We start from the raw sequence: 144,179 nt of genomic DNA, 5'->3' as shown, positions 1-144,179 counted from the left end.
GGTCCCAATGGCTGAGGAGAAAGTCAGGAGAAGAGGTGACTTTTGGTGCACACGCCGGGGTCTTCAGGCACGCCTCCGGACCCAAAGCGGGCCAGGCAAGGGAGCAAGTGTGGCAAGTGTAGTTACTGGGATGTATAGTTCACCTACAATCAAAGAGCGTTCTGAACCTCACCAATGATGGAATTGAACCAAATATGGCACACAGAACTCCCACGATGAACAGAAAATATATATCAATAATTGGTTGGGGGGGGGGGGTGCCAAAATACTGTTTGCTTACCATTGAAAATTACTTAGGGCCGCCTCTGAGAACAGCTCTTCCTGAAGGCCACACCCCCAGTGGCCTTCAAGAACAGCTGTACTTACCCACGTCTCACCTCGTCCCTATTTGCATCGCCAGCGAGGAAGCTTTTAAACAGGGGCTGGTTGGCCATCTGTCAGGGGTGATTTGACTACCTGGATTTCAGGAAGGCCTTCTTTGACAAGGTCCCCCATGACCTTCTGGCAAGGAAACTAGTCCAATGTGGGCGAGGCAAAACTACGGTGAGGTGGATCTGGAATTGGTTAAATGGACGAACCCAGACGGTGATTCTTCCAAGGCTTCCTCCTCTTCATCCTGGAAAGAAGTGACGAGTGGAGTGCCATCCACAGGTTTCCATCCTGGGCCCGCTCCTGTTCAACATCTTTATAAATGACTTAGATGAAGGGCTAGAAGGCAGGATCATCAAGATTGCAGACAGGACCAAATTGGGAGGGAGACCCAATACTCCAGAGGACAGGAGCAGAATTCAAAACGATCTTGACAGATTAGAGAGATAATGGGCCAAAACTAACAAAATGAAGTTCAACAGTGACAAATGCAATATACTCCACTTTGGCAGGAAAAACGAAATGCAAAGAGACAGAATGGGGGACGATGAGGCTTGGCTCGAGAGCAGGACGTGTGAAAAAGATCTTGGAGTCCTCGTGGACAACAAGTTAAACATGAGTCAGGAATGTGATGTGGCAGCAAAAAAAGCCAACGGGATTTTGGCCTGCATCAATAGGAGCATAGTGTCTAGGGAAGTCCTGCTCCCCATGCTCTATTCCGCCTTGGTTAGACCACTTTACCTGGAATATTGTGTCCAATTCTGGGCACCACAATTGAAGAGAGATATTGACAAGCTGGAATGTGTCCAGAGGAGAGTGACTCAAATGATCAAGGGTCTGGAGAACAAGCCCTATGAGGAGCGGCTTAAGGAGCTGGGCATGTTTAGCCTGAAGAAGAGAAGGCTGAGAGGAGATATGATAGCCATGTATAAATATGTGAGAGGAAGCCACAGGGAGGAGGAGGGAGCAAGCGTTTTTTCTGCTGCCCTGGAAACTAGGGCGTGGAGCAATGGCTTCAAACTACAAGAGAGGAGATTCCCACTGCACACTGCACTTACCCTATAATTATTCTGGCCCAGCCCAGTTTTATAGTGTTTTGTTGTATTGTTTATTGCTTGTTGTTTAATATTGCTTTAACTGTTTTTAATTTGCTTTAGGTTTGTATTGTTATGCTGTGTATTGAGGCCTTGGCCTTTGTAAGCCGCATCGAGTCCTTCGGGAGATGCTAGCGGGGTACAAATAAAGATAATAATAATAATAATAATAATAATAATAATAATAATAATAATTAGGTTCTTGTGGGTTTTTTTCGGGCTATAGGGCCATGTTCTAGAGGCATTTCTCCTGACGTTTCGCCTGCATCGAAACGTCAGGAGAAATGCCTCTAGAACATGGCCCTATAGCCCGAAAAAACTCACAAGAACCTAGTGATTCCAGCCATGAAAGCCTTTGAGAATACAATAATAATAATAATAATAATAATAATAATAATAATCTGAACATGAGGAAGAACTTCCTGACTGTGAGAGCCGTTCAGCAGTGGAACTCTCTGCCCCGGAGTGTGGTGGAGGCTCCTTCTTTGGAAGCTTTTAAACAGAGGCTAGATGGCCATCTGTCAGGGGTGATTTGAATGCAATATTCCTGCTTCTTGGCAGAATGGGGTTGGACTGGATGGCCCAGGAGGTCTCTTCCAACTCTTGGATTCTATGATTCTGTGATCCATTTAGCACTCTTGATACTACTCCTCTATTCCGCTTTGGTTAGACCACATATGGAATATTGTGTCCAATTCTGGGCACCACAATTCAAGAGAGATATTGACAGGCTGGAATGTGTCCAGAGGAGGCCGACTAAAATGATCAAGGGTCTGGAGAACAAGCCCCATGAGGAGCGGCTTAAGGAGCTGGGCATGTTTAGCCTGAAGAAGAGAAGGCTGAGAGGAGATATGATAGCCATGTATAAATATGTGAGGGGAAGCCACAGGGAGGAGGGAGCAAGCTTGTTTACTACTTCCATGGAGATTAGGATGCGAAACAATGGCTTCAAACTACAAGAGAGGAGATTCCATCTGAACACGAGGAAGAACTTCCTGACTGTGAGAGCCGTTCAGCAGTGGAACTCTCTGCCCCGGAGTGTGGTGGAGGCTCCTTCTTTGGAAGCTTTTAAGCAGAGGCTAGATGGCCATCTGTCAGGGGTGCTTTGAATGCAATATTCCTGCTTCTTGGCAGAATGGGGTTGGACTGGATGGCCCAGGAGGTCTCTTCCAACTCTTTGATTCTAGGATTCTATGATTCTATGGGGTGGATTCCTTGTGGATTTTTGGGAGTCCATAAAGCCTAGATGGAAGGGCTTCCGATTTTCATAGCTGTTGTCGTATGTCGAAGTTGATTGAGGAGTCCTTAATCAGAGTGTTGGTCTTCCTGGTTATTTTGGCAGTTGGGTCTTGTTTAAGTTTTTTGTATATAGTCGGATCCAGGAGTTTTCTGACCTTCTCCTTGTATTGCTCTGTATCCATGATTACTGTAACAAGAGTCCTTTGTCCCACCCTGGTCATTCCACAGATATATAAACCCTTTTTCCTAATTCCAACAGACCTCACTACCTCTGAGGATGCTTGCCACAGATGCAGGTGAAACGTCAGGAGAGAATGCCTCTAGAACATGGCCATACAGCCCGAAAAAACCTACAACAACCCAGTGATTCCAGCCATGAAAGCCTTCAACAACACATTCAGCACAGTCATTCTTTGTGTAAAAGTTCTGTAAAAAGTCCTGACATAGCCTCTCACACTGGAAATTGCAATAAAAAGTTATTGAAAAGTTATTCATGACATTTGCGCTAATAGAAGTAACTTCCGAATGCCACAAGTTTTGCACCACAATTCCCAAGCTCATAGTGTTGGAAGAGGTCCTATCTTTGTATGTTTCTGTGTATCAGAGCTTGGGAAAATGCTCTTTGGATATAAGATGTGGTGCACGATGTTCAGAAAAATAATAATTTCCAAGAATCCCAAATTTGGCAGGAGGTTCTGTAGGAAAAGCAAGGCGCAAAGCTCAGCAAGAGACTGCAACCGAGCTCATTTATCGACATGGCGAAATGACATTTGCTAAAACAAGCGAAATGAATTAGTCGCCTTGACGCTCCCAAAGGGTTTCTATGATTCTATGATTCTATGACTGCAATATTCCTGCTTCTTGGCAGAATGGGGTTGGACTGGATGGCCCAGGAGGTCTCTTCCAACTCTTGGATTCTATGATTCTGTGATCCATTTAGCACTCTTGATACTACTCCTCTATTCCGCTTTGGTTAGACCACTTTACCTGGAATATTGTGTCCAATTCTGGACACCACAATTCAAGAGAGATATTGACAAGCTGGAATGTGTCCAGAGGAGGGTGACTCAAATGATCAAGGGTCTGGAGAACAAGCCCTATGAGGAGCAGCTTAAGGAGCTGGGCATGTTTAGCCTGAAGAAGAGAAGGCTGAGAGGAGATATGATAGCCATGTATAAAAATGTGAGAGAAAGCCACAGGGAGGAGGGAGCAGATCAAGGGTCTGGAGAACAAGCCCTATGAGGAGCGGCTTAAGGAGCTGGGCATGTTTAGCCTGAAGAAGAGAAGGCTGAGAGGAGATATGATAGCCATGTATAAATATGTGAGAGGAAGCCACAGGGAGGAGGAGGGAGCAAGCTTCCTTTCTGCTGCCCTGGAAACTAGGGAGTGGAGCAATGGCTTCAAACAACAAGAGAGGAGATTCCCACTGCACACTGCACTTACCCTATAATTACTCCTGACGTTTCGCCTGCATCGAAACGTCAGGAGAAATGCCTCTAGAACATGGCCCTATAGACTGAAAAAACCCACAAGAACCTAGTGATTCCAGCCATGAAAGCCTTTGACAATACAATAATAATAATAATAATAATAATAATAATAATAATAATCTGAACATGAGGAAGAACTTCCTGACTGTGAGAGCCATTCAGCAGTGGAACTCTCTGCCCCGGAGTGTGGTGGAGGCTCCTTCTTTGGAAGCTTTGAAACAGAGGCTGGATGGCCATCTATCAAGGGTGATTTGAATGCAATATTCCTGCTTCTTGGCAGAATGGGGTTGGATTGGATGGCCCATGAGGTCTCTTCCAACTCTTTGATTCTATAATTCTATGATTCTATGATTCTATGACTGCAATATTCCTGCTTCTTGGCAGAATGGGGTTGGACTGGATGGCCCATGAGGTCTCTTCCAACTCTAGGATTCTAAATCAATATAAAACAAATTTTGCAATGCGTTTGACAACTGGCTAGCAGATGCTCCAAATGAACTTTGGAACAAAACTCTTCCGTTCCCTTCCCTTCGACAGAAATAATTCACAACATTCGCTTTCTGTGTATTAATTAACTTTATTCTCCATGCTTTTATAGAAAGCGGTGCGGAATTAATGGCTTGTGCGCTTGCATTCTGCCTAATTGCACAATCCCGCCACTGCCTCGAGCTACGCTTCCCCATCCTTTATGTTTGCCCTCAAGCTTTTTCCCAGCTAAAAATTGGTCGCCGAATGACTGCACTGCACATAACCCAGGTCATAAAGCACCGGCACACGTCACCCCGCTCATTAAGGTGGCCGGGTGCCTCATTTGTTTACTAGTGATAGATAGGACATTATTAGAAGCCATAACAGTCAATTGGGGTATTAATGGTGGTTTGGCCCACATCCATCCACTGCTTATAGCAATCGAATAGCATGTCGGAACAGCCATCGAAGACATCTCTGCAAAACTAAAGCACTTTTATGAAGGCAGAGAAGCCAATGAGATTCTGGAATGAGCTATTGCCAGAAAACCGCCTGCGTTGGAAATGTTTGCATATGCAACAGGAACCATTTAAAAATATTAATTCTCCCCCAAGGATGAAATGGATGTCGTCGGGTTCCCTGGTTCCTCGTTGATCCGTAAGCGGTGCTCTTTGGCTCTGCTTTTATTTATATTTTTCAAGCTCAACGAGGACGACAGAAGGACGGTTTTATAAAAATCCACACTGTCCTAGAAGTTGTGAAAGCGACGCGAATTAGCATCACTAAGTCACAATTATATCTCCATCATTTGCAGCATATCCCACAGGCTCGTGTATAAGTCTAGAAGTTTTGGTCAAAAATTAACTCTTTAATTTCCTCCTGAAGGAGAGGAGGGATGTTGATGACCTAATTTCCCCCGGGGAGTGAGTTCCACAGGTGAGGGGCCACCACTAAGAAGGCCCTGCTCCTCGTCCCCACCAACCTCACTTGTGATAGCGTTGGGGTTGAGAGCAGCCCCCCCCCCCCAGATCTCAAACTCCGGGGTGGGACGTAGAGGGAGATGCGTTCAGACAGATACGCTGGGCCGGAACCGTACAGGGCTTTGTAGTAGGCCTGGGTAACAACGGAAAAATTTGTTTCTAAAATCGATTCGTTTTTTGGGGGTTTTTGCGTTTCGATATTTAAAATAATTACAAAATTTTCCTTTTAAAAAGTTCGATATTTACGAAATTTCGTAAATGGTAAAAAAATAACGAATCGATTTCCGAAACAATAACGAATCGATTCGTTAATGGCGGACGCGACCGCGAAATACGCTAAAAAACCTCCAAAACCTTCTGAAGCTTCTCTCTCCCTCTGTTGTTGACTATTGGTGTGATATTACAATTTTTTTTTCACTAATTAAACCATAAAACTGGCCCAGACATGCGGAAATAATAACGAAACGACCTCAGAACAATAACGAAACGAATACAATAACGAAATACGAAGCATTTACAAAACGTCTTTAAAAATTCGTTTTTTAAAAAAATTGCTCCAGAATGGTTCGTTATCGCTTCGTAATCAACAAAATTAACGAATTATTAACGAATTATGAATTAACGAAATGAAACCGCCCAGCCCTATTTTGTAGGTCAAAACCAGCACCTTGAATTGTGCTTGGAACTGAACAGGCAGCCAGTGGAGCTGACACAACAGGGGGGTGAGGTGCTCCCTGTATGACGCTCCAGTGAGTAATCTGGCTGCCGCTCGCTGGACCAGTTGACGTTTCCGAACAGTCTTCAAGGGCAACCCCACGTAGAGTACATTGCAGTAATCTATTTGGGATGTAACAAGAGCGTGGACCGCTGTGGCCAGATCTGACTTCCCAAGGTACGGGCGCAACTGGTGCACAAGTTTTAATTGTGCAAAAGCTCTCCCGGCCACTGCCGAGACCTGGGTTTCCAGGCTCAGCGATGAGTCCAGGATGACTCCCAAGCTGCGAACCTGCGTCTTCAGGGGGAGTGGAACCCCGTCTAACACAGGCTGTAACCCTATTCCCTGTTCGGCCTTACGACTGACCAGTAGGACCTCTGTCTTGTCTGGATTCAACTTCAATTTGTTAGCTCTCATCCAGTCCGACACCGCAGCCAAGCACCGATTCAAAGTCTGGACAGCCTCCTTAGTGACAGGTGGGAAGGAGTGACAGATTTGGACATCATCTGCATAGAGATAACATCTCATTCCGAAACTCCGAATGATCTCCCCCAGCGGCTTCATGTAGATGTTGAATAACATCGGGGACAGAATTGAACCCTGTGGGACTTCACACAACAACGGTTGTGGGGCCGAACAGGTGTCACCCAACGACACCTTCTGAGACCGACCCTCAAGGAAGGATCGGAGCCACCGCAGAGCAGTGCCCCCGAGCCCCATATCCATGAGGCGTCCCAGAAGGATACCGACGGTATCGAAGGCCGCTGAGAGGTCCAGCAGAACTAACAGGGACACACTCCCCCTGTCCCCAACCCCTTATCCATGGGTTGGGTCTATAGTACGGTTGTGCTTTCAGGGTAAACCATTCTGAAACCCATGAGCGACAGATTTGGGGCAAACTTCCCACACAAGAACGCCCATGACCAACAGAAAATACTCAAGGCCATCCAGTCCAACTCCCTTCGCCAGGGCAAGAAAACATAATCAAAGCCCTCGTGACAAAGAGCCATCCAGCCATAGATATAGTTAGATAGAATCCTAGAATCAAAGAGTTGGAAGAGACCTCCTGGGTCATCCAGTCCAACCCCATTCTGCCAAGAAGCAGGAATATTGCATTCAAATCACCCCTGATGGATGGCCAAAGAAGGAGCCTCCACCCAGGGGCGGCTCGTCCATTACGCGAAGTAAGTGGTCGCAGACCACTTTTTTTTGCCAGGGGCACAGAGGCGCCTCTGTAAATGCCCCTCGACCGCCACTTGAGGAGCGCCCCCTCCACTCACAACAGCCCTAGCAGTCCGGGGGGAGCCTCGGCTCTCTTGCCTCGCTGCCGGGCGATCCTCTTCCCAAAGGGGCCGGGCCCTTGAGCCTCGCCTAGTCCCTCTCGTTCCTGCTCCACGAGCAGAGCCGGTGCTCAATCGTTCTCCGCGTTCGATCCCTTCCCCATGACCGGCTCCCTTTCCCGATCCCCCGGCGCTCCACCCGCCTCCTCTCCTCTCCCCAATCTGCGGGTGGGCCAAGGGGCGGAGCCACCACGCCTGGCCTGCTTCGGGTCCGGAGGCGTGTCTGAAGACCCCAGCGTGTGCACCAAAAGTTGCCTCTTCTCCTGACTTTCTCTTCAGCCATTGGGACCAAGAGAGAGAGAGAGAGAGAGCCCCTCCGTCCGGAGGTATCTCCCACCTCCGCTCCCTCCTTTGTTTTTGCGCCTTCCTTCAGGAAAGGTGGGCATCTCCACTTTTCTCTCTCTCTCTCTCTCTCTCTCTCTCTCTCTCTCTCTCTTGGTCGCAATGGCTGAGGAGAAAGTCAGGAGAAGAGGTGACTTTTGGTACACATGCCGGGGTCTTCAGGCACGCCTCCAGACCCAAAGTGGGCCAGGCAAAGGAGCAAGTGCGGCAAGTGTAGTTACTGGGATGTATAGTTCACCTACAATCAAAGAGCATTCTGAACTACACCAAGGATGGAACTGAACCAAATATGGCACACAGAACTCCCACGACAAACAGAAAATATATATCAATGATTGGCTGGGGGTGGGCGCCAAAATACTGTTTGCTTACCATTGAAAATTACCTAGGGCCGCCTCTGCCTCCACCACACTCCCTCCGGGGCAGAGAGTTCCACTGCTAAACGGCTCTCACAGTCAGGAAGTTCTTCCTCATGTTCAGATGGAATCTCCTCTGTTGTAGTTTGAAGCCATTGTTCCTCGTCCTAGTCTCCAAGGAAGCAGAAAGGAAGCTTGCTCCCTCCTTCCTGTGACGTCCTCTCACATATTTATATATGGCTATCATATCTCCTCTTATCCTTCTCTTCTTCAGCTAAACGTGCTCAGCTCCATAAGCCGCTCCTCATAGGGCTTGTTCTCCAGACCCTTGATCCTTTTAGTCGCCCTCCTCTGGACACATTCCAGCTTGTCAATATCTCTCTTGAATTGTGGTGCCCAGAATTGGACACAATATTCCAGGTGTGGTCTAACCAAAGCAGAATAGAGCATGGGGAGCATGACTTCCTTAGATCTAGACACTAGGCTCCTCTTGATGCAGGACAAAATCCCATTGGCTTTTTTTGCCGCCACATCTCATTCCTGGCTCATGTTTAACTTGTTGTCCACGAGGACTCCAAGATCTTTTCCACACGTCCTGCTCTCAAGCCAGGCATCATCGTCCCCCATTCTGTCTCTTTGCATTTCGTTTTTCCTGCCAAAGTGGAGTCTCTTGCATTTGTCACTGTTGAACTTCATTTTGTTAGTTTTGGCCATTCATCTCTCTAATCTGTCAAGATCATTTTGAATCCTGCTCCTGTCCTCTGGAGTATTGGCTCTCCCTCCCAATATAACAGTATGAACATTTCTTATACTCTAAGAAACCTCGCTTAGGAGTGTTCACATTAAAACATATTAATACCAGTCTATTACTGACAACATTAATTCCAGCATTAAGGTTTTAGTGGGTCTTTTTGATCTGTCGTATCCCGTTATTAGCATGTTACATTAAATTTTTAATTCAATTAAAATTTTTACAAAGGGCCAGATAGGGCAACCAAAATTACTCCCCAAAGAAGCATAATAATGTACAAGGGCCACCACTTAGTCCATTAATGTCAATATTAAAGCAATTGGAATAAAAAAAAATAAAATACTATTACAAATATGCATGTAGCAGGGCTCAGGTTGCATTGCAGCAGGTAGTCAGTTGTTTGCTCTTCTCCACACTCGCATATCGTGGATTCCACTTTGTGGCCCCATTTCTGAAGGTTGGCTCTGCATCTCGTGGTGCCAGAGCGCAGTCTGTTCAGCGCCTTCCAAGTCGCCCAGTCCTCTGTGTGCGCAGGGGGGAGTCTCTCATTGGGTATCAGCCATTGATTGAGATTTTGGGTTTGAGCCTGCCACTTTTGGACACTTGCTTGCTGAGGTGTTCCAGCGAGTGTCTCTGTAGATCTAAGGAAAATATGTCTTGATTTAAGTCGTTGACGTGCTGGCTGATAGCCAAACAGGGGATGAACTGGAGATGTCTCTGCCTTGGTCCTTTCACTATTGGCTGCTACTTCCCGGCGGATGTCAGGTGGTGCAATACCAGCTAAGCAGTGTAATTTCTCCAGTGGTGTAGGGCACAGACATCCCGTGATAATGCGGAATGTCTCATTGAGAGCCACATCCACTGTTTTAGTGTGGTGAGATGTGTTCCACACTGGGCATGCGTACTCAGCAGCAGAGTAGCACAGCGCAAGGACAGATGTCTTCACTGTGTCTGGTTGTGATCCCCAGGTTGTGCCAGTCACCTTTCGTATGATATTGTTTCTAGTGCCCATTTTTGCTTGATGTTCAGGCAGTGCTTCTTGTAGGTCAGAGCACAGTCCAGAGTGACTCCCAGGTATTTGGGTGCACTGCAATGCTCCAGTGGGATTCCTTCCCAGGTAATAATCCTCAGAGCTCGGGATGCTTGTCTGTTCTTACGGTGAAAGGCACATGTTTGTGTTTTAGATGGATTAGGGATCCGCTGGTTTTCCCTGTAATAGGCAGTAAGAGCACCTAGAGCTTTGGAGAGCTTCTGTTCGACCATCTCAAAGCTCCCTGCTTGAGCGATGATGGCACTATCATCAGCATAGATGAAGCTCTCTGTCCCTTCTGGCAGTGGCTGGTCATTTGTGTAGATGTTGAACATGGATGGAGCAAGCACGCTCCCCTGAGGCAGGCCGTTCTTTTGTTTCCGCCATCTACTTCGCTGGCCCTGGAACTCAACAAAAAAGCTCCTGTTTTGTAGCTGGTTTCCTATGAGGTGGCCATAGATATAGAAAGATAGATATGACTCACACAGAGAGAGATATATGAGGGTTATTTTTTAAGTAAGGTCCGTTTTGTTGTAGACACTAGTAGTTCACGCTCATACCGCAAGGAGCGCATGTGTCGTGTACCAGCATGCCTCGGGAACAACTGTGCTCAGTTTCCGCTCTGTAGCTCACCTGTACGGTTCTGTTCTGTGCTTTGAAAATGTTTAAGACTATCAACTCACCCTCCGCATGTGAGGTTCGCTCAGTGATACGGTTTTTGTCAGCAAGGAACCTGCCTGCTGCAGAAATCCATCGACAGATTTGTGAAGTGTGCGGTGATACTGTTATGAGCGAAAGCAAAGTGCGTAAGTGGGTATGACAATTCAAAGATGGCCGTGACAACGTCCATGATGAGGACCTCTCCGGTCGCCCTTCTTTGATTACAAACGATTTGGCGGCTTCAGTTGAAGCGAGGATTCATGAAGAGGGTATTTTAAAATTGGTTCAGAGGTATGGTGAGTGTTTGAACAAACTTGGCAACTATGTCGAAAAATAGAGTGAAGTATGTACTTTCTGAAAATAAATTTACTTTTTTGAAATAAACTTTCGTTGTGTACTTATGTTCCAACGGACCTTACTTAAAAAATACCCCTCGTAGTATCATAGATCTGAAAGGGACCCCTAAATAAGGACAATGATATGTCGCATGTTCCAAAATCAGACAATTTCCACATCAACACTGACAAAGAAACAGCAAGAAACACTATTTACCCAAAGACATTACATATATTCGAAACCGACACTTTCTCATGACTTTATTTTCCAGACTGGGCCACAGCAACGCCTGGCAGGGAATGGCTAGTATATCATATATTGCAAGCATATGACCCCATTATAAGCCGAGGGATGCTTTTTCAGCCCATATAAAGGTCTGAAAAACTCGGCTTATCTTCGGGTATATACGGTAAGTACAATCTAAGTACACATTGCATAGCATGCTCCTAGATATGTGCATAACTCCCAATTAGCGAGCTGGTGAAGCAGATAGGGATCCATCCCACGGTTTTGCATACAGGTACAGCCTGCCCAAAAAGCTACAGACCAATCTCCCTGTTGTGCCACCTCTACAAAGTTCTGGAGAGACTTATTTTGCATAGAATTATGGAAAAAATAGACCCATCTCTGATCTCACAGCAAGCTGGCTTCACTAAAGGCAAAAGCTGCACATCGCAAGAGCTGAACCTGACTCAGCACTTAGAAGATGGCTTTGAAAGGCAGCAGATCACAAGAGCTGCCTTTATAGACCTGTCAGCAGCCTATGATACTGTGAACCACCGTCTCCTCCTGAGAAAAATTTATAGTATCCCAAAGGACGACCACCTCACCCGCCTCATAGGAAACCTGCTACAAAACAGGAGCTTTTTTGTTGAGTTCCAGGGCCAGAGAAGCAGATGGCGGAAACAGAAGAACGGCCTGCCTCAGGGGAGCGTGCTTGCTCCATCCATGTTCAACATCTACACAAATGACCAGCCACGGCCAGAAGGGACAGAGAGCTTCATCTATGCTGATGATCGTGCCATTACCGCTCAAGCAGGGAGCTTTGAGATGGTTGAACAGAAGCTCTCCGAAGCTCTAGGTGCTCTTACTGCCTCTTACAGGGAAAACCAGCTGATCCCTAATCCATCTCAAACGCAGACATGTGCCTTTCATCTCAAGAACAGACAAGCATCCCGAGCTCTGAGGATTATTACCTGGGAAGGAAGGACTCCCACGGGAGCATTGCAGAGCACCCAAATACCTGGGAGTCACTCTGGACCGTGCTCTGACCTACAAGAAGCGCTGCCTGAACATGAAGCAAAAAGTGGGCGCTAGAAACAATATCATTTGAAAACCGACTGGCACAACCTGGGGATCACAACCAGACACAGTGAAGACATCTGCCCTTGCGCTGTGCTACTCTGCTGCTGAGTATGCATGCCCCGTGCGGAACACATCTCACCACGCTAAAACAGTAGCTGTGGCTCTGAATGAGAATGCTGCATTATCTGTGCCCTACACCACTGGAGAAATTACACTGCTTAGCCGGTATCGCACCACCTGACATCCGCCAGGAAGTAGCAGCCAATAGTGAAAGGACCAAGGCAGAGGCATCTCCAGTAGGGCTGGGCGGTTTCTTTAATTCGTAATTCGTTAATAATTCGTTAATTTTTTTAATTACAAAACGATAACGAACCATTCTGGAGCAATTTTTAAATAAAATGAATTTTTAAATACGTTTTGTAAATGCTTCGTATTTCAATATTGTATTCGTTTCGTTATTGTTTTGAGGTCGTTTCGTTATTATTTCCGCATGTCTGGGCCAGTTTTATGGTTGTTTTTTGTTTAATTAGTGAAAAAAAATTATAATATCACACCAACAGTCAACAACAGAGGGAGAGGGAAGCTTCAGAAGTTTTTGGAGGTTTTTTAGCGTACTTCGCGGTCGCGTCCGCCATTAACGAATCGATTCGTTATTGTTTCGGAAATCGATTCGTTAATGTTTTGTAATTTTTTTTTGACATTTACGAAATTTCGTAAATATCGAACTTTTTAAAAGGAAAATTTTGTAATTATTTTAAATAACGAAACGCAAAAAACCCCAAAAAACGAATCGATTTTAGAAACAAATTTTTGTGTTGTTACCCAGGCCTAATCTCCAGCTCATCCCCTGTTTGGGTATCAGCCAGCACGTCAACGACTTAAATCTAGACATGGTTTTCTAAGATCTACAGAGACACTCGCTGGAACACACCAGCAAGCGAGAGTCCAAAAGTGGCAGGCTGAAACCCAGATTCTCAATCAATGGTTGATACCAAATGAGAGACTCCGCCCTGGGCACACCGAAAACTGGGCAACTTGGAAGGCGCTGAACAGACTGCGCTCGGGTACCACGAGATGCAGAGCCAACCTCAAGAAATGGGGCCACAAAGTGGAATCCTCAACATGCGAGTGTGGAGTGTGGAGAAGAGCAAACCACAGACCACCTGCTGCAATGCACCCTGAGCCCTGCCACATGATGCACAAGGGAGGACCTTCTTGCGGCAACACCAGAGGCACTCCAAGGGGACAGATACTGGTCAAAGGACATTTAAACAACTACCAGACTCACAAATTTTGTATTTTGTCTCTTTGTTTGCTTTGTTCTGTTAGAAATGTAATATAATTGACTGATTGTTCAGACACGACAAATAAAGTCTTCTCTCCGCCCTGCCAATGAAACAAATGGGGACAGAAACAGGAGGAGTCCGTTCCAAACACGGTTGACATCTTTGTGGCATTCTGCTCATTACTAAATCCCCATCCCAAGCTGTTTGCTCTGCCCAGGGGCGATCGTCTTCATGAACCAATCAAGCACATATGATATATTATGTAAAGAAAGGACTTTTTGAAGCGCGCCTTTGGAAAATAAAGGGAATTATGGAAATCCTTTTAGACGAGATGCTGTGACCCCTTAGTACAGTTCTTCATGTTGTGGTGACCCCCAACCATAACATTATTTTCCTTACTACTTCATAACTGTCATTTTGCTCCCATCGTGAATCGTCATGTAAATATGTATTGTCGAAGGCTTTCATGTGGGTTTTTTTCGGGCTATATGGCCATGGTCTAGAGGCATTCTCTCCTGATGTTTCGCCTGCGTCTACGGCAAGCATCCTCAGAGGTAGTGAGGTCTGTTGGAAGTAGGAAAAATGGGTTTATATATCTGTGGAATGACCAGGGTGGGACAAAGGACTCTTGTCTGCTGAAGCTAGGTGTGAATGTTTCAACTGACCACCTTCATTAGCATTTGAAGGCCTGGCTGAGCCTGGGAAAATCTTCTGTTGAGAGGTGTTAAGATGTGCCTGGTTGTTTCCTCTCTGCTGTTTTGCTCTTTTGCTGTTACAACCCAATATGCCCAAATTTGAATACTGGTGGGATCAGGGAAGGGGGAGTCATTTTGTCATTTGGGAGTTGTAGTTCACCTACATCCAGAGAGCACTGTGGACTCTAACAATGATGGATCTGGACCAACTTGGCACGAATACTCAATATGCCCAAATGTGAATACTGCTTGGGGAAAAATAGACCTTGACATTTGGGAGTTGTAGTTGCTGGGATTTATAGTTCACCTACAATCAAAGAGCATTCTGAACCCCACCAACGATGAAATTGAACCAAACTTGGCACACAGTTCTCCCATGACCAACAGAAAAGACTGAAATGGTGTGGTGGGCATTGACCTTGAGTTTGGGAGTTGTAGTTTACATACCTCCAGAGAGCACTGTGGACTCAAACAATGATGGATCTGGACCAAACTTGACATGAGTACTCAATATGCCCAAATGTGAACAGTGGTGGAGTTTGGGGAAAATATACCTTGACATTTGAGAGTTGTAGTTGCTGGGATTTATAGTTCACCTACAATCAAAGAGCCTTCCGAACCCCACCAATGATAGAATTATGCCAAACTTCCCACACAGAACTCCCATAACCAATGGAAAATACTGGAGGGATTTGGGGTGAATTGACAGTGATTTAGGGATCCGGAGAGCACTGTGAACCCAAACAACTATGCCAAAGGGGTTCCGAAGACCATTAGAAATATGACCATCAGAAATAGGACCTTAAGATCGTCTGGAGAGGCCCTGCTCTTGTTACCGCCTTTGGCACAAGTACGTTTGGTGGGGATGAGAGACAGGACCTTCTCGGTGGTGGCCCCTTGGCTGTGGAACGCCCTCCCTATAGATATTAGATCGGCCTCCTCCCTTTTAACATTCCGGAAAAAAGTCAAGCCGTGGCTTTTTGAACAAGCGTTGGCAAATGCAGAGTAACTGACATGGGAAAATGGAACGACTACACAATGAGTCTGGACAACGTTTTTAACAAGGAGACACTACGAATTTATATATTTATTTGTTTGTTTAGTTTTTATTATATGTTATGTTTTTAATTGTATTAAGACATTGTAAGCGTTGAATGATCTGTAATTGGTTAAGTGGACGAACACAGAGAGTGCTCACTAATGCTTCCTCTTCATCTTGGAAAGAAGTGACAAGTGGAGTGCCATCAGCAGGGTTCCGTCCTGGGCCCGGTCCTGTTCAGGATCTTTATTAACGACTTAGATGAAGGGCTAGAAGGCATGATCATCACGTTTGCAGACGACACCAAATTGGGAGGGAGAGCCAATACTCCAGAGGACAGGAGCAGGATTCAAAGGGATCTTGACAGATTAGAGAGATGATGGGCCAAAACTAACAAAATGAAGTTCAACAGTGACAAATGCAAGAGACTCCACTTTGGCAGAAAAAATGAAATGCAAAGAGACAGAATGGGGGACAATGCCTGGCTCGAGAGCAGGACGTGTGAAAAAGATCTCGGAGTCCTCGTGGACAACAAGTTAAACATGAGCCAACAATGTGATGTGGCGGCAAAAAAAGCCAATGGGATTTTGGCCTGCATCAATAGGAGCATAGTGTCTAGATCTAGGGAAGTCATGCTCCCCATGCTCTATTCTGCTTTGGTTAGACCACTTTACCTGGAATATTGTGTCCAATTCTGGGCACCACCATTCAAGAGAGATATTGACAAGCTGGAATGTGTCCAGAGGAGGGCGACTAAAATGATCAAGGGTCTGGAGAACAAGCCCTATGAGGAGCGGCTTAGGGAACTGGGCATGTTTAGCCTGAAGAAGAGAAGGCTGAGAGGAGATATGATAGCCATGTATAAATATGTGAGAGGAAGCCACAGGGAGGAGGAGGGAGCAAGCTTGTTTTCTGCTTCCTTGGAGACTAGGACGCAATGGGACAATGGCTTCAAACTACAAGAGAGGAGATTCCATCTGAACATTAGGAAGAACTTCCTGGCTGTGAGAGCCGTTCAGCAGTGGAACTCTCTGCCCCGGAGTGTGGTGGAGGCTCCTTCTTTGGAAGCTTTTAAGCAGAGGCTGGATGGCCATCTGTCAGGGGTGATTTGAATGCAATATTCCTGCTTCTTGGCAGAATGGGGTTGGACTGGATGGCCCATGAGGTCTCTTCCAACTCTTTGATTCTATGATTCTATGATTCTATGAAGATCCAGAAAAAAGTCAAGACGTGGCTTTTTGAACAAGCGTTGGCAAATGCAGAGTAACTGACATGGGAACATGGAAGGACTACACAATGAGTCTGGACAACGTTTTTAACAAGGAGACACTACGAATTTATATATTTATTTATTTGTTTAGTTTTTATTATATGTTATGTTTTTAATTGTATTAAGACATTGTAAGCGTTGAATGTCGCCCTGTTGACTGCCTTGAGTTGATTTGGGTTTTTATTTCATCAATGCGATTGAAGCAATTTGCAAAGCTCAAAAGGCCAAAATACAAATAAATGGGCAAATTTCGGAGGAATTCATAATTGGTAAAGGCTCCCCTCTAATTTTTATCGTGTCTTTAGAAATTTTATTGAAGAATATAAAAGAAAATGAAACAATTAAAGGGGTAAAAATTGGCAAACAAGAATACAAGGCCAGAGCTTCTGCAGATGATATAATTGGAATAATAGAAAATCCACATGAAAATATTAAGAACTGGCTTAATAAAATCAAAGAATTTGGCAAGCTTGACGGTTTCAAGTTGAATAAACACAAAACTATTATGTTAACTAAGAATCATAGAATCCTAGAATCCAAGAGTTGGAAGAGACCTCCTGGGCCATCCAGTCCAACCCCATTCTGCTAAGAAGCAGGAATATTGCATTCAAATCACCCCTGACAGATGGCCATCCAGCCTCTGTTTAAAAGCTTCCAAAGAAGGAGCCTCCACCACACTCCGGGGCAGAGAGTTCCCTACAGGTGTTGGCTATTTGTTTGAATTCTTCTTTGGTGATTTCTCCCTTTTTCCACTTCTTGTGCATGTCTCTTTTGTGTTTTAGCACAGTTAGAAGTTAAGTTCTTGTGGGTTTTTTCGGGCTATATGGCCATGTTCTAGAGGCATTTCTCCTGACGTTTCGCCTGCATCTATGGCAAGCATCCTCAGAGGTGAGGTCTGTTGGTACTGGGGAAAAGGGTTATATATCTGTGGAATGACCAGGGTGAGACAAAGGACTTTTGTCAGTTGGGCTAGGTGTGAATCTTTCAACTGACCACCTTGATTAGCATACAATGGGCTGACTGTGCCTGGAGCAAACTCCACCACACTCCGGGGCAGAGAGTTCCACTGCTGAACGGCTCTCACAGTCAGGAAGTTCTTCCTCATGTTCAGATGGAATCTCCTCTCTTGTAGTTTGAAGCCATGGCTCCATTGCGTCCTAGTCTCCAAGGAAGCAGAAAACAAGCTTGCTCCCTCCTCCTCCCTGTGGCTTCCTCTCACATATTTATACATGGGAAAGGACAAACAAGAAGAATTAACAAAGATCACAGGCCTCCAAACGGCAAATAAAATTAAATATCTGGGAGTCTGGATCTCTGCAAAAAACAGGCAACTTCTAACAATTACGAAAAATTTGGAATGAAATACAAAAGGACTTGGAGAAATGGAAACGAAGGTGGAGGCATTACTTTTCATTCAACCCTGATAGAACTAAGGGAGAGTTTTTGCCCTTTGTTTCAAGTAGGACTTGGAGAAATGGAAACGAAGGTGGAGGCATTACTTTTCATTCAACCCTCATAGAACTAAGGGAGAGCGGGGCTTTTTTGCCCTTTGTTTCAAGTAGTCAATGTCTTTGGCAAGTCCTGGCTAAAGACCACATAATATGTATCATTACATTGACATTGCTGTTTTTGCCTTGGCGTTAGTAGATGTCTTTGCGTTAATGCCAATGCCAAGACATCTGTCAAGCCTTCTTCAGCTTGGGTTCCTGCCCTGTTAGGCAGCTGGGTGAGGTGACACTTTGGGGATCACTTTCAGCTCCAATGTTTTGATTCAATGTTAAATTAGTCTTTGCGCTGCGAGTTGGGTGGGATTGTGGCCAAATCCAAAACCAGCTTCAGAAGAGAGGTCTTCCTTGGGACAACATCAGGCGGAGTACGCATCCCATCACTTGGCATTGATTTCTATCTGTCTTAATTACATGCAAAGTTGTCATTTGTAATTTGACTTATTTTTAGGGTTTTTTTCCCCCATACACAAGGGAGTAAGAAGAGTTGTGCTGGACCAGACCATTGGCATATCTAATCCCTCATTCTGTCTGTACAGTGGCCAATGAGAAGTCAATGAGAAGTCCCCGAGCAGAGTATGAATCAAACAGAAATTGGTTGTGTTCTTCAATAATTGAGAGAGCTGTGTGATCAATGAAAAAACTACTTAATACCTTCTTTGCCTCGGTCTTCTCACAAAAAGAAAGTCACCCGTCAAGCACAGGCTGTAACCCTCTGCCCTGTTCGGCCTTTCGACTGACCAGGAGTACCTCTGTCTTGTCTGGATTTAGTTTCAATCTGTTGTCCCTCATCCAGTCCGTTACAGCGGCCAAGCATCAGTTCAGGACTTGGACAGCCTCCTTAGTAGCAGGTGGGAAGGAGTAACAGAGTTGGACATCATCTGCGTACAGATGATCACCCCTGACAGATGGCCATCCAGCCTCTGTTTAAAAGCTTCCAAAGAAGGAGCCTCCACCACACTCCGGGGCAGAGAGTTCCACTGCTGAACGGCTCTCACAGGAAGTTCTTCCTCATGTTCAGGTGGAATCTCCTCTCTTGTAGTTTGAAGCCATGGCTCCATTGCATCCTAGTCTCCAAGGAAGCAGAAAACAAGCTTGCTCCCTCCTCCTCCCTGTGGCTTCCTCTCACACAAACTCCGGATGATCTTTCCCAACGGCTTCATGTATATGTTAAACAACATAGGGAACAGTACTGAGCCCTGCGGGACCCCACAGTACAATGGCCGAGGAGTCGAGCAGGAGTCCCCTAGAAACACCTTCTGGGAACGACCCTCAAGGAAGGACTGGAGCCACTGCAAGGCAGTACCCCCCAGACCCATTCCCTGGAGGCATCCTAGGAGGATACCGTGCTCGATGGTATCAAAGTCCGAAGAGAGGTCCAGCAGAACCAACATGGACACACTCCCCGTGTCCAGTTGGGAAATCTAAGGGGCCCTTCAGCTGAGGCACCCCGGCGTCCCGTTGTTCATACAGAAGGCACGTCCTGTGAACAGACATTATTACAGGCCCAGTGTGCAACAGCACAGTCATTCTTTGTGTAAAAGTTCTGTAAAAAGTACTGGAAATTGCAATAAAAAGTTATTGAAAAGTTGTCGAAGGCTTTCATGGCTGGAATCACTAGGTTCTTGTGGGTTTTTTCGGGCTATAGAGCCATGTTCTAGAGGCATTCTCTCCTGACGTTTCGCCTGCATCTATGGCAAGCATCCTCAGAGGTTGTGAGGTCTGTTGGAATTAGGACAATGGGTTTATATATCTGTGGAATGGCTGGGGTGGGGCAAGGAGCTCTTCCCTGCTGGAGCTAGGTGTGAATGTTTCAACTGATCACCTTCATTAGCATTTGAAGGCCTGCCTGAGCCTGGGAAAATCTCTTGCTGGGAGGTGTCATCTTTACTCTCAAGACCAAGAACAAACCACGAGAGTAAAGGTGAAGATCCACCCCGAGGAAAAGTGTTCCTGCCATACATCAAGGGAACCACTGACCGCATAGGGAAGCTGATGAGGAAACACAACATACAAACAATCTACAAACTCACCAAGAAAATCCAACCAATGCTCCGTTCAGCAAAGGACAAGAGGGATCCTCTCACCTCTGCAGGAGTCTACCGTGTACCATGCAGCTGTGGACAAGTCTACAGAGGGACCACCAAACGCAGCAGCGTTGGCCAAACACGCATCAAGGAACAGGAAAGGCACTGCAGACTCCTTCAACCAGAGAAGTCAGCCATAGCAGAGCACCTGATGAACCAGCCTGGACACAGCATATTATTTGAGAACACAAAAATGCTGGACCACACCAACAACCACCATGTCAGACTACACAGAGAAGCCATTGAAATCCACAAGTATGTGGACAATTTCAACAGAAAGGAAGAGACCATGAAAATGAACAAAATCTGGCTACCAGTATTTAAAAAAAACCTCTAAAATTACAACAGCAAAACAACAGAGAGGAAACAACCAGGCACAGATTAACACCTCCCAGCAAGAGGTTTTCCCAGGCTCAGGCAGACCTTGAAATGTTAATGAAGGTGATCAGCTGAAACATTCACACCTAGCTGCAGCAGGGAAGAACTCCTTGCCCTACCCAGTCATTCCACAGATATATAAACCCATTGTCCTAATTCCAACAGACCTCACTACTTCTGAGGATGCTTGCCATAGATGCAGGCGAAACGTCAGGAGAGAATGCCTCTAGAACATGGCCCTATAGCCCAAAAAAACCCACAAGAACCTAGTACTGACATAGCCTCTCACATTGGAAATTGCAATAAAATGTTATTGAAAAGTTATTCATGACCTTTGCACTAATAGAAGTAACTTCCAGATGCCACAAGTTTCGCACCACAATTCCCAAGCTCATAGAGTTGGAAGAGGTCCTAGGAACCATCTTTGTATGTTTCTGTGTATCAGAGGTTGGGAAAATGCTCTTTGGATATAAGATGTGGTGCATGATGTTCAGAAAAATAAGAATTTCCAAGAATCCCAAATTTGGCAGGAGGTTCTGTAGGAAAAGCAAGCCGCAAAGCTCAGCAAGAGACTGCAACCGAGCTCATTTATCGACATGGCAAAATGACATTTGCTAAAACAAGCGAAATGAATTAGTCGCCTTGACGCTCCCAAAGGGAGGGGTGGAAAAGGGAGCTGACAGAAAATGACATATCGCAGCCTTCCCAGCATGCTACGAATGAGCGGCTCTGACAGAGATGCAGGATGGGGGCTTCCTAAATCCCTGCCATGTGATCAAGGCAAACGGCAAGTGAACAAATGGGCCCCATCCGGGATGAGGCTCTCATGGGGGGTGTCAAGGTGATCCAAAATCCCCCGGCATCCATTTCAGTTGAAGGATAGTGTTCTGTCACGCACTGGGCCTGTAATAATTGTCTTTTGAAATAGGACGTGCACCTTTATTTATTTATTTATTTATTTATTTATTTGACTTGTATACTGCCACTCCCAATTTGGCTTGGAGCGGTTTACAGCAGTAGATTAAAACAATACAACTGAAAAGAAGCAGGGAAGCCAATGGATGATTTATTGTTGCCACCAATTTGAAAGGAACCAGTATTCAGGAGATTTTACCCCAGTTCCCAATTTTAAAAAGAACTGGCCGATTTGCAATGGAGGTTGCCGATTAGGAACCAAATTTACCATGAAGTTAGAAGGGAGGCTGTTCAATTGCACCTCCTCCTTTATTAAGAAAGTAATAACTTAGTAGTAATTACACTGTATATACTGTAGCGTGACTGGATAGGAGAATGTAGATTTATTTGGTTACTTTTCCCTGCGTTTCTGCCACCACGTGAGGTAAGTTGTAATGTTGTGAGAAATGGCACTTTGGACACAGAATAGACGGAGCTGAGGCAATCTTCAAATAAAAGTTAACAATTTTATTAAGTACACAGCGTGTGGTTGCAAGACGTAACTTTTCCTTGTAGCACTTGGAATAATACTTGTAACTTTAACAGTTCATTCTTTCAAGTAACACAGTATCTTTCTGACGTAGAGCACTTGTTTCAGAAAAAGTTTCCATACAGGGATGTTTTCCTTAGTTGATCCTCCCTAGATCAAATACTAAGTAAACTATTATTTAGCCTCTCCTTAGACTAAAAGAATACTAGCTATGTTTCACCATTCGGCTGCACTAGCCTGAGAAACTTCCAATAGCCAAACCCAGCTTTTCAAAGCCTCAAAGCTTTGCTTCACAAGTCACTCCGCCACCTTTCCTTTCCTTCTCTCCCAACTCCCAACTCCTCACTCCTCTGAACCTAACTCCTGACTCCCCCTGAACCTAAACCCGGACTGCTCACACCTCTAAACCTAAACCCTAATTGATTTTTAACTGTCGCTTTTTCAAACTCTCCCCTCTAAGCTCCTCCCACTTCCCTCTCTCCTCTAGGCCGCTCCAGCATTACTGCAGCCAATCTAAACACAAATACAGTTAAAATCATACAATTTATAATCAACTCCTGTACAAAGTCGAACATGACCCCCCCCCCCCCCCATAAGAGATAGTAACATAGTTTTGCTAAGGGCAATGACGGCAGGCTCCTCACTCCTCTGAACCTAACTCCTGACTCCTCTAAACCTAAACCCTGACTGCTCACTCCTCTAAACCTAAACCCTAACCAATTTTAACTGTCGTTTTTTCAAACTCTCCCCTCTAAGCTCCTCCCACTTCCCTCTCTCCTGCAACGCACATGGAGGACTCCTCTGACTTAGGCCGCTCCAGCATTACTGCAGCCAATCTAAACACAAATATGGTTAAAATCATACAATTTATAATCAACTCCTGTACAACAACCAACTTTAAAATACAATAAAAATGAGAACAGACATCATCCCGAGTTATTCAGCCATTGAAAGCTTGTCGGAAAAGAAAGGTTTTACAGGCTTTCCGAAAAGGAAGTAGGTGTCGGATAGATAGGGTTTCAACCGGCAAGGCATTCCACAAACAAGGGGCCACGATCGAGAAGGCTCTCTGCCTAGTAGAGGACAGATGATAAGTCCGGATGTTGGGGACTTCAAGCAAATTTTGGTCCTCGGACCGAAGTAATCTCTGGGGTTGGTAGGGGGATAAGCGGGCGCTCAGGTACGCCGGCCCCAGACCATATAAGGCCTTAAAGGTTAGTACCAGCACCTTGAAAGTGATCCGGTACTCAATCGGAAGCCAGTGCAGCTGTTGGAGGATTGGGGTGATACGACACCTCGCCGGCACCCCGGAGAGAAGACGAGCCGCCGCATTTTGCACCAGCTTCAGTTTCCTGACACTGACAAAGGAAGGCCAATGTAGAGGGAGTTACAGTAGTCAAGCCTCGTGATGACCGTCGCCTGGATCACCGTAGCCAGGTCGTTCCTAGATAGGAAGGGAGCCAGTCGCCTAGCCTGACGCAGGTGGAAAAACAGTAGTGACCTGGGCCTCCATTGTGAGCAGCAGAGGGTCCAATAAGCAGGGGTGGCTCAACCATTACACATTCGCAGTATAGTTGAGTTTGCCCAGGGGCGCTCTTGAGGCACTCTTGGGGGAAAATAGACCTTGACATATGCGAGTTGTAGTTACTGGGATGTATACAATCAAAGAGCATTCTGAACTCCACCAATGATAGAATTGAACCAAATACGGCACACAGAACCCCCACGACGAACAGAAAATATATATATCAGTGATTGGTGGGGGGAGCGCCAAAATACGGTTTGCTTACCGTTGAAAATTACCTAGGGCCGCCTCTGCCACTAAGACACCAAGACTCTTGACAGAAGGTGACGGACGTAGTGTCTCGCCATCCAGGGTAGGCAGCTGGATCTCCCTCCCACCCGGGCGGCCCAGCCAAAGGATCTCCATCTTCGCTGGGTTCACCCTCAACCTGCTGGCACGCAACCATACAGTCACGGCCTCAAGGCACTGATGGAACTTTTCGGGTACGGAGTCCGGCCGGCCCTCCATCCTCAGAATGAGCGGAGTGTCGTCAGCATACAGAGGAGAGAGAATAGCTCCCTGCAGGATCCCACAAGTTAGCGGAGATCTCTCGGAAACCATCCCTCCCCTTGTGCCCAGCGGGAAGCCAGGGTGCCACGAAAGAGGCCCTCAAGGATTTTCCTGAAGAAATTGTCTTTAGATGGCTTGAAAGGTTAAACAAACTAAACAGATATTTCTCAAATCTTCAATGAGTCAAACCAATGCTTCAAGGCTTGAAATCAACTGGTGGCTTCCTTAATCTTGTTCACAAGGGACAGGCAACTGTCTTCATTAACTGTTCTTATACTTTGAGAGGAAAACCCTTTTTTAACCTCTCCCAGGCTGTCTATTATCTAAGCTTTACTGATGTGGGAACTACAACAGGATCCAAACTGCGTCTTGGGCAGTAAAGGCTTGCAGATTCACCAGCTGGAGTTCTTTGGGTCTGTAAAGCTGTTTTCCCTCTGGAATTTCTTAAGACTTTAGGGCTGTTTCCCTCAGATGTTGTAAGGCTGAGAGGCTGCAAGCTCCCAGCCAGAGCTTTGGGAATTTCCCCCCAGAAAGTCTTGAGAAATGAAGCTTTTCTGCAGATGAAGCTTGTCCACGTCCTCTAACTTAGCTTTCCTCACTAAGATTAGCTAAAAATGGCCCCCTCTTCCCTTCCCATCTCCCTGGGAGAAGGGGCGGATCCAAACTTAACAATGATGGACAGGTGGCTTGCCCTATGACTGCAAACCAGAGGAAGCCAGGAAGCCACCTTTTTGCAGAATCCCTAAAACTTTGGAGGGAGCCGATCTGATCTCCCTAGCCTCCCTATAGCCGAGGGGCCACCACTGAGAAGGCCCTGTCTCTCGTCCCCGCCAGACGTACTTGTGTCAAAGGCGAGACCAAGAGCAGGGCCTCCCCAGATGATCTCAGGGTCCTCAATGGTTTGTAAGGTTCGTAGCTCAGAATGGGGCCACCACTGAGAAGGCAGGACCGAGAGCAGGCCTCCCCAGATGATCTCAGGGTCCTCGATGGTTCATAAGGTTCATAGCACAACATGGGGCCACCACTGAGAAGGCCATGTCTCTCATCCTCACCAGATGTACTTGTGTCGAAGTCAGGACTGAGAGTAGGCCTCCCCAGATGATCTCAGGGTCCTCGATGGTTTGTAAGGTTTGTAGCGTAGCATGGGGCCACCACTGAGAAGGCCTGTCTCTCGTCCCTGCCAGACGTACTTGTGTCAAAGACGGGACTGAGAGCAGGGCCTCCCCAGATGATCTCAGGGTCCTCGATGGTTAGTAAGGTTCATAGAACAACATGGGGCCACCACTGAGAAGGCCCTGTCTCTTGTCCACACCAGACGTACTTGTGTCGAAGGCGGGACCAAGAACAGGCCTCCCCAGATGATCTCAGGGTCCTCAATGGTTCGTAAGGTTCGTAGCGCAGCATGGGATCACCACTGAGAAGGCCCTGTCTCCCGTCCCCGCCAGATATACTTGTGTTGAAGGCAGGTCCAAGAGCAGGCCTCCCCAGATGATCTCAGGGTCCTCGATGGTTCGTAAGGTTCGTAGCACAACATGGGGCCACCACTGAGAAGGCCCTGTCTCTCATCGCCAGACGTACTTGTGTCAAAGTCGGGACCGAGAGCAGGGCCTCCCCAGATGATCTCAGGGTCATTGATGGTTCTTAAGGTTCATAGCACAACATGGGGCCACCACTGAGAAGGCCCTGTCTCTGGTCCCCGCCAGACATACTCGTGTCAAAGTCGGGTCCGAGAGCAGGGCCTCCCCAGATGATCTCAGGGTCCTCGATGGTTCGTAAGGTTCGTAGCACAACAAAACATGCTGCCTTGGAGTCTCCTTCTCTGAAGGTTTTGAAACAGAGGTTAGACATCCCTCTGTTTGGTGTGCCTTCATTGTGTGTTGCTTCGTGGCAGAATAGGGTTGGGGTCTCTTCCAACTCTATGGCTCTATGATTTTAATGTTTGTCCAATCTTTGGGCCAAAGGTGATGTGGGCAGTTAGACCCCACCAGATGTTCATGGGTGCTAAAATACGTGTGTTTTGTCATCCACAGTACTTGCATTTTGAGCAGAAGTCCAATGTTTATTTACCGCAAACACAGCAGCTGCAAAAAGGACGGATCCATCTGGAACCACAGGTTTCTGTAATACAACATATGGGATATTACAAAGATTTGTTTTCAAAGGAAGGCTGATGATGCATGTATAAGCAGTTGTCGGCACGCTCCGTGTCCAGCAATCTTTCCTTGCCACTGGTCTTGCAAAAGCCAAGTGCAGCCTGTTGGAAAGGAGCAAAACGAAGGTGCAGCTGATGTCCCTGGAAGAGATGCTTCACTGCAGGAGCCACATCTTGGCCAAAACGTCCATCCAGTATTGCTCCGGGATAAGCCAAATCCAAAAGGGAATCGGTCTGATTGAACTCCAAAAATTGAGCAGGGGATTCTTTAGGATGCCTCTTCTCTAAATATATATAACTAGCCGTCCCCTGCCACACATTACTGTGGCCCAGTTTGTGTATATGTGTTTTGTGTGTATATATATTTGTGTATTTGCGTATATATACTTGGTTTTGCACATGTGTTGTAATGTATTTTTATTTATTTACTAGCTGTACCCGCCACCAGAGGCGGCCCTAGGTAATTTTCAACGGTAAGCAAACAGTATTTTGGCCCTCCCCCCCCCCCCAACCAATCATTGATATATATTTTCTGTTTGTCGTGGGAGTTCTGTGTGCCATATTTGGTTCAATTCCATCATTGGTGGAGTTCAGAATGCTCTTTGATTGTAGGTGAACTATACATCCCGGTAACTACACTTGCCGCACTTGCTCCCTTGCCTGGCCCGCTTTGGGTCCAGAGGCGTGCCTGAAGACCCCGGCGTGTGCACCAAAAGTCACCTCTTCTCCTGACTTTCTCCTCAGCCATTGGGACCGAGAGAGAGAGAGAGAGAGAGAGAGAGAGAGAGAGAGAGAGAGGTGGAGATGCCCACCTTTCCTGAAGGTAGGCGCAAAAACAAAGGAGGGAGCGGAGGTGGGAGATACCTCCAGCCGGAGAGGCTCTCTCTCTCTCTCTCTCTCTCTTGGTCCCAATGGCTGAAGAGAAAGTCAGGAGAAGAGGCGACTTTTGGTGCGCACGCTGGGGTCTTCAGGCACGCCTCCGAACCCAAAGCGGGCCAGGCGCAGCTGCTCCGCCCCTTGGCCCACCCGCGGATTGGGGAGAGGAGAGGAGGCGGGTGGAGTGCCGCGGGATCGGGAAAGGGAGCTGGTCATGGGGAAGGGATCGAACGCAGAGAACAATTGAGCGCTGGCTCTGCTCGCGCACCCAGTGGCCGGGTGGAACAGGAACGAGAGGGGCAAGGCGAGGCTCAAGGGCCCCGCCCCTTTGGGAAAAGATTCACCCAGCAGCGAGGCAAGAAAGCCGAGGCTCCCCCCGGACTGCTAGGGCTGTTGTGAGCTGAGGGGGGGGCTCCTCAAGTGGCGGTCGAGGGGCATTTACAGAGGCGCCTCTGCACCCCTGGCAAAAAAAGGGTTCTGCGACCGCTGACTTCGCGTAATGGACGAGCCGCCCCTGCCCTCCATGCATTGCTGTGGCCAACCTTCCCTCCCTCTTTCCTTTTTTTTCTTCCATTTTCTCCTTCCTTCTCTACCTCTTTCCTTACTCCCCCTTTTTCTTTTTCTTCCTTTTTTCTTTCTTTTCTGTCTTCTCTACCTCTTACCTTCCTTCGCTTTTTCCTTCTGTCCTTCCTTCCCTCTTTCCTTCCCTCGCTCTTTCTCTCCTTATTTACCTCCTTCCTTCCCTCCCTCCCTCTTTCCTTCCTTCCTTTTTTCTTTCATTTTCTCCTTCCTTCTCTACCTCTTTCCTTCCTTCACTCCTTTTTCTTTTCTTCACTCCTTTTACTTTTCCTTCCTTTTTTCTCTCTTTTCTGTCTTCTCTACCTCTTACCTTCCGTCGCTTTTTCCTTCTATCCTTCCCTCTTTCCTTCCCTCCCTCTTTCCTTATTTCCCTCCTTCCTTCCCTCCCTCCCTCCCTCTTTCCTTCCTTCCTTTTTCCTTTCATTTTCTCCTTCCTTCTCTACCTCTTTCCTTACTCCCCTTTTTCTTTTTCTTCCTTTTTTCTTTCTTTTCTGTCTTCTCTACCTCTTACCTTCCTTCGCTTTTTCCTTCTATCCTTCCCTCTTTCCTTCCCTCGCTCTTTCTCTCCTTATTTACCTCCTTCCTTCCCTCCCTCCCTCTTTCCTTCCTTCCTTTTTTCTTTCATTTTCTCCTTCCTTCTCTACCTCTTTCCTTCCTTCACTCCTTTTTCTTTTCTTCACTCCTTTTACTTTTCCTTCCTTTTTTCTCTCTTTTCTGTCTTCTCTACCTCTTACCTTCCGTCGCTTTTTCCTTCTATCCTTCCCTCTTTCCTTCCCTCCCTCTTTCCTTATTTCCCTCCTTCCTTCCCTCCCTCCCTCCCTCTTTCCTTCCTTCCTTTTTCCTTTCATTTTCTCCTTCCTTCTCTACCTCTTTCCTTACTCCCCCTTTTTCTTTTTCTTCCTTTTTTCTTCCTTTTCTGTCTTCTCTACCTCTTACCTTCCTTCGCTTTTTCCTTCTGTCCTTCCTTCCCTCTTTCCTTCCCTCGCTCTTTCTCTCCTTATTTACCTCCTTCCTTCCCTCCCTCCCTCTTTCCTTCCTTCCTTTTTTCTTTCATTTTCTCCTTCCTTCTCTATCTCTTTCCTTCCTTCCCTCCTTTTTCTTTTCCTTCCTTTTTTCTCGCCTTTCTGCCATCTCTACCTCTTTCCCTCCTTCGCTTTCTCCTTCTATCCTTCCTTCCCTCTTTCCTTCTCTCGCTCTTTCTCTCCTTATTTTCCTCCTTCCTTCCCTCCCTCCCTCTTTCCTTCCTTCCTTTTTTCTTTCATTTTCTCCTTCCTTCTATACCTCTTTCCTTCCTTCCCTCCTTTTTCTTTTCCTTCCTTTTTTCTCTCCTTTCTGCCATCTCTACCTCTTTCCCTCCTTCGCTTTTTCCTTCTATCCTTCCTTCCCTCTTTCCTTCTTTCCCTCATTCCCTCCCTCCCTCCCTCTTTCCTTCCTTCCTTATTTTCTTTCATTTTCTCCTTCCTTCTCTATCTCTTTCCTTCCCCCTTTTTTCTTTTCCTCCCTTTTTTCTCTCCTTTCTGCCTTCTCTACCTCCTTCCTTCGCTTTTTCCTTCTATCCTTCCTTCCCTCTTTCCTTCCCTCCCTCTTTCCTTCTATCCTTCCTTCCTTCCCTCCCTCTCTCCCTCTTTCCTTCCTTCCTTTTTTCTTTCATTTTCTCCTTCCTTCTCTACCTCTTTCCTTCCTTCCTTTCTTTTTCTTTTCCTTCTTTTTTCTCTCCTTTCTGCCATCTCTACCTCTTTCCCACCTTTGCTTTTTCCTTCTATCCTTCCTTCCCTCTTTCCTTCTTTCCTTCCCTCCCTCCCTCTTTCCTTCCTTTTTTTTCTTTCATAAATCCCAGCAACTACAACTCCCAAATTTCCAGAGCATATGAGGTTATGAGAGCCCTTTGGAATAGACTTCTCCCCTAAGAATGGAAATCCATCTCTTCAAGCTGGTTTTAGATCAGTGGACAAAATATTTGCTCCTACAAGGTTTTGGGGACAGAAGCATCTCTAAATATTAGTAAAACATGTTCAAACAACCACAGGACATAGGTGGAAAACGAGTGACATCTTGTGGCCAACCTTGGCAATTTTCTCGACTGTCACTGGCCTATTACACGGTTCTTTTCCGTTTAGAGCAGGGCTTCTCAAACTTTTTCAACTGCAAAAGTTTCTTGTGGCATCCCAAGAAATGTTTATATATTAGGACTTCAGTAAGGCCTTTGACAAGTCCTTGTGAACAACAAGTTAGACATGAGCCAGGAATGTGATGTGGTGGCAAAAAAAGCCAATGGGATTTTGGCCTGCATCAATAGGAGCCTAGTGTCTAGGTCCAGGGAAGTCCTGCTCCCCATGCTCTATTCCGCTTTGATTAGACCACTTTACCTGGAATATTGTGTCCAATTCTGGGCACCACAATTCAAGAGAGATATTGGCAAGCTGGAATGTGTCCAGAGGAGAGCGACTCAAATGATCAAGGGTCTGGAGAACAAGCCCTATGAGGAGCGGCTTAGGGAACTGGGCATGTTTAGCCTGAAGAAGAGAAGGCTGAGAGGAGATATGAGAGCCATGTATAAATATGTGAGAGGAAGCCACAGGGAGGAGGAGGGAGCAAGCTTGTTTTCTGCTTCCATGGAGATTAGGACAAGGAACAATGGCTTCAAACTACAAGAGAGGAGATTCCACCTGAACATGAGGAAGAACTTCCTGACTGTGAGAGCCGTTCAGCAGTGGAACTCTCTGCCCCAGAGTGTGGTGGAGGCTCCTTCTTTGGAAACTTTTAAACAGAGGCTGGATGGCCATCTGTCAGGGGTGATTTGAATCCAATATTCCTGCTTCTAGGCAGAATGGGGTTGGACTGGATGGCCCAGGAGGTCTCTTCCAACTCTTTGATTCTATGATTCTATGTTTCAAAACTCATTACAGAATGAGAGGGCACCTGCGTTTTGTTTCCAAAGTGCAGGCGAAACGTCAGGAGAAATGCCTCTAAAACATGGCCATATAGCCTGAAAAAACCCACAAGAACTTAACTCCTGTGCTAAAACACAAAAGAGACATGCACAAGAAGTGGAAAAAGGGAGAAATCACCAAAGAAGAATTCAAATAGCCAACACCTGTAGGGAACTCTGCCTCGGAGTGTGGTGGAGGCTCCTTCTTTGGAGGCTTTTAAACAGAGGCTGGATGGCCATCTGTCAGGGGTGATTTGAATGCAATATTCCTGCTTCTTGGCAGAAAGGGGTTGGACTGGATGGCCCAGGAGGTCTCTTCCAACTCTTGGATTCAAGGATTCTATGATGAATCTATATAAATAAAAATGTAATGTTCATTTCTGGGATTAACAGAACTCAAAAAGCACTGGGAGAAATAACAAATTTGGACACGATACACCTAACAACCCAATCTATGTCCTTCACTGAAAAAAACAACGAAAACAAAAAGCAGAAAGGACTTCTGAACTGCATGTCCACAAAGAAGAAACTGCATGCCCACAAAGAGACCCATGGCCACACCCCCTCCTCCTCGCGGGGAAACAGCCTGCCATTAAAGCATTAGGAGCCAGGCAAGCGTGCATAGCCACACACACAAGCGAGAGTGGGCACCATGGGGGTGGAGGCTTGCCGCATGGAGCCCCTTCGCTTTCCCTGCTATGTCAGGAGGGCGGTCTCCTCCTCCTCTTTTCTCTGTTGGAAGAGGAAGGGGCGGATGAGTGGCAGCAGCAGCAGTGGAGCCCCCAGGCAAGGAAGAAGAGGAGTAGGTGGAGGAGGTGAGTAAGGCCGGTGGGTGGGGGAGGGACTTTAGGAGCCCACCCACTATCCTCCTCTTCCTCTCCTTCCTCCTCATCTGAAACATAGAATCATAGAATCATAGAATCAAAGAGTTGGAAGAGACCTCATGGGCCATCTAGTCCAACCCCCTGCCAAGAAGCAGGAATATTGCATTCAAATCACCCCTGACAGATGGCCATCCAGCCTCTGTTTAAAAGCTTCCAAAGAAGGAGCTTCCACCACACTCCGGGGCAGAGAGTTCCACTGCTGAACGGCTCTCACAGTCAGGAAGTTCTTCCTCATGTTCAGATGGAATCTCCTCTCTTGTAGTTTGAAGCCATTGCTCTGCGTCCTAGTCTCCAGGGAAGCAGAAAACAAGCTTGCTCCCTCCTCCTCCCTGTGGCTTCCTCTCACATATTTATACATGGCTATCATATCCCCTCTCAGCCTTCTCTTCTTCAGGCTAAACATGCCCAGCTCCTTAAGCCGCTCCCCATAAGGCTTGTTCTCCAACAGTGGCAGTAGAGGCAATAACAACACAATGGACAGCCTGAAACCGCGCCACCACTGCTTTAGAAGTGAGGAAGAAGAGGAGGAGGAGGACGGCGGATGGGTTCCTCAAGTCCCTCCCTCGCCAGAAGCAGCAGCCTTCTTCCTCTCGGCTGCCCCCCCCCCCCTTTTGTCACCTCCTCTTCCTCCTCATCCTCCAAGATGCTCCCGAGGAAGCAGCAGGCAGGACAGAGGGAGGAGGGGAGAGAGACATTCCCTTCTTTGCAGAGGCGGCCCTAGGTAATTTTCAACGGTAAGCAAACAGTATTTTGGCGCCCCCCCCCCCCCCCCAACCATTCATTGATATATATTTTCTGTTTGTCGTGGGAGTTCTGTATGCCATGTTTGGTTGAATTCCATCATCGGTGGAGTTCAGAGTGCTCTTTGATTGTAGGTGAACTATAAATCCCAACAACTACAACTCCCAAATGTCAAGGTCTATTTCCCTTAAACTCCATCTGTGTTCATTTTTGGGCATATGGAATATTCGTGCCAAGTTTGGTCCAGATTCATCATTGTTTGAGTCCACAGTGCTCTCTGGATGTAGGTGAACTACAACTCACAAACTCAAGGTCAATGCCCACCAAACCCTTCCAGAGTGTTATGTTGGTAATGGAAGTCCTGTATGCCATGTTTGGTTGAATTCCATCATCGGTGGAGTTCAGAATCCTCTTTGATTGTAGGTGAACTATAAATCCCAGCAACTACAACTCCCAAATGTCAAGGTCTATTTCCCTTAAACTCCATCTGTGTTCATTTTTGGACATATGAAATATTCGTGCCAAGTTTGGTCCAGATCCATCATTGTTTGAGTCCACAGTGCTCTCTGGATGTAGGTGAACTACAACTCCCAAACTCAAGGTCAATGCCCACCAAATCCTTCCAGTATTATGGAAGTTCTGTGTGCCAAGTTTGGTTCAATTCCATCGTTGGTGGAGTTCAGAATGCTCTTTGATTGCAGATGAACTATAAATCCCAACAACTACAACTCCCAAATGTCAAGGTCTATTTCCCTTAAAGTCCATCTGTGTTCATTTTTGGGCATATGGAACATTCGTGCCAAGTTTGGTCCAGATCCATCATTGTTTGAGTCCACAGTGCTCTCTGGATGTAGGTGAACTACAACTCCCAAACTCAAGGTCAATGCCCACCAAATCCTTCCAGTATTATGGAAGTTCTGTGTGCCAAGTTTGGTTCAATTCCATCGTTGGTGGTGTTCAGAATGCTCTTTGATTGCAGATGAACTATAAATCCCAGAAACTACAACTCCCAAATGACAAAATCATTTTTTTTCAGTGAAGGACATACATTGGGTTGTTAGGTATATGCTGTCAAAATTTGATGTCAATTCGTCCAGTGGTTTTTGAGTTCTGTTAATCCCACAAACGAACATGACATTTTTATTTATATAGATTAGCACAACACAATCTCAGTATAGTTTTCAATGGCAATCTCCCGTCCAAGTTCCAACCAGAGCTATCGCTGCTTGACTTGTGGGTAGTTCTAAAATCTACCTGTCTCTTGCAAAGAGAGATTCAATAACTTCCTTCCAAAGAGAGGCTCTGGAAGGGATATTGTCAGACTGAATAAGCATATTCTTGATTAATCGGGTCATTTGCAGGGCTGGCAGAGAATCAGGAGTGTAATAAATCAAGGACAATGTTTTTTAACAGCGCTGTGCAATTTGAAGCCTTAATTGTATAACTCTCTTGTAGGAGCTAATCTGGGGACTATTTTTCTCCCCTTCGCCAATGTGACATTCTTAAAGAAACCTTGAGAAAGTGGGGTGGGCGGATGGGGTGAAATGGGTGGGGAGCGCAGGGAGGGACAACCCCGCTTGTTAGAATTGCGCATTGGGGCAAAGCGGAACCTCCCCAACTTTTAGTACTTTGCCTACAGCAGTGATTCCTAATGCCGTGACCCCTTAATACAGCTCCTCGTGTTGTGGTGACCCCCAGCCATAAAATAATTATTGTTGCTACTTCCTAACGGTAATTGTGTTAATGAAGTCGAGCATGCCCCCCCCCCTAACAAGGGATGGTAACTTATAGTTCTGCAAAGGACAAAGGTACTAGATTGCACAATAGGGGTTAAGTCTTCGTCAATTTGCCAAGACCCTAACAACAATGAGGACCCCATGAAACTTTGGGAATGGCTAGACCTTGGGTCTCTGCCGAGAGAGAGAGAGAGAGAGAGAGAGAGAGAGAGAGAGAGAGAGAGAGCTGTAGTTTTCCAAGGACCATGGGACCAGCTTCCATCCCAGCGCTGCAGGGCTTTGTGTTTTGGCCCAGTGGAACTCCATAGACTCCCTTTGGTGGCTTTCTGAATTCTGCTACATTCCTGGACTTCACTCTCTTCAAGGACTCGCTCTCTACCCGTGAACTTTCTTCAAGACAACTTATGAATTCATGCTGTCTCCTGATATCATCTGCTTTTTATAATTGGGATTGAAAGGGTCTTTGAGCAAAATTTGCAAATATTAAGCAAGGGGCTTTGAATGAAATTAACAGCAAAAGAGAGACGTACCCTTTCTCTGACTTAAAAAGAGCAATATGGAAGAAAATGTTTTTTAAGAAACAAGATGTGACATGTAGAAGGTACTTCTTACACAGGATGCTTGTGGTTAACTTCTAAGGTTGTGGTAAAGTGCAGAGTATGCATGTACAAGAAGGTACTTTCCATCAAAAGGTCAAGGGAGAGGGGCTGGGAAGAGAGTACTTTCCATAAAAATAAAATGTTCTCTTTTGTTAAAGGTTAAAAATTGTTGATGTCAGGCAGTGGTACTTTCCCCTTTTTGTTTACACTGGGCTATAAAGTTTGCAGATTTCAAGGGAAGAGCATGGCAGTCATTTGAAGGGTAGCATCTGCGCATGCTGCCCGGCTGTCTGTCTTCTTCATGAAGAAACTAAAATAAAACCTTGTTTTTTTATCTTTCATTGGGACTGTCTCCTTCCTTCCGTGCTCCCACGACGTGGACCTAAGAAGACCCAATTTAGGGTCTCTAACAGTATTATTTATTTCTCTCTGGGGCCCTGGATGGGAAGATACCCACATATGATTTCCCTGTGTATAATTTCTATATGTTTTTTATGTTTCCTTGTATTCCTGACCCTTTACCCCTTCTCCCTCCAAAGAAATATGTAAGGGAATCCCCTGGCCTTCAGAAACAAAAGCCATTAGTGATTACTGAAACCTCCCGCCAAAGACACACTGGCATGGATAAAAGAAGGAGATTCTTATCTCTAGCATCGGAAGATGGCCCACTAGAGTAAAGAATTGTTTGACAAATATTCTATTACTCTTCAAGTAAGATAAGGGGAAATCTTCCCCTCTGCTTTTGTTTACTTCCCATTGATAGCATTAACCTCAGGTTGCCATCATTGTTCTCCTGTCTCACAGCCAGGAAGGATCTGGATATCTTTACACATGTTGATTCACAACACTCATGAACACAATAGATAGGCCCTGTTTGAGCTTTTTGTCTCAGGCCACATGGCATTTCCTTTATTTAAAGACTTCTTCCCAGATTCCTTTGTGTGTCCTATCGTCCCGCCTCCCTCTCTCCTGATTTGCTGTCGCCGCCAGGTGGCAGAGGTCTCCCCATTGGATCCTATGGACTACTGGAGCTTCCTGATTGGTCCAGAGGCACCAGGGACAGGAGGGCCACCTCCCAGCTATTCGCCCATTGCCCAATCACGGCGGAGAACAGCAGGGAAGCCAGGGTGGGGAGTTTGAACTTTGCAACTTTGAATTTACTATAAATATGACTGTATTAGTGTACTCCCCTCAAGCTCTGCTGGTGAATGATTGCAGCTCGGCATCCTTTTCAGCTGAATCGCAAATAAAACCTTGATGGCTTTTCTTCAACTTGGTGAGACCTTTCATTGGGGAATCAGGGAAAAATATGGGATGCTTCTCTGTCTCACCAGGGAAAAAGAACTCTTTGATGAGTCTAATTGGTCTCTGCCTCCTGGCAAAGACCCCTAAATTTTAGCTCTACATCATTACTGTTATGAATCATAATGAAAATATCTGAAATGCAAGATGAATTTTCATTCACTAGACCAAATTTGGCACAAATACCCAATAGCGGAGCTCCATGCAGTCATGTTGACCTTGGAGGTGTCTATGGACAACACCAGCTCTTCGGTCTAGAAATTGAGCACCAACCCCCAGTCTTGGACATGACTGGACTTAATGTCAGGGGAAAACTTTTACCTTACCTTACCCAATATGCCAAATTTCAATACTGGTGGGGTTGGAGGGAGAATTGATTTTGTCATTTGGGAGTTGTAGTTACTGGGATTTATAGTTCACCTACAATCAAAGAGCATTCTGATCCCCACCAAAGATGGAATTGAACAAAACTTGGCACACAGAACTCCCATGACCAAGAGAAAATACTGGAAGTGTTTGGTAGGCACTGACCTTGAGTTTTGGAGTTGTAGTTCATCTGCATCCAGAGAGCACTGTGGACTCAAACAATGATCTGGATCAAACTTGGCACGGATACTCAATATGCGCAAATGTGGACCCTGGTGGAGTTTGGGGAAAATAGATCTTGACATTTGGGAGTTGTACTGGTTGCTGGGATTTATAGTCCACCTACAATCAAAGAGCGCTCTGAATCACACCACCGATACAAATGGGCCAAACGTCCCCATAACCAACAGAAAATACTGGAGGGATTTTGGATGAACTGACAGTGATTTAGGGGAGATGTAGTTCACCTACATCTAGAGAGCACTGTGAACCCAAACAACTATGCCAAAGGGATTCTTAAGACCATCCGAAATACGTGTTTTCTAATGGTCTTTGGCGACCCCTCTGAAACCCTCTCGTGACTTCTCCAGGGGTCCCGACCCCCAGGTTGAGAAACACTGACCTACAGTGTTGGAGGCAAAATACTTCTCCAATCAGCCCCCGTCCAAATCTATGAGGCTACAATCCTACCATCCCTAGCCATAGCCAGAGGGAATATATAGGGTAGCCAACAGGGGGGGTTGCAATTTGGTGAAACCCCGGGCTGTTTTCGGTGGCTCGATTTCTGGTTTTTGGGAGCCTACCAAATTAAAGAATACTGATAGCGTAATTATCTAACCTTTAAAGCAGTGTTTCTCAACCTTCCTAATGCCGTGACCCCTTAGGGTCCATGGTGTCCATGGACCTTGGGTTTTGGAGTTGTAGTTCACATTCATCCAGAGAGTCCTGTATATATATATATTAGGGCTGGGAGGTTTCGTTCATTAATTTCGTAATTCGTTATTAATTTGTATTTAAATTAGCTTACGATCCGATATTGAGCCATTCTGTGAGGAGTAATTAAGAATCGAAACAATTTTTCCAATTTTCGTAATTATTTTGTAATATAATATAATAATAATATATAATATATAATACAATATATTATAATAATATAATATACAATAATATAATATAATCATATTATAATAATATAATATAATATATAATAATATAATATAATATAATATATATAATATATTATAATAACATAATATACAATAATATAATATAATCATATTATAATAATATAATATTATATATAATAATATAATATAATATAATAATATATAATATAATATATATAATATAATATAATAATATATATAACATAATAATATTATAATAATATAATATAATATATTATATAATAATATAATATAATATAATAATATATAATATAATATATATAATATATTATAATAACATAATATACAATAATATAATATAATCATATTATAATAATATAATATTATATATAACAATATAATATAATATAATAATATATGATATAATAATATATAATATAATATATATAATATAATATAATAATATATATAACATAATAATATTATAATAATATAATATAATATATTATATAATAATATAATATAATATAGTTGTTGTTTGTTTTATCACACCAACAGTCAACAACAGAGGGAGAGGGAAGCTTCAGAAGTTCCCCCTGTCCCAATTGGAGGTTTTTTTAGCATATTGCGCAATCGCGTCCGCCATTAACGAATCAATTCGAAATTTACGAAATTTTGTAAATTTCGAACTTTTTTAAAGAAAAAATTCGGAATCCTTTAAAAAAAACGAAACGCAATGGCCCCCCGAAAAACGAAACGAGTTTAGAAACAATTTTTTCCGTGGTTACCCAGCCCTAATATATATATATATATATATATATATATATATATAGTGTCCCTACTTTCGGATTTTCACTTTTTGCTGGAACGCAACACCCGCGATAAGTGAGGGAGCACTGTATAGTTAATAAAGCGTTTGTTACTATAATTAGAGTAACAAAAGGTTGCTACATTTTCATTACAGTATAAAAATATACAGTATATATAGTATTAAATAGGCTTGGGTAACCACAGAAAAATTTGGTTCTAAACTCGTTTTGTTTTTAGGGGGCCCATGCGTTTCGGTTTTTTTTAAGAATTCCGAAATTTTCCTTTTAAAAATTTCGAAATATACGAAATTTCGTAAAATTATGAATCGATTCGTTAATGGCGGACGAGATTGCGCAATATGCTAAAAAATCCTCCAAATGGGACAGGAGGAACTTCTGAAGCTTCCCTCTCCCTCTGTTGTTGACTGTTGGTGTGATAAAACAAACAACAACTATATTATATTATATTGTATTATATTATATTATTATAATATTATTATAATATATTATATATATTATATATATTATTATATTATATTATATTATATAATATATTATATTATATTATATTATATTATATTATAATATACAATTATATTATAATAATATAATATACTATATATTATATTATATTATATAATAATAATATTATTATATTATATATTATATTATAATTGTATATATATTATATTATATTATATTATATTATATTATATTATATTATATACTAGCTGTACCTGGCAACTCATTCCTGTGGCATAGAGTGAGGGTATGAAAAATAAAGTAATGAGAAATTTTGGGCAAGAAGAATGCCAGAAGAAAGAGAAGGGAGGGGGGAATGTGGGATTTGCCAGCTGGAAGGAAGGAAGGAAGGAAGGAAGGAAGGAAGGAAAGAAGGAAGGAAGGAAGGAAAGAAGGAAGGAAGGAAAGAAGGAAGGAAAGAAGGAAGGAAGGAAAGAAGGAAGGAAGGAAGGAAAGAAGGAAGGAAGGAAGGAAGGAAGGAAGGAAAGAAGGAAGGAAGGAAGGAAAGAAGGAAGGAAGGAAAGAAGGAAGGAAAGAAGGAAGGAAAGAAGGAAGGAAGGAAGGAAGGAAAGAAGGAAGGAAGGAAAGAAGGAAGGAAAGAAGGAAGGAAAGAAGGAAAGAAGGAAGGAAAGAAGGAAGGAAAGAAGGAAGGAAAGAAGGAAGGAAAGAAAGAAAGAAAGAAAGAAGGAAAGAAGGAAGGAAGGAAAGAAGGAAGGAAGGAAGGAAAGAAGGAAGGAAGGAAGGAAGGAAGGAAGGAAGGAAGGAAAGAAAGAAGGAAAGAAGGAAGGAAAGAAGGAAGGAAAGAAGGAAGGAAGGAAGGAAGGAAGGAAGGAAAGAAGGAAGGAAGGAAAGAAGAAAGGAAAGAAGGAAGGAAGGAAGGAAGGAAGGAAGGAAGGAAAGAAGGAAGGAAGGAAAGAAGGAAGGAAGGAAAGAAGGAAGGAAAGAAGGAAGGAAAGAAGGAAGGAAAGAACGAAAGAAAGGAAGGAAGAAAGAAAGAAAGAAAGAAAGAAGGAAGGAAGGAAAGGAGGAAGGAAGGAAGGAAGGAAGGAAGGAAGGAAGGAAGGAAGGAAGGAAAGAAGGAAAGAAGGAAGGAAAGAAGGAAGGAAAGAAAGAAAGAAGGAAGGAAAGAAGGAAGGAAGGAAAGAAGGAAGGAAGGAAAGAAGGAAGGAAGGAAGGAAGGAAGGAAGGAAAGAAGGAAGGAAGGAAAGAAGGAAGGAAAGAAGGAAGGAAAGAAGGAAGGAAGGAAAGAAGGAAGGAAAGAAGGAAGGAAGGAAAGAAGGAAGGGAAGAAGGAAGGAAAGAAGGAAGGAAGGAAAGAAGGAAGGAAAGAAGGAAGGAAGGAAAGAAGGAAGGAAAGAAGGAAGGAAAGAAGGGAGGAAAGAAGGAAGGAAAGAAGGAAGGAAAGAAGGAAGGAAAGAAGGAAGGAAAGAAAGAAAGAAAGAAAGAAAGAAAGAAAGAAGGAAGGAAAGAAGGAAGGAAGGAAGGAAGGAAGGAAGGAAAGAAGGAAAGAAGGAAAGAAGGAAAGAAGGAAAGAAGGAAAGAAGGAAGGAAAGAAAGGAAGGAAAGAAGGAAGGAAAGAAGGAAGGAAGGAAAGAAGGAAGGAAAGAAGGAAGGAAAGAAGGAAGGAAAGAACGAAAGAAAGGAAGGAAGGAAGGAAGAAAGAAAGAAAGAAAGAAAGAAAGAAAGAAGGAAGGAAGGAAGGAAGGAAGGAAGGAAGGAAGGAAAGAAGGAAGGAAGGAAGGAAGGAAGGAAGGAAGGAAGGAAGGAAGGAAAGAAGGAAGGAAAGAAGGAAGGAAGGAAGGAAGGAAGGAAAGAAGGAAAGAAGGAAAGAAGGAAGGAAGGAAGGAAAGAAGGAAGGAAGGAAGCCCAGTTCAGCCCAGAGTGAGGCAAGAAGAAGCACGAGGAAAGAGGAGGGAAGCAGCAGAGCAACGGGACCGGAAGTGGGGTCAATGCGAGATTGTAAAACTTGCACCAGACATACGGAAATAATTACGAAATAATTACGAAATAATTACGAACATTGGAAAAATTGTTTCGATTCTTAATTACTCCTCAGACTATTCCTGCATGGCTCGATATTGGATCGTAAGCTAATTTAAATACGAATTAATAACGAATAACGAAATTAACGAACTGGATCGCCCAAGCCTAGTATTAAAATATTTAGAATTGTCTTCTAACCAACCTTTAAACAAGGAAGTGAACAATGGGTTCCCCACCTCCAGCCCCCACTTTGTTTGAAGCCTAATTGGCTTCATTGAAGATCAGTCGTCTTTCTGCTTGTTTCCATTCAAAGCAACATTGGTGCCACCATTACGGTTTGACAAATCGCTTGCTCTGCCCGGGAGGCAGTTGTGGTCAAGGCTTTACGCTGCCTACAATCCATAAAACGGCATTCGATTGCGCTTTTTCTTTCCTTTTCAGTGTTAATGCGCATATAAGTGGTCTCGGTCTCGTCTGAGATGACCTCTATTTCTTATACAAAACAGGCCAAGGAAGAAGATTCATATGGGAGCAGATCCATCCAATGAAGCTGCTGCTGCAGTGAAAGGTGCGATTCTACGCAGATGATGCCCAACTCTACTACTGTATTGTCGAAGGCTTTCATGGCCGGAATCGCTGGGTTGTTGTAGTAGTTTTCGGGCTATATGGCCATGGTCTAGAGGCATTCTCTCCTGACGTTTTGCCTGCATCTATGGCAAGCATCCTCAGAGGTAGTGAGGTCTATTGGAACTAGGAAAATGGGTTTATATATCTGTGGAATGACTCTACAACTCTACTACACTTTTCCACCTAAATCCAAGGAAGCCTGTCGGGTCCTGCACGAGTGCCTGACCGCTGTGTCTATCTGGACGAGGAGGAACAAGCTGAAGATCAATGCCAACAAGATGGAGGTCCTCCTGGTCGATCATAAACCGGATCAGGGTATAGGGTGGCAACCTGTGTTGGACGGGGTTACACTCCCCCTGAAGTCACAGGTCCGCAATTTGGGGGTCCTCCTGGATTCATCACTTATGCTTGAAGCTCAGGCGTCGGCGGTGACCAGGAGGGCCTTTGCTCAACTAAGACCGGACCTCGTGAAGGCGGATCTGGCCGGGGTGGTCCATGCCTTAGTCACCTCCAGACTGGACTACTATAATGCACTCTACGTGGGGCTGCCCTTGAAAACGGCCTGGAAATTTCAATTGGTCCAGTGGGCGGCGGCCAAGTTGTTAACTGGTGCTCCTTACCCTCCTGTTTCAGGAGCTCCACTGGCTGCCGTTCATTTTCCGGACCCAGTTCAAGGTGCAGATTCTCACCTACAAAGCCCTAAACGGTTTGGGACCCGCCTACCTGCGTGACCGCATCTCTGTATACAAACCCACACAATCTCTTGGATCATCTGGAGAGGCCCTGCTCGCGATCCCACCTGCATCGCAAGCGCGATTGGTGGGGATGAGAGACAGGGCATTCTCGGTGGTGGCCCCTAGACTCTGGAACTCATCCCCCAAGGACATCAGGCATGCCCCAACATTGGCAGTCTTTAAGACTTGAAGACGTGGTTGTTCCAGTGTGCCTTCCCAGAATAATGATCCCATCGCACTTTGTCCTCCAAAGCACTTGATATTGTTTTAAGTCTGCTTGTATGATTCCACAAACCGCCCCATCACTTTGTTCGCCCATGTCCAGCATTATTTTTTAATTTTAATTACATTTGGCCTACCCATAGATTTTAAAGCGTGTTGTCTTATTTGATAATGTTTACGTTATTGTTTTACTGTTTTGTTGTTTTATATTGCTTGTATATATAAACAGTCTTAAGAGCAAACCAGAGAGCACCAGGGAAGCCTCCCCAAAGCTTTGAGGACTTTCCGGGGGGAAACAGCCTTAAGAGTTTCCAAAGATTTCCAGGGAAACAGCCCTAAAGACCAAAGAACTCCAGCTGGAGAACATCTAAGCCTTTACTGGTAGGTCCACTCGGCGTTCGAGATGCAGTTCGACCCGGTAGCGGAGCCCACATCAGTAAGGGTTAGATTACAGTCAGACTGAGAGAAGTTAAAAAGGGGATTTTCCTTTAAAGTAAAGAAACAGTTATTGAAGACAGTTGCCTGTCCTTCGTGGACAAGATTAGGAATTCACCAGTTGTCTAAAAGCTTGAAATCATTTGCTTAACTTTACTGAAGACAAAAAAAGTTTCTGTTTGATTGTTCATTAATAAAAGACTTTGTTATACTTCTCAAGCCATCTAAAGACTGTTTGTGGTGAAAGCCTCTGAGAACTTCTCCTTGGGCCCCCTGGCTTCCCGCTGGGCAAAGGTTGCATGTCCTGTTCTAAAGGAAATTCTTTACAGGCCCAGTGCGTAACAGAAGTGTTGTTTTAAATTGCTTGTATTATTGTTGTTATTGCTTGTATTGTTGCATTTTGGGCTCGGCCTCATGTAAGCCGCACCAAGTCTCTTGGGGAGATAGTAGCGGGGTATAAATAAAGTATTATTATTATTATTATTATTATTATTATTATTATTACTATTAGTTATTTTATTGTCTGATTTTCTGTTGTGTTTTTGTGTTATATTGTGTTTTCTGTATTGGTGGATGTGGCCTCATGTAAGCCGCCCTGAGTCCCCTTTTGGGAGATGGTGACGGGGTATAAATAAGGTTACCCTGAGAGTTGTAGTTTTGCAAGAACTTTAGCCGTCTCTGCCAAGTCTTAGAACATGTCTTAACTTGGAAAGTATGCTAAGTCAGTCCTGGCTATTACTTGGAAGTAATATTTATTTATTTATTTATTTATTTATTATTCGAACATATATGCGGCCACTCCCCTGGGGCTCGGAGCGGCTTAGAAGAATGGCTAAAATCTAACACAATTTAAAAACAATTTAAAAACAGCAATATTAAAAATCAAAGGCCTGTCGAAACAGATATGTCTTACATGCCCTGCGGAAAGCTGATAAGTCCCACAAGGCACGGACTTCAGGTGGCAGAGTATTCCAGAGCGATGGTGCCACTGCTGTGAAGGCTCTGCGCCTGGTTGCTGTTAGACGCAAGGTCTTGACACTGGGAATTTCCAACAAATCTTGGTCCTCAAAGCGAAGGGATCTCGCCACGTGATTTGGCCACGGTAGTCCACGCTCTGGTTACATCCCGTTTAGACTACTGCAACGCTCTCTACGTGGGGTTGCCTTTGAAGACGGCCCGGAAGCTCCAATTACTCCAACGCTCGGCAGCCATGATACTAACTGGAGCGGAGCGCAGGGAGCATACAACTCCTCTGCTGCACCAGCTCCACTGGCTGCCGATCTGCTACCGGGCTCAAATCAAAGTGCTGGCGTTGGCCTTTAAAGCCCTAAACGGTTCTGGCCCAACTTACCTATCCGAACGTATCTCTGCCTATCAGCCCACCAGGACCCTCAGATCTTCTGGGGAGGCCTTGCTCTCTATCCCGCCTGCTTCACAGGTGCGGCTGGCGGGGACGAGAGACAGGGCCTTTTCTGTGGTGGCCCCGCGGCTATGGAACGCCTTCCCCATGGAGGTAAGATCAGCCCCCTCATTGATGATGTTCGAGCAGGCGTTCGGTTAACTCAGTGCAATAAGTGTAATGATTGAAGGACTGGCAATTCGGACGACGAAACTGGATCGCGATTTTAGTCAAGAGATGAATTGGATTGTTTATGGATATATGTATTGTGGATTGTATTTTTATGCTTTTAAACTGTATACTGTTGTTTGTTATAAGTTGTTGTAAACCGCGTTGAGTCGCCAGCTAGGCTGAGAAACGGCGGTATACAAGTATAGCAAATAAATAAATAAATAAATCTCTGGGGTTGGGAGGGGGTGAGGCGGTCCCTCAGGGACATCGGTCCCAGACCATGCAAGGCCTTCAAGGTGAGTCCCATCACTTTGAAAGTGATCCGGTGCTCAATGGGTAACCAATGCAGCTGCAATCAGATTGGGGTGATGTGGCATCTCATCGGAATTCCCACAAGAAGCCGAGCAGCTGCATTTTGTACCAACTTGAGCTTCCGGATCACCGACAGAGGAAGGCCAATGTAGAGGGCGTTACAGTAGTCCAGTCTTGAGATGACTGTGGCCTGGATCACCGTAGCCAGGTCGTCCCTGGACAGGGAGGGGGGCAGCCGTCTAGCCTGCCGCAGGTGAAAGAAGGTGGTTCTGCTAACGGAGGAGAGAGACCTGGGCCTCCATCCTCAGCAGAGGGTCCAAAAGGACTCCCAGACTCTTGACCAATGATAATGGGAGTAACGCCTCGCCATCCAGGGTGGGCAGATGGATGTCCCCACTGCACAGTTGACCCAGCCATAGGATCTCCGTCTCTGCTGGATTCACCCTCAACCTGCTGGCACGCAGCCATCCAGTCACGGCCTCGAGGCACTGATGGAAACAATCGGGGACAGAGTCCGGTCAGCCTTCCATCTTCAACAAAAGCTGAGTGTCATCGGCGTACTGGTCACACTCCAGCCCAAAACCTGGAACCAGCTGAGCAAGTGGTCGCATAGAGATGTGAAACAAGAGAGGGGGGAGAATGGCCCCCTGAGGAACCCCACAAGAGAGATAGAGGGGACCTCTCAGAGACCAGGCCTCCCCCCTCCACTGGCTGTCCATGGTTGTGAAGAAAGGAGGGGAGCCAATTCAAAGCTCTCCCCCTGACGACACAGTTCAACAGGGACAAATGCAAGATACTCCACTTTGGCAGAAAAAATGAAATGCAAAGATACAGAATGGGGGACAATGCCTGGCTCGAGAGCAGTACGTGTGAAAAAGATCTTGGAGTCCTCGTGGACAGGAAGGTAAACATGAGCCAGGAATGTGATGTGGCGGCAAAAAAAGCCAATAGGATTTTGGCCTGGATCAATAGGAGCATAGTGTCTAAATCTAAGGAAGTAATGCTACCCCTCTATTCTGCTTTGGTTAGACCACATCTGGAATACTGTGTCCAATTCTGGGCACCACAATTCAAGAGAGATATTGACAAGCTGGAATGTGTCCGGAGGAGGGCGACTAAAATGATCAAGGGTCTGGAGAACAAGCCCTATGAGGAGCGGCTTAGGGAACTGGGCATGTTTAGCCTGAAGAAGAGAGGGCTGAGAGGAGATATGATAGCCATGTATAAATATGTGAGAGGAAGCCACAGGGAGGAGGAGGGAGGAAGCTTGTTTTCTGCTTCCTTGGAGACTAGGACGCAATGGAACAATGGCTTCAAACTACAAGAGAGGAGATTCCATCTGAACATTAGGAAGAACTTCCTGACTGTGAGAGCCGTTCAGCAGTGGAACTCTCTGCCCCGGAGTGTGGTGGAGGCTCCTTCTTTGGAAGCTTTTAAGCAGAGGCTGGATGGCCATTTGTCAGGGGTGATTTGAATGCAATATTCCTGCTTCTTGGCAGAATGGGGTTGGACTGGATGGCCCATGAGGTCTCCTCCAACTCTTTGATTCTATGATTCTATGATTCTATGACTCCAACAGCAGCAAGGCGGTGGGTCAAAAGATGGTGGTTGACTGTGTCCAATGCTGCTGTGAGATCCAATAACACAAGCAGTGCTGACCCGCCCTGGTCAAGCTGGCATCGAAGGTGATCCGTGATGGAGACCAGCACAGTCTCTGTCCCATGCCCCGCACGGAAGCCAAACTGGAAGGGATCTAGTCCGGCTGTGTCATCTAGGAATTGCTGCAAGTGCTCCGCTGCTGCCCTTTCCATCCCCTTGCCCAGGAATGAGAGGTTCGAAACTGGGCAGTAACTGGAGGGAACCGAACAATCTAAGTCTGGTTTCTTCAGCAGGGGAGAGAGAGACCACCGCCTCTTTTAAACCCTCTGGAAAAACTCCTTGCTCAAGGGAACTGTTTATAATCTTCAACAGAGGGTCATATCAATGAATCCCATGTGTCGTAGGCTGTGAAAACTCTAGGAAATTCATGGAGTCGCCATACGTCGACAGGCAACTTGGAGGCGCACAAACATGGACACACAAGGCTAAGGATTATGCATTGTTTGGAGGGGAGATGGAACAATTCAGACAGTAAATCAAAGCCACTTAATGGCCTAACTTGACAGCTTATTATGGTTGGAGGCAGCAGAAACTGTAATGGATGCTAATAATCCCTTGGCACGAGGACATTTGACACATGGCGCTATCGAAAGCAGCTTGCATATCCAATGTGTTTCAAATGACCACTGACTCAATTGCTTCAGATCTTATTTAGCAGACCTATCAACCAGATGAAGTGACAAGCTCCCAAATCAGGCAATGGACTCGAGCAGAGAAGGAAGGCTGTTATTTAGGATGTTTACATGCAAATTCCATAAGAGTGTGAAGGAGGTTTTTCAGTGAAATCTGTGGCACTCACCTTTGGGAAGGTAGTTCCAAGGAATCAAGTACAGCAAGACCTCCACGTGCATTAAGGTTAGGGGCACCGGATCCCTGCAAAATTGGGGAAGCCACATGTTGGTCTTCCCCTTAGGACCCTCTAGGTCAGTGGTTCTCAACCTGGGGTCGCGACCACTGATGGCGGGGGGGGGGACCCGCCATTGACTGGTCTGCACTGCAGCGGAGAGTTCCGCAGTTCCTGATTGTCAAACCAGCCAGGCTTTCCGCTTCTTTTTTGGCAGCGCTCGCTCCGTTTGAATCCAGCAGCCAGGGACTTGCTGTGGCCACTCGCAGGAGTCCCGGAAAGGCGGCCAGGCATGGACCCTGGCCCCTGATCAGGGCCCAAAGGACATTGCCCCACCACTTGCAGTTTGGAAATTCTCTTCGGACTCTTTTGCCCTCACTTATTGACTTTCTGCCTTATTACCTTGGACTGTTTCCCTGCCACACTTTTGGACACGAACCTCAGACCGGGCTTGCCTGGAAGGACAAGCAGCCTCAGCCTACATGCACCTTCACCAAGAAGACTATGATTCCGACAGAATGAAATACATTTATTATTATTATTATTATTATTGTTTCCTTTTAATAAACTTTGCCGGGTTGGGAATGGGGATTCATTTATGAAATGTATGAAGAACATGAAGCTTGAAATATGTATATAATGGAAATCTATCATATGAAATGCACCCTGACCCTCTCCCCCACCTTTCTCCCTCTGAACTTTGCCCCCAAAAAAAGGAATGTGACCTGAGGTTACTGTTAAGAGGAAATCCTATTTCCTCGAAGGTAAATCCATCCATATTTGCATCTGCATGGGCCGTGGTTGATCCTGTCTCGAGGCTCGTTTTCAGAGCAGACAATGGGCTGAGAGATAGGTCAACAGAAACCCCGGTAAAAAGACTGATTAACTCAACTTATGGTGTTTGTGAAGCTCCTTTGTCTACAGGGCCCCCTTGTTTACAGAGTTTTGAGATCCAAATACCATCAACAGCCCCCTTTTCATACTTCCTCCAAATCTCATCAACAGACCAGGAAGTTCTTTGTTTCTCCTGTCTGCCAGCCCGTTGACAAACACAAAGGCTCGGCAATCAGCTGGCGAACGCCTCCTGGGCATCCCGCCTCCCCTAAGCTGTCAAGCTGAGTCCCGCCTCCTGGCTGCTGATTGGACCATCTTCGGAGGCGCTAGGAAGGCTCCGATTGGCCCCCTGGAAGCGGCAGCGCTCGCCGATTGGAGGGGAGGAGGGACGTGCGGCCAAGCCTCCTCCCAGCTGTTCCAGGGCCAGCCAATCAGGGCGAAGACAGCTGACGGAAGGCGGGCGGGAGTTTCAAACTGTTTTTCCTTTGTTCTGACAATATAAAAATGCCTGTAACTTCTGTGAATGTATGCTTGTATGTGAACTATCACTGCAATCGCATCCTTTTCAGCTGAATCGCAGAAATAAACGCCTCGGTCACTGGATACCTCTTCAGCCTCTGGTGAGATTAATTCTTAATATTCTTGCGCTTTGGATTGGCTCTCGTTGGCTGCTCACCAAGGTCAAAGGCCCCATTAGCGGTCTTCAGGGATCTCCCTCGCTGGGAGGGCCCCACAAAAGAGCTCGATAACACCACCAGAGGGGTTGCTCAGATGTTTGAGAAGGGTCGCACCACCACCTCCTTTGGCTTCGCTGCCTCCGCCTCTCCAGAATGGCAGCTGCCCCCCCCCCTATCAGCCAAACACCCAGCCAGCACCCACACCCATGTCTATCTTTCCCCCTTTAGGTTGGCTCCTCCTCTTCCCATGGAGTGGTGGGGAGTCAGGAGGAGGCACTTCGAGACAGGGGCATGCAGGGGAGAAGGCTCTCATCCAATTCTTGAAGACGTTCTCATTCTCCTGTAGGGTGAGTAGCATGGGGCCCACAGCTATGGCTGCTTCTTTCTCAGAGTGCCCTGCAGCCTTGGCCGCCCCCTTCCGTGGTGCCTCCAGCAGTGGTTTGGGGGAGGACGGACAATGGATTTATTTATTTATTTATTTACTGCATTTGTTGACCGCCGTTCTCAGCCCTAGGGCGACTCACGGCGGTGCACAACATATAAAAACAGTTTACAATAAGGCAATATCCCAACAGAATATCAACATAACTATCAATTATACAATAATACAATTACACTAAATCATCCGCGTCATCTCGTCGTTGAATCATAAACCAATCTCGTCATCCATATTCCGTTCCAGTCATCATTGCCAATTGTTGTAGCACTTAGTCAAACGCCTTCTCAAACAACCACGTCTTTAGTCTCTTGCGGAATGTCAATAGGGAGGGCGCCTGTCTGATGTCTACAGGGAGGGTGTTCCACAGCCGGGGGGCCACCACCGAGAAGGCCCTATCCCTCGTCCCTGCCAGACGTGCCTGTGAGGCAGGCGGGATCGAGAGAAGGGCCTCCCTAGACGATCTCAAGGTCCTTGTGGGCTCATAGGCCGAGATGCGGTCCGAAAGGTATTAGGGCTTTGTAGGCCAGCACCAGCACCTTGAATTGGGCCCGGTAGCAGATCGGTAGCCAGTGGAGCTGGAACAACAAGGGCGTTGTATGCTCCCTGCGTCCCGCTCCTGTTAGTAAAATGGCTGCCTCGCGCTGGACTAGCTGAAGCTTCCGGGCCGTCTTCAAGGGCAGCCCCACGTAGAGAGCGTTGCAGTAGTCAAGGCGGGATGTGACCAGAGCGTGTACCGTGGCCAAGTCAGACTTCCCGAGGTACGGGCGCAGCTGGCGCACGAGCCTGAGCTGTGCAAATGCTCCCCTGGTCACCGCTGAGACCTGGGGATCCAGGCTCAACGATGAATCCAGGATCACACCCAAGCTGCGAACCTGCGCCTTCAAGGGGAGTGCGACCCCATCCAGCACAGGCTGTAACCCTATACCCCGTTCGGCCTTGCGACTGACCAGGAGTACCTTTGTCTTGTCTGGATTTAATTTGATGATGGGATTTGTAGTATGTTCTGTCACACGCTGGGCCTGTAAAGAATTGTCTTTAAATAGGACCTGCAACTTGAGCCCAGCGGGAAGCCAGGGGCCCCGGAGAGAAGTTCTCAAGGATTTTCCACCACAGATGGCTTGTAAGTATAATAAAGTCCTTTATTAATGAACAATCAAACAGAAACTTCTCTTGTCTTCAATAAAGTTAAACAAATGCTTCCAGGCTTTTATGCAACTGGTGGCTTCCTAATCCTGTCCACAAGGGACAGGCAATTATCTTCAATAACTGTTTCTTTACTTTAAGGAAAATCCCCTTTTTAACTTCTCCCAGGCTGACTGTAATCTAATCCTTACTGATGTAGGCTCCGCTACCAGGTCGAACTGCGTCTCGAGCACCGGGTGGACCTACCAGTAAGGCCAGTAGATTCTCCAGCTGGAGTTCTTTGGTCTTCCAAACTGTTTACCCTCCGAAATTCTTCAAAGCTTTAGGGCTGCTTCCTTGGAAATCTTTGGAAATCTTTGGATGCTCTTAAGACTGTTCTCCCCGGAAAGTCTTAAGGGTTGAAGCTTTTGTACAGGAGAAGCTTGCACACGTCCTGTACATTCACTTTCCTTACTGAGACTAACTAAAAATGGCTCCCTTCCCTTTCCAATTGCCCTGAACAAGGGGCGGAACCAAAACTTAACGATGATGGACAGGTGACTTGCCCTACGACTGCAACCAAAGGAAGCCACCTTTCTGCAGAATCCCTGAAACCTTAGACTGCAAGCAAACATTTAATACAAAGCAAATAAAGTTGGATCTCCCGGTACAGCCGTACCAGCACATAGTACTTTCAAACTCTTCGGTTCACACAGACCACTGTAGCCCCCAACAAAGGTTCTCAACCTGGGGGTCGCGACACCCAGAGGGGTTGATCAGATGTTTGTGAAGGGTCGCTCCACCACCTTCTTTGGCCCCACTGCCTCTGATAGAATCATAGAATCAAAGAGTTGGAAGAGACCTCATGGGCCATCCAGTCCAACCCCATTCTGCCAAGAAGCAGGAATATTGCATTCAAATCACCCCTGACAAATGACCATCCAGCCTCTGCTTAAAAGCTTCCAAAGAAGGAGCCTCCACCACACTCCGGGGCAGAGAGTTCCACTGCTGAACGGCTCTCACAGTCAGGAAGTTCTTCCTAATGTTCAGATGGAATCTCCTCTCTTGTAGTTTGAAGCCATTGTTCCGCGTCCTAGTCTCCAAGGAAGCAGAAAACAAGCTTGCTCCCTCCTCCTCCCTGTGGCTTCCTCTCACATATTTATACATGGCTATCATATCTCCTCTCAGCCTTCTCTTCTTCAGGCTAAACATGCCCAGTTCCCTAAGCCGCTCCTCATAGGGCTTGTTCTCCAGACCCTTGATCATTTTAGTCGCCCTCCTCTGGACACATTCCAGCTTGTCAATATCTCTCTTGAATTGTGGTGCCCAGAATTGGACACAATATTCCAGATGTGGTCTAACCAAAGCAGAATGGAGGGATAGCATTACTTCCTTAGATCTAGACACTATGCTCCTCTTGATGCAGGCCAAAATCCCATTGGCTTTTTTTGCCGCCACATCACATTGTTGGCTCATGTTTAACTTCCTGTCCACGAGGACTCCAAGATCTTTTTCACACGTACTGCTCTCGAGCCAGGCGTCCCCCATTCTGTATCTTTGCATTTCATTTTTCCTGCCAAAGTGGAGTATCTTGCATTTGTCACTGTTGAACTTCATTTTGTTAGTTTTGGCCCATCTCTCTAATCTGTCAAGATCGTTTTGAATCCTGCTCCTGTCCTCTGGACTATTGGCTATCCCTCCCAATTTGGTGTCGTCTGCAAACTTGATGATCCTGCCTTCTAGCCCTTCATCTAAGTCGTTAATAAAGATGTTGAACAGGACCGGGCCCAGGACGGAACCCTGCTTGTGGCACTCCACTCGTCACTTCTTTCCAAGATGAAGAGGAAGCATTAGTGAGCACTCTCTGTGTTCGTCCACTTAACCAATTACAGATCCACCTCACCGTAGTTTTCCCTCGCCCACATTGGACTAGTTTCCTTGCCAGAAGGTCATGGGGGACCTTGTCAAAGAAGGCCTTCCTGAAATCCAGGTACGCTACATCCACGGCATTATTCCCCACATCTACCCAGCTTGTAGCTCTATCGAAGAAAGAGATCAGATGAGTCTGGCATGACTTGTTTTTGATAAATCCATGTTGACTATTAGCGATGACTGCAGAATGGCTCCCCAGAATGGCTGCTGACCCCCTCTGCCAGCCAAACAGGCATCCAATTTTATTTATTTACAATATTTATATTCCACTTCTCATCCCGCAGGGGATTCAGGGCAGATTACAATGAACATATAAGATGGCAAACATTCAATGCCATAGACACACGGCACATATAGACACAGTCAGAGGCTGTATTGTCGAAAGCTTTCATGGCCGGAATCACTGGGTTGTTGTAGGTTTTTTCGGGCTATATGGCCATGTTCTAGAGGCATTTTCTCCTGACATTTCACCTGCATCTATGGCAAGCATAATCAGAGGTAGTGAGGTCTGTTGGAAGTAGGAAAATGCCTAGCTCACTCCTAGCTCCAGCAGACAAAAGTCCTTTGTCCCACCTTGGTCACTCCACAGATATATAAACCCATTTTCCTACTTCCAACAGACCTTACTACCTCTGAGGATGCTTGCCATAGATGCAGGCGAAACGTCAGGAGAAAATGCCTCTAGAACATGGCCATATAGCTCGGAAAAACCTACAACAACCGAGTCAGAGGCTATTTAACATTCCAGCTTTTTCTGGCCACCAGGGGAGCTGTTGCTTCACCGTCCATCTGTGACACTGATTAAATACTCCTCATTCCCCAGATGCTTGTTGGAGAATTTTTTTATGGCCTCGTAAATTAGTTAAATTAGCCTCCCCACATAAGTGGTACTTAAATTTCCTATGTTACAGATGCAACAGTCTTTCGGGTTGCAAAGGTCGACAACAAGCTACACAGAATTGGTCGGAAGCTCACTCTGACCCGGGCTGGCTTCAAACTCATGACCTTTTGGCTCCCAGCCAGTTGTGCCACAGACCCGACACCCGTACCCATATCTATCTTTCTTCCTTTAGGCTGACACCTCCCAACAAAGGATTCCCCCAGGCAGGAAACAGCCAAGCCTTGAAGCTGCAAGGCTCCTCGATGCTATTCAATACTAAAGAACAATACTCAGAAAACATACGAATTCCAGACAGGAAACAATGGGGGCCAGCTAACACCTCCCAACAAAGGATTCTCCCAAGGAGGAAACAGCCAAGCCTTGAAGCTGCAAGGCTATTCACTCCTATTCAATAATAAAGAACAACACTCAGAAAACAGAGGAATTACAAACAGGAAACAATCGGGGCCAGCTAATCACCTCCCAACAAAGGATTCTCCCAAGGAAGAAACAGTCAAGGCTTGAAGCTGCAAGACTATTCGATGCTATTCAATACTAAAGAACAACACTCAGAAAACGGAGGAATTCCAGACAGGAAACAATCGGGGCCAGCTAACACCTCCCAACAAAGGATTCTCCCAAGGAAGAAACAGTCAAGCCTTGAAGCTGCAAGGCTATTTGATGCTATTCAATACCAAAGAACAACACTCAGAAAACAGAGGAATTCCATCAGGATACAATGAGGGCCAGTTAACACCTCCCAACAAAGGATTCCCCCAGGCAGGAAACAGTCAAGCCTTGAAGCTGCAAGGCTATTCGATTCTATTCAATACTAAAGAACAACACTCAGAAAACAGAGGAATTCCAGACAGGAAACAATCGGGGCCAGCTAACACCTCCCAACAAAGGATTCTCCCAAGGAAGAAACAGTCAAGCCTTGAAGCTGCAAGGCTATTTGATGCTATTCAATACCAAAGAACAACACTCAGAAAACAGAGGAATTCCATCAGGATACAATGAGGGCCAGTTAACACCTCCCAACAAAGGATTCCCCCAGGCAGGAAACAGTCAAGCCTTGAAGCTGCAAGGCTATTCGATTCTATTCAATACTAAAGAACAACACTCAGAAAACAGAGGAATTCCAGACAGGAAACAATCAGGGCCAGCTAACACCTCCCAACAAAGGATTCTCCCAAAGGAGGAAACAGTCAAGCCTTGAAGCTGCAAGGTTATTCAATGCTATTCAATACTAAAGAACAACACTCAGAAAACAGAGGAATTCCAGACAGGGCCAGCTAACACCTCCCAACAAAGGATTCCCCAAGGCAGGAAACAGTCAATCCTTGAAGCTGCAAGGCTATTCAATGCTATTCAATACTAAAGAACAACACTCAGGAAACAGAGGAATTCCAGATAGAGCCGGCTAACACCTCCCAACAAAGGATTCCCCCAAGCAGCAGGCAGCCAGACATTGAAACTACAAGGCTATTCAATGCTAATCAAGGAGATCAATTGCAGCATTCATACTTGTCTCAAGCAGACAAGAGTTCTTTCTCCCACCCTGGACATTATTCCACAGGTATATAAACCCCACTTGCCTGGTTTCCAAGAGACCTCACAACCTCTGAGGATGCCTGCCATAGATGTGGGTGAAACATCAGGAGAGGATGCTTCTGGAACATGGCCAGGCAGTCTGGAAAACTCTCAGCCTTCTGCAACACATTATATTATTACTAGCCGTGCCCTGCCACGCATTGCTGTGGCCCACATAAAGGTTCTGTGTGGGAGGTTTGGCCCGATTCAATCATCGGTGGGGTTCAGAATGCTCTGTGATTGTAGGTGAACTATAAATCCCAGCAACTAGAACTCCCAAATGTCAAGATTCTATTTTCCCCAAACTCTACCAGTGTTCATATTTGGGCATATTGAGTATTCTTGTAGAGTTTGGTTCAGATCCATCATTGTTTGAGTCCACAGTGATCTCTGGATGTAGGTGAACTACAACTCCAAAACTCAAGGTCAGAGCCCAGCAAACCCAGTATTTTCTGTTGGTCATGGGAGTTCTGTTTGCCAAGTTTGGTTCAATTCCATCGTTAGTGGAGTTCAGAATGCTCTATGATTGTAGGTGAACTATAAATCCCAGCACTTACAACTCCCAAGTGTCAAGATTCTATTTTCCCCAAACTCTACCAGTGTTCACATTTGGGCATATTGAGTATTCTTGTAGAGTTTGGTCCAGATCCATCATTGTTTGAGTCCCCAGTGCTCTCTGGATGTAGGTGAACTACAACTCCCAAACTCAAGGTCAATGCCCACCAAAACCCTTCCAGTATTTTCTGTTGGTCATGGGAGTTCTGTGTACCAATTCCATCATTGGTTCAATTCCATCATTGGTGGAGTTCAGAATGCTCTTTGATTGTAGGTGAACTATAAATCCCAGCAACTACAACTCCCAAATGAAAAAATCATAATTTTTTGAGTGATGGCGACTCCTTGTGTTGTGAGACGTTTTGTTGCCAAATTTGGTGTGATTTCATTCATTGGTTCTTTTGTTTTTAAGGTACTCATTATGCACAGAGCATTTATATATAGATATATAGATTTTAGAAGCCAAACCTATTATTCCCAATGCCAAGAGCCTGTGATTGCTGCCTTGTTCTAAGTAACTCTCAAGCACCTAGTCCTCATTGTTCCCAAGCAACGGCTATAGAGAACTCCAAACATGAAGGGAGTTTCTAGTCGAGAACTTCCTTTGTGTGCCCCACTTTGGCTCCGTTGTGAAGTCTGGCAGGGACCGAATGGCAGGCTCTTCTCCTGTGTTGTGACCTGGCAGCGGATCGTGGGAAAAGGGCAAAGGCACAACCTTATGCCAAAGGACCTGCGGCGGCATCCGGCTTCCTCTCCGCTCCTTTTTCCTGTTTGGCTCAAGCCTTTGGCTGCGGCTTGGTTTGGCCTGAAACACAGGGCAATGAAAGGGAAACGGGGGTTCCTTCCTTTTTGCAGTGAAGGGGGGGCCCAGTGGCATTTCCCAAATTGCCAAGATCCTTGACTGTTGTGACACCGAGTACATGTTCACGTGGAGTATATGGATCAAGTCCCTGAAAGATCCCCCCTCCTATGTGGGGTCCCCCAAGGTGCAATTCTCTCCCCTCTTCTCTTCAACATCTACGTTAGACCCCTTGCTAGTTTGGCTCTGAGTTTCGGCCTGGACTGCTTTCAATATGCGGATGACACCCAACGCCTTCTGCATTTGGAGCATGGAGCAGTGTCAATACCAGACAATTTCACCTTATGTCTGAAGGCTCTTGGTGGGATGGGCATCCCAAGCCCCCTTCCCTCTCTCCTGTGGAATCTGTCCAAGGACCAAGTAGCAACAGTCAGAACTGACCACGGAACAACAGACTGGTTCAAGATTGGGAAAGGCGTACGGCAAGGCTGCATCCTCTCACCCAACCTTTTTAACTTGTATGCAGAACACATCATGCAAGGATGTGCGGGGCTTGAGGAATGCAAAGCTGGGGTGAAAAAAAAGGTGAAAGAAGAAAGCGCAAAAGCCGGGTTGCAGCTAAATGTCAAAAAAACCAAGATTATGGCAACAAGAATGATTGACAACTGGAAAATAGAGGGAGAAAATGTGGAGGCCGTGACAGGGTTTGTATTTCTAGGGGCAAAGATGAGTGCAGATGCAGACTGTGGCCAGGAAATCAGAGGATGCTTCCTTCTTGGGAGGAGAGCCATGTCCAGTCTCGATAAAATAGTAAAGAGTAGAGACATCAGACTGGCCACCAAGATCCATTGCCTAGTCCAAGCCATGGTATTCCCTGTAGTCACCTACGGATGTGAGAGATGGACCTTAGGGAAGGCTGAGCGAAGGAAGATCGATGCTTTTGAGCTGTGGTGCTGGAGGAAAGTTCTGAGAGTGCCTTGGACTGCGAGAAGATCCAACCAGTCCATCCTCCAGGAAATAAAGCCCGGCTGCTCACTGGAGGGAAGGAGACTAGAGACAAAGTGGAAGTCCTTTGGCCACATCATGAGGAGACAGGAAAGCCTAGAGAAGGGAATGATGCTGGGGAAAGTGGAAGGCAAAAGGAAGAGGGGCCAACCAAGGGCAAGATGGATGGATGGCATCCTTGAAGTGACTGGACTGACCTTGAAGGAGCTGGGGGTGGTGACGGCCAACAGGGAGCTCTGGCGTGGGCTGGTCCATGAGGTCACGAAGAGTCGGAGATGACTGAACGAATGAACAACAACTGGAGGCTCTGTCGAACTGGCTACGTGCTAGCAGACTGAAGGTGAACCCGGCGAAGACTGAGATTCTCTGGCATGGCCGCCCGGCAGGTCTGACTCCTCCGTTGCCCACCTTCGATGGTGCCTCCCTATCTCCTTCACCTACCGTTAAGAGCTTGGGTGTCGTTTTGGATTCACAGCTGACAATGGAAGCTCAGGTCACTGTTGCCAGCAAACAGGCCTTTTCCCATCTACAACAAGTGAGGCAATCGGCACCTTACCTATGTGACGAGGCTCTGGCAACTGCCATCCATGCCACGGTCACGTCTAGGCTGGACTATTGCAACGCCCTGTATGTTGACCTTCCAATGTCTACGACCTGAAAGCTCCGTATTGTTCAGAATGCGGCAGCCAGGCTACTCACAAGAACGCCCATGAAATGCCATAGAACACCCGTGCTGCAACACTTACATTGGCTTCCAACCTCTTTATGGCCAGGGTCCATCGTACCTTAGGGACCGCCTCTCCTTCTCCCATCATCGGAGGTCGCAACGACCAGCCCAACGCGACTTACTCCATATACCGGGTCCTAGAGAAGTGCTCTTGGAAAGGACCAGGCGCAGGTGGGCTTTCTCTCTTTCTGCCCCTCCTGCCTTATTGTGGAATTCCTTGCCACCCTACATGAGAGCCATGCGTGACTTAGGACCTTTTACTCTCACACTTAAGAACTGGCTTTTCACTAGAGCTTTTGATCTTTGTTAATTTTATCAATATCTGTATGTATGTATTTTTAACCTTTACAATTCTCGCTTGTAAATCGCCTAGAGCATCGTGGATGGAGGGCGATTAATAACACTGTTCAACGGAGAAAAAGTTGCGGGCCTGAAAATAGTTGTTCTTTTATGATTTGGGGGTGCTGAAAACGAAAATGACATTTAAAAATATATATTGGCTCTAGTTTTTATGATATAAGCAATCACGTGATCACGTATGGTTGAAAAAATGCATGTTGCGACTTACACTATGGAAGATTCTAGAATATTCTAGAAAGTTTGATGATGCAGTATTAGTGCCGTATGCAAAAGCCAGAAAGCCCTATATAAGGCCAGACTTTTGAATGGTGAGGGTCAGTCAGTTGAAGACGGAGGCAGTCTCGTTAAACATCATTTGACATTGTTCTTTTGACTGTAGTTCTGCCTCCTCGCACGTGTGTCAATAAAGCACTCTGGAAAAAAGAGATCAAGGCCAATGGACTCCGTCAATGCTGTCAGACTGGAGCATTGCAAGAGGGAATCCTTGCCTTGAATACAAAAGCAAAGCAAAGCAAAGTTTATTGAATAGTCTATTGACCGCATCAACATTAAAAACAATAAACAGACACGTGCACAAACAGACAACAATCACCATGCCAAGACCCCCACAACAGCGAACCAACACACATTAGGTTAAAAGATGACTAAAAATATTATCATTAAAATGTCAAGATAAAATTTCATACCACAAAAAATTAAAAACGAAGGTTAAAATGAAGGTTAAAATAGCTATTACACAATCCCAAGCCACTTCAGATATCTGTGTCACCCCTACAGTTGACCCCAATCGCCTCCAGATACGCAGTTCTCAGCTGCGTTGCTTTAGGAAGGAAAAGGGCTGTTTGGTGTGTTATCTTCGCATTCTGGCCAGCCATTAAGAATGTAGTTTTGATATGGGGATCCCAGTGAGTCTTCTGTATGATGAATGGTCCGAGGTATTGATTTCTCTCTTTGTTGTACAAAACACAATTAAACTACATGTGTAATATCCTCTACCTCTGTTGCCCCACAGATACAGAAACGCTCATTATATGGAACTTGGTTAAACCTTCCATGTTTAACCATTGTATCTGTCTGTTCGAATCGGGTTCTAGTGAATACCCTCCTTAGATGTTTGGGCATTTCTGTCTTTAGGTATTCGGCTGTTTGAAAAGTATGTTTAAAGCGACTTAACCATTTCAGTGAACCAGCTTTACTAAGGGTGGCAATGTCTTTCTGAGCCTCTATATCCTGTATTCGTTGTGCCACCATTTTTGGATCTAATTCCTCTAGTAGATTTGGGTATAGAATTGGAAGTCCACAAGTCCTGATGTATTTTGTCAGTTGCACTAGCCAAGAGGACTGATGTTGGTTTTTGGTCTGCTCTAACAGGCACAATTTTGGTAGCCTATCATTTGCCACGGCATTTAGTTTTATCCAATATTTATATGCCCTAATTTTGGATAAACCATCGACCGTATATACTCCTGTTTCTGCTCTCACTACTGCAGCCGGAGTCCTTTTATCCACTCCTAGAAAGTTACGCAGGTGCTGTGCTTGAGATTGCTCTAATAATGATACCTGGTTTAGCCAGAAAGCCCTATCTAAGGCCAGACTTTTGAACGGTGAGGGTCAGTCAGTTGAAGACGGAGACAGTATCGTTAAACATAGTTTGATATTGTTCTTTTGACTGTCGTTCTGCCTCCTCGCACGTGTGTCAATAAAGCACGATGGAAAAAAAAGATCAAGGCCAATGGATTCCGTCAATGCTGTCAGACTCCTGCTGGAGCATTGCAAGAGGGAATCCTTTCCTTGAATACAAAAGAAAAGTCAAGAGACGCAAACAGGATAGAAACTAAAGTCACAATTAAAGCGACATTGAAACTTTCAGACTTTTCAACTGCGTTAAGCCTACTCATATAGTTTCTTGCTGCACAAACATAAACAATAGACTAATTAAATAAATATTTCTCGTGTATAAACTATTGGCAATATAATTTGACTAAAATTTAGTAAATATTCACGGTTTATATACAGGCAGTAAGGTTAGGCACATTATCACAATATTAACGAATTACCTATTGTGGAGGAAATTGAAATAGCTGTTGCATAAAAACCACAGCCAATTAACACATTTAATTATTATATTTGAATTCAGCATGTTAAATAAATTAAGAAAAGGCACATTTCGTTTCTGAAATTAAGAAAAACTGAAAATTTGTAGAACAGTGTAAGTAATTAAATGATGATGATGATGTTTACATATAAATCAAGGAACCCAGTGCTGTCGAATTCATACACTTTGGCACTCCTTCAACTCCGAGGAGTGCAGTTCAGGTTGCTCTTTGATTGCAGGTGCAACTGCAACTCCCAGAGCTCAGGGTCTTCTTCCCCTGATGAGGCTCCAGCACCTTTGGCCGGGGAAGGATGAAGGCCTTCCAAAACCACAACTCCAAGGATGCCGTAGTGTTGAAAGGGGGATCAAACTGCATTCGTTTTACAGTGCAGATGGACCTGAAGTGTTGTGATGGAGTCTTCGAGTAGTGATACTACTGGGAGTATTAGGAAGGGAAGAAAGACTACTCGTGAGCAAGACTCTGATGAGGAGCAACAGAGAAAGCGGATCCTGCTGGTTCTGCTGGACCTCTCATCGGCCTTCGATACCGTCGACCACAGTATCCTTCTGGAACACCTCGCGGGAATGGGTCTTGGGGATACTGCTTTGCAGTGGCTCCAGTCCTTCCTCGAGGGTTGCTCCCAGAAGGTGTTGCTAGGGGACTCCTGCTCGACCCCGTGGCTATTGTACTGTGGAGTCCCGCAGGGTTCAATATTGTCTCCCATGTTGTTTAACATCTACATGAAGCCGTTGGGAGAGATCATCCGGAGTTTCGGGGTGCGGTGTCACCTGTACGCAGATGATGTCCAACTCTGTCACTCCTTTCCACCTGCTACTAAGCAGGCTGTCCAAGTCCTGAACTGGTGCTTGGCTGCTGTGACGGACTGGATGAGGGACAACAGATTGAAACTAAATCCAAACAAGACAGAGATCCTCCTGGTCAGTCATAAGGCCGAACAGGGCATAGGGTTACAGCCTGTGTTGGATGGGGTCGCACTCCCCCTGAAGACGCAGGTTCGCAGCTTGGGTGTGATCTTGGACTCGTCGCTGAGCCTGGAACCCCAGGTCTCGGCCGGTGTCAGGGGAGCTTTTGCACAACTAAAACTTGTGCGCCAGCTGCGCCCGTACCTTGGGAAGTCTGACTTGGCCACGGTAGTCCACGCTCTGGTTACATCCCGTCTAGACTACTGCAACGCTCTCTACGTGGGGTTGCCTTTGAAGACGGCTCGGAAGCTCCAACTAGTCCAACGCTCGGCAGCCATGATACTAACAGGAGCGGAGTGCAGGGAGCATACAACTCCTCTGCTGCACCAGCTCCACTGGCTGCCGATTTGCTACCGGGCTGAATTCAAAGTGCTGGCGTTGGCCTATAAAGCCCTAACGGTTCTGGCCCAAGCTACCTATCTGACCGCATCTCTGCCTATGAACCCACCAGGACTCTGAGATCTTCTGGGGAGGCCCTGCTCTCGATCCCGCCTGCATCACAAGCATGGCTGGCGGGGACGAGGGACAGGGCCTTTTCTGTGGTGGCTCCTCAGCTGTGGAACACCCTTCCCATGGACATTAGATCAGCTCCTACCTTAATGGTGTTTCGAAGGAAACTAAAAACCTGGCTGTTTGAACAGGTGTTCGGATAAACAGTGCAATGAATACGATGAATATAGGAACGGAATTATGGATGACGAATTGGATCACGATTATAGTTACGAGACGTTAATGTGTTGTTATTGATGTGTCATTACTTTGTATACTATGCTGTTAATGGTTTTTAAATTGTATGCTGTTATGATTGTCTTTTTGCTCTTGTTGTGAACCGCGTTGAGTCGCCTACGGGCTGAGAAACTGCGGTATACTAGCAACGTAAATAAATAAATAAGACTGCCCGGAAGCTACAACTAGTCCAATGAGCGGCAACCAGATTACTAACAGGAGTGGGGTACAGGGAGCATACTACTCCTCTGTTGCGTCAGCTCCACTGGCTGCCAATTAGCTTCTGAGCACAATTCAAAGTTCTGGTCTTGACCTATAAAGCCCTAAACGACTCCGGCCCAGTTTACCTGTCCGAACGGATTCTCCCCTACGAACCATCAAGGTTGTTAAGATCTTCTGGAGGGGCCCTGCTCTTGGTCTCACCACCCTCGCAATCGCGTTTGGTGGGGATGATGGACAGGGCTTTCTCGGTGGTGGCCCCTCGGCTCTGGAACTCCCTCCCGATGGAGATTAGAACTGCCCCTCCCCTCCTGACTTTCAGAAAGCTGGTAATATCATGCCTTTGGGTTACTGCATTTGCAGAATGATGATCGAGTCAATAACTGCTGACCACACTAAAGGCGGATAGTGATGAATTTGTGATTTTACTTTGACGACCTGGCTTTTTGTAATTGTATGATCTGTATTTTAATGTATTTTATGTAATGATGCATTACGATGCTATTATGTTTATCCTACTTGTGTTTGAATTTCCTGCTGTTAGCCGGCCTGAGTCCCTCTTCGGAGGTTGAGAAGACCGGGTTATCAAAGCTCTAAATAAATAAATAAATATAAATAAATGATAAATGTGTAAGAGCTGGTCATTTTCAAAGGCTTGTTGAAACCACCAGGTCTTCAAGCTCTTACAAAAGGACACAGCATATTATTGGAGAACACAGAAATGCTGGACCACTCTCACAACCACCATGTCAGACTACACAGAGAAGCCATTGACATCCACAAGAAGCAGGTGGACAATTTCAACAGAAAGGAGGAGACCATGAAAAGGAACAAAATCTGGCTACCAGTATTAAAAAAATCTAAAATTGCAACAGCACAACAACAGAGAGGAAAAAAACAAGGACATCTAATCACCTCTCAACAGAAGATTGCTCCAGGCACTGCCAGGCTTTCTTTCCTTCTTTCCTCCCTCCCTTCCTTTTTTAATTCCTCCTTTCCTTTCCTTTTTCTTTCTTTCCTTCCTTCCTTTTTCTTTCCTTCTTTTCTCTTCTTTCATTCCTTCCTTCCTTCCTTCTTTCCTCCCTCCCTTTTTAATTCCTTCCTTCCCTCTTTCTTTCTTTTCTTTCTTTCTCTCATTCCTTCCTTCCCTCTCTCTTTTCTTCCTTCCTTTCCTTCCTTCCTTCTTTCTCTCCTTCCCTTTCTTTCCTCTCATTCCTTCCTTCCCTCTCTCTTCCTTCCTTCCTTCTTTCCTCCCTCCCTTTTTTAATTCCTTCCTTTCCTTTCCTTCCTTCCTTCCCTTTCTTTCCTCTCATTCCTTCCTTCCCTCTCTCTTTTCTTCCTTCCTTCCTTCTTTCTCTCCTTCCTTCCTTCCCTCCCTTTCTTTCATTCTCTCATTCCTTCCTTTCCTCCCTCTTTTCTTTTCTTCCTTCCTTCCTTCTTTCCTCCCTCCCTTCCTTTTTTAATTCCTCCTTTCCTTTCCTTTTTCTTTCTTTCTTTCTCTCCTTCCTTCCTTCTTTCCTCCTTTCCTTTTTGAATCCTTTCCTTCCTTCCTTCCTCCTTTCCTTCCCTCTTTCTTTCTCTCATTCCTTCCTTCCCTCCCTCTTTTCTTCCTCCCTTCTTTAATTCCTTCCTTCCTTCCTTCCTCCTTTCCTTCCCTTCCCTTTCATTCCCTTTTTCCCCAGGCACTGTCAGGCCATCAAATGCTAATGAAGGTGGTCAGCTGAAACATTCACACCTAGCTCCAGCAGACAAGAGTCCTTTGTCCCACCCCGGTCATTCCACAGATATATAAACCCATTTTCCTACTTCCAACAGACCTCACTACCTCTGAGGATGCTTGCCATAGATGCAGGCGAAACGTCAGGAGAGAATGCCTCTAGACCATAGCCATATAGCCCGAAAGACCTACAACCACTTTCATTCAGGGACCATTTCATCCTAGATGTCCTGTTCTTTCTCTCTCCAGAATTGACATCCCAGGGTTCCTTTCTCTCTCCCAATTTGCACAACCCCACCCACTACCTCTCATTTAACCCTTTCCTGCCCATTCCATCCCCGTTCTTAACTAGGAGTCACTTGCCACCTGAGGGTGACCCTCAATGCCTTCCACCTACATCTGCAATAGCAACAAAGCACCACGAGAGGGCGACAAGAGCATTTTCACCACATTTTTCATATTTTTTCATAATTATTATGATTATAACCACGGCAATTTCAGCAGACTCTCGGTGAACCCAAAACAACAACGACAACGGCTCAATGCCATAACAATAGCAATGCCCCCACTTTTTCCCCCCACGGTTGAGATCCAAGGCAACTCACAACTTTAAAACCCAATCGCCTTGCAGCTGCAAAGTCAATCAGTGAGGGTATCTGCAGAGATGTAGGCTAGCTGTTGTTGCCCAGAGGAACTCTCTGTGGAATGATGTCCAGGGTGGGAGAAAGAACCCTTGTCTGTTTGAATCAAGTGTGAATTTTGTAATTAGTCAGTTGGAAAAGCATTGAGTAGCCTTGCAGCGAAAAAGTCAATCAGTGAGGGTATCTGCATAGAGGTGGGCTGGATGTTGTTGCCTGGAGGAACTCTCTGTGGAATGATGTCCAGGGTGGGAGAAAAAACCCTTATCTGTTTGAATCAAGTGTGAATTTTGTAATTAGTCAGTTTGAATAGCACTCAATCGCCTTGCAGCTGCAAAGTCAACCAGTGAGGGTATATGCATAGAGGTAGGCTGGCTGTTCTGGCCCGGAGGAACCCTCTGTTGAATGATGTCCAGGGTGGGAGAAAGAACCCTTGTCTGTTTGAATCAAGTGTGAATGTTGTAATTAGTCAGTTTGAATAGCATTGAATCGCCTTGCAGCTGCAAAGTCAATCAGTGAGGGTATCTGCATAAAGGTGGCCTGGATGTTGTTGCCCAGAGAAACCCTCTGCGGAATGATGTCCAGGGTGGAAGAAAGAACCCTTGTCTGTTTGAATCAAGTGTGAATGTTGTAATTACTCAGTTTGAAGAGCACTGAATCACCTTGCAGCTGCAAAGTCAATCAGTGAGGGTATCTGCATAGAGGGAAGCAAGGTGGGTTCCTCCTCCTTTTCCTCCCTTCTTTCTCTCTTTTCCTGGCTGAGCTTAAGAGAAGCAAAGAGAAGGGAAGAAGCAGAGGGAAGCAAGGCAGGATCCTCCTTCTCCTTCTCTTCTTTCCTGGTGAAGGGAAGCAAAGGGAAAAGAAGAAGCAGAGGGAAGCAAGTTGGGTTCCTCCTCCTTCTCTTCCTCCCTTCTTTCCCTCTTTTCTTGCTGATCTCTAGGGAAGCAAAGAAAAGGGAAGAAGGAAGCAAGGCAGGATCCTCCTCCTCTTCCTCCTCCTTCTCTCCCTGGTTGTGTTCAAGGGAAGCAAAGAGAAGGGAAGAAGCAGAGGGAAGCAAGGCAGGATCCTCCTCCTCCACTTCTTCTTCTTCCTCCTCCTCTTCTTCCTCCCTTCTTTCCCTCTTTTCTGGCTGAGCTCTAGGGAAGCAAAGGAAAGGGAAGAAAGAAGCAAGGCAGGATACTCCTCCTCCTTCTCTTCCTTCTCTCCCTGGTTGAGTTCAAGGGAAGCAAAGAGAAGGGAAGAAGCAGAGGGAAGCAAGGCAGGATCCTCCTCCTCCACTTCCTCTTCCTCCTCCTCCACCACCACCACTTCTTCCTCCTCTTCTTCTTCACTTCTTTCCTGGCTGAACTCAAGAGAGACAAAGAGAAGGGAAAAAGTAGAGACAGGCAAAGCAGGATCCTCCTCCACCACTTCCTCCTCCTCCTCCTCCTCCTCCACCCCCACTTCTTCTTCCTCCTCCTCTTCTTCATTTCTTCCCTGGCTGAACTCAAGAGGGACAAAGAGAAGGGAAACAGTAGAGACAGGCAAGACAGGATCCTTCTCTTCCTCCTCCTCTTCCTCCCTTCTCTCCCTCTCTTCTGGCTGAGTTCAAGAGAAGCAAAGAAAGGGAAGAAGGAGCAAGGCGGGAACCTCCTCCTCTTCTCCTCCTCTTCCTCCCTTCTCTCCCTCTTTTCCTGGCTGAGCTCAAGGGAAGCAAAGAGAAAAGAAGAAGCAGAGGGAAGCAAGGCAGGATCCTCCTCCTCCACTTCTTCCTCCTCCTCCTCTTCTTCACTTCTTTCCTGGCTGAGTTCAAGGGAAGGAAAGGGAAGGGAAGAAGCAGGGGGAAGCAAGACAGGATCCTCCTCCTCCACTTCTTCTTCACTTCTTTCCTGGCTGAGCACGAGAGGAACAAAGAGAAGGGAAACAGTAGAGGGAGGCAAGGCAGGATCCCCCTCTTCTTCCTCCTCCTTCTCTTCAAGGGAAGCAAAGAGAAGGGAAGAAGCAGAGGGAAGCAAGGCAGGATCCTCTTCCTCCTTCTCTTCTTTCCTGGCGAAGAGAAGCAAAGGGAAAAGAAGAAGCAGAGGGAAGCAAATTGGGTTCCTCCTCCTCTTTCTCCTCCTTCTTTTCCTCCCTTCTTTTCCTGTTTTCTGGCTGAGCTCTAGGGAAGCAAAGGAAAGGGAAGAAGGAAGCAAGGCAGGATCCTCCTCCTCCTTCTCTTCTTTCCTGGCGAAGGGAAGCAAAGGGAAAAGAAGAAGAAGAGGGAAGCAAGGCAGGATTCTCCTCCTCCACTTCCTCCTCCTCCTCCTCCTCCTCTTCACTTCTTTCCTGGCTGAGTTCAAGGGAAGCAAAGAGAAGAGAAGAAGCAGAGAGAAGCAACCTCCTCCTCCACTTCTTCCTCCTCCTCTTCTTCTTCACTTCTTTCCTGGCTGAACTCAAGAGGGACAAAGAGAAGGGAAACAGTAGAGGGAGGCAAGGCAGGATCCCCCTCTTCTTCCTCCTCCTTCTCTTCCTTCTCTCCCTGGCTGAGTTCAAGGGAAGCAAAGAGAAGGGAAGAAGCAGAGAGAAGCAAGGCAGGATCCTCCTCCTCCTCCACTTCCTCCTCCTCCTCCACTTCTTCTTCTTCCTCCTCCTCCTCTTCTTCACTTCCTTCCTGGCTGAGCTCAAGAGGGACAAAGAGAAGGGAAACAGTAGAGGGAGGCAAGGCAGGATCCCCCTCTTCTTCCTCCTCCTTCTCTTCCTTCTCTCCCTGGCTGAGTTCAAGGGAAGCAAAGAGAAGGGAAGAAGCAGAGAGAAGCAAGGCAGGATCCTCCTCCTCCTCCACTTCCTCCTCCTCCTCCACTTCTTCTTCTTCCTCCTCCTCCTCTTCTTCACTTCCTTCCTGGCTGAGCTCAAGAGGGACAAAGAGAAGGGAAACAGTAGAGGGAGGCAAGGCAGGACCCCCCTCTTCTTCCTCCTCCTCTTTCTCTTCTTCCTTCCTTTCCCTCCTTTCCTGGCGCCCTTTCAAGGGGCGTGAAGGGAAATCAAGAAGCAGAGGGGGGGGGTCTAGGCGGGCTCCTCCTCCTCCTCTTCCTCCTCCCCTCCTCTTCCTCTTTCTCCTCCTCCTCTTCCTCCTCTTCAGTTGCCTCTTCCTCCCTTCCCTTCCCTCCCTTCCTTCCTCCCCCCTGGACTCAGAAATGGACCCTCCCTTCTCCTTGACCTTCGAAGCCTTCTCTCTCTGCCTTGGAAGGACCCCAAAAGGTAGGGATTGAGAGGGGGGGGGCTTGGAAGGGGGCTTGCTTTCCACCCCCCTGGGAACTGTTTCCGCCCTTTCCAACCTCCCTTTGTCCCTCTCCTGGACCTCTCTTTGCATGCAAACCACGCGAGATCCAGAGTGGGGGGGGGGGGGGGGGGAAGGAACTTCCTCCACTTTCCCAGGAACTTGGCGGAGAGTTCCCCTTGTTCTTCTGTGGGATACAAAATATAAAAAAGGAGCAACATCTATCCATTAGAGAGATATATTGTTTCCCCCAAACAGATCTATTGAAACATTCTATCCAATGTGTTGTTGAAGTTTTTCATGGTTGTTGTGAATTTTCTCGGCTGTCTGGCCCTGTTCCAGAAGCACTCTCCCCTGACGTTTCACCCATATCTATGGCAGGCATTCTCAGAGGTTGTGAGGTCTGTTGGGAACTAGGAAAAGGGGGTTTCACAGATATATCATAGAATCAAAGAGTTGGAAGAGACCTCCTGGGTCATCCAGTCCAACCCCATTCTGCCAAGAAGCAGGAATATTGCATTCAAATCACCCCAGACAGATGGCCATCCAGCCTCTGTTTAAAAAGCCTCCAAAGAAGGAGCCTCCACCACACTCCGAGGCAGAGAGTTCCCTACAGGTGTTGGCTATTTGTTTGAATTCTTCTTTGGTGATTTCTCCCTTTTTCCACTTCTTGTGCATGTCTCTTTTGTGTTTTAGCACAGTTAGAAGTTAAGTTCTTGTGGGTTTCTTCGGGCTATATGGCCATGTTCTAGAGGCATTTCTCCTGACGTTTCGCCTGCATCTATGGCAAGCATCCTCAGAGGTGAGGTCTGTTGGAACTGGGGGAAAGGGTTTATATATCTGTGGAATAACCAGGGTGAGACAAAGGACTTTTGTCAGTTGGGCTAGGTGTGAATATTTCAACTGACCACCTTGATTAGCATACAATGGGCTGACTATGCCTGGAGCAAACTCTTCTCGAAAGGTAATTAGATGTCCCTGCCTGTTTCCTCTCTGCTGTTTTTGCTGTTGCAGTTAGAAGTTCTTTGGACATCCATTCTGGCTTCTTTGCACTTGTCCTATTTTTTCTCTTTGTTGGCACAGTTTGCAATTGCGCCTTGAGTATTTCCACTGCTGAACGGCTCTCACAGTCAGGAAGTTCTTCCTCATGTTCAGATGGAATCTCCTCTCTTGTAGTTTGAAGCCATTGTTTCGCGTCCTACTCTCCAGGGAAGCAGAAAACAAGCTTGCTCCCTCCTCCCTGTGGCTTCCTCTCACATATTTATACATGGCTATCATATCTCCTCTCAGCCTTCTCTTCTTCAGGCTAAACATGCCCTTAAGCCGCTCCTCATAGGGTGTGTTCTCCAGACCCTTGATCATTTTAGTCGCCCACTTTGTCCTAGTTTCCAACAGACCTCACAACCTCTGAGGATGCCTGCTATAGATGCGGGTGAAAGGTCAAGAGAGTAAATATTAATAATAATAATAATAATAATAATAATAAAGCTTTATTTAAGACTCTGTGCAGCACCAACCAAGGCCTGGAGGGAGGGGAGGTGGAGTCGCAGTGGTCTATAAGGATTTTATCCCCCTGATCAGGTGCCCCATCCCACAGTCATCTTCCTTTGAGTGTGCCGGCTTTAGGATAGGTGACCGGGACAGGATAGGGATTCTGTTAGTGTACCGACCACCCCGCTGCACAACAGTCTCCTTATCTGAGCTAGCAGGAGTGGTCTCGGATTTGGCTTTATAATAAAGCTTTATTTAAGTCTCTTCTGCTGTGTTCTCCAGTATTTTTATGAGTGATGGTCACTCGTTGGCCTGATCGGTGTCTTGTGTCCAAATTTGGTGTCAATTCGTCCAGTGGTTTTTGAGTTATGTTCGTCCCGCAAACTAGCACTACATTTTTATTTATATAGATTCTATTATTATTCTATTATTATTATTATTATTATTATTATTTTACCTGTCCGAACGCATCTCCTCCTATGAACCAACTAGGACATTAAGATCATCTGGGGAGGTCCTGCTCTCAGTCCCGCCTGCATCACAGGCACGCCTGGTGGGATAAGAGTGAGGGCCTTCTCAGTGGTGGCCCCTCGGCTGTGGAACGCCCTTCCTACAGATATAAGATCGGACCCCTCCTTATTGGCATTTCGGAGGAAAGTGAAGACCTGGTTGTTTGAACAAGCATTCAATTAAGCAGTGTAATTGAATATAGGAACGTGGAATAACGGACAATGAGATTGGATTCTGATTCTAGTGATGGGACGCGATTGATTTGTTATATTGATGTTTAATTGTTGTTATGCTATTGTTTTAATTTAATTGTTTTGTAATGTTTAGCATTGAATTTTGCTGCTGTTAACCACTTTGAGTCACCTAAGGGCTGAGAAAAGCGGTATATAAATAAATAAATGTATTATTATTATATATTTATTATTTATATTATTCTATGTTATTATTATTATATTTCTATGACCCCACCACCATCTTCCCACAGGGACTTGGGGCAGCTTACATGAGGCCAAGCCCAGCAACAATATAAAACAATATAACAGAACACATCAATACAATCTATATAAATAAAAATGTAATGTTCGTTTGTGGTATTCACAGAACTCAAAAACCACCGGAGGAATTGCCACCAAATTTGGACACAAGACACCTAACAACCCAATGTATGTCCTTCACTCAAAAAATTGATTTTGTCATTTGGGAGTTGTAGTTGCTGGGATTTATAGTTCACCTACAATCAAAGAGCATTCTGAACCCCACCAACGGTGGAAATGAACCAAACTTGGCACACAGAACCAAACTGTGGCAAGTTTGGTTCAATTCAATCGTTGGTGGAATTTGGAATGCTTTTTGATTGTATGTGAACTGTATAAATCCCAGCAACTTCAACTCCCAAATGACAAAATACCCAGTTCCACCAGTATTCAGATTTGGGCGTATTGGGTGTTTGTACCAAATGTAGTCCAGTGAATGAAAATACATCCAGCATATCAGATATTTACATTTTGATTCAAAACAGTAGCAAAATTGCAGTTCTGAAGTAGCAACGAAAATCATATTATGGTTGGGGATCACCATAACATGAGGAACTGGATTAAGGGTTCGCGGCATTAGGAAGGTTGAGAAACACTGGAGTAGCTCCAAGGTATTTTGGCATGCTGCAATACTCCAGTGAGATTCCTTCCCAGGTCATCCTCAGAGCTCGAGATGCTTGTATGTTCATAAGATGAAAGCACACGTCTGCATTTTAGATGGATTAGGAATTAGCTGGTTTTCACTGTAATAGGCAGTAAGGGCACCTTGAGCCTGCCACTTTTGGACTCTCGCTTGCTGAGGTGTTCCAGCGAGTGTCTCTGTAGATCTTAGAAAACTATTTCTTGATTTAAGTCATTGACGTGCTGGCTGATACCCAAACAGGGGATGAGCTAGAGATGTCTCTGCCTTGGTCCTTTCACTATTGGCTGCTACTTCCCGGCGGATGTCAGGTGGTGCAATACCGGCTAAGCAGTGTAATTTCTCCAGTGGTGTAGGGCGCAGACACCCCGTGATAATGCAGCATGTCTCATTAAGAGCCACATCTACTGTTTTAGCGTGGTGAGATGTGTTCCACACTGGGCATGCGTACTCAGCAGCAGAGTAGCATAGCGCAAGGGCAAATGTCTTCACTGTGTCTGGTTGTGATCCCCAGGTTGTGCCAGTCAGCTTTTGTATGATATTGTTTCTAGCACCCACGTTTTGCTTGATGTTCAGGCAGTGCTTCTTGTAGGTCAGAGCACGGTCCAGAGTGACTCCCAGGTATTTGGGTGCGCTGCAATGCTCCAGTGGGATTCCTTCCCAGGTGATCTTCAGAACTCGGGATGCTTGTCTGTTCTTGAGATGAAAGGCACATGTCTGTGTTTTAGATGGATTAGGGATCAGCTGGTCTTCCCTGTAATAGGCAGTATGAGCACCTAGAGCTTCGGAGAGCTTCTGTTCAACCATTTTGAATCTCCCTGCTTGAGCGGTGATGGCATGATCATCAGCATAGATGGAACCCTCTGTCCCTTCTGACAGTGGTTTGTCATTTGTGTAGATGTTGAACATGGATGGAGCAAGCACGCTCCCCTGAGGCAGGTCGTTCTTCTGTTTCCGCCATCTGCTTCTCTGACCCTGGAACTCAACAAAAAAGCTCCTGTTTTGTAGCAGGTTTCCTATGAAGCAAATGAGGTGGTAGCTCTTTGTGATATTATAATTTTTTCTCAGTGTTTAAAGTGAAAAAAAAAATACAGCCAATAAGGAAAATCTTCTTTTCGCTTTGTTGTTGAAGGGGAAACACATTGGTCCAAGGGTCATTCTGAGTCACTTCAGAGGTAGTGGCAATGAAACAAATGGTATGGAGAGTGTTGGGTAGCACACAACGAGCAAGGCTGACCCAGTATAAACTAAAGCCATTGGAAAGTGTATGGCATGGTCGATGGTGGCAGGGAATAAACTACTTCCCCGGGTTGCTGTGAGTTTTCCGGGCTGTCTGGCCATGTTCCAGAGGCATTCTCTCCTGACGTTTCACCCACATCTATGGCAGGCATCCTCAGAGGTTGTGAGGTCTGTTGGAAACTAGGCAAGTGGGGTTTATATATCTGTGGAATGATATCCAGGATGGGAGAAAGAACTCTTGTCTGCTTGAGACAAGTGTGAATGCTGCAATTGATCTCCTTGATTAGCATTGAATAGCCTTGTTGTTTCAATGTTTGGCTGCCTGCTGCCTGGGGGAATCTTTTGTTGGGAGGTGTTAGCCGGCTCTGTCTGGAATTCCTCTGTTTTCTGAGTGTTGTTCTTTAGCATTGAATAGCATTGAATAGCCTAGAATTGAATGGCCCTGAAGCTTCAAGTCCTGGCTGATTCCTGCCTGGGGGAATCCTTTGTTGGAAGGTGTTAGCTGGCCCTGATTGTCTCCTGTTTGGAGAGAGTTGTTCCTGGTTGATTGCAGAGTCCTTCTTGAATCAAACCAAAATAGCAATTTCTTCATCGCACGACAATATTATTATTGTTATATATTATTATTGTATTTATTAGTATGATTATATTATTATTATTATTATTATTATTATTATTATTATTATTATTTACTAGCCGTCCCCTGCCACACGTTGCTGTGGCCCAGTCTGTGTATATGTTTTGTGTGTGTGTGTGTGTGTGTGTGTATGAGTGTATATGTGTATATAAGTGGTTTTGTGCATGCATTGTAATGTGCTTTTTTTTTTACTTTTTAAGTCTCTTCTATTGTGTTTTTCAGTGTTGTTATGAGTTATGGTCACTCGTTGGCCCGATAGGTGCATTGCGTCCAACTTTGGTGTCAATTCGTCCCGTGGTTTTTGAGTTATGTGAATCCCACAAACGAACATTAAATTTTTATTTATATAGTTTTCATGCACATTACTTACTTACTTCTTCGATCTCTCGTTGTCCGAGTACAATGGCCTTTGAGGTTGTGGGTTTGAGCCTGCCACTTTTGGACTCTCGCTTGCTGGGGTGCTCCAGTGAGTATCTCTGTAGATCTTAGAAAACTATTTCTTGATTTAAGTCATTGGCGTGCTGGTTGATACCCAAACAAGGATGAGCTGGGGATATCTCTGCCTTGGTCCTTTCACTATTGGCTGCTACTATAACTCCCAAATGACATAATCAATCCATCCCCACCAGTATTTATATTTGGGCATATCGGGTATTTGTGCCAAATTTGGTCCAGTAAATGAAAATACATCCTGCTTGGCAGATATTTACATTAGGATTCATAACAGGAGCAAAAAAGACAGTTATGAAGCAACAATTAAAATAATAGGCATTTTTTTTCCTGACGTTTCGCCTGCATCTATGGCAAGCATCCTCAGAGGTAGTGAGGTCTGTTGGAATTAGGACAAAGGGTTTATATATCTGTGGAATGGGGCAAGGAGCTCTTCTCTGCTGGAGCTAGGTGTGAATGTTTCAACTGACCACCTTCATTAGCGTTTGAAGGCCTGGCTGAGCCTGGGAAAATCTCTTGTTGAGAGGTGTTAAGATGTGCCTGGTTGTTTCTGCTGTTTTGCTGTTGTAATTTCAGAGTTTTTTAATACTGGTAGCGATTTTGTTCATTTTCATGGTCTCTTCCTTTCTGTTGAAATTGTCCACATGCTTGTGGATTTCAAAGGCTTCTCTGTATAGTCTGACATGGTGGTTGTTGGTGTGGCCCAGCATTTCTGTGTTCTCAATTTCAACAGAAAGGAAGAGACCATGAAAATGAACAAAATCTGGCTACCAGTATTAAAAAAATCTCTAAAATTACAACAGCAAAACAGCAGAGAGGAAACAACCAGGCACATCTTAACACCTCTCAACAAGAGATTTTCCCAGGCTCAGCCAGGCCTTCAAATAGCCATGTATAAATATGTGAGAGGAAGCCACAGGGAGGAGGGAGCAAGCTTGTTCTCTGCTTCCTTGGAGACTAGGACGCGGAACAATGGCTTCAAACTACAAGAGAGGAGATTCCATCTGAACATTAGGAAGAACTTCCTGACTGTGAGAGCCGTTCAGCAGTGGAACTCTCTGCCCTGGAGTGTGGTGGAGGCTCCTTCTTTGGAAGCTTTTAAGCAGAGGCTGGATGGCCATTTGTCAGGGGTGCTTTGAATGCAATATTCCTGCTTCTTGGCAGAATGGGGTTGGACTGGATGGCCCAGGAGGTCTCTTCCAACTCTTCGATTCTATGATTCTATGATTCTATGAAATGCTAATGAAAGTGGTCAGCTGAAACATTCACACCTAGCTCCAGCAGACAAGAGTCCTTTGTCCCACCTTGGTCATTCCACAGATATATAAACCCTTTTTTCTAGTTCCAACAGACCTCACTACCTCTGATGCAGGCGAAACGTCAGGAGAAATGCCTCTAGAACATGGCCCTATAGCCTGAAAAAAACCCACAAGAACCTAGTGATTCCAGCCATGAAAGCCTTCGACAATACAATGAAAATAATGTGATTGTTGGGGGTCACCACAACATGAGGAACTGCATTAAGGGGTCACGGCATTACGGAGGTTGAGAACCCCGGTCTAGACTCTGTTCCCTTCCATGTTATAGCCAGGCCTTCAAATGCTAATGAAGGTGATCAGCTGAATCATTCACACCTAGCTCCAGCAGACAAGAGTCCTTTGTCCCACCTTGGTCATTCCACAGATATATAAACCCTTTTTCCTACTTCCAACAGACCTCACTACCTCTGAGGATGCTTGCCATAGATGCAGGCGAAACGTCAGGAGAAAATGCCTCTAGAACATGGCCCTATAGGCCGAAAAAAACCCACAAGAACCTAGTGATTCCAGCCATGAAAGCCTTCGACAATACAGTGAAAATAATGTGATGGTTGGGGGTCTTTGAAGAATCATCTCACATATATTGATGACTGGATGGCTCTTTGAAGAATCCTCTCTCACACACACACAGATATAGTATCATAGATTTGAAAGAGACCCTTAAAGAAGGACGATGATATGTTGCATATTCCAGAGTAGGCAAACCAGACACTCTCCACATCAACACTGACAAAGAAACAACCAGAAATACTGTTTACTGACAAGCAGAAAGGAATTACATAGATTAGAAACCAACACTTTCTCATTACTTTATTTTCCAGATCACCAGACTGGGCCACAGCAACGCCTGGCAGGGGACAGCTAGTAATAATAATAAATAGAGAGGACATACTGTGGATAATAGCAAGCCCTATTGCAGTGTTTCTCAACCTGGGGGTCGGGAACCCTGTGGGGGTCGTGAGGGGGTGTCAGAGGGGTCGCCAAAGACCATCAGAAAACATAGTATTTTTTGTTGGTCATGGGGGTTGTCTGTGGAAAATTTTGTCCAATTCTATCGTTGGTAGGCTTCAGAATGCTGTTTCATTGTGGGTGAACTATAAATCCCTACAACTACAACTCCCAAATGGCAAGGTCTATTATCTCCAAACTCTACCAGTGTCCACATTTGGGCATATTGAGTATTTGTGCCAAGTTTGATCCAGATCCATCATTGCTTCAGTCCACAGTGTTCTCTAGATGTGGGTGAACTACAACTCCAAAAACGCAATGTCAATGTCCACCAGACCTTCCCAGTATTTTCTCTTGGTCATGGGAATTCTGTGTGCTCGGTTTGATTCCATTCCATCATTGATGGGGTTCAGAAGGTGCTTTGATTTTAGGTGAACTATAAATCCCAGCAACTCCAGCATTACCAAATGACAAAATCAATCACCCCCAACCCCACCAGCATTCCAATTTTGGGCGTCTTGGGTACTTGTGCCAAATTTGGTCCAGTGACTGAAAAAAAAACCATCCTGCATATTAGATATTTACATGACAATTCATAACAGGAGCAAAAGTACAGTTGTGAAGTAGCAACGAAAATAACGTTATGGTTGGGGGGTCACCACAACATTAAGACCTGAACTAAGGGGTCGCGGCATTACGGAGGTTGAGAACCCCGGTCTAGACTCTGTTCCCTTCCATGTTATAGCTTAATATGTATTTATATAATCTGGAGCTGAACCCTGTTTGTGTTGACGTTGGGCACCTGAAGCTTGCCTTGCAGTGAGGATGCGCCCCATGTGTTTTTGGTTAAGCGGAGGAAGGCCTGGAGTCAATCAGCGGAGGAACGGCAAAGCCACAAGGAGAAGGAAAGCGAGGGAATGACGTTGTCGCATTCTCCGGATATTTGTGGGATGGAGAAGGGAAGCACAAAGGAGGCTCCTGGCAAAACAATGGCTCCAAAGGGACCCTTGGGAAGCGACCCAGAGTGCGTCTGCACCGGAGAATGAATACAGTACACCAATGATGGAGTTGAACCAAACTAGGCACACAGAACTCCCATGACTAAGAAAAAATACTGGAAAGGTTTGGTGTGCATTGACCTTGAGTTCTGGAGTTGTAGTTCACCTACATCCTGACAGCACTGTGGACTCAAACAATGATGGATCAGGACCAACGCTTGCACTGCTGTCAGGTCCCGGGAATTGTTGTTGTTGTTACTATTACTTTAGAATCATAGAATCAAAGAGTTGGAAGAGACCTCATGGGCCATCCAGTCCAAACCCATTCAGCCAAGAAGCAGGAAAATCGCATTCAAAGCACCCCCAACAGATGGCCATCCAGCCTCCCTAGGCAGGAAGCACCCAGGACTTGAAGCTGCAAGGCTGTTCAGTGCTAATCAAACTGCAACATTCACACTTACCTTCAACAAACAAGAGTTCTTTCTCCCACCCTGGACGTTATTGTATGTGTGTGTGTGTATACACACACACACACACACACAATAGTATATATATACACAATAATGTGTGTGTGTGTGTGTATATATATATATATACACACAATATTGTGTGTGTGTGTATATATATATATATATATACACACACACAATAGTATATATATATACACAATAATGTGTGTGTATATATATACACACAATATTGTGTATATATATACTATTGTGTGTGTATATATATATACACACAATATTGTGTGTGTGTCTGTATATATATATATATATACACACACACACACAATAGTATATATATACACAATAATGTGTGTATATATATACACACAATATTGTGTGTGTATATATATATATATACATACACACACACAATAGTATATATATACACAATATTGTGTGTGTGTGTATATATATATACACACAATATTGTGTGTATGTATATATATATACACATACACACACAAGTATATATATACACAATAATGTGTGTGTGTGTGTGTGTATATACACACACAATAGTATATATATACACAATAATGTGTGTGTATATATATACACACAATATTGTGTGTATGTATATATATATACACATACATACACAAGTGTATATATATACACAATAATGTGTGTGTGTGTATATACACACAATATTATGTGTGTGTCTGTATATATATATACACACACACACACACAATAGTATATATATCACAATAATGTGTGTGTATATATACACACAATATTGTGTGCGTATATATATACACACACACAATAGTATATATATACACAATAATGTGTCTGTGTATATATATATATACACAGCAATGTGTCTGTGTATATATATATACACACAATATTGTGTGTGTGTGTGTATATATATATATACACACACAAAAAACAGTATATATATACACAAAATGTGTGTGTGTGTGTATACACACAATATTGTGTGTGTTTGTATATATATATATACACACACACACAATATTGTATATATATATATTGTACAGATATATATAATCAAGGGAGCGGTGTGAGCTTCCGCTGTCAGCCCCAGCTTCTGCCAACCTAGCAGTTCGAAAACATGCAAATGTGAGTAGATCAATAGGTACCGCTCTGGCGGGAAGGTAACAGCGCTCCATGCAGTCATGCTGGCCACATGACCTTGGAGGTGTCTACGGATAATGCCGGCTCTTAGACTTAGAAATGGAGATGAGCACCACACCCCTATATAAATCTCACTTGCCTCGTTTCCAACACACTTCACAACCCCTGAGGATGCCTGCCATAGATGTGGGCGAAACGTCAGGAGAGAATGCTTCTGGGAAATAAACCCATCTTTTGTTTAACTGGCACTTGGTTGGTTGTTCTGTGGAGTTCCCCTATTTTTTTTATTTACTGTCTTGATTCTGGTGTTTTTAAATATGGTTCATTTTTGTGGTTTCCTCCTTTCTGTTGACGTTGTCCACATGCTTCTTGCGGCTTTCAGTGGCTTCTCTGTGACGTTTGCGAACGTCCTAGAAACGTTTGCAATGCGATTGTTTGTGCTTTTCGGAGGTTGGTCCTTTGCATCGTTTCAAGCCATGTCTCACGATCCCGGACCAGTATATTCCAGTTTTCACCAGTTTTTGATGTTAACTTTTGGACTGGAACGACAAGGAAGTGAGCCCTAAATCACCTGGTTCTGGGAACTTGCCTTTGGGAAGGATGACCTCATGCAAAGAAAATGTCCAACCGGCTGGATCGCTCTTTGTTTCTCAAGAATCACTAACTTTTTCTTTCTCTGGAATGAGGATGTCTGGCCTTACCTGTGCACCTGTCGAGCGCCACACCTGTGCACTCACCTGTGCAACCGTTGGCAAACACAGAAGGATTGATAGGCAGAAATCGCCCCAACGGCCCGTGTTCCCGCTTCCAAACTCTCTCCATCGAGCGCACAATGTGCTCTGCTTTTCCAATCCACGCCGAAAGGATTAACTGCTTTTATTTTGGGGCAACTTTATGTCTTTTTCAAGTAATGTTGAGGATATGGTAGTGAGGAGAAAATGCTCCTAATAAACCCTCACTACCTCTGAGGATGCTTGCCAAAGATACAGGCGAAACGTCAGGAGAGAATGCCTCTAGAACATGGCCATATAGCCCGAAAAAACCTACAACAACCCAATAATAATAATAATAATAATAATAATAATAATAATAATAATAAATAGAGAGGACATACTGTAGAGAGCTGGACAGGGGGAGTGGTGACTCTGCTGGTTCTCTTGGACATCTCAGCGGCTTTCGATACCATCGATCATGGTATCCTTCTGGGATGCCTCTCTGGGATGGGTCTTGGAGGCACGGCTCTGTCATGGCTCCGGTCCTTCCTGGAGGGTCGATCCCAGATGGTGAAGCTGGGAGACGCCTGCTCGGACCCCTGGCCTTTGACCTGTGGGGTCCCGCAAGGCTCCATTCTGTCTCCCATGCTTTTTAACATCTACATGAAACCGCTGGGAGAGGTCATCCGGAGTTTTGGAGTTGGGTGCCATCTCTACGCAGATGACACGCAACTCTACTACTCATTTCCACCTAACTCCAAGGAAGCCCCTCGAGTGCTGGACGAGTGCCTGGCCGCTGTGGTTGTCTGGATGAGGACGAACAAGCTGAAGATTAATCCCGACAAGACAGAGGTCCTCCTGGTCGATCGTAAACCGGATCAGGCTATAGGGTGGCAACCTGTGTTGGACGGGGTTACACTCCCCCTGAAGTCACAGGTCCGCAGTTTGGGGGTCCTCCTGGATTCTTCACTTACGCTTTGAGGCTCAGGCGTTGGCAGTGGCCGGGAGGGCCTTTGCACAACTGAGACTCGTGCGCCAGCTGCGACCATACCTCGTGAAGGCGGATCTGGCCAGGGCGGTCCATGCCTTAGTCACCTCCAGATTGGACTACTGTAATGCACTCTACGTGGGGCTGCCCTTGGAAATGGCCTGGAAATTTCAGTTGGTTCAACGGGCGGCAGCCAGGTTGTTAACTGGTGCTCCTTATAAGGAGAGGTCAACCCTCCTGTTCAAGGATCTCCACTAGCTGCCATTCATTTTCCAGACCCAATTCAAGGTGCAGGTGCTTACCTACAAAGCCCTGAATGGTTTGGGACCCGCCTACCTGCGTGACCACATCTCTGTATATGAACCCACACAATCTCTTCTATCATCTGTAGAGACCCTGTTAGACCACACCTGGAATATTGTGTCCAATTCTGGGCACCACAATTCAAGAGAGATATTGACTCTAAGCTGGAATGTGTCCAGAGGAGGGCGACTCAAATGATCAAGGGTCTGGAGAACAAGCCCTATGAGGAGCGGCTTAAGGAGCTGGGCATGTTTCGCCTGAAGAAGAGAAGGCTGAGAGGAGATATGATAGCCATGTATAAAAATGTGAGAGGAAGCCACAGGGAGGAGGAGGGAGCAAGCTTCCTTTCTGCTTCTTTGGAGACTAGGACGCAATGGAACAATGGCTTCAAAGTACAAGAGAGGAGATTCCATCTGAACATGAGGAAGAACTTCCTGACTGTGAGAGTCGTTCAGCAGTGGAACTCTCTGCCCCGGAGTGTGGTGGAGGCTCCTTCTTTGGAAGCTTTTAAGCAGAGGCTGGATGGCCATCTGTCAAGGGTGATTTGAATGCAATATTCCTGCTTCTTGGCAGAATGGGGTTGGACTGGATGGCCCAGGAGGTCTCTTCCAACTCTAGGATTCTATGATTCTATGATGCAGGCAAAACGTCAGGAGAAAATGCCTCTAGAACATGGCCATATAGCCCGGAAAAACCTACAACAACCCAGACTTGCCATTACTTAAAGAAGACCTATTATTATTATTATTATTATTATTATTATTATTATTACTGTTGTTTCTATTGTATTGTCGAAGGCTTTCATGGCTGGAATCACTCAGTTCTTGTGGGGTTTTTCGGGCTATAGGGCTATGTTCTAGAGGCATTTCTCCTGACGTTTCGCCTGCATCTATGGCAAGCATCCTCAGAGGTGAGGTCTGCTGGAAATGGGAAAAAAAGGGGTTTATATATCTGTGGAATGACCAGGGTGGGACAAAGGGCTTTTGTAAGTTGGGCTGGGTGTGAATCTTTCAACTGACCACCTTGATTAGCATACAATGGGCTGACTGTGCCTGGAGCAAACTCTTCTTGAAAGGTAATTAGATGTCCCTGCCTGTTTTTCTCTCTGCTGTTTTTGCTGTTGCAATTTTTGAATTTTTTTAAATACTGGTAGCCAGATTTTGTTCATTTTCATGATTTCTTCCTTTCTCTTGAAATTGTCCACATGTTTGTGGATTTCAATGGCTTCTCTGTGTAGTCTGCCATGGTGGTTGTGAGAGTGGTCCACCATTTCTGTGTTCTCAAATCATATGCTGTGTCCAGGTTGGTTCATCGGGTGCTATGCTATGGCTGACTTCTCTGGTTGAAGGAGTCTGCAGTGCCTTTCATGTACCTTGATGCGTGTTTGGGCAATGCTGCTGCATTTGGGGGTCCCTCTGTAGACTTGTCCACAGCTGCATGGTATACAGTAAGACTCCTGCAGAGGTGAGAGGATCCCTCTTGTCCTTTGCTGAACGTAGTATTTGTTGGATTTTCTTGGTGGGTTTGTAGATTGTTTGTATGTTGTGTTTCCTCATCAGCTTCCCTATGCGGACAGTGGTTCCCTTTTGAGTGACCATCACTCAAAAAAATATGATTTTGTCATTTGGAAGTTGTAGTTGATGGGATTTATAGTTTACCTACAATCAAAGAGCATTCTGAACTCCACCAATGATAGAATTGGGCCAGACTTAGCACACAGAATCCCATGACCAACAGAAAATACTGGAAGGGTTTGGTCGGCATTGACCTTGAGTTTGGGAGTTGTAGTTCACCTACATCCAGAGAACACTGTGGACTCAAACAATGATGGATCTGGACCAAACTTGACACAAAAATTCCATATGCGTAAATATGAACACAGATGGAGTTTGGAGGAAATAGACCTTGACATTTGGGATTTGTAGTTACTGAGATTTATAGTTCACCTACAATTAAAGAGCATTCTGAAACCCACAAACGACAGAAATGGGGCAAACTTCCCACACAGAACTCTTATGGCCAACAGAAAATACTCAAGGCCATCCAGTCCAACTGTCTTCAACAGGGCAAGAAAATGTAATCAGAGCCCTCCTGACAAAGAGCCAGCCAGTCATCAATATATAGATAGATAATCATATCTATCTATATATTGATGACTGGATGGCTCTTTGAAGAATCATCTCACACACAGAGAGAGAGATATAGTGTCATAGATTTGAAAGAGACCCTTAAAGAAGGACTATGATATGTTGCATATTCCAGAGTAGGCAAGCCAGACACTCTCCACATCAACACTGACAAAGAAACAGCCAGAAATACTGTTTACTCACAAGCAGAAAGGAATTACATATATTAGAAACCAACACTTTCTCATTACTTTATTTTCCAGATCACCAGACTGGGCCACAGCAACATGTGGCAGGGGACAGCTAGTAATAATAATAAATAGAGAGGACATGCGGATAATAGAAAGTCCTATTGAAATGAAGGACCTCCAGACTAGGAATGCCACGGGATTTTTGAGTGCTTTAGTGCATGGCTCAAGGTCTGGCCGGAGGCGATTTGGGTTGGATCTATTTATCTCTGTGGGATTTGTTTAATGAGAGGGTCCGTGGAGAAGACTGTGTTTGCATTTTAATTGCCGTGAGCTTGCAAACTTGGCCTATCCTTGCATCCCTTGGTTGCTATTTATGAAGCCTCCAAAGACTTGACTCAGCACTTCCCCAGATCTCTCTCCCAAACCCTTTTGCCTGAAATCCTGCAGACTCTGCAACATTCCTGGGTCCCCTCCATCCACTTCCTTTGCAAGGAAGCCAGCAAGGAAGGAAGGAAGCCCCGTGACGCCTTTCTGTTTGGACAACTTTCCTGTGCCATTGTTTTCCCAATTCGGCCAGAGAGCGCGGAGTGGCGCTTTCTGCATTTTAAATAGGTTTAAGTGGCTTGAACTATTCATCTTTAGTTAGCTCTAGGTTTAATTCTGTTGTAGTGTTTATTGCTTTTGGGTTTTCAATTGAATATGGTTTTTAGCATAATAATAATAATAATAATAATAATAATAATAATAATAATAACAACAACAACAACATTTTATTTATACCCCGCTACCATCTCCCCAAGGGACTCTGGGAGGGAGAGCCAATACTCCAGAGGACAGGAGCAAGATTCAAAACGATCTTGACAGATTAGAGAGATGAAGAGCCAAAACTAACAAAATGAAGTTCAACAGTGACAAATGCAAGATACTCCACTTTGGCAGGAAAAACGAAATGCAAAGATACAAAATGAGGGACAATGCCTGGCTCGAGAGCAGTACGTGTGGAAAAGATCTTGGAGTCCTCGTGGACAACAAGTCAAACATGAGCCAGGAATGTCATGTGGCAGCAAAAAAAGCCAATGGTATTTTGGCCTGCATCAAGAGGAGCCTAGTGTCTAGCTCTAGGGAAGTCATGCTCCCCATGCGCTATTCCTCCTTGGTTAAACCACTTTACCTGGAATATTGTGTCCAATTCTGGGCATCACAATTCAAGAGAGATATTGACAAGCTGGAATGTGTCCAGAGGAGGGCGACTCAAATGATCATGGGTCTGGAGAACAAGTCCTATGAGGAGGGGCTTAAGAAGCTGGGCATGTTTAGCCTGAAGAAGAGAAGGCTGAGAGGAGATATGATAGCCATGTATAAATATGTGAGAGGAAGCCACAGGGAGGAGGAGGGAGCAAGCTTGTTTTCTGCTTCCATGGAGACTAGGACGCAAGGGAACAGTGGCTTCAAACTACAAGAAAGGAGATTCCATCTTAAAATGAGAAAGAACTTCCTGACTGTGAGAGCCGTTCAGCAGTGGAACTCTCTGCCCCGGAGTGTGGTGGAGGCTCCTTCTTTGGAAGCTTTGAAACAGGCTGGATGGCCATCTGTCAGGGGTGATGTGAATGCAATATTCTTGCTTCTTGGCAAAATGGGGTTGGACTGGATGGCCCAGGAGGTCTCTTCCAACTCTTTGATCATTTTAGTCGCCCTCCTCTGGACACATTCCAGCTTGTCAATATCTCTCTTGAATTGTGGTGCCCAGAATTGGACACAATATTCCAGGTAAAGTGGTCTAACCAAAGCAGAATAGAGCATGGGGAGCATGACTTCCCTAGATCTAGACACTAGGCTCCTCTCGATGCAGGCCAAAATCCCATTGGCTTTTTTTGTTGCCACATCACATTCCTGACTCATGTTTAACTTTTTGTACACGAAGACTCCAAGATCTTTTTCCCACGTACCTCTCTCGAGCCAGGCCTCATCGTCTCCCATTCTGTATCTTTGCATTTCGTTTTTCCTGCCTAAGTGGAGTATCTTGCATTTGTCCCTGTTGAACTTCATTTTGTTAGTTTTGGCCCATCATCTCTCTAATCTGTCAAGATCGTTTTGAACACTGCTCCTGTCCTTAAGTTTGAATGTATGTTAGTTCACTATTATGGGAGTCTTAGGCCAGTGATTATTGTCTATTTTTGCACATTTCTGTTTTGGTTTTTAATGTTGATACGGTCAATGGACTAATCAATAAACTTTGCTTGCTTGCTAGACACGCATCTCTCCATTTTCTGTTTTGCAGAATCTCCTAAAGTGTGAAGAAACTGCCAAGGGGTCCGGAAACAGACGATGCTTTGTTTGACTTGGAGCAAGAAAAGCGCCCGTACTTCCTGATGCCTTGGGACACCTCCTCCTGACCCCAAAAGCCAAAGTGAGTCTCTCCATATGACTATATTGACTCGAGTCTAATGCGCCAGCAAACTTAATGCGCACCTCAATTTCCAAAATATGGCCATTACAGTTGCTGCCAGCTTAGAATGCCTTCTTGAAAAACTAAAGTGTTATAATACCAAAGCTTTCAGCCATAGAAAATAAAACCTTGGAGTGCCTTTATGATGTGGAATGAATAATGATACTATAATAAAAGTAATATTTATTTGTCGTGTAAGGGCAACCAGTCGATTGTATCACATTTCTAACAGAACAAATCAAACAGACAAAATACAAAATTTGCAAGCTTGGTAGTTCATTAAATGTCCTTTGACCAGTATCTGGCCACTTGGAGTGCTTCCGGTGTTGCTGCTCCCTTGTGCATGTGGCAGGGCTCAGGGTGCATTGCAGCAGGTGGTCAGTGGTTTGCTCTTCTCCGCACTCACATGTCGTGGATTCCACTTCGTGGTCCCATTTCTTGACGTTGGCTCTGCATCTCGTGATGCCAGTGCACAGTCTGTTCAGTGCCTTCCAAGTCGCCCAGTTTTCTGTGTGCCCAGGGGGGAGTCTCTCATTTGGTATCAGGTTCTGGGTTTGAGCCTGCCACTTTTGGACTCTCTCTTGCTGAGGTGTTCCAGCGAGTGTCTCTGTAGATCTTAAATCTAGAAAACTATTTCTAGATTTAAGTCGTTGATGTGCTGGCTGATACCCAAACAGGGGATGAGCTGGAGATGTCTCTGCCTTGGTCCTTTCACTATTGGCTGCTACTTCCCGGCGGATGTCAGGTGGTGCAATACCGGCTAAGCAGTGTAATTTCTCCAGTGGTGTAGGGCGCAGACGTCCCATGATAATGCAGCATGTCTCATTAAGAGCCACATCCACTGTTTGAGCGTGGTGAGATGTGTTCCACACTGGGCATGTGTACTCAGCAGCAGAGTAGCAAAGCGCAAGGGCAGATGTCTTCACTGTGTCTGGTTGTGATCCCCAGGTTGTGCCAGTCAGCTTTCGTATGATATTGTTTCTAGCGCCCACTTTTTGCTTGATGTTCAGGCAGTGCTTCTTGTAGATCAGAGCACGGTCCAGAGTGACTCCCAGGTATTTGGGTGCAATGCTGCAATGCTCCAGTGGGATTCCTTCCCAGGTAATAATCCTCAGAGTTTGGGATGCTTGTCTGTTCTTGAGGTGAAAGGCACATGTCTGTGTTTTGGATGGGTTAGGGATCAGCTGCTTTTCCCTGTAATAGGCAGTAAGAGCACCTAGAGCTTCGGAGAGCTTCTGTTCTACCATCTCAAAGCTCCCTGCTTGAGCGGTGATGGCACGATCATCAGCATAGATGAAACTCTCCGTCCCTTCTGGCAGTGGCTGGTCATTTGTGTAGATGTTGAACATGGATGGAGCAGGCACGCTCCCCTGAGGCAGGCCGTTCTTCTGTTTCCGCCATCTGCTTCTCTGGCCCTGGAACTCAACAAAGAAGCTCCTGTTTTGTAGCAGGTTTCCTATGAGGTGGGTGAGGGGGTCGTCCTTTGTGATACTATACATTTTTCTCAGGAGGAGGCAGCGGTTCACAGGTCTATGAAGGTCTATGCTGACAGGTCTATGAAGACAGCTCCTGTGATCTGCTGCCTTTCAGAGCCATCTATAATATTATTATTCATTCCACATCATAAATGCATTAATAATAATAATAATAATAATAATAATTATTATTATTATTATTTGAAATACCACAAGATGAGTCCACAGCAAACAGGGTTAAACCCCTGTGCCAGCAGGACTGAAGACCGACAGGTCACAGGTTCGAATCCGGGGAGAGGCGGGTGAGCTCCCTCTATCAGCTCCAGCTCCTCATGCGGGGACATGAGAGAAGCCTCCCACAAAGATGATAAAAAAACATCGAAAATCATCCGGGCATCCCCAGGGCAACGTCCTTGCAGATGGCCAATTCTCTCACACCAGAAGCGACTTGCAGTTTGTTATTATTATTATTATTATTATTATTATTTCAGGTATTATTATTAATTATTGTTGTTGTTGTTGTTGTTATTATTATTATTTGAAAGATGAGTCCACAGCAGACACTCTGCTGGCTGTTGAATTGGATCACACGTCAGACGCTTCCCAAGTGTCTAGGATTGTGTGATGTATCGGCAAATAATGTGTGCAGATCCCAGCAAGGTGGCCTTTTGCAGCTGGCAGGTGGTAATTTTGTCAGTGCTGATTGTGTTTAAGTGCAGGCCAAGGTCTTTAGGCACTGCACCTAGTGTGCCCATCACCACTGGGACCACCTTGACTGGCTTGTGCCAGAGTCTTTGCAATTCAGTCTTTAAATCCTCATATTGTGCCAGCTTTTACAGTTGTTTCTGTCGCCTGGGATTACAACATGGGCAATCCATTGAGGTCGGGAGCCTTGTGCTCCAAAACTCCATCTGTCTGAATTTGGAAGTCCAAGAGTAGCTTGACGGTATTCATTTTCTGTAACTTTTCCCGGCTTGTGATCCCACCAGTTCTTTGTCACAGGCAGATGGTGTTTGTGGCACAAGTTCCAGTGGATCGTCTGAGCAACAATGTTGTGCCTCTGCTTGTAGTCTGTCTGCGCAATCTTCTTGCAGCAGCTGAGGATGTGATCTATTTAATGTATTGTCGAAGGCTTTCGTGGCTGGAATCACTGGGTTATTGTAGGTTTTTCCTATATGGCCATGTTCTGGAGGCATTCTCTCCTGACGTTTTGCCTGCATCTATGGCAAGCATCCTCAGAGGTAGTGAGGTCTGTTGGAAGTGGGCTTATATATCTGTGGAAGGACCAGGGTGGGACAAAGGACTCTTGCCTGCTGGAGCTAGGTGTGAATGTTTCAACTGATCACCTTGATTGGCATATAATGGCTTGACAGTGCCTCGAGCAAACTTTTGTTGAGAGGTGATTAGATGACCTTGTTTGTTTCCTCTCTGTTGTTGTGCTGTTGTAATTTTAGAGTTTTTTAATACTGGTAGCCAGATTTTGTTCATTTTCATGGTTTCCTCCTTTCTGTTGAAATTGTCCACATGCTTCTTGTGGATTTCAGTGTCTTCTCTGTGTTGTCTGACCTGTTTCAACTGACCACCTTGATTGGCATTTAATGGCTTGGAAGTGCCTGGGGGGAATCTTTTGTTGAGAGTAATTTGATCACCATCAGGCACATCAAATCACTCTCAACAAAGCTTCCAAGCCATTAAATGCCAATCAAGGTGGTCAGTCGAAACATTCACACCTAGCTCCAGCAGACAAGAGTCCTTTGTCCCACCCTGGTCATTCCACAGATATATAAGCCCATTTTTCTATTTCCAACAGACCTCACTACCTCTGAGGATGCTTGCCATAGATGCAGGTGAAACGTCAGGAGAAAATGCCTTCAGAACATGGCCATATAGCCCGAAAAAACCGACAACAGTGTTTCTCAACCTTCCTAATGCTGTGACCCTTTAATACAGTTCCTCATGTTGTGATGACCCCCAACCATAGCATTATTTTTGTTGCTATTTCATAACTGTCATTTTGCTCCTGAATTGTCATGTAAATATCTGATGTGCAGGATGTATTTTCATTCACTGGACCAAATTTGACACAAATACCCGATACACCCAACTTTGAATACTGGTGGGATTGGAGGGGGGCGGGGGAGTTGATTTTGTCATTTGGGAGTTGTAGTTGCTGGGATTTATAGTTCACCTACAATCACAGAGCATTCTGAACACCACCAATGATGGAATTGAACCAAACTTGGCACACAGAACTCCCATGACCAACAGAAAATACTGGAAGGGATTGGTGGGCATTGACCTTGAGATTGGAAGTCATAGTTCACCTACATAGATCTGGACCAAACTTGGCACGAACACTCCATATACCCAAATATGAACACAGATGGAGTTTGGAGGAAATAGACCTTGACATTTGGGAGTTGTAGTTACTGGGATTTATAGTTCACCTACAATCACAGAGCATTCTGAACACCACCAATGATGGAATTGAACCAAACTTGGCACACAGAACTCCCACAACCAACAGAAAATACTGGAAGGGATTGGTGGGCATTGACCTTGAGATTGGAAGTCATAGTTCACCTACATAGATCTGGACCAAACTTGGCACGAACACTCCATATACCCAAATATGAACACAGATGGAGTTTGGAGGAAATAGACCTTGACATTTGGGAGTTGTAGTTACTGGGATTTATAGTTCACCTACAATCACAGAGCATTCTGAACACCACCAATGATGGAATTGAACCAAACTTGGCACACAGAACTCCCACAACCAACAGAAAATACTGGAAGGGATTGGTGGGCATTGACCTTGAGATTGGAAGTCATAGTTCACCTACATAGATCTGGACCAAACTTGGCACGAACACTCCATATACCCAAATATGAACACAGATGGAGTTTGGAGGAAATAGACCTTGACATTTGGGAGTTGTAGTTACTGGGATTTATAGTTCACCTACAATCACAGAGCATTCTGAACACCACCAATGATGGAATTGAACCAAACTTGGCACACAGAACTCCCACAACCAACAGAAAATACTGGAAGGGATTGGTGGGCATTGACCTTGAGATTGGAAGTCATAGTTCACCTACATAGATCTGGACCAAACTTGGCACGAACACTCCATATACCCAAATATGAACACAGATGGAGTTTGGAGGAAATAGACCTTGACATTTGGGAGTTGTAGTTACTGGGATTTATAGTTCACCTACAATCACAGAGCATTCTGAACCCCATCAAGGATAGAATTGGGCCAAGTTTCCCACACAGAATCCCCATGACCAACAGAAAATACTGTGTTTTCTGATGGTCTTTGGCGACCCCTCTGACACCCCCTTGAGATCCCCACACGGGTCCCGACCCTCAGGTTGAGAAACACTGACCTACAACAACCCGATGTGATCTATCGTTTCATCTGTTTGTTGTTGTTGTTGTTGTTATGGTGTCTCCTTCTGTGCGGCTGCTGGGAGCTGCACTTTAAGGACCCGGGAGCAGCGCTGAAAGCTTTGCCAGGTCCTTCACCCAGTTCTCCTTCCTCCGCAGGTGCCCCGTTCCTTCTCCGTGGCAGAGATGAGAACCTCAGAAGAGCCACCGTCAGCCACGACCGTCTTGCAGCGCTTGCTTCAGGAGCAGCTCCGCTATGGCAATCCCAGCGACAGCCGCACCCTGCTGGCTCTGCATCAGCAAGCCACAGCGGGCAGCTCGGGGGCACCTTTTGTGGCAGGTGGCGCAGGACCCCAGTCGGGCCCCGTGGAAAGTCTGGGCCCCTCGGAGCACACAACCGGGTCCCACGTGGCACGCCAGGAACCACAGGGGCAGGAGATCCCAATGGACGGCGTGGGCGCCATGGAGAAGCAGCTCTCCCCGCGTGGCGGAGGCCCAAACAGCGAGGACCTCCCCACCTACGAAGAGGCCAAGGTCCAGTCGCAGTACTTCCGTGGCCAGCCCCACGCCAGTGTTGGGGCCGCTTTCTATGTCACGGGGGTCTCCAACCCGAAAGTGAGGACTGAAGGGCGACCCACAGTGCAGAGGGTCAGCCCTGGGAAGGTCCACCAGGACGAGGGTCTCAGGGACCTCAAGCAGGGCCACGTCCGGTCCTTAAGCGAGAGGCTGATGCAGCTCTCTTTGGCCACCAACGGGGTCAAGGCACACGCGCCGGTCACCAGTGCCCCGCTCTCTCCACTCACCCATCACCAGCATCACCACCAGCAACAGCAGGGCAGCGACTTCTACAAGAACCCCGGCCCCCCAAAAGGGATGGAGCACCGGGGGCCGCCCCCAGAGTACCCCTTCAAGAACCTTTCCAGCCCACCCTTGGGGTGCAAGCCACAGGAGCCCGGCCATTACTATACTGACCATCGGATGTCCCTGCAAAGCCGGGCCGAGGGACCCATGGTGAGGTACCAGCACCCTCCGGAATATGGGTCATTCAGGTAAGGCACGCTCCATCTCTGGAGGTCTTCTATAACGACCAAAAATATGTGCGTGTGTTCACCAAAAATATAATGCTGTCAAAAGGAAGAGGGAGTATGGTTGCTGAAACAGTTGTATAGATTTGAATTTCTCTTTAAATTAGTTGTTCTAATATATCCCACTGATTATCTAACAGTATCAGGGGAGTGTAGTACAGAGAAGGGGAGAGACATTTAGTATTCTAAAAGGTAGGAACTGGGAAACACTAGATCTGAGAGACTTAAAATGATTATTCAAATGAATTCCGCTGCCACCATTCCAATAATAATCAGGCTGAGGTAATATTGTGAGTTTGTTCTGTAAGACACACTGGGCCGCTATAGTTTCTTAGTGGCTGCTGTGAAACTGACTTTAAGAATACTTTGACCATGAAGGTACACACACTGAGGCTGGTATAAGTTAATAGAAGAATGAAAATGTTTATTGAACAGGCTTGAATTAATTCAGGTACAAATGCTTAATGGTTTCAGAAGGTTTCTGGCATGAAAAAGCTTGTGGTTGCATTAGAGTAAAATAATAATAATAATAATAATAATAATAATAATAAACCTTTATTTATACCCCGCTAACATCTCCCAAAGGACTTGGTGTGGCTTACAAGAGGCTGAGGCCCAACACATCAATAAAACAACAGCATAACAAAATACAACAATAAATAAACTCATAAACTCATAAAACAAAACAATAAACATTAAAAGACTAGAGGTAACATTAGACAATAACACAATGACGCATTTAAAATTAAGGCCGGGCCAAATGTAATGATTAAATTTTTTTTAAATGCTGGACATGACAGGTGAAATGGATAGGTTTTGGGAGATAGGTGCGGTGTGCAGATAAACTTAAATCTCTAGTAAAGTGCATTTGATGCTTGGAGTTTCCTATTCTGGGAAGGCACACTGGAACAAGCACGTTTTCAAGCTCCTCTTAAAGACTGCCAAAGTTGGGGCATGCCTAATGTCCTTGGGGAGTGAGTTCCAGAGTCAAGGGGCCACCACCGAGAAGGCCCTATCGTCCCCACCAATCGTGCTTGCGATGGAGGTGGGATCATAAGTAGGGCCTCTCCAGATGAACGAAGAGATCCTGTGGGTTCGTACACAGAGATGCGGTCATGCAGGTAGGTGGGTCCCAAACCGTTTAGGGCTTTGTAGGTAAGCACCTGCACCTTGAATTGGGACCGGAAGATTAATGGCAGCCAATGGAACTCCTTAAACAGGAGGGTTGACCTCTCCCTGTAACTTAGTATTTTAAAAGGTAGGAACTGGGAAACACTAGATGTGAGAGATTTAAAATGTTTCTCCAAATGAATTCCGCTGCCACCATTCCAATAATAATCAGGCTGAGGTAATATTGTGAGTTTGTTCTGTAAGACACACTGGGCCACTACATTTTCTTAGTGGCTGCTGTGAAACTGACTTTAAGAATACTTTGACCATGAAGGTACACACACTGAGGCTGGTATAAGGAAAGAAAGAAAGAGGGGGGAAGGAAGGAAGGAGAAAAAAGAAAGGGAAGGAAGGAAGGAAGGAAGGAAGGAAGGAAGGAAGGAAGGAAGGAGAGAGCGGAAAAGGGAAGGAAGGAAGGGGGAAGGAAGGAAGGAGAGAGGGAAAAAAGGGAAGGAAGGAAGGAAGGAGAGAGGAGGGAGGAAGGAGAGAAAGAAAGAAGAGGAAGGAAGGAAGGAAGGAAGGAAGGAAGGAAGGAAGGAGAGAAAGGAAGGAACGAAAGAAAGAAAGGGGGGAGGAAGGAAGGAGAGAGGGAAAGAAAGGGAAGGAAGGAGAGGAAGGGAAGGAAGGAAGGATGGAAGGAAGGAAGGAAGGAGAGAAAGAAAGGGAAGGAAGGAAGGAAGGAGAGGGAAGAAAGGAAGGAAGGAAGGAAGGAAAGAAAGAAAGAAAGAAAGAAAGAAAGAAAGAAAGAAAGAGGGGGAAGGAAGGAGAGAAAGAAAGGGAAGGAAGGAAAGAAAGAAAGAAAAAGAAAGAAAGAAAGAAAGAAAGAGGAGGGGAAGGAAGGAAGGAAGAAAGGAGAGAGGGAAAGAAAGGAAAGGAAGGAAGGAAAGAGGGGGGAGGAAGGAAGGAAGAAAGGAAGGAGAGGAAGAAAGAAGGGGAAGGAAGGAGGGAAGGAAGGAAGGAGAGGAGATAACACATGGCACACACAACCTATGGATGGATGGATGGATGGATGGATGGATGGATGGAAGGAAGGAAGGAAGGAAGGAAGGAAGGAAGGAAGGAAGGAGAGGAGATAACACATGGCACACACAACACACGGAAGGAAAGAAGGAAGGAAGGAAAGAAAGAAAGAAAGAAAGGGAAGTAGAGAAGGTTGGCCACAGCAACTGGTAGTGGGTACAGCTAGTAAAAACTGAAAAACGGGAGAGAAGGAAAGAAAAAAAGGGAAGGAAGGAGAGAAAGAGGAAGGGAAGGTTGGCCACAGCAAGGTATGCCAGGTACAGCTAGTAAAGGTATAATATTGAAAAGCCAACGTAGCCAAAGTAAGAAGCCATTTCTGTCCCATAATGTTTGTGCTAGATATTCTATGCATGCTCCTCTCTAGATGCTTGAGAGCAGAAGAAGGTTTTTAGTTGTTGTTGTTTTAAAGAGATAGCCCTTGGGTGATGCTGATGACGATACTGTTCCTTCTTCCTTGTCCCCTGCAGGCAGAACCAGGACTTCCCCTTGCTGCCTCCTCCGGGCCGCCCCCCGCACCATCACAGCCCAACCTCCTCGTTGACCTCCTTGGGCTCCCTGTCGCTGCTCCAGTCGCTGCCCCCCTCGTCCCGCCTCTCCCCCTCGCAGCAGCCCCCCACCCCCAGCCACGGGGACCCCTTTGCCTTTCCCTCACCACCCCCCGGTGCCCAGCCCCTCTTCCTTGCAGGCCAGCTCCACCAAGGAGACCTCTTCCGCCTCTGCCACCAGCAGCAGCAACAACACCACCACCAACAGCAACACCACCAGCAGCAGCACCACCAGCCGGGGGACTCGTACTCGGGGCTCCCGCGGCCCCCACCAGCGCCCTCCCCATACCAGCCGGTGCCGGTGGACCCCTTCGCCATCGTCTCTCGGGCGCAGCAGATGGTGGAGATCCTCTCCGAGGAGAACCGCTCCCTGCGCCAGGAGCTGGACGGCTGCTACGAAAAAGTGGCCCGGCTGCAGAAGGTAGGCGCTTGTGTATACACATTTATATTGCGATTGTTGCACTAGAGCCCTGAAACACCTTTGCTTCATAAACCGCACTCTGTCCAGATAATCTAGTAAGTAGGGTTGGTTGATCCAAGTCGTAAGTTTCGTAACTCGTAATGAAATCATAAATAAATTTCCTTTTGAAGCGATATCGACGCGTTTTGGCAACCCGGAAGTGTTTTTGCCATATCGAAGCCGCGTCCGCCATCTTCCTTACGACTTCCGCCAGTGAATCGTAAATTCTGAACTCCACCAATGATGGAATGGAACCAAATATGGCACACAGAACTCCCATGACGAACAGAAAATATATATCAGTGATTGGTTGGGGTGGGGGGGTGGGGGCGCCAAAATACTGTTTGCTTACCGTCGAAAATTACCTAGGGCCGCTTCTGATTATAAGTGAACTATAAATCCCAGCAAGTACAACTCCTAAATTACAAAATCAACCCTCCTCCCCCCAACCCCACTAGCATTCACATTTGGGTATATTAGATATTTGTGCTCAATTTAGTCCAGTGAATGAAAATACATCCTGCATATCAGATATTTACATTACGAATTATAACAGTAGTAAAATGACAGGCAGTTCGGGGGGGGGGGGGGGGTGCTTTTGTATTGATAGAATCCTAGAGCTGGAAGACATCTCCTGGGCCATCCAGTCCAACCCCATTCTGCCAAGAAGCAGGAATATTGCATTCAAATCACCCCTGACAGATGGCCATCCAGCCTCTGTTTCAAAGCTTCCAAAGAAGGAGCCTCCACCACACTCCGGGGCAGAGAGTTCCACTGCTGAACGGCTCTCACAGTCAGGAAGTTCTTCCTCATGTTCAGATGGAATCTCCTCTCTTGTAGTTTGAAGCCATTGCTCCGCATCCTAGTCTCCAAGGAAGCAGAAAACAAGCTTGCTCCCTCCTCCCTGTGGCTTCCTCTCACATATTTATACATTTATTTATTATTTATTTACAGCTTTTCTATTCCACCCTTTTTCTCACCCCGCAGGGACTCAGGGCGGATTACAGTGTACACATATATGGCAAACATTCAATGCCAGTTTTGACATACAAACATATACAGACATACACAGAGGCTATTTAACTTTTCTGGCCACCAGGGGAGCTGTCGCTTTCCTTGTCCATCTGCGACACTGATGAAGCACTTCCGCATTCCCCGCATGCTTCCCCGCTGGAGTCTTCTTTATGGCCTCATAAATCAGTTAATTTAGCCTCCTCACACTTTAAGGTGGTACCTAATTTTCCTACTTGACAGATGCCACTGTCTTTCAGGTTGCAAAGGTCGACAACAGGCTACACATAATTGGTTGGAAACCCTCTCCAACCCGGGCTGGTTTCGAACTCATGACCTTTTGGTCAGAGTGATCTTAATGCAGCTGACACTCAGCCAGCTGTGCCACAGTCCCGGTGCCCACAATCCCAGTGCTTAGCCGGTATTTGATATTAGATTCTGGGTTTGAGCCTGCCACTTTTGGACTCTCACTTGCTGGGGCGTTCCAGCAGGTGTCACAGTCCTGGTGCCATTATATCTCCTCTCATGGCTATCATATCTCCTCTCAGCCTTCTCTTCTTCAGGCTAAACATGCCCAGCTCCTGAAGCCGCTCCTCATAGGGCTTGTTCTCCAGACCCTTGATCATTTTAGTCGCCCTCCTCTGGACACATTCCAGCTTGTCAATCTCTCTCTTGAATTGTGGTGCCCAGAATTGGACACAATATTCCAGGTAAAGTGGTCTAACCAAAGCGGAATAGAGCATGGGGAGCATGACTTCCCTAGATCTAGACACTATGCTCCTATTGATGCAGGCCAAAATCCCATTGGCTTTTTTTTTTTTTTTGCTTTGCTTTGCTTCCTTGTGTTGAACATGAAACTCACTTTGGGAGGCTTCCAAGCTTTACAAAATGCAAACAGAAAAATTTTGGGAAAGGTTTTGGCACAGCACACACTCACATATCGGATATTTTCTTGTAATTGAACAAATTTGATCCGATTTACGAGGACTAACAAAAAAACTGCACACCCCTTGCAGACACATCTCCTGACAATGCCTGGCTCAAGAGCAGTACGTGTGAAAAAGACTTTGGAGTCTTCGTGGACAACAAGTTAGACATGAGCCAACAATGTGATGTCTTGGCAAAAAAGCCAATGGGATGTTGGCCTGCATCAAGAGGAGCCTAGTGTCTAGATCTAGGGAAGTCATGCTCCCCATGCTCTATTCCGCTTTGGTTAGACCACTTTACCTGGAATATTGTGTCCAATTCTGGGCACCACAATTCAAGAGAGATGTTGACAAGCTGGAATGTGTCCAGAGGAGGGCGACTAAAATGATCAAGGGTCTGGAGAACAAGCCCTATGAGGAGCGGCTTAAGGAGCTGGGCATGTTTAGCCTGAAGAAGAGAAGGCTGAGAGGAGATATGATAGCCATGTATCAATATGTGAGAGGAAGTCACAGGGAGGAGAGAGAAATGGCTTCAAACTATAATAATAGAATAATAATAGAATCTATATAAATAAAAATGTAGTGTTAGTTTGTGGAACGAACATAACTCAAAAACCACTGGACGAATTGACACCAAATTTGGACACAATACACCTATCAGGCCATCGAGTGACCATCACTCATAAAAATACTGGAAAACATAGCAGAAGAGACTTAAATAAAGCATTATTATTATTATTCTTTATTTATTTATTTATTTATTCTCTCTTGACGTTTCACCCGTATTTATAGCAGGCATCCTCAGAGGTTGTGAGGTCTGTTGGAAACTAGGACAAAGTGGGCAACTAAAATGATCAAGGGTCTGGAGAACAAGCCCTATGAGGAGCGGCTTAAGGAGCTGGGCATGTTTAGCCTAAAGAAGAGAAGGATGAGAGGAGACATGATGAGGGCCATGGATAAATATGTGAGAGGAAGCCACAGGGAGGAGGAGGGAGCAAGCTTGTTTTCTGCTTCCCTGGAGACTAGGACGTGAAACAATGGCTTGAAACTACAAGAGAGGAGATTCCATCTGAACATGAGGAAGAACTTCCTGACTGTGAGAGCCGTTCAGCAGTGGAAATACTCAAGGCGCAATTGCAAACTGTGCCAACAAAGAGAAAAAATAGGACAAGTGTAAAGAAGCCAGAATGGATGTCCAAAGAACTTCTAACTGTGCTAAAACACAAAAGAGACATGCACAAGAAGTGGAAAAAGGGAGAAATCACCAAAGAAGAATTCAAACAAATAGCCAACACCTGTAGGGAACTCTCTGCCCCGGAGTGTGGTGGAGGCTCCTTCTTTGGAAGCTTTGAAACAGAGGCTGGATGGCCATCTGTCAGGGGTGATTTGAATGCAATATTCCTGCTTCTTGGCAGAATGGGGTTGGACTGGATGATGGCCCAGGAGGTCTCTTCCGACTCTTTGATTCTGTGATCCATTTAGCACTCTTCATATGCTCAAGGGCATCATTTGGAAACAATACCTGGTGTATAGGTGCCTAGAAATGCCACCTTTCAGCCCCCCACACCTGGCCGTTATGCTTACAATTTGCAGACTTACAGACATGGTTTTTCTGTTTTGTGTATCTTAGTTGGAAACGGAAATCCAGCAAGTTTCGGAGGCCTACAAAAACCTGGAGAAGTCGTCCTCCAAGCGGGAAACCCTGGAAAAGGCCATGCGGAACAAGCTGGAAGGCGAAATCCGGAGGCTTCATGACTTCAACCGGGATCTCCGAGGTTATAAACCAATTTCCTTGTTCAGTTTAAACACTGTGGTTGAATGAAGAGCGTGAGTAGCGTGATGTCGAGATCTTTTCCCTCTCCCAAGTCTGTTTTTCCAACCCTTTTGTGTTTTTGTTATACATTGCTTCCCAAAAATTGCACATCCATAGCAAAACATGGTGGACAAAGGGTTGTTGTAGGTTTTTTTGGGCTATATGGCCATGTTCTAAAGGCATTTTCTCCTGACATTTCGCCTGCATCTATGGCAAGCATCCTCAGAGGTAGTGAGGTCTGTTGGAAGTAGGAAAAGGGGTTTATATATCTGTGGAATGACCAGGGTGGGGCAAAGGACTCTTGTCTGCTGGAGCAATCCTCCAGATAGATAGATTAGATAGAGATAGGTAGGTAGGTAGGTAGGTAGGTAGGTAGGTAGGTAGGTAGATAGATCAGGAGGACTGCTGGGAGTTGCAGTCCAAGAATAGGTAGAGGAGGAAGAAATGGGAGAAAGAGGAAGGGAAAGAAAAGGTGGAGCGAGGATGGAAGGGAAGAAGAAGAGAAGGAAGGAAGGAAGGAAGGAAGGAAGGAAGGAAGGAAGGAAGGAAGGAAGGAAGGAAGGAGAGAGAGAGAGAGAAAGAGGGAAGGGAAGGAGGAAGGAAGGAAGGAAAGAATTAAAGAAGGGAAGAAGAGAGGAAGGAAGAAAAGAAGGAGGGAGGGAAGGAATGAGAGAGAGAGAGAGAGAGAGAGAAAGAAAGAAAAAAAGAAAGAAGGAAGGAAGGGAAGGGAAGGAGGGAGGGAGGGAGGAAAGAATTAAAGAAGGGAGGGAGGGAGGAAGGAAGGAAGAAAAGAAGGAGGGAAGGAAGGAATGAGAGAAAGAAAGAAAGAAAAAGAAAAGGAAAGGAGGAATTAAAAAAGGAAGGGAGGAAAGAAAGAGAGAGAGAGAGAGAAAGGAATTAAAAAGGGAGGGAGGAAAGAAGGAAGGAAGGAAGGAAGGAAGGAAGGAAGGAAGGAAAGAAAAGAGAGAGGGAGGGAGGGAAAGGAATGAGAGAGAGAGAGAGAGAGAGAAAGAAAGAAAGAAGGAAGGGAAGGGATGAATTAAAGAAGGGAGGAAGAAAAGAGGGAGGGAAGGAAGGAATGAGAGAAAGAAAGAAAGAAAGGGGAAAGGAAAGGAGGAATTAAAAAAGGGAGGGAGGGAGGAAAGAAGGAAGGAAGAAAAGAGGGAGGGAAGGAAGGAATGAGTGAGAGAAAGAAAGAAAGAAAGAAAGGGAAGGAAGGAAGGAAGGAAGGAAGGAAGGAAGGAAGGAAGGAAGAAAAGAGAGAGGGAAGGAATGAGAGAAAGAAAGAAAGGGAAGGAAGGAGAGAAAGAAAGAAAGAAAGAAGGAAAGAAGGAAAGAAGGAAAGGAAAGGAGGAATTAAAAAGGGAGGGAAGAAAGAAGGAAGGAAGGAAGAAAAGAGGAAGGAAGGAATGAGAGAAAGAAAGGGAAGGAAGGAGAGAAAGAAAGAAAGGAAAAGAAAGGAAAGGAGGAATTAAAAAGGAAGGGAGGGAGAAAAGAAAGAAGGAAGGAAGGAAGAAAAGAGGGAGGGAAGGAAGGAATGAGAGAAAGAAAGGGAAGGAAGGAGAGAAAGAAAGAAAGGAAAAGGAAAAGAAAGGAAAGGAGGAATTAAAAAGGAAGGGAGGGAGGAAAGAAAGAAGGAAGGAAGGAAGAAAAGAGGGAGGGAAGGAAGGAATGAGAGAAAGAAAGGGAAGGAAGGAGAGAAAGAAAGAAAGGAAAAGGAAAAGAAAGGAAAGGAGGAATTAAAAAGGAAGGGAGGGAGGAAAGAAAGAAGGAAGGAAGGAAGAAAAGAGGGAGGGAAGGAAGGAATGAGAGAAAGAAAGGGAAGGAAGGAGAGAAGGAAGGATGGAAGGAAGGGAAGGAATTAAAAAAGGGAGGGAGGAAAGAAGGAAGGAGGGAAGGAAGGAATGAGAGAGAGAAAGAAAGAAAGAGAAAGAAGAGAAAAGAAGGGGGGAAGGTTGGCCACAGCAACGCGTGGCGAGTACAACTAGTAAAAAATAAATAAAACCTCTACACTGTTGAATTGATCCAGTTTGGCACCTTTTCCACTGCCATGGCTCAGTGCTCTGGGATCCTAGAAGCCTTCATTAGAAAGATGTTGAAATGGGAGTTGTGTTCCCGCGAGAGTCCCTTTGAGCCACGTCTCTCAATCTTTGGCTGCCTTTCTCTTGGCCGGTGGTCAGGAATCTGAGGAACCAAAGCTCCAACATCTGGAGGAGAAAGATTTGGAACATGTATTATTGCAGCTTATAATAATAATAATAAATGTAATAATAATAATAATAATAATAATATTTATTTATTTATAACCCTCTGACCTTCTTCAATGTAAATGTGCTTACATATCCTTCCAATAATAATAGAGTAAAATAATAAATGTAATAATAATAATAAATAGAGTAAAATAATAAATGAAATAATAACAATAATAATAGAGTAAAATAATATATGGAATAATAAATAGAGTGAAACAATATATGGAATAATAACAATAATAATAGAGTATAATAAATGTAATAATAATAAATAGAGTAAAATAATAAGTGTAATAATAAAAATAATAATAATAGATTAAAACAATATATGTAATAATAATAATAGAGTAAAATAATAAATTTAATAATAAATAGAGTAAAGCAATATATGTAATAATAACAATAATAATAAAGTAAAATAATAAATTTAATAATAAATAGAGTAAAATAATATATGGAATAATAAAAATAATAATAGAGTAAAATAATAAATGGAATAATAATAAATAGAGTAAAATTATACATGAAATAATAAGAAGAATAAAATAATAAATATAATATAATAATAGATTAAAATAATAAATGTAATAATAATAAAAAGTAAACTAAGAAATGTAATAATAATAGAGTGAAATAATAAATGCAATAATAATAGAGTAATATAATATATGGAATAATAACAATAATAAGTTTAAATTATTGATACAATAATAACTATAATAAATAGATTAAAATAATAAATGTAATAATAATAAATAGAGTAAAACAATAAATGTAATAATAATAATAATAAATAGAGTAAAATAATAGATGCAATAATAATAATGAATAGAGTAAAATAATAAATTTAATAATAACTATAATAAAATAAAATAGTAAATGTAATAATAGTCATAAAGTAAAATAATAAAAGTAATAAAAATAATAATAGAGTAAAATAATAAATTTAATAATAACTATAATAAAGTAAAATAGTAAATGTAATAAAAGTTATAATAAAGTAAAATAATAAATGTAATAAAATAATAATAGAGTAAAATAATACATGTATTAATAGCTATAATAAAGTAAAATAGTGAATGTAATAATAGTTATAATAAAGTAAAATAATAAATGTAATAAAAATAATAATAGAGTAAAATAATAAATTTAATAATAACTATAATAAGGAGAGTATAATAAAAATGTAATAATAACAATAAGGTAAAACAATAAACGTAATAATAATAAATAGAGTAAAATAATGTAAATGAAATAATAACAGAGTAAAATAATAAGTGCAACAATAAAAATCGAGTTAAATAATAAATGTAGTAACAACAATAATAAATAGAGTAAAATAATAAATGCAATAAAATCATAATAATAACAGAGTAAAATAATAAATAACCTTGACTCAAGTATTAAAAAGGGCTGAAAAACTTGGCTTATACTCAACCAGTCTATCTGGCTGAAATTGTGTCCATGTCCCAATGCCAGGGCTCTGCCTTTACAGAGGCAGAGATGAACCAAACCTTGACTCAAGTATTAAAAAGGGCTGGAAAACTTGGCTTATACTCAACCAGTCTATCTGGCTGAAATTGTGTCCATGTCACAATGCCAGGGCTCTGCCTTTACAGAGGCAGAGATGAACCAAACCTTGACTCAAGTATTAACAAGGGCTGAAAAACTTGGCTTATACTCAACCAGTCTATCTGGCTGAAATTGTGTCCATGTCACAATGCCAGGGCTCTGCCTTTACAGAGGCAGAGATGAACCAAACCTTGACTCAAGTATTAAAAAGGGCTGAAAAACTTGGCTTATACTCAACCAGTCTATCTGGCTGAAATTGTGTCCATGTCTCAATGCCAGGGCTCTGCCTTTACAGAGGCAGAGATGAACCAAACCTTGACTCAAGTATTAAAAAGATCTGGAAAACTTGGCTTATACTCAACCAGTCTATCTGGCTGAAATTGTGTCCATGTCACAATGCCAGGGCTCTGCCTTTACAGAGGCAGAGATGAACCAAACCTTGACTCAAGTATTAAAAAGGGCTGAAAAACTTGGCTTATACTCAAGTATGTGCAGTACTTAAATATCCCTTGGCTTTCCTTGCAGAGCGCATGGATACAGCCAACAAGCAGCTGGCGGAGAAAGAATTTGAAGGCTCTGAAGACAACCGGAAAACCATCTCCCAGCTCTTTGCACAAAGTGAGTCCAAGTCACTCTCACACTAACAACTCTATGTATCCCTGTACGCAGCAGAGGTGGAGGGCGGAATGTATACTACGTTTCATGTAATAACGTTTTGCATTCAAAGCAATTCACAGAAGAGTAAATACAATGCTAAGACTTGCAGCTGGAGCTTCAAGATATCCCAAGGTTCACCCATCCAGTTGGCTTTCACTATCAACTTCTGCAAGAAGGACCTCGAAAATGTCCCAAAGAGGCCATATTGTGTCAGAAGCAGGTCATAGAATCATAGAATCAAAGAGTTGTCCTGTGACAGAAAAAAAGGATGACTTGTTTCCCAATTTGGGATTGGATGTCCTCTAATCCCTCATCCACTCCATCTTGCTGAGATTGAAGATGACTTTCTTTTAGTGAGAAGACCGAGGCAAAGAAGGCATTAAGTAGTTCTGCCTTTTCCCTATCCCCTGTCAGCATCGCCCCATCTTCTCCTCGAAGAGGTCCTATTGCCTCCTTGTTTTTCTTTTTTCTACTGACATAAGAAAAGAAGCCTTTTTATTGTTTTTAATGTCCCTGGCAAGCCTGAGCTTGTTTTGTGCTTTAGCCTTGCGGACCTTTTCCCTACAGGTGTTGGCTATTTGTTTGAATTCTTCTTTGGTGATTTCTCCCTTTTTCCACTTCTTGTGCATGTCTCTTTTGTGTTTTAGCACAGTTAGAAGTTCTTTGGACATCCATTCTGGCTTCTTTGCACTTGTCCTATTTTTTCTCTTTGTTGGCACAGTTTGCAATTGTGCTTTGAGTATTTCACTCTTGAGAAATTCCCATCCATACGTAACTCCCTTATCTTTTAGTATCTGTGTCCACGGAATGCTGCTCAGCGTTTCCTTCATTTTTTGAAAATTGGCTCTCCTAAAGTCCAAAATGCGGGTTTGACTTGTCTTCGTTTCGGCCTTCCTTTGTACCTCGAATTGCAGGAGCACATGGTCACTTGCCCCTAGGGATCCGACCACTTCAACCGCATCGATCAGGTCCTCCGCATTTGTTAGGATGAGATCAAGAGTAGCCAACCCCCTTGTTGCCTCTTCTACCTTCTGGACTTCTATCCTAGAGCTGTGGCTATGTTGAACTCCATAGCTTCGCGTTGATGTGGCATTGGGGATTGAGCCTTGGTCGTGGGACTGTGGAGGCATGGAGGTGTTGTTTTTGTGATGTGTGCTGGGGAAGGCATTTGTGTTGTGCAAGAAAGCTATTCTCTTCTATTCCTTTGGGCAGATAAAGAGACCCAGAGGGAGAAGGAGAAGCTGGAGGTGGAGCTTGTGGGGGTCCGTTCCGCGAATGAAGAGCAGCGGCGGCACATCGAGATCCGCGACCAGGCGCTCAACAACGCTCAGGCCAAGGTGGTCAAGCTGGAGGAAGAGGTATCATTACCATTATTATTAATATTTCATTATCTATATCTATAAATCTGTAAGGGGCGTCCAATGGGACAGCAAAACTCAAAAAAACCCCAACGAAAATTAACCAAAATTCCCATGCACATACCTCAACCCACGAGGTACAAACATATCGAATCAAAATACTGAACAACACAACAACACACTCACAAAAGGACAAAACAACAGAGCATGCGCAATGGCGCAAAGTCCCCAGCGTGCGCGTGCACATGGCCGAACGGCCAACACACCCTCCGCACCTCCCTCCCTCGCCCCGCCCAGCACGATCACGCCACAACACGTCAGCTCACTCCCCCACCCCACACACGCAACACCACGCCCCAATCTTACCTCCTTCTTCTTCCCCTCCAAGCCCCGCCCCTTCCCGCCCTGTCCAAATCCATCCCTCCTCCCCCTCCTTCTTCCCCTCCAAACCCCGCCCCCTCCAAGCCCCGCCCCCCTTCCCGTAGAGAAAGGGAGGGAAGGAAAGCAGGAAAGAGAGAAGGAAGGAAAAAAGAGACAGCAGAAGAGAAAGAAAAAGAGGGAGAGGAAGGAAAGAGATAGAGAAGGAAAGACAGGAAGAAAGGAAAGAAGGAAGAAAGAGAAAGGGAGGTAAAGAAAAAGGGGGAAGGAAGGAAAGTAAGAGAAAGAAGGAAGAAGAAAAGGAAAGATGGAAGGAAATATAAGAGAGACAGCAGAAGAGAAAGAAAAAGGGGGAAGGAAGGAAAGAGGTAGAGAAGGAAGAAATGAGAGAAAGAGGGAGGGAAAGAAAAAGGGGAAAGAAGGAAGGAGAGGAGGAAAGAAAAAAAGGGAAGGAAGGAAGGAAAGAGGGAGTGAAGGAAGGGGGACGATGTAGAGAAAGAGGGAGGGAAGGAAAGAGAGAAGGAAGAAAAGAGAGACAGCAGAAGAGAAAGTAAAAGGGGGAAGGAAGGAAAGAGGTAGAGAAGGAAGAAATGAGAAAAAGAGGGAGGGAAAGAAAAAGGGGAAAGAAGGAAGGAGAGAAAGAAGGAAGGAGAGAAGGAAAGAAAAAAGGGAATGAAGGAAGAAAAGAGGGAGTGAAGGAAGGGGGAAGATGTAGAGAAAAAGGGAGGGAAGGTTAGAGAGAAGGAAGGAAAGAGAGAGAGCAGAAGAGAAAGAATAAGGGGGAAGGAAGGAAAGAGGTAGAGAAGGAAGAAATGAGAGAAAGAGGGAGGGAAAGAAAAAGGGGAAAGAAGGAAGGAGAGAAGGAAGGAAGGAGAGAAGGAAAGAAAAAAAGGAATGAAGGAAGGAAAGAGGGAGTGAAGGAAGGGGGACGATGTAGAGAAAGAGGGAGGGAAGGAAAGAGAGAAGGAAGAAAAGAGAGACAGCAGAAGAGAAAGTAAAAGGGGGAAGGAAGGAAAGAGGTAGAGAAGGAAGAAATGAGAGAAAGAGGGAGGAAAAGAAAAAGGGGAAAGAAGGAAGGAGAGGAGGAAAGAAAAAAGGGAATGAAGGAAGGAAAGAGGGAGTGAAGGAAGGGGGAAAATGTAGAGAAAGAGGGAGGGAAGGAAAGAGAGAAGGAAGAAAAGAGAGACAGCAGAAGAGAAAGAAAAGGGGGGGAGGAAGGAAAGAGGTAGAGAAGGAAGAAATGAGAGAAAGAAGGAGGGAAAGAAAAAGGGGAAAGAAGGAAGGAGAGGAGGAAAGAAAAAAAGGGAAGGAAGGAAGGAAAGAGGGAGTGAAGGAAGGGGGACGATGTAGAGAAAGAGGGAGGGAAGGAAAGAGAGAAGGAAGAAAAGAGAGACAGCAGAAGAGAAAGAAAAGGGGGGGAGGAAGGAAAGAGGTAGAGAAGGAAGAAATGAGAGAAAGAAGGAGGGAAAGAAAAAGGGGAAAGAAGGAAGGAGAGGAGGAAAGAAAAAAAGGGAAGGAAGGAAGGAAAGAGGGAGTGAAGGAAGGGGGACGATGTAGAGAAAGAGGGAGGGAAGGAAAGAGAGAAGGAAGAAAAGAGAGACAGCAGAAGAGAAAGTAAAAGGGGGAAGGAAGGAAAGAGGTAGAGAAGGAAGAAATGAGAAAAAGAGGGAGGGAAAGAAAAAGGGGAAAGAAGGAAGGAGAGAAAGAAGGAAGGAGAGAAGGAAAGAAAAAAGGGAATGAAGGAAGAAAAGAGGGAGTGAAGGAAGGGGGAAGATGTAGAGAAAGAGGGAGGGAAGGAAAGAGAAGGAAGAAAAGAGAGACAGCAGAAGAGAAAGAAAAAGGGGGAAGGAAGGAAAGAGATAGAGAAGGAAGAGGAGAAGGAAAGATGGGAAGGAAGGAAGGAGGGAAAGGAAGAAAGGGGGAGGGAATGAAGGAAAGAGAGAAGGATGAAACCAAGGAGCGAAAGAAGGAAGGAAAGAAAGAAAGAAAGAAAGAGGTAGAGAAGGAAGAAAGGAGAGAAAGGGGGAGAAAAGGGGGGAAGGAATAGGTAGGTACCTCTCTTTCATAATACTCCAGATATCTACCTCTACTTTGAAAAGATTTACTATAGGCCACAGCAACGCTTGGCAGGGCACATCTAGTGTGTGTATATATATTGAAGAGCTAAGACGCTCCCTGGATCGAAGGAATCAGGAGAGAAAGCTGGGTCTGCAAGCGCGGTGATTCCAAAGCATCGGCTCATTTGCAGCGACAGGAAAACAGCTGGGTTGTTTTGCAACTGCTTTCCTTACTTAACTCTCCATTTTGGTCTGGGAGTAATTTTCCAGAGGTGGTTTTTGAGGGTTGTAACTTTTTATTTTAAAACAAGCAAACAGAAAAGGACTCGGTCGTAAGCGGAAAGCGTAACCGAGATGGGCTTGGCACTCGAGGCGGTTCAGGCACAGAGGCGCCTTGTTTGGGAACGGGCTTTGCAAAATTCCCATATCTCTAGAGTTTATTTATTTGTCGTGTCAGAGCGACCAGTCCATTATATTACATTTCTAACAGAACAAAGCAAACAAACAGACAAATACAAAACTTGTGAGTTTGGTAGCTGGTTAAATGTCCTTTGACCAGTATCTGGCCACTTGGAGTGCCTCTGGTGTTGCCTCATGGAGGTCCTCCATTGTGCATGTGGTGGGACTCAGATTGCATTGCAGCAGGTGGTCAGTGGTTTGCTCCTCTCCACACTCGCATGTCGAGGATTCCACTTTGTAGCCCCATTTCTGAAGGTTGGCTCTGCATCTCGTGGTGCCAGAGCGCAGTCTGTTCAGCGCCTTCCAAGTCGCCCAGTCCTCTGTGTGCTCAGGGGGGAGTCTCTCATTTGGTATCAGCCATTGATTGAGGTTCTGGGTTTGAGCCTGCCACTTTTGGACTCTCGCTTGCTGAGGTGCTCCAGCGAGTGTCTCTGTAGATCTTAGAAAACTATTTCTAGATTTAAGTCGTTGACGTGCTGGCTGATACCCAAACAGGGGATGAGCTGGAGATGTCTCTGCCTTGGTCCTTTCCCTATTGGCTGCCACTTCCCGGCGGATGTCAGGTGGTGCAATACCGGCTAAGCAGTGTAATTTCTCCAGTGGTGTAGGGCACAGACACCCAGTGATAATGCGGCATGTCTCATTAAGAGCCACATCCACTGTTTTAGCGTGGTGAGATGTGTTCCACACTGGGCATGCATACTCAGCAGCAGAGTAGCACAGCGCAAGGGCAGATGTCTTCACTGTATCTGGTTGTGATCCCCAGGTTGTGCCAGTCAGCTTTCGTATGATATTGTTTCCAGCACCCACTTTTTGCTTGATGTTCAGGCAGTGCTTCTTGTAGGTCAGAGCACGGTCCAGAGTGACTCCCAGGTATTTGGGTGCACTGCAATGCTTGAGTGGGATTCTTTCCCAGGTAATAATCCTCAGAGCTCGGGATGCTTGTCTGTTCTTGAGGTGAAAGGCACATGTCTGTGTTTTAGATCTCTAGAGTTAAAAGTATATATTATTGACCTGAGATCCTTGATTGACTTTAAAGAAATGGATTGAATTCTGCATTTGGAGATGTGTGTGTGGCATATAGTTGTATCTCTGTAGCTGGAGTTTTTTTCGGAGTTTTGTTTTTTGTCTCAATTGAGATAAAAGCGGGATGGAAACAAACAAACAAACAAAAATAACAACTGGGTTGTTGTGAGTTTCCCAGGCTGTGTGGCCATGTTCCAGAAGCAGGTTCCAGGTTCGACTACTCCTGAAAAAGGCTTCCCTTGACTCCACAGTGCTGAGCAACTACAGACCAATCTCCAACCTTCCTGTTTTGGGCAAGGTGCTGGAGCGGGTGGTTGCCTCCCAGCTCCAGGGCTTTCTGGAGGACATCAACTACCTGGACCAGTCACAGTCTGGCTTCAGGCCTGGTCACGGCACCGAGACGGCTTTGGTCGCCTTGGTGGATGACCTCCGCAGAGAGCTGGACAGGGGGAGTGTGACTCTGTTGGTTCTCTTGGACATCTCAGCGGCTTTCGATACCATCGATCATGGTATCCTTCTGAGACGACTCTCCGGGATGGGTCTTGGAGGCATGGTTATGTCGTGCCTCCAAGGGTCGATCCCAGATGGTGAAGCTGGGAGACGCCTGCTCAGACCCCTGGCTCAGACCTGTGGGGTCCCGCAAGGCTCTATTTTATCTCCCATGCTTTTTAACATCTACATGAAACCGCTGGGAGAGGTCATCCGGAGTTTTGGAGTTGGGTGCCATCTCTACTACTCTACTACTCTTTTCCACCTAACTCCAAGGAAGCCCCTCGAGTGCTAGACGAGTGCCTGGCCACTGTGGCTGTCTGGATGAGGAGGAACAAGCTGAGGATCAATCTCAACAAGACAGAGGTCCTTCTGGTCGATCGCAAACCAGATCGGGTTGACAGATTGATTCAGGGGGGAACATCTGACTTGCATGACAAACAAAGAGTTGGATGTCCTGTGACAGCAACCACCGAGTTTCATAAGCAAAAGGCTGACAGATTGATTCAAGTGGGAACATCTGACTTGCATGACAAACAAAGAGTTGGATGTCCTGTGACAGCAACCACCGAGTTTCATAAGCAAAAGGCTGACATATTGATTCAGTTGGGAACATCTGACTTGCATGACAAACAAAGAGTTGGACGTCCTGTGACAGCAACCACCGAGTTTCACAAGCAAAAGGTTGACAGATTGATTCAGGTGGGAACATCTGACTTGCATGACAAACAAAGAGTTGGATGTCCTGTGACAGCAACCACCGAGTTTCATAAGCAAAAGGCTGACAGATTGATTCAAGTGGGAACATCTGACTTGCATGACAAACAAAGAGTTGGATGTCCTGTGACAGCAACCACCGAGTTTCATAAGCAAAAGGCTGACATATTGATTCAGTTGGGAACATCTGACTTGCATGACAAACAAAGAGTTGGACGTCCTGTGACAGCAACCACCGAGTTTCACAAGCAAAAGGTTGACAGATTGATTCAGGTGGGAACATCTGACTTGCATGACAAACAAAGAGTTGGATGTCCTGTGACAGCAACCACCGAGTTTCATAAGCAAAAGGCTGACAGATTGATTCAAGTGGGAACATCTGACTTGCATGACAAACAAAGAGTTGGACGTCCTGTGACAGCAACCACCGAGTTTCACAAGCAAAAGGTTGACAGATTGATTCAGGTGGGAACATCTGACTTGCATGACAAACAAAGAGTTGGATGTCCTGTGACAGCAACCACCGAGTTTCATAAGCAAAAGGCTGACAGATTGATTCAAGTGGGAACATCTGACTTGCATGACAAACAAAGAGTTGGATGTCCTGTGACAGCAACCACCGAGTTTCATAAGCAAAAGGCTGACATATTGATTCAGTTGGGAACATCTGACTTGCATGACAAACAAAGAGTTGGACGTCCTGTGACAGCAACCACCGAGTTTCACAAGCAAAAGGTTGACAGATTGATTCAGGTGGGAACATCTGACTTGCATGACAAACAAAGAGTTGGATGTCCTGTGACAGCAACCACCGAGTTTCATAAGCAAAAGGCTGACAGATTGATTCAAGTGGGAACATCTGACTTGCATGACAAACAAAGAGTTGGACGTCCTGTGACAGCAACCACCGAGTTTCACAAGCAAAAGGTTGACAGATTGATTCAGGTGGGAACATCTGACTTGCATGACAAACAAAGAGTTGGATGTCCTGTGACAGCAACCACCGAGTTTCATAAGCAAAAGGCTGACAGATTGATTCAAGTGGGAACATCTGACTTGCATGACAAACAAAGAGTTGGATGTCCTGTGACAGCAACCACCGAGTTTCATAAGCAAAAGGCTGACATATTGATTCAGTTGGGAACATCTGACTTGCATGACAAACAAAGAGTTGGACGTCCTGTGACAGCAACCACCGAGTTTCACAAGCAAAAGGTTGACAGATTGATTCAGGTGGGAACATCTGACTTGCATGACAAACAAAGAGTTGGATGTCCTGTGACAGCAACCACCGAGTTTCATAAGCAAAAGGCTGACAGATTGATTCAAGTGGGAACATCTGACTTGCATGACAAACAAAGAGTTGGATGTCCTGTGACAGCAACCACCGAGTTTCATAAGCAAAAGGCTGACATATTGATTCAGTTGGGAACATCTGACTTGCATGACAAACAAAGAGTTGGACGTCCTGTGACAGCAACCACCGAGTTTCACAAGCAAAAGGTTGACAGATTGATTCAGGTGGGAACATCTGACTTGCATGACAAACAAAGAGTTGGATGTCCTGTGACAGCAACCACCGAGTTTCATAAACAAAAGGCTGACATATTGATTCAGTTGGGAACATCTGACTTGCATGACAAACAAAGAGTTGGACGTCCTGTGACAGCAACCACCGAGTTTCACAAGCAAAAGGTTGACAGATTGATTCAGGTGGGAACATCTGACTTGCATGACAAACAAAGAGTTGGATGTCCTGTGACAGCAACCACCGAGTTTCATAAGCAAAAGGCTGACAGATTGATTCAAGTGGGAACATCTGACTTGCATGACAAACAAAGAGTTGGATGTCCTGTGACAGCAACCACCGAGTTTCATAAGCAAAAGGCTGACATATTGATTCAGTTGGGAACATCTGACTTGCATGACAAACAAAGAGTTGGACGTCCTGTGACAGCAACCACCGAGTTTCACAAGCAAAAGGTTGACAGATTGATTCAGGTGGGAACATCTGACTTGCATGACAAACAAAGAGTTGGATGTCCTGTGACAGCAACCACCGAGTTTCATAAGCAAAAGGCTGACAGATTGATTCAAGTGGGAACATCTGACTTGCATGACAAACAAAGAGTTGGACGTCCTGTGACAGCAACCACCGAGTTTCATAAGCAAAAGGCTGACATATTGATTCAGTTGGGAACATCTGACTTGCATGACAAACAAAGAGTTGGACGTCCTGTGACAGCAACCACCGAGTTTCACAAGCAAAAGGTTGACAGATTGATTCAGGTGGGAACATCTGACTTGCATGACAAACAAAGAGTTGGATGTCCTGTGACAGCAACCACCGAGTTTCATAAGCAAAAGGTTGACAGATTGATGCAGGTGGGAACATCTGACTTGCATGACAAACAAAGAGTTGGATGTCCTATGACAGCAACCACCGAGTTTCATAAGCAAAAGGCTGACATATTGATTCAGTTGGGAACATCTGACTTGCATGACAAACAAAGAGTTGGATGTCCTGTGACAGCAACCACCGAGTTTCACAAGCAAAAGGTTGACAGATTGATTCAGGTGGGAACATCTGACTTGCATGACAAACAAAGAGTTGGACGTCCTGTGACAGCAACCACCGAGTTTCATAAGCAAAAGGCTGACATATTGATTCAGGTGGGAACATCTGACTTGCATGACAAAGAGTTGGACGTCCTGTGACAGCAACCACCGAGTTTCACAAGCAAAAGGTTGACAGATTGATTCAGGTGGGAACATCTGACTTGCATGACAAACAAAGAGTTGGACGTCCTGTGACAGCAACCACCGAGTTTCACAAGCAAAAGGTTGACAGATTGATTCAGGTGGGAACATCTGAATTGCATGACAAACAAAGAGTTGGACGTATTGTCGAAGGCTTTCATGGCCACTATCCATGGGTTGTTGTAGGTTTTTCCGGGCTATATGGCCATGTTCTGGAGGCAATTTTTCTCCTGACGTTTCGCCTGCATCTATGGCAAGCATCCTCAGAGGTAATGAGGTCTGTTGGAACTAGGAAAAATGGGTTTATATATCTGTGGAATGACCAGGGTGAGACAAAGGACTTTTGTTTGCTGGGGCTAGCTGTGAATGTTTCAGCTGATCACCTTGATTTGCATTCAATGGCTTGGAAGCGCCTGGGGGGAATCTTTTGTTGAGAGTGATTTCATGTGCCTGTTTGTTTCCCCTCTGTTGTTTTGCTGCTGTAATTTTTGAGTTTTTTAATACTGGTAGCCAGATTTTGTTCATTTTCATGGTTTCCTCCTTTCTGTTGAAATTGTCCACATGCTTGTGGATTTCAATGGCTTCTCTGTGTAGTCTGACATGTTGGTTGTGAGAGTGGTCCAGCACTTCTGTGTTCTCAAATAATATGCTGTGTCCAGGTTGGTTCATCAGGTGCTCTGCTATGGCTGATTTCTCTGGTTGGAGTAGTTTGCAGTTGGAGTTGGAAGTCCTGTGACAGCAACCACCGAGTTTCACAAGCAAAAGGTTGACAGATTGATTCAGGACGATTGTCATATCACTCAGAGAGAAATTTCAAGCATAACTACAACTCCCAAATGACAAAATAAATCCCCCCTCCCAACCCCACCAGTATTCAAATTTGGGCATTTCGGGTATTTCTGCCACATGTAGTCCAGTGAATGAAAATACATCCTGCATATCGGATATTTACATGACGATCCATAACAGTAGCAAAATTACAGTTGTGAAGGAGCAACAAAAATAATTTTATGGTTGGGGGTCACCACAACATGAAGAACTGTATTAAAGGGGTCACGGCATTAGGAAGGTTGAGAAACACTGCCCTAGGGTGTATTTACATTGTAGATTATTTATTTATTTATTTCTTGCACTTCTAACCCGCCCTTCTCAACCCCCGAGGGGGACTCAGGGTGCCTTACAAAAAGGCACAATTTGATGCCGGCACAACAACAAGATAGAAATAAAACATATAAACAGTAATTAAAACAATTTAAACAATCCATTATACATCACAATCCCTAAAAACAATCTAGTGCTCAACGTTTACCAGCTCAGAGTCCGTAAATTCAAATTCCACATTGTCCAATCCATCAATTCTAGTCGTCGCTTGTCCCTTATCTATCCACCAGATTACCTGAAGGCCTGGTCCCCAAATCCATGTTTTTAATTTCCTTCTAAAGGAGAGGAGGGATGTCGATGACCTAATTTCCCCAGGGAGTGAGTTCCACAGGTGAGGGGCCACCACCGAGAAGGCCCTGCTCCTCGTCCCCACCAATCTCACTTGTGATAGAGGTGGGGCCAAGAGCAGTGCTTCCCCAGAAGATCTTAAACTCCGAGGCAGGACGTAGAAGCAGATGCGTTAGGCCAGATACGCTGGGCCGGAACCATATAGGGTTTTGTAGGTCAAGACCAGCACTTTGAATTGTGCTTGGAACTGGATCGGCAGCCAGTGGAGCTGACACAATAGAGGGGTGGTATGTTCCCTGTATGACGCTCCGGTGAGTAATCTGGCTGCCGCTCACTGGACTAATTGAGGTTTCTGAACAGTCTTCAAAGGCAACCCCACGTAGAGTGCGTTGCAGTAATCTATTTGGGATATAACGAGAGCATGGACCACTGTGGCCAGATCAGACTTCCCAAGGTACAGGCGCAACTGGCGCACAAGTTTTAATTGTGCAAAAGCTCTCCCGACCACCGCCGAGACCTGGGGTTCCAGATACCACTTTGAACTGCCATGGTGGAATGCTTTGGAATCCTTGGTTGAGTGAGATACCTCTCCTTTTGCAGAGAAGGCTTTTAAAACTACAAATCCCCCTCCTAACTCTTTGTGGGGTGTTTTCCCCAAAAGCAAAGGAATGCCGGACAGCGGAGAAAGGAGGGACGTCAGCCACGCGGCGCCTCTTCCCCCAAACTCCCCTGCTGAGTCTTGGCAGCCTTCGAGAAAGCTGTTTCCACTTCCAGAAACATGCTCAGACTTTGGATGATGTTAATCAAACCCATCTGCTGAGGAGAAGGGAGCAACTCTGGACGGAACGAGGCTGCAAGCCGCCACAATCGGAACGGCAGAGAAGCAGTGGATTTTTCGCGCTGTTTGCATTGCAGTTGAGACCGAGAGGGATGAGATACGTACACCTGATGCACTCAATAAAGCTGGAAAAAAATGTTTCAAAACTCATTCAATTTATTTATTTGTCGTGTCAGGGCAACCAGACAATTGTATTACATTTCTAACAGAACAAAACAAACAGACAAAATACAAAATTTGCAAGTTTGGTAGTTGATTAAATGTCCTTTGACCAGTATCTGGCCACTTGCAGTGCTTCTGCAAGAAGGTCCTCCCTTGTGCATGTGGCAGGGCTCAGGGTGCATTGCAGCAGGTGGTCAGTGGTTTGCTCTTCTCCCCACTCGCATGTCGAGGACTCCACTTTGTGGCCGCATTTCTTGAGGTTGGCTCTGCATCTCGTGGTGCCAGAGCGCAGTCTGTTCAGTGCCTTCCAAGTCGCCCAGTTTTCTGTGTGCCCAGGGGGGAGTCTCTCATTTGGTATCAAGTTCTAGGTTTGAGCCTGCCACTTTTGGACTCTCGCTTGCTGAGGTGTTCCAGCTAGTGTCTCTGTAGATCTAAGAAAACTATTTCTTGATTTAAGTCATTGGCATGCTGGCTGATACCCAAACAGGGGATGAGCTGGAGATGTCTCTGCCTTGGTCCCTTCACTATTGACTGCTACTTCCCGGCAGATGTCAGGTGGTGCAATACCGGCTAAGCAGTGTAATTTCTCCAGTGGTGTAGGGCGCAGGCACCCTGTGATAATGAGGCATGTTTCATTAAGAGCCACATCCACTGTTTTAGCGTGGTGAGATGTGTTCCACACTGGGCATGCATACTCAGCAGCAGAGTAGCATAGCACAAGGGCAGATCATGGAATCATAGAATCATAGAATCCTAGAGTTGGAAGAGACCTCCTGGGACATCCAGTCCAACCCCATTCTGCCAAGAAGCAGGAATATTGCATTCAAATCACCCCTGACAGATGGCCATCCAGCCCCTGCTTAAAAGCTTCCAAAGAAGGAGCCTCCACCACACTCCGGGGCAGAGAGTTCCACTGCTGAACGGCTCTCACAGTCAGGAAGTTCTTCCTCATGTTCAAATCGAATCTCCTCTCTTGTAGTTTGAAGCCATTGTTCCATTGCATCCTAGTCTCCAGGGAAGCAGAAAACAAGCCTGCTCCCTCCTTCCTGTGGCTTCCTCTCACATATTTAAACATGGCTATCATATCTCCTCTCAGCCTTCTCTTCTTCAGGCTAAACATGCCCAGCTCCTTAAGCCGCTCCTCATAGGGCTTGTTGATCGGAGGGATGATCGGAGGGATCGTGTGGGTTCGTATATGGAGATGCGGTCACACAGATAGGCATGTCTCAAACCGTTTAGGGCTGTGTAGGTAAGCACCTGCACCTTGAATTGGGACCGGAAAATGAACGGCAGCCAATGGAACTCCTTAAACAGGAGGGTTGACCTCTCTCTGTACGGAGCACCAGTTAACAACCTGGCCGCCGCCCATTGGACCAGTTGAAATTTCCGAGCCGTTTTCAAGGGCAGCCCCACGTACAGCGCATTACAGTAGTCCAATCTAGAGGCGACCAAGGCATGGACCACCCCGGCCAGATCTCACCATAGTGTGGTGAGATGTGTTCCACACTGGGCATGCGTACTCAGCAGCAGAGTAGCATAGCGCAAGGGCAGATGTCTTCACTGTGTCTGGTTGTGATCCCCAGGTTGTGCCAGGGATGCTTGACTGTTCTTAAGGTGAAAGGCACATGTCTGTGTTTTAGATGGATTAGAGATCAGCTGGTTTCCCCTGTAATAGGCAGTAAGAGCACCTAGAGCTTCGGAGAGCCTGTTGCCCTGCCCTAAACTACATTTTTCAGAATTCTGAGAAGGCTGCCATTCCTCTTTAGATTACGAAGAGAGAGGCTGCCTCTCTGGCATAAGGCTCCTTGCCTTCCCAAACTACGTTTCCTAGAATTCTCTCCCAAATGCCGAAGCCAGAGAACGTCATGGGAATGTGTCTCGGTGCCAAGCCAGACTGACACCCTGTTTGTATTTCTTTCTTTCCTTATAGCTGAAGAAGAAGCAGGTGTATGTTGAGAAGGTTGAGAAGATGCAGCAGGCGCTGGTCCAGCTGCAGGCGGCCTGCGAAAAACGGGAACAGCTGGAACACCGACTCCGGACTCGGCTGGAGAGGGAGCTGGAGTCTCTCCGGATGCAGCAGGTAAGGCGGGCAGGGGGTTGTTGTTGTTTTTGTTGTTGTTTGGTTCCAGAACCAACCTGTAGATGCTCAAGCCCCATCATAAACAATGGCATATATACTGTAGACCAGGGGTCCCCAAACTAAGATCCGGCCCCCCGAGGGCATTTATCCGCCAAGACCCTCCTCCTCCTCCTCCTCCTCCTCTGCTGGGCAAGAACCCCCTCCCTTCACACACACACACACACACACACAGACATCATCTTTGATTTTGGGCTGTATGGATGTGTTCCAGAAGCATTCTCTCCTGATGTTCTCTCTTTGGTTCCATCCTTCCTTGTCTCTTTCCTTCCTTCCCACCCTCTTTCTCTTTTTTGTTCCTTCTCTCCTTCCTTCTCTACCTTTCTTTCTTTCCTTTTCTCCTTCCCTCCTTCTTTCCCTCTCTCCCCCTCCTTCTCTCCTTCCTTCAATCTCTACTCTTCTTTCTTTCTTTCTTTCCTTCTTTCTCTCCTTCCCTCCTTTTCCCCTTCTTCTTTCCCTTTTTTCTTTCTCTCCCTCCTTCTCTCCTTCCTTCATTCTCTACCCTTCTTTCTTTCCTTCCCTCCTTCTTTCCCTCTTTCCTTCTCTCCTTCCTTCCTTCTCTACCCTTCTTTCTTTCTTTCCCCTTCTTCCCCCCTTCCCTCTTTCTTTCTTTCTCTCCTTCCTTCTCCCCTTCCTTCATTCTCTACCCTTCTTTGTTTCCTTCCCTCCTTCTTTCCCTTTCCTTCTCTCCTTCCTTCCTTCTCTACCCTTCTTTCTTTCCTTCTTTCTCTCCTTCCCCTTTCTTTCTTTCCCTCCTTCTCCCCTTCCTTCATTCTCTACCCTTCTTTGTTTCCTTCCCTCCTTCTTTCCCTTTCCATCTCTCCTTCCTTCCTTCTCTACCCTTCTTCCTTTCCTTCTTTCTCTCCTTCCCCTTTCTTTCTTTCCCTCCTTCTCCCCTTCCTTCATTCTCTACCCTTCTTTCTTTCCTTCCCTCCTTCTTTCCCTCTTTCCTTCTCTCCTTCCTTCCTTCTCTACCCTTCTTTCTTTCCTTCTTTCTCTCCTTCCCCTTTCTTTCTTTCCCTCCTTCTCCCCTTCCTTCATTCTCTACCCTTCTTTCTTTCCTTCCCTCCTTCTTTCCCTTTCCTTCTCTCCTTCCTTCCTTCTCTACCCTTCTTTCTTTCCTTCTTTCTCTCCTTCCCCTTTCTTTCTTTCCCTCCTTCTCCCCTTCCTTCATTCTCTACCCTTCTTTGTTTCCTTCCCTCCTTCTTTCCCTTTCCTTCTCTCCTTCCTTCCTTCTCTACCCTTCTTCCTTTCCTTCTTTCTCTCCTTCCCCTTTCTTTCTTTCCCTCCTTCTCCCCTTCCTTCATTCTCTACCCTTCTTTCTTTCCTTCCCTCCTTCTTTCCCTCTTTCCTTCTCTCCTTCCTTCCTTCTCCACCCTTCTTTCTTTCCTTCTTTCTCTCCTTCCCCTTTCTTTCTTTCCCTCCTTCTCCCCTTCCTTCATTCTCTACCCTTCTTTCTTTCCTTCCCTCCTTCTTTCCCTTTCCTTCTCTCCTTCCTTCCTTCTCTACCCTTCTTTCTTTCCTTCTTTCTCTCCTTCCCCTTTCTTTCTTTCCCTCCTTCTCCCCTTCCTTCATTCTCTACCCTTCTTTCTTTCCTTCCCTCCTTCTTTCCCTCTTTATTTCTTTCTTCTCTACCCTTCTTTCTCTCCTTCCCCCCTTCTTTCCCTCTTTCTTTCTCTTTCTCTCCCTCCTTCTCGCCTTCCTTCTTTACCCTTCTTTCTCTCCTTCTCTCCTTCTTTGCCTCCTTCTCTCCCTCCTTCTTTCTTTCCTTCCTTCTTTCCCCCTTTCTGTGTATGCGTTTTGTGTGTGTATATGCATAGATGTGTGTGTTTGTGTATATATATATGGTTTTGCAGCCCTCTGTTTAAAAAGTTTGAGGACCCCTGCTGTAGACTCTCCATGACCCTGCTGTGAATTGGTAGATGCCGGAGAAATGTAGTTTCTGGGTTTCTGTGAGCTTTCCAGGCTGTAAATGTAGTTTCTGGTTGTGTCGAACAGAGAAGGGTTCTTTCTCCCACCTTGGACATCATTCCACAGGTGTGTGTGTGTGTATGAGAGGAGAGGAAAGTAGCAGGGCAGGATGAGCTGAGTGAGCTGGGAAAGAGACTCAGAGAGCACAGGATTCTGGGAAATGTAGTTTGGGACGACAAGGATCAACATTCCAGAGAATGCAAAACGCCCTGCCCTGAACTACATTTCCCAAAATTTTGCTCAGCACACACATTGTACCTGCCTCACCTCTGAACAAACCTCTGAAGACGCATGCCACAGATGCAGGCGAAACATCAGGAGAGAATGCTACTGGACCATGGCTAGTATATATGCAGGGGTGGCCTGTATATTACGAGGGTTGAATGAAAAGTAATGCCTCCACCTTCGTAACTCCTCAACAGATGGCAGTACTGGTATGCGGCAGGTACTGGCTTGTTCAGTAGACTCTCCTCTACAGTTCCATTTTGGCGGGAAGCCTTAGCATTGAATGGTTGTGTTGTTAAAGTGTGAAGTATCGAACCCTGCACAGTCGGTCAATCTGACTTAAGCAACATGCAGTTACTGAATTCACCCCAAATATAATGAAAAGTAATGCCTCCACCTTCGTAACTCCTCAACAGATGGCAGTACTGGTATGCGGCAGGTACTGGCTTGTTCAGTAGACTCTCCTCTACAGTTCCATTTTGGCGGGAAGCCTTAGCATTGAATGGTTGTGATGTTAAAGTGCAAAGTATGGAACCCTGCACAGATAGTCGGTCAATGCAACTTAAGCAACGTGCAGTCACTGAATTCTTGACAGCAGAAGGTGTCACCTCAACATCTTTAAACTTACTCGCCCAATGACACACAGTACTCACATCAACACAATCACCATAAACAGCTTGCATTCTCTGATTAATCTCCTTTGGGTGACACCTTCTGCTGTTAAGAATTCAATGACTGCACGTTGCTTTAGTCGCATTGACCGACTGTCTGCGCAGGGTTCCATACTTCGCACTTTAACAACACAACCATTTAATGCTAAAGCTTCCTGCCAAAGTGGAACTGTAGAGAAGAGTCTACAGAACAAGCCAGTACCTGCCGCATACCAGTACTGCCACCTGTTGAGGAGTTACGAAGGTGGAGGCATTACTTTTCATTCAACCCTTGTAAATACCACATCCATTTTAGAGCCTCTTCTTCAGAGACATAGTTGTGAAGTTGTTGCAGGCACTTGTATCAGCTAAGCTGTGGGTCGCCGGTTATAAGACTTATAAAACTTGAAGCTGTAAAAATATATAAGTTAAGACAAAGTGAAACTATAAAGCACTAAAACAATAAAATGATGCAACAAAAAGGGCTCACATACTGAGCAGCAATTACTGGTTCGTGATAGAGCAAACAAACAAACTACAGAGCTGGGTTGTTGTAAGTTTTTCAGGCTGTATGGCCATGCTCTAGAAGCATTCTCTCCTGACATTTCACCTGCATCTGTGGCAAGCATCCTCAGAGGTTGTGAGGTTTGTTGGGAACTAGGAACATTGGGTTTATATATCTGTGGAAAGTCCAGGGTGGTAGAAAGAACTCTTGTCTGTTTGATGGCCTGACAGTTTTTAGGTACGGCTTGTTACTGCCTAGGAGAATCCTTTGTTGAAAGGCGATTAGGTGTTCCTGATTGTTTCTTGTCTGGAGATCCCTTGTGTTTGAGTTCTGTTTTTTTATTTACTGTGCAAACTACACGCAAACACAGGAGAACTCTAGACAAAAAACAATCCCCTCTCAACAAAGGATTCTCCCAGGCAGTAACAAGCGACACCTTTTTATTTACTGTACAAACAACACATAAACACAGGAGAACTCCAGACAAGAAACAATCACCTCTCAACAAAGGATTCTCCCAGGCAGTAACAAGCCACACCTTTTTATTTACTGTACAAACAACACGCAAACACAGGAGAACTCCAGACAAGGAACATTCACCTCTCAACAAAGGATTCTCCTAGGCAGTAACAAGCCACACCTTTTTATTTACTGTACAAACAACACGCAAACACAGGAGAACTCCAGACAAGAAACAATCACCTCTCAACAAAGGATTTTCCTAGGCAGTAACAAGCCACACCTTTTTATTTACTGTACAAACAAAACGCAAACACAGGAGAACTCCAGACAAGAAACAATCACCTCTCAACAAAGGATTCTCCTAGGCAGTAACAAGCCACACCTTTTTATTTACTGTACAAACAAAACGCAAACACAGGAGAACTCCAGACAAGAAACAATCACCTCTCAACAAAGGATTCTCCCAGGCAGTAACAAGCCACACCTTTTTATTTACTGTACAAACAAAACGCAAACACAGGAGAACTCCAGACAAGAAACAATCACCTCTCAACAAAGGATTCTCTCTAAAAACTGTCAGGCCATCAAATGCTAATCAAAGTGGCCAATTGAAACATTCTCACCTACCTCCAGCAGACAAGAGTTCGTTCTCCCACCCTGGACATTATTCCACAGATATATAAACACAATGTTCCTAGTTTCGAACAGAGCTCACAACCTCGGAGGATGCTTGCCACAGATGCAGGCGAAAGTCAGGAGAGAATGCTTCTAGAACATGGCCAGACAGCTCGAAAAACCTACAACAACCCAGTGATTCTGGCCATGAAAGCCTTGAACAATATATTGAACTACAGAGCTCTGATGGTGCTGCCTTCACCTCCGCCCCTACGCAAGATTGCAATATATTAAATACTTGGATAGTCAAATCCGTGAGTGCGGAATCAGTGGGTATGGAGGGCCAACGGATCCCATCAAAAGCGTTCCGTTCTTCTCTAATTAATCAGTTGTAAGACTGTAGGTTTTATATAGCAATATTAAATGATCACTCACAAGCCGGTTTTGCTTGGAAATGAATACATTGCTTGTATCTCCGCAGCAAAGGAAGATACTACTGACTTTTTCCCCACCACCACTTCCTTTTATACACCTTTCCTGCCCATCTTCCCCGTCTTCTCAGTTTCCTTATTAGAACTTGTTGCTTCACAAGTTCCAATACAAGGTTTCTAGTTCCCTCTGCTGGCTTCAAAATGTCACAGAGAGAAAATTGAGGCAGCCAGGATGATTCAGTCAGGATGTCATGGAGGGAATTTGTTATGTCTTCATGCCGTCAGAAATTGACTCCTGACATCAGTGAAATGGGATAGCACTTCTCCTTGGGTGCGCAGTCTGGGCATCACTGTGCCATCGCTTGACCGCTCTCCGGCCCTGTCCACCTTTTTTCCCACAGCGGCAAGGCAGCTCGCAGCCGTCCGGCACGTCGGAGTACAACGCGGCCGCCTTGATGGAGCTCCTGCGGGAGAAAGAGGAGCGCATCCTGGCCCTGGAGGCAGACATGACCAAGTGGGAGCAGAAGTACCTGGAGGAGAGCGTCATGCGCCAGTTCGCCCTGGACGCCGCGGCCTCCGTGGCTGCGCAGAGGTAAGCGGAATGGACTCCTGCATCAGGAGCCAAGGTGGGCAGTGGCCGGGGATGCCCCTCTCTCACTGGTAGATGCAGGGAATGCTGTGGATGGGGCAGATCTTGATTCCAGGAAGGCCTTCCTCTGACAAAGTCCCCCATGACCTTCTTGCTAGATTAGTCCAATGTGGGTTAGGCAATACCACTATTAGGTGGATCTGTAATGGATTAAGTTGCTTCTCCCCAACGGTTCCTCTTCTTCATCCTGGAAAGAAGTGACTATTTGGGTGCTATGAAGACGATTTGGTCCTGGGCCCAGTACCATTCAATGGTTCCTCTTCTTCATCCTGGAAAGAAGTGACCGGTGGAGTGCCATGAAGAGGGTTTGGTCCTGGGCCCAGTACCATTCAGTAGTTCCTCTTCTTCGTCCTGGAAAGAAGTGACTATTGAGTGCTATGAAGAGGATTTGGTCCTGGGCCCAGTACCATTCAATGGTTCCTCTTCTTCATCCTGGAAAGAAGTGACCGGTGGAGTGCCATGAAGAGGGTTTGGTCCTGGGCCCAGTACCATTCAATGGTTCCTCTTCTTCATCCTGGAAAGAAGTGACTCTTTGAGTGCTATGAAGAGGGTTTGGTCCTGGGCCCAGTACCATTCAGTGGTTCCTCTTCTTCATCCTGGAAAGAAGTGACTATTTGGGTGCTATGAAGAGAGTTTGGTCCTGGTCACAGCACCATTCAGTGGTTCCTCTTCTTCATCCTGGAAAGAAGTGACCAATTGGGTGCTTTGAAGAGGGTTTGGTCCTGGGCCCACTACCATCCAATGGTTCCTCCTCTTCATCCTGGAAAGAAGTGACCAATTGGGTGCTACGAAGAGGATTTGGTCCTGGGTCCAGCACCATTCAGTAGTTCCTCTTCTTCGTCCTGGAAAGAAGTGACTATTTGGGTGCTATGAAGAGGGTTTGGTCCTGGGCCCAGTATCATTCAATGGTTCCTCTTCTTCATCCTGGAAAGAAGTGACTATTTGGGTGCTATGAAGAGGGTTTGGTCCTGGGTCCAGTACCAAAAATGGTTCCTCTTCTTCGTCCTGGAAAGAAGTGACCAGTGGAGTGCCATGAAAAGGGTTTGGTCCTGGGCCCAGCACCATTCCATGCTTCCTCTTCTTCATCCTGGAAAGAAGTGACTATTTCGGTGCTATGAAGAGGATATGGTCCTGGGTCCAGTACCAAAAATGGTTCCTCTTCTACATCTTGGAAAGAAGTGGCCAGTGGAGTGCCATGAAGAGGGTTTGGTCCTGGGCCCAGTACCATTCAATGGTTCCTCCTCTTCATCCTTGAAAGAAGTGACTAGTGGAGTGCTATGAAGATGGTTTTTCCTGGGCCCAGTACCATTCAATGGTTCCTCTTCTTCATCCTGGAAAGAAGTGACCAGTGGAGTGCCATGAAGAGGGTTTGGTCCTGAGTCCAGGACCATTCAATGGTTCCTCTTCTACAACTTGGAAAGAAGTGACCAGTGGAGTGCCGTAAAGAGGGTTTGGTCCTGGGCCCAGCACCATTCCATGGTTCCTCTTCTTCATCCTGGAAAGAAGTGACTATTTCGGTGCTATGAAGAGGGTTTGGTCCTGGGTACAGTACCAAAAATGGTTCCTCTTCTTCGTCCTGGAAAGAAGTGACTATTGAGTGCTATGAAGAGGATTTGGTCCTGGGCCCAGTACCATTCAATGGTTCCTCTTCTTTGTCCTGGAAAGAAGTGACCAGTGGAGTGCCATGAAGAGGGTTTGGTCCTGGGCCCAGTACCATTCCATGGTTCCTCTTCTTCATCCTGGGAAGAAGTGACTATTTGGGTGCTATGAAGAGGGTTTGGTCCTGGGCCCAGTACCATTCAATGGTTCCTCTTCTTCATCCTGGGAAGAAGTGACTATTTGGGTGCTATGAAGAGGGTTTGGTCCTGGGCCCAGTACCATTCCATGGTTCCTCTTCTTCATCCTGGGAAGAAGTGACTATTTGGGTGCTATGAAGAGGGTTTGGTCCTGGGCCCAGTACCATTCAATGGTTCCTCTTCTTCATCCTGGAAAGAAGTGACTATTTCGGTGCTATGAAGAGGATATGGTCCTGGGTCCAGGAACAAAAATGGTTCCTCTTCTACATCTTGGAAAGAAGTGGCCAGTGGAGTGCCATGAAGAGGGTTTGGTCCTGGGCCCAGTATCATTCAATGGTTCCTCTTCTTCATCCTGGAAAGAAGTGACCAGTGGAGTGCCGTAAAGAGGGTTTGGTCCTCGGCCCAGTACCAAAAATGGTTCCTCTTCTACATCTTGGAAAGAAGTGACCAATTGGGTGCTATGAAGAGGGGTTTGTGCTGGGCCCAGTACCATTCAATGGTTCCTCCTCTTCATCCTGGAAAGCTTCTTCCTTGGAAGCTTCTCCCTTGGATGGTCTTGGGTGGCCATCTGTCAGGGGTGCTTTGATTGTGCTTTTCCTGCATGGCAATGGGGTTGGACTGGATGGCCCATGTGGTCTCTCCCAACTCTATGATTCTATGATAATTCTGTGACTGACCACTCTTCCCCTCCGGCCACAGGGACACCTCCACAGCCATCGGCCACTCGCCCAGCGCCAGCTATGACACTTCGCTGGAGGCCCGCATCCAGAAGGAAGAGGAGGAGATCCTGATGGCCAACCGAAGGTGCCTGGACATGGAGGGCAGGTCAGACCCCGCTTTTTTTCCATTCTTCAGCAAGGACAGTGTGCTGGTACGGCTGTACCAGGAGCTCCAACTTTATTTTCTTTCTGTTATGTTTGCAGTCATAGGGCAGGCCTCCTGTCAATCATAATTAAGCTTTGGTTCCACCCCTTGTTCAGGGCTCTGGGAGGGAAAGGAGCCATTTTTGGGCAGTCTCACACAAGGTAGCTAAGCTATAGGACGTAGACCACGGCCACGGTGGTCCACGCTCTTGTTACATCTCGACTGGATTACTGCAACGCACTCTACGTGGGGCTGCCTTTGAAGACTGCTCGGAAACTCCAACTGGTCCAACGGGAGGCAGCCAGATTGCTCACCGGAGCGACATACAGGGAGCACACCACCCCCCTGTTGTGTCAGCTCCACTGGCTGCCGATCCAATTCCGAGCACAATTCAAAGTGCTGGTTTTGACCTATAAAACCCTATACAGTTCCGGCCCAGTGTATCTGTCCGAACGGATCTCCCTCTACGTCCCACCTCGGAACCTAAGATCTTCTGGGGAGGCCCTGCTCTCGACCCCGCCTTTATCACAAGTGAGGTTGGCCGGGACGAGGAGCAGGGCCTTCTCGGTGGTGGCCCCCCGCCTATGGAACTCCCTCCCCGGGGAAATTAGATCGGCAATGTCCCTTCTTTCATTTAGGAAAAAATTGAAAACCTGGATATGGGACCAGGCATTTGGACACCCGGGCAGCTAAAGAAAAACCTAATGACAAGCTGGAACTTGTCAAGATGGAATGGACTTATGAAACTTCGAACGCTGAACTCAGGATTAACCTACTGCTGTGTTATTGTATTAATGTGTATTGATGTTTTTAAATTTTTAATTTGTAATTGTTTAATTTGTTTATATATGTATGTATATGTGATAAAGGCATCAAATTGTGCCTTCCTCTGTAAGCCGCCCTGAGTCCCCCCCCCCCCCCCGGGGGGTGAGAAGGGCGGGGTAAAAGTGACGGAAATAAATAAATAAATAATAATAGACCAGCTCGTCCCGTAGAAAAGCTTCCTTTCTCAAGAACATCCAGGGAAACAGAAACAGAACATCCAGGGAAAAGGTCCCAAGGCTCTGGCTGAGAGCTCACAGCCTCTCAGCCTCACAGCAAACAGAAGGAAAACAGCCCTGAAGTTCTCAAAGAATTCTCTGAGGGAGGACAGCACTACAGATCCACAGAACTCCAGCTGAAATATCTTCAAGCCTCGGCTGGTAGGTCTACTCAATACCCAGATGCATTTGGAATCGGTAGTAGGACCCACACCGATGAGGCATAGATAGTAAACAGCCTGGGAGGGGTTAAATAGGGTTTTTCCTACAGAGAAAGTTTAGTTAATCAAAGTCAGGTAGCAGTCCATCGAGGACTAGACTAAGAAAGCCTTGAAGTGTTGTTTGAACCATTGAAGATTTGTTGTTTGTTCCATAATGAAGACTTTGTTGTATCATTAAAGACTCTAAAGACCATCACTTCAGAAAAATCCCTGAGAACCTCTCTTTGAGGCGCCCTGGCTTCTCGCTGGGCTTAGAGTATACGTCCTATAGAAAAGACAGCTGTTACAGGCCCACCGCGCGACAGAACAGACACTTCCAACCATGGTGAAAAATGGTTTAAACATCAAAAAGCATTTAAAATGTTCTTTATTTTTCATTCACAATGAAACAGAGTATACCACAGAGCAACACAGGGAAAGAAGGTAGACTAAAGTAGACTCTATTAACTTTATTTTATTTTATTTTATTTATTTGTCGTGTCAGGACAACCAGTCAAATTATGTTACATTTCTAACAGAACAAAGCAAACAAACAGACAAAATACAAAATTTGTGAGTTTGGTAGTTGATTAAATGTCCTTTGACAAGTATCTGTCCACTTGGAGTGCCTCTGGTGTTGCCGCAAGAAGGTCCTCCATTGTGCATGTGGCAGGGATCAGGTTGCATTGCAGCAGGTGGTCAGTGGTTTGCTCTTCTTCGCACTCGCATGCCGTGGATTCAACTTTGTGGCCCCATTTCTTGAGGTTGGCTCTGCATCTCGTGGTGCCAGAGCGCAGTCTGTTCAGCGCCTTCCAAGTCGCCCCGTCTTCTGTGTGCCCAGGGGGGAGTCTCTCATTTGGTATCAGCCATTGGTTGAGGTTCTGGGTTTGAGCCTGCCACTTTTGGACTCTCGCTTGCTGAGGTGTTCCAGAGAGTGTCTCTGTAGATCTTAGAAAACTATTTCTTGATTTAAGTCGTTGACGTGTTGGCTGATACCCAAACAGGGGATGAGCTGGAGATGTCACTGCCTTGGTCTTTTCACTATTGGCTGCCACTTCCCGGCGGATATCAGGTGGTGCAATACCGGCTAAGCAGTGTAATTTCTCCAGTGGTGTAGGGCGCAGACACCCCGTGATAATGCGGCATGTCTCATTAAGAGCCACATCCACTGTTTGAGTGTGGTGAGATGTGTTCCACACTGGGCATGCGTACTCAGCAGCAGAGTAGCATAGCACAAGGGCAGATGTCTTCACTGTGTCTGGTTGTGATCCCCAGGTTGTGCCAGTTAGCTTTCGTATGATATTGTTTCTAGCGCCCAATTTTTGCTTGATGTTCAGGCAGTGCTTCTTGTAGGTCAGAGCACGGTCCAGAGTGACTATCAGGTATTTGGGTGTGCTGCAATGCTCCAGTGGGATTCCTTCCCAGGTAATAATCCTCTGGAATGTGTCCAGAGGAGGGCGACTAAAATGATCAAGGGTCTGGAGAACAAGCCCTATGAGGAGTGGCTTAGGGAACTGGGCATGTTTAGCCTGAAGAAGAGAAGGCTGAGAGGAGATATGATAGCCATGTATAAATATGTGAGAGGAAGCCACAGGGAGGAGGGAGCAAGCTTGTTTTCTGCTTCCTTGGAGACTAGGACGCAATGGAACAATGGCTTCAAACTACAAGAGAGGAGATTCCATCTGAACATGAGGAAGAACTTCCTGACTGTGAGAGCCGTTCAGCAGTGGAACTCTCTGCCCCGGAGTGTGGTGGAAGCTCTTTCTTTGGAAGCTTTTAAGCAGAGGCTGGATGTCCATCTGTCAGGGGTGATTTGAATGCAATATTCCTGCTTCTTGGCAGAATGGGGTTGGACTGGATGGCCCATGAGGTCTCTTCCAACTCTTTGATTCTATGATTCTATGATTCAGAGCTCGGGATGCTTGTCTGTATGTTGTTGTTGTTCATTCGTTCAGTCGTGTCTGTATGTAAAGATGTTAAAAACCACTGGAATTATTCTCACAGAATGAATTACTACAAAGGCTGCTTAAAAGTTGAACTAGAGAAACGTTTATTAATATATTTGAACAAACAACTATCTTCTTTAACAAGGCACAAGATTCTTAATGGTTACTTAAATAGGTTTCCTAACTTAGATGTGAGCAAGACTCCTCACTCTACCCTGACGCAGTAGCAGTGAGTTCCCCAGACAAACCTAACCCGGTGGTCCCCAGAGCAAATAGCTACACTCTAGACAGAGTTCTCTAACAGCTAAACTACTCTGACTCCAGAGAGCAAACCACTTGTGTAATAAATCCAACACAAGCACACAGGCATCTGCTTTGACCCTCCTGGCCAAATAAATGTAGAACCGCGTGTCTCAAATGCCCTCCAGGTGTTTTGGACTTGAACTCCCACAATTCCTATGTTATGAGACCTGGGGTGGGGTGTCGCAACTAACGGAGGGCTTTCCCTTTCTTTCAGGATAAAGACGCTGCATGCGCAGATCATCGAGAAGGACGCCATGATCAAGGTGTTGCAGCAGCGCTCCCGCAAGGAGGCCGGCAGGGCCGAGCCACTCTCCTCCATGCGCCCAGCCAAGTCGCTGATGTCCATCTCCAACGCGGGTGCCTCCTCCTCCTCCTCCTCGGGTCCGGCCCCGCTCTCCTCCTCCTCCGCCCTTAGCAGCACCCCCATCCCGGAGGAGAGGCGCGAGGACAGGAGCTGGAAGGGCAGCCTAGGTGAGCATGGCGTTTCCATCATACCCAGAACATACTGAAACAGGAGTGTCTTTAATGTGTTGTCGGAGGCTTTCGTGACCAGAATCACTGGGTTGCTGTGGGTTTTTCAGGCTGTCTGGCCATGTTCCAGCAGCATTCTCTTTTACGTTTCACCTGCATCTGTGGCTAATGCCATTTTCAGAGTCTGTTGGTGGTGAGGATTGTGTGTGTGTGTGTGTGTGTATATGTGTATATATATATATATAAATCAGTGTTTCTCAACCTGGGGATCGGGACCCCTGAGGGGGTTGCGAGGGGGTGTCAGAGGGGTCGCCAAAGACCATAAGAAAACACAGTATTTTCTGATAGTCGTGGTGATTCCATGTGGGAAGTTTGAGCCAATTCTATCATTGGTGGAGTTCAGAATGCTCTTTGATTGTAATGAACTCTAAATCCCAGCAACTACAACTCCCAAATGTCAAGATCTATTTTCCCTAGATTCCACCAGTGTTCACATTTCTGCATATTGAGTATTTGTGCCAAGTTTGGTCCAGATCCTCCATTGCATGAGTCCACAGTGCTCTCTGGATATAGGTGAACTACAACTCCCAAACTCAAGGTCAATGCCTATCAAACCCTTCCAGTGTTTTCCATTGGTCATGGGAGCCAAGTTTGGTTCAAATCCATCGCTGGTGGAGTTCAGAATGCTCTTTGATTATAAGTGAACTATAAATCCCAATAACTACAACTCCCAAATTACAAAATCAATCCTCCCCCAACCCAACCAGTATTCAAATTAGGGCATATTGGGTATTTGTGCCAAATTTGGTCCAGTGAATAAGAATACATCTTGCATATCAGATATTTATATTATTTACATAATATTTACATAACAATTCATAAGAGTAGCAAAATTACAATTATGAAGTAGCAATGAAAATAATTTAATGGCTGGGGGTCACCACAACATGAGGGACTGTATTAAGGGGTCGCGGCATTAGGAACGTTGAGAACCACTGATATATATATATAAAGGCATGGGCAATCCATGGCTCTAAATGGTTCTAAAGTACTTACAAAACTAAAGTTCTGGTGGTGAAAATTTCAGAAGTCTAACAAAACTTTCAAAATTTCATTACAAACTAGCCGTCCCCTGCCACGCGTTGCTGTGGCCCACATGGGGGTTCTGTGTGGGAGGTTTGGCCCAATTCTATCGTTGGTGGGGTTCAGAATGCTCTGTGATTGTAGGTGAACTATAAATCCCAGCCACTGCATTTCCCAAATGTCAAGATTCTATTTTCCCCAAACTCCACCAGTGTTCACATTTGGGCATATGGAGTATTCGTGTAGAGTTTGGTCCAGATCCATCATTGTTTGAGTCCACAGTGATCCCTGGAAGTAGGTGAACTACAACTCCCAAACCAAAGGGCACTGCCCACCAAACCCTTCTAGTGTTTTCTGTTGGTCATGGGAGAGCTGTGTGCCAAGTTTGGTTCATTTCCATCGTTGGTGGGGTTCAGAATGCTCTTTGATTGTAGGTGAACTATAAATCCCAGCAACTACAACTCCCAAATGACAAAATCATTTTTTTGAGTGAAGGACATACATTGGGTTGTTAGGTGTCTTGTGTCCAAATTTGGTGTCAATTCGTCCCGGGGTTTTTGAGTTCTGTCAATCCCACAAACGAACATTACATTTTTATTTATATAGAGGGCATTTCCTAATTGGTTCTGTCATACAAATTGCCAATAATGAAATATTAACGAAATTTTGAAAGTTTTGTTAGAGTTCTGAAATTTTCACCACCAGAACTTTAGCAACACTGTAGAAGCAAAGCACCAGCGCCCCCTAGTTTTCACCACCAGAACTTTAGTTTTGTATGTTAGAACCATTTAGAACCATAGATTGACCATGTCTAATATATATATAGATATAGATATGTCCTAGCTGTATCCGCCATGCGTTGCTGTGGCCAGCCTACCCTCCCTCTTTCTCTCCTTCTTTCTCTCCTTCCGTTCCTCCCTCTTTCCTTCCTTCCCTTTTCTTCTTTACTTCTCTCCTTTCTTCCTTCTCTACCTCTTTCCTTCCTTTCCCCTTTTTCTTTCTCTCCTTTCTCTCCTTTTTTCCTTCTTTACCTCTTTCCTTCCTTCCTTCGCTTTTTGCTTCCATCCTTCTATTGCTCTTTCCTTCTTTCCTCCCCTCCCTCTTTCTCTCCTTTCTTCCTTCTCTACCTCTTTCCTTCCTTTCCCCTTTTTCTTTCTCTCCTTTCTCTCCTTTTTTCCTTCTTTACCTCTTTCCTTCCTTCCTTCGCTTTTTGCTTCCATCCTTCTATCGCTCTTTCCTTCTTTCCTCCCCTTCCTCTTTCTCTTCTTTCTTCCTTCTCTACCTCTTTCCTTCCTTTCCCCTTTTTCTTTCTCTCCTTTCTCTCCTTCCTTCCTTCTCTATTTCCTTCCTTTCCCTTTTCTTTCTCTCCTTTCTTCTTTCTTTATCTCTTTCCTTCCTTCGCTTTTGCTTCCAACCTTCCTTCTTGCTTTCCTTCTTTCCTCCTCTCCTTCTTTCTCTCCTTTCTTCCTTCTTTACCTCTTTGCTTCCTTCCTTTGCTTTTTTCTTCCAACCTTCCTTCCCGCTTTCCTTCTTTCCTCCTCTCCTTCTGTCTCTCCTTTCTTCCTTCTTTACCTCTTTCCTTCCTTCCTTCGCTTTTTGCTTCCATCCTTCTATTGCTCTTTCCTTCTTTCCTCCCCTCCCTCTTTCTCTTCTTTCTTCCTTCTTTTCCTCTTTCCTTCCTTCCTTTGCTTTTTGCTTCCAACCTTCTTTCTCGCTTTCCTTCTTTCCTCCTCTCCCTCTTTCTCTCCTTTCTTCCTTCTTTTCCTCTTTCCTATCTTCCTTTGCTTTTTTCTTCCAACCTTACTTCTCGCTTTCCTTCTTTCCTCCTCTCCCTCTTTCTCTCCTTTCTTCCTTCTTTACCTCTTTCCTTCCTTCCTTTGCTTTTGTCTTCCAACCTTCTTTCTCGCTTTCCTTCTTTCCTCCTCTCCCTCTTTCTCTCCTTTCTTCCTTCTTTTCCTCTTTCCTTCCTTCCTTTGCTTTTTGCTTCCAACCTTCCTTCTCGCTTTCCTTCTTTCCTCCTCTCCTTCTTTCTCTCCTTTCTTCCTTCTTTACCTCTTTCCTTCCTTCCTTTGCTTTTTTCTTCCAACCTTCCTTCTCGCTTTCCTTCTTTCCTCCTCTCCCTCTTTCTCTCCTTTCTTCCTTCTTTACCTCTTTCCTTCCTCCCTTTGCTTTTTGCTTCCAACCTTCTTTCTCGCTTTCCTTCTTTCCTCCTCTCCCTCTTTCTCTCCTTTCTTCCTTCTTTACCTCTTTCCTTCCTTCCTTTGCTTTTTTCTTCCAACCTTCCTTCTCGCTTTCCTTCTTTCCTCCTCTCCCTCTTTCTCTCCTTTCTTCCTTCTTTACCTCTTTCCTTCCTTCCTTTGCTTTTTTCTTCCAACCTTCCTTCTCGCTTTCCTTCTTTCCTCCTCTCCCTCTTTCTCTCCTTTCTTCCTTCTTTTCTTCTTTGCTTCCTTCCTTTGCTTTTTTCTTCCAACCTTCCTTCCCGCTTTCCTTCTTTCCTCCTCTCCCTCTTTCTCTCCTTTCTTCCTTCTTTCCCTCTTTCCTTCCTTCCTTTGCTTTTTTCTTCCAACCTTCCTTCTCGCTTTCCTTCTTTCCTCCTCTCCTTCTTTCTCTCCTTTCTTCCTTCTTTATCTCTTTCCTTCCTTCGCTTTTGCTTCCAACCTTCCTTCTCGCTTTCCTTCTTTCCTCCTCTCCTTCTTTCTCTCCTTTCTTCCTTCTTTACCTCTTTCCTTCCTTCCTTTGCTTTTTGCTTCCAACCTTCCTTCTCGCTTTCCTTCTTTCCTCCTCTCCTTCTTTCTCTCGTTTCTTCCTTCTTTACCTCTTTCCTTCCTTCCTTTGCTTTTTTCTTCCAACCTTCCTTCTCGCTTTCCTTCTTTCCTCCTCTCCCTCTTTCTCTCCTTTCTTCCTTCTTTTCCTCTTTCCTTCCTTCCTTTGCTTTTTTCTTCCAACCTTCCTTCTCGCTTTCCTTCTTTCCTCCTCTCCCTCTTTCTCTCCTTTCTTCCTTCTTTTCCTCTTTCCTTCCTTCCTTTGCTTTTTGCTTCCAACCTTCCTTCTCGCTTTCCTTCTTTCTTCCTCTCCCTCTTTCTCTCCTTTCTTCCTTCTTTTCCTCTTTCCTTCCTTCCTTTGCTTTTTGCTTCCAACCTTCTTTCTCACTTTCCTTCTTTCCTCCTCTCCCTCTTTCTCTCCTTTCTTCCTTCTTTACCTCTTTCCTTCCTTCCTTTGCTTTTTTCTTCCAACCTTCCTTCCCGCTTTCCTTCTTTCCTCCTCTCCTTCTTTCTCTCCTTTCTTCCTTCTTTACCTCTTCCTTCCTTTGCTTTTTGCTTCCAACCTTCTTTCTCACTTTCCTTCTTTCCTCCTCTCCCTCTTTCTCTCCTTTCTTCCTTCTTTACCTCTTTCCTTCCTTCCTTTGCTTTTTTCTTCCAACCTTCCTTCCCGCTTTCCTTCTTTCCTCCTCTCCTTCTTTCTCTCCTTTCTTCCTTCTTTACCTCTTCCTTCCTTTGCTTTTTGCTTCCAACCTTCTTTCTCACTTTCCTTCTTTCCTCCTCTCCCTCTTTCTCTCCTTTCTTCCTTCTTTACCTCTTTCCTTCCTTCCTTTGCTTTTTTCTTCCAACCTTCCTTCCCGCTTTCCTTCTTTCCTCCTCTCCTTCTTTCTCTCCTTTCTTCGTTCTTTACATCTTCCTTCGTTTGCTTTTTGCTTCCAACCTTCTTTCTCGCTTTCCTTCTTTCCTCCTCTCCCTCTTTCTCTCCTTTCTTCCTTCTTTTCCTCTTTCCTTCCTTCCTTTGCTTTTTGCTTCCAACCTTCTTTCTCGCTTTCCTTCTTTCCTCCTCTCCCTCTTTCTTTCCTTTCTTCCTTCTTTACCTCTTTCCTTCCTTCCTTTGCTTTTTTCTTCCAACCTTCCTTCCCGCTTTCCTTCTTTCCTCCTCTCCTTCTTTCTCTCCTTTCTTCCTTCTTTACCTCTTCCTTCCTTTGCTTTTTGCTTCCAACCTTCTTTCTCGCTTTCCTTCTTTCCTCCTCTCCCTCTTTCTCTCCTTTCTTCCTTCTTTACCTCTTTCCTTCCTTCCTTTGCTTTTTTCTTCCGACCTTCCTTCTCGCTTTCCTTCTTTCCTCCTCTCCTTCTTTCTCTCCTTTCTTCCTTCTTTACCTCTTCCTTCCTTTGCTTTTTGCTTCCAACCTTCTTTCTCGCTTTCCTTCTTTCCTCCTCTCCCTTTCTCTCCTTTATTCCTTCTTTTCCTCTTTCCTTCCTTCCTTTGCTTTTTGCTTCCAACCTTCTTTCTCGCTTTCCTTCTTTCCTCCTCTCCCTCTTTCTCTCCTTTCCTCCTTCTTTCCTCCTTTCCCTCTTTCTCTCCTTTCTTCCTTCAAAACTAAAAAAAACTTTGTGTAGTTTACCTGGCAATCATCTAAATTCTTCTTCTTCTATTGTTATTATTATTATTATTATTATTATTATTATTATTAGATATCATTAGTATTTTTTTTAAATCATTAAAATCCATTTCTCTATTTACAGCTCTCAAGCTGTTTTCAAAATGCTTAGGTAGACAATAAGCTGGGCTGACAGTCAGGTGCTCACCCTGACCCGAGCAACTTTTCAGCTGCCAGAGATTTGATCGGGAGCAGTTGCATTGTGCTTCCCTGTCTGGTTGATTTGGGTGGGTTTTGGGTGCCCCGTCCAGCTCTGTGTTTCCGTGTGCCAAGGCACATGTGTTATACCTTCCACCCCGCTAGGCGTGCTGCTGGGCACAGAGTGCCGCTCGGAGTCCATCCCTTCCACCCCGTCGCCGGTGATGCCTTCCACGCCGTTGCTGTCCGCTCATTGCAAGACGGGCAGCCGGGACTGCAGCACGCAGACGGACCAGAACAAGGGCTCCGCCTCTGCAGCCGCTTCCAGCCCTTCGGTGCAGGCCAGGCTCCCGCCCGCGAACCTGGCCTACGCCTCGGACAAAGCAGGTAAAGCATCGTACGGCTGCTACCTTCTGCACGCAAACCAAAGATGGGAGGGTGCTTCCATTGGAGGTGTTCATCCAGGACAGGAACATTTGGGTGCATTATCTCCTTCAGCTCCTGTGATCTGCTGCCTTTCAAAGCCATCTTCTATGTCCCGAGTCAGGTTCAGCACTTGCAATGTGCAGCTTTTGCCTTTCCTGAAGCCAGCTTGCTGTGGGATCAGACAGGGGTCTATTTGTTCCATAATTCTATGCAAAATAAGTCTCTCCAGAACTTTGTAGAGGTGGCACAGCAGGGAGATTGGTCTGTAGCTTTTTAGTTATTTATTTATTTACTTTGCTTTGCTTATATACTGCTGTTCTCAGCCCGGGGGCGACTCACAGCAGTGTACAACATAGAAAGAACAAGGTTCAAAATTCAAGACACAATCTAAAATATCAATCTAGCAATAACCATTACGGTCTTTGCCTGGCTTCAAGATGGTGATGACTCTTGCTTTCCTCCAGATTTTGGGGATCTGACAGGATGTAGTGCAGTAGGGCTGGGCGGTTTCGTTTCGTTAATTCGTAATTCGTTAATTTTTTCAATTACAAAACGATAACGAACCATTCTGGAGCAATTATTAAAAAAAACGAATTTTCAAAAACGTTTTGTAAATGCTTCGTATTTCGATATTGTATTCGTTTCGTTATTGTTTTGAGGTCGTTTCGTTATTATTTCCGCATGTCTGGGCCAGTTTTATGGTTTAATTAGTGAAAAAAAATTATAATATCACACCAACAGTCAAGAACAGAGGGAGAGGGAAGCTTCAGAAGGTTTTGGAGGTTTTTTAGCGTATTTCGCGGTCGCGTCCGCCATTAACGAATCAATTCGTTATTGTTTCGGAAATCGATTCGTTAATTTTTTACCATTTACGAAATTTCATAAATATCGAACTTTTTAAAAGGAAAATTTTGTAATTATTTTAAATATCGAAACAAAAAAAACCCCCAAATACAAATCGATTTTAGAAACAATTTTTTCCGTTGTTACCCAGGCCTACAGTGCAGTTGTTCATCAGCTCCAGCAGCCAGTGCCTTACTTTTGGACCAAAGTTCTTGATTTGTTCCATCCGTAGGTCATCCAGGCCTTGCTGTGGAATCAGACATGGGTCTATTTTTTTCGTAATTCTATGCAAAATAAGTCTTCCTCTCTTTCATTTCCCGTCCTTTCTCCTTCTTTCGCTTTGCAGACGTCTCCTCCTCCTCCGCTTTCCATCCCAATGCCCTCGAGAGGAAGAACCCGGCTCAAAACGTGGGGCAGGACCTCAGCGACGGAGAAATGGTGGAGTATCTCATCTGAAGACAAGCCGGAACTGATTCCCCTTTTACCCTTCTTTTTATATATATATATACATACATACATATACATAAATAACAAAAAATAGCCAATTTTTTTAGTAACCGAGTCATAAAGGAATATTTACAGCCTTGCGCTGTTTGTATATACTTCAAAAAAGTATGGACAGGTTAACTTATAATTTGTTCCAAAATCATTACAGAAGGAGAAAAAAAATACTGGATCTGGTCGCATCTGGATGAAAGTCAGTCCTGGTCTTAAATGCACTCGTTTTTTAAAAATGTCAGTATTTTTTAAAAAGGAATAACTTGTGTTTTTAGATGTTTTTAGTGCCTTTCCAAAAAAAAGGCCTTTTGGTCTCCTCGCAATTCTTCGGCGGAAACCGTGGTGCTCTCGCTTCTGCAAATATTCATGATAGGAAAGGCCACGTTCGTCAACGTGAAACGAGAAAAAATTGCAAAAAAATATATGAAACATTCCAGAAATACATTCAACGGTCACAGCATTCTCTGGCCCTGCAACTCAACAAAAAAGCTCCTGTTTTGTAGCAGGTTTCCTATGAGGTTTCCTATGACTTTTTCCATCAAAAGTCAGGCAATGTGCATCTAGACTGCAGAATTAATGCAGTGTTTGGCAACACTGTTAACTCAATGCTATGCAAATCTGGGAGTTGTACGAGGAAATCTGGAAAGTAAGGTTACAAGTGCTCCGTGCAGTCATGCCAGCCACGTGACCTTGGAGGTGTCTACGGACAACGCCAGCTCTTCGGCTTAGAAATGGAGATGAGCACCAACCTCCAGAATCGGACAGGACTGGACACATATACACACACACAAAACCTTCCCCTTTACTTTAAGGTTACAATATTTTTTTTAAAAAAATACGAATAATGAATATCTATATAAATAAAAATGTCATGTTCATTTGTGGGATTAGCATAACTCAAAAACCACTGAATGAAATGACATGAAATTTGGACACTCAAAAACCACTGAACGAAATGACATGAAATGACCATCCAGCCTCTGTTTCAAAGCCTCCAAAAACAGAATGAGGACTCTCATCTCTAACATTCACCACAACACCAGTTGATGAGCTACTGACGACGTGCACTGCTCGTTCACTTCCGCTGGCTTCCTGCTACACAGCAGTGATTACAGAATCATAGAATCCTAGAGTCGGAAGAGACCTGGTGGGCCATCAAGTCCAACCCCATTCTGCCAAGAAGCAGGAAAATCACATTCAAAGCAACCTTGACAGATGGCCATCCAGCCTCTGTTTCAAAGCTTCCAAAAATGGAATGAGGACGCTCATCTCTAACGTTCACCACAACACCAGTTGATGAACTACTGGTGAATAGCACTGCTTGTTCGCTTCCACCGGCTTCCCACTACACAGCCATAACCATCTCCAACCATAACCACAATGCCAGTTGATGAGCTACTGACGACTGGCACTGCTCGTTGGCTTCCACCGGCTTCCCACTACACAGCAGTGATCACAGAATCATAGAATCCTAGAGTTGGGAGAGACCTCATGGGCCATCCAGTCCAACCCCATTCTGCCAAGAAGCAGGAAAATCACATTCCAAGCAAACCTGACAGATGGCCATCCAGCTCTGTTTCAAAACCTCCGGGGCAGAGAGTTCCACTGCTGAACAGCTCTCATAGTCAGGAAGTTCTTCCTAATGATACTAACTTCCCCCACAAAAATTCCCCACAAGAGCTACGTGCCTTGTAACTTTACTTTCCGGACATTCCTCATAGTTTCCCAAGGCCTTTAGCCTTCTCTCACAGGTGGACTCAGTAGCCGATCAGAGAATGCTGGTGCATGATGTTCAGTTTCCACCATGTGCCTCCGACGTGGATGTCTCTTTCTTCCATTCCTCCCTTTTTGTTGCTGTCGTTCATATTCCAAGACGATAGTTTTGCTGTTTTTCCTCAAAGACCAAAGGCCTTGGGTGGGGAAGGAGCCATGGCCTCCATTCAGCGCTTCGGATCTGAAGCTACATGAGCCTTGTCCCATTGGGATTGCATTCCTGTTTTCCGTTGAGCGGACGGAGAAGGAAGAAAGGAAGGCGCAAAGGAAGGAGTGGAGCTGGAAGAGACTTTCTTCCGATGCTGTATTTGCCCTTCCTTCTTTTCCGAAATGCTTTGATTGTAATCTGCTCATTCCAGAAGACAACTTTCCTCTTCTGTTTGTATTGAAGATGTAGTTCAGGCAAGGGCCAACTTGGGCCTCCATCCAGGTGTTTTGGACATTCATCTCCAACCATAACCACAATGCCAGTTGATGAGCTACTGACGACGTGCACTGCTCGTTCGCTTCCACTGGCTTCCCACTACACAGCAGTGATCATAGAATCCTAGAGTCGGAAGAGACCTGGTGGGCCATCCAGTCCAAACACATTCTGCCAAGAAGCAGGAAAATCACATTCAAAGCACCCCTGACAGATGGCCATCCAGCCTCTGTTTCAAAGTCTCCAAAAAACAGAATAACGTTCACCACAACACCAATTGATGAGCTACTGACGACTGGCACTGCTCGTTCGCTTCCACTGGCTTCCCGCTACATAGCAGTAATCACAAAATCCAAGAATCCTAGAATCGGAAGAGACCTGGTGGGCTTAAGCGGCTGAGGGGAGAAAGGAAAGGGCCTGAGGCTGGCAGGAATGATGGGAGTCGAAGTCCAAAACACCTGGAGGGAAGACCTAAGTTGGACCAAGCCTAATTAGAGTGCCTTAGACGTTTATAATATGGATGTCATACATGTCCATGTCTTCCCAAAACATTCCATTCCTCGTATAGTTAGAGAAAACCAGTTTGTGCTCAAGGACCATCGAAGGATGTTGTTCTCCATGCCTTGGCTTCCCTGAAATGTCTTATCTTTCTTTGCGGGCGGATAGACAACCCTTTCTTGAAACGAGGTTGACCCACGTTGCAGGAACTAAACCTTCAGAAAAAACGACAGCGGAGTTTGCTGTTAGCATTCATCACTGCCTGAACATCACTGTGTGTCCTTCAAAAGCCAGGGAGATGTCTGGAGTGTATCTCCAGGGATCTAGTTGAGGCTTTGTTATTCAAGGATGGCTCTTGGAGAGAAGTTAATAATAATATTTCAGAAGGAAATGTAGTAACTGTTTGAGTTAACCATTCATCGTTGCCTGAACAGACTGCAATGACAGTTTGTGTCCTTCAAAAGCCAGGGAGATGTCTGGAGTGTATCTCCATAGATCTAGTTGAGGCTTTGTTATGCAAGGATGGCTCTTGGAGAATAGTTAATACTGCATTTCTTTCTGAAATATTATTAACTGTTCAAGTTAACCGTTCATCGCTGCCTGAACAGACTGCAATGACTGTTGGTGTCCTTCAAAAGCCAGGGAGATGTCTGGAATGTATCTCCAGGGACCTAGTTGAGGTTTTGTCATGCAAGGATGGCTCTTGGAGATAAGTTAATAATAATATTTCAGAAGGAAATGCAGTAACTGTTTAAGTTAACCGTTCATCGCTGCCTGAACAGATTGCAATGACTGTTGGTGTCCTTCAAAAGCCAGGGAGATGTCTGGAGTGTATCTCCATGGATCTAGTTGAGGCTTTGTTATGCAAGGATGGCTCTTGGAGAGAAGTTAATAATAATATTTCAGAAGGAGATGCAGTACCTGTTCGAGTTAACTGTTCATCGTTGCCAGAATGACTGCACAACAGTCATTCAGGCTACAAACAGACTACAATGACTGTTTGTGTCCTCCTAAAGCCAGGGAGATGTCTGGAGTGTATCTCCATGGATCTAGTTGAGGTTTTGTCATGCAAGGATGGCTCTTGGAGAGAAGTTAATAATAATATTTCAGAAGGAAATGCAGTAAATGTTTGAGTTAAGCGTTCATCGCTGCCTGAACAGATTGCAATGACTGTTTGTGTCCTTCAAAAGCCAGCGAGATGTCTGGACTTTTTTCTCCATGAATCTAGTTGAGGCTTTGTTATTCAAGGATGTGTCTTTGAGAGAAGTTAATAATAATATTTCAAAAGGAAATGCAGTAACTTTTTGAGTTAACTGTTCATTGCTGCCTGAAGAGATTGCAATGACTGTTGGTGTCCTTCAAAAGCCAGGGAGATGTCTGGAGTGTATCTCCAGGGATCTAGTTGAGGTTTTGTCATGCAAGGATGGTTCTTGGAGAGAAGTTAATAATAATATTTCAGAAGTAAATGCAGTAACTATTCGAGTTAACCATTCATCGCTGCCTGAACAGACTGCAATGACTGTGTCCTTCAAAAGCCAGGGAGATGTCTGGACTGTATCTCCGTGGATCTAGTTGAGGTTTTGTTATGCAAGGATGTGTCTTTGAGAGAAGTTAATAATAATATTTCAAAAGGAAATGCAGTAACTTTTTGAGTTAAGCGTTCATTGCTGCCTGAAGAGATTGCAATGACTGTTGGTGTCCTTCAAAAGCCAGGGAGATGTCTGGAGTGTATCTCCAGGGATCTAGTTGAGGTTTTGTCATGCAAGGATGGCTCTTGGAGAGAAGTTAATACTGCATTTCTTTCTGAAATATTATTAACTGTTCAAGTTAACCGTTCATCGCTGCCTGAACAGACTGCAATGACTGTTGGTGTCCTTCAAAAGCCAGTGAGATGTCTGGAGTGTATTTCCATGGATCTAGTTGAGGCTTTCTTATGCAAGGATGGCTCTTGGAGAGAAGTTAATAATAATATTTCAGAAGGAAATGCAGTAACTGTTTGAGTTAACCGTTCATCGCTGCCTGAACAGAATTCAATGACTGTTGGTGTCCTTCAAAAGCCAGGGAGATGTCTGGAGTGTATCTCCAGGGATCTAGTTGAGGTTTTGTCATGCAAGGATGGCTCTTGGAGTTAAGTTAATAATAATATTACAGAAGGAAATGCAGTAACTATTCAAGTTAACAGATTGCAATGACTGTTGGTGTCCTTCTAAAGCCAGGGAGATGTCTGGAGTGTATCTCCTGGGATCTAGTTGTGGTTTTGTCATGCAAGGATGGCTCTTGGAGATAAGTTAATAATATTTCAGAAGGAAATGCAGTAACTGTTTTGAGTTAAGCATTCATCGCTGCCTGAACAGACTGCAATGACTGTGTCCTTCAAAAGCCAGGGAGATGTCTGGAGTGTATCTCCAGGGATCTAGTTGAGGCTTTCTTACGCAAGGATGGCTCTTGGAGAGAAGTTAATAATAATATTTCAGAAGGAAATGCAGTAAATATTCGAGTTAACTATTCATCGCTGCCTGAACAGATTGCAATGACTGTTTGTGTCCTTCAAAAGCCAGGGAGATGTGTGGACAGTACCTCCATGGATCCAGTTGAGGCTTTGTTATGCAAGGATGGCTCTCGGAGATAAGTTAATAATATTTCAGAAGGAAATGCAATAACTATTCGAATTAACCATTCATCGCTGCCTGAACAGACTGCAATGACTGTTGGTGTCCTTCAAAAGCCAGGGAGATGTCTGGAGTGTATCTCCAGGGATCTAGTTGAGGTTTTGTCATGCAAGGATGGCTCTTGGAGAGAAGTTAATAATAATATTTCAGAAGGAAATGCAGTAACTATTCGAGTTAACAGATGTCAATGACTGTTTGTGTCCTTCAAAAGCCAGAGAGATGTCAGCTGAGTTGCTCCTAAAGCAAACCTAAGGGCGACCTTCTCTGCAATGTGCTTGAATGGATTTAGGGTCCGGACGCCATTTATGGGAGGATTGCAACAGGATTTAATGCAATTTGTGCATTAAATAACCATGAGTCTTGTGTGTCTGAGGCATACCTTTTGCACACTTGGTATGGGAACAACCTTCTGCTAAGAAGTGCCTTCTGCTGGCCTCACAGTTGCCGGTTTTGATGCAATTCCTCTGCTTCAGGTCACCACCGATTTGCAGTTGTTTTGGGGAAGCTTTGGGTGGTTTTTGTAGCTCCGTTGGTAAAGACTTGCTGTAGGATGCAATCCAGTCCCTTTGAGTTTGAGCTCTGTCTGCTATAGAGCAGGAATTTAGGGGTCTTTGCCAGGAGGCAGAGGCCAATCTGACTCTTTAAAGAGTTCGTTACCCTGGCGAGACAGAGAGAAGCACCCAATCCCTGATTTTTCCCAATAGAAGGTCTCACCAAGTTTAAGGAAATGCCACCGAGATGTCTTATTTGCGATTCAGCTGAAAAGGGTGCAATGCAGCAATCTTTCACCAAGCAGAGCATGTGGTTACAGAAGTAAAGGCCATTTTTATAGAAAATACAGAGTTGTGGGTTTCAAAATTCCCGCTCCCCCCTCCTGCCCAGCTCGAAGTGCAAACAGCTAGGAGGAGGCTTGACCATCCCCCATGCATCAGGACCAATCACAGGGCTTTCGCGGTGCACCAGAGCCTATCGAGGCAGCTCCTGCTGCCTCGACACTCCAGCGAATCAGAAGGGAGGGAGGCGGGATGAAGGGAGACAATGCATTCTTGAGTGGATTATGACAAAATTGTCCCTAAGGCTTAGTGAGATCTGGGTGGGGGTTCTGCCAGCCAAGCCATTCTATTGTGTTAGTGAGTGAAGGCAATAAACATATGTTAAAGAAATCCGGGTTTTCCTGTCGCCATCAGATATGACACAAAGGGGAAGACTTGGGTGGAAGTACTTGATGGAGAAATTTGAAAGAAAAATGGCTTGGAGGAAAAGAGGACTTTCCTAAGGTCATATTCCGCCCATTGTTATATGATTTAAAAGTCTGCCAAACGGAAATCCTAATGGTGGCCCAACTCCGAAGAAAAAGGATTTCCTTTACTGTTGTCCGTGCAAAGAATGTCCAAAGAGAAGGGACTTTTCATGATCGCTGATTGCTTTTCCAGAGGCAGGGCAGTTTCCTTGTAGATTTCCCCCAAGGAGAGGGGAAGGGGGCAAAAGGGTCAGGGAAAGGTCAAATACATGAAGGGAAATATAGAAATACAGGAGAAAATAAGAAAATATAGAAATCATAATACAGGGAGTAAACCCAACTACCTTCCCCCAGTGTCCATAATTCATATTATTCATAGGAAGGTCCATAAAGGGAAATATATCCATGAAGAGGAAAGAGAGTCCCTTGTTTGTGAGATGGGGGGCCATCAGGAGCCCAGATGGGAAAATTCAAATACTTTTGTGGCATGATTTTCAGTAATAAATTGGTTACTTTCTGCTGTAAACATATGAAAATAGAGCCAAAAGCCTTGATTAAATGATACACACCAAACTGACCAAGGCTTAACCCTTATTATCCATCCTGGCATCCTTGCCCTTAGCAAAACTATAAGTTACTATCTGTTATGGGGGGGGGGGGTATGTTCGACTTCATGTCCATGGAAACAGCGTAAGGAAGGCCAAACTGCACACTTTCCCGTTTTTTCCATTTCTGTAAATGGCTTTATACTGGAATCGAGACAAGGAAATATTAAACTTGCGACGAGCGCTTTTGTTTGTTTTCGTTTGTGCCCGAACCAAACGTTTAGACTAAGAGTTTAACACAAACTCGGCTACTCGGAGCGGCGCTGCAGAGCCTGAGCAAAGGAAAGCAATGGAGTCCGGTTTCCAGAGTCTGTGGACAATGGGCTTTGGAGTGCCAGGCCTGGGAGCATCTCTGCATCACCATTGCACGGCCAACCTTCTCGGACTTTGCGGAACCCAAGACGTCTCCACTTTGCTCGGTGCCTCAATAGTCCTCTCCTCAACCTGTATAGGTGTGTTTAGTATGTCTAGAATGTATCGCCTCATGATAATGGGAACTGTACTGTATTTATGAAGAAAATACATTTGTTTCTGAAAATGTTGGTGTTTGGTGTTCTTTTTCAATAGCTGCTTCCGTATTCAGATAGAAATATCTATCTTTCCCACTACTACGGTGAATGGCATGTAGTGGTCTAGGCAGGGGCGGCTCAACCATTACGCAAAGTAAGCATTTGCAGTAGAGTTGATTTTGCCAGGGGCGCTCTTGAGGTGCTCTTAGAGGAAAATAGACCTTGACATATGTGAGTTGTAGTTACTGGGATGTATAGTTCACCTACAATCAAGGAGCATTCTGAACTCCACCAATGATGGAACTGAACCAAATATGGCACACAGAACTCCCACAACGAACAGAAAATATATATCAATGATTGGTTGGGGGGGGGGGGGGCGCTAAAATACTGTTTGCTTACCGTTGAAAATTACCTAGGGCCGCCTCTGGGTCTAGGGCAGTGTTTCTCAACCTGGGGGTCGCAGCCCCTATGGGGGTCGCGAGGGAGTGTCAGAAGGGTCGCCAAAGGCCTTCAGAAAACATAGTATTTTCTGTTGGTCATGGGTTCTGTGTGGGAAGTTTGGTCCAATTCTGTCGTTAGTGGGGTTCAGAATGTTAAATCACAGAAACTACAACTCCTAAATGTCAAGGTCCATCATTGTTTGAGTCCACGGTGCTCTCTGGATGTAGGTGAACTACAACTCTAAAAATTCAAAGTCAATGTCCACCAGATCCTCCCAGTATTTTCTCTTGGCCATAGGAGTTCTGTGTTCCAAGTTTGGTTCAATT

The 144,179-nt window shown here is 45.3% G+C and overlaps 1 protein-coding gene across 1 annotated transcript; it reads left to right on the top strand.

Annotated features, from left to right (window-relative positions):
- Window positions 1-67,543: 67,543 nt before the first annotated feature.
- On the top strand, window positions 67,544-143,438 carry AMOT (angiomotin). Its single transcript, XM_067471686.1, has 13 exons — window positions 67,544-67,778; window positions 84,775-84,903; window positions 89,977-90,866; window positions 93,560-94,058; window positions 97,665-97,809; window positions 102,197-102,289; window positions 103,541-103,686; window positions 115,952-116,101; window positions 121,419-121,609; window positions 124,162-124,287; window positions 128,030-128,286; window positions 134,093-134,314; window positions 135,543-143,438. The coding sequence occupies exons 3-13, from the start codon at window positions 90,004-90,006 to the stop codon at window positions 135,650-135,652; spliced, it is 2,802 nt and encodes a 933-aa protein (XP_067327787.1). The 5' UTR covers window positions 67,544-67,778; window positions 84,775-84,903; window positions 89,977-90,003; the 3' UTR covers window positions 135,653-143,438.
- Window positions 143,439-144,179: the final 741 nt, after the last annotated feature.

This window comes from Anolis sagrei, chromosome 10 (genome assembly GCF_037176765.1).
Source record: "Anolis sagrei isolate rAnoSag1 chromosome 10, rAnoSag1.mat, whole genome shotgun sequence".
NCBI classification, from domain to species: Eukaryota; Metazoa; Chordata; class Lepidosauria; order Squamata; family Dactyloidae; genus Anolis; species Anolis sagrei.
Note: the sequence above shows the minus strand (reverse complement) of the source record. Positions and strands in the feature narration are given on the sequence as shown.

Excerpts from the sequence above, each read along its gene's own strand:
- AMOT (XM_067471686.1), top strand. The coding sequence starts at position 90,004 with ATGAGAACCTCAGAAGAGCCACCGTCAGCCACGACCGTCTTGCAGCGC. Across the intron at positions 94,059-97,664 it reads AAGTGGCCCGGCTGCAGAAG|TTGGAAACGGAAATCCAGCA; the intron begins GTAGGCGCTTGT and ends TGTGTATCTTAG. Across the intron at positions 121,610-124,161 it reads GCCTCCGTGGCTGCGCAGAG|GGACACCTCCACAGCCATCG; the intron begins GTAAGCGGAATG and ends CTCCGGCCACAG.